The sequence below is a fragment of the Rhamphochromis longiceps genome, linkage group LG3 (assembly GCF_057381845.1).
Source record: "Rhamphochromis longiceps isolate RC_006_pf linkage group LG3, R_longiceps_female_GT1.1, whole genome shotgun sequence".
NCBI classification, from domain to species: Eukaryota; Metazoa; Chordata; class Actinopteri; order Cichliformes; family Cichlidae; genus Rhamphochromis; species Rhamphochromis longiceps.
The window spans coordinates 4,235,997-4,379,355 of NC_140559.1; the positions used below are offsets into that span (position 1 = coordinate 4,235,997).

At 44.7% G+C, this 143,359-nt stretch overlaps 4 protein-coding genes, 1 long non-coding RNA gene and 2 pseudogenes across 12 annotated transcripts; 1 reads left to right on the forward strand and 6 right to left on the reverse strand.

The window, feature by feature from the left end:
- Positions 1-24,760: 24,760 nt before the first annotated feature.
- LOC146672581 (programmed cell death 1 ligand 1-like) lies at positions 24,761-30,829 on the reverse strand. Its single transcript, XM_085402231.1, has 4 exons — positions 30,760-30,829; positions 28,746-29,087; positions 25,755-25,811; positions 24,761-25,527 (listed from the first exon to the last, which is right to left on the reverse strand). The coding sequence occupies exons 1-4, from the start codon at positions 30,827-30,829 to the stop codon at positions 25,442-25,444; spliced, it is 555 nt and encodes a 184-aa protein (XP_085258357.1). The 3' UTR covers positions 24,761-25,441.
- Positions 30,830-38,117: 7,288 nt separating this feature from the next.
- Positions 38,118-54,731, reverse strand: LOC146672582 (kinesin-like protein KIF1C; annotated as a pseudogene). The gene is made up of 26 exons (XR_014910363.1): positions 54,600-54,731; positions 53,544-53,620; positions 53,343-53,421; positions 52,876-52,976; positions 52,703-52,768; positions 52,458-52,636; positions 51,994-52,105; positions 51,827-51,904; positions 51,654-51,719; positions 51,469-51,547; positions 49,260-49,338; positions 48,981-49,129; positions 48,066-48,182; positions 47,806-47,933; positions 47,357-47,436; positions 46,707-46,782; positions 45,656-45,735; positions 45,027-45,121; positions 42,417-42,595; positions 42,195-42,273; positions 42,026-42,126; positions 41,697-41,858; positions 40,311-40,605; positions 40,142-40,231; positions 39,798-40,071; positions 38,118-39,645 (listed from the first exon to the last, which is right to left on the reverse strand). The product of XR_014910363.1 is annotated as a kinesin-like protein KIF1C (transcript).
- Positions 54,732-65,981: 11,250 nt separating this feature from the next.
- Positions 65,982-83,363, reverse strand: LOC146672583 (rab3 GTPase-activating protein catalytic subunit-like; annotated as a pseudogene). The gene is made up of 17 exons (XR_014910691.1): positions 83,326-83,363; positions 82,992-83,120; positions 82,648-82,719; positions 81,822-81,895; positions 81,044-81,135; positions 80,731-80,903; positions 80,040-80,162; positions 79,697-79,862; positions 74,821-74,875; positions 74,183-74,511; positions 73,512-73,518; positions 73,255-73,392; positions 71,426-71,653; positions 70,205-70,301; positions 67,318-67,421; positions 66,373-66,488; positions 65,982-66,081 (listed from the first exon to the last, which is right to left on the reverse strand). The product of XR_014910691.1 is annotated as a rab3 GTPase-activating protein catalytic subunit-like (transcript).
- Positions 83,364-83,613: 250 nt separating this feature from the next.
- Positions 83,614-89,812, reverse strand: LOC146672584 (uncharacterized). Its single transcript, XR_014910366.1, has 5 exons — positions 86,299-89,812; positions 85,904-85,987; positions 85,313-85,372; positions 84,766-84,876; positions 83,614-84,036 (listed from the first exon to the last, which is right to left on the reverse strand). It is a non-coding gene; the product is annotated as an uncharacterized LOC146672584 (long non-coding RNA).
- A 27,503-nt stretch (positions 89,813-117,315) lies between these two features.
- On the reverse strand, positions 117,316-138,125 carry LOC146672585 (uncharacterized). Of its 6 annotated transcripts, XM_085387452.1 has the most exons (5): positions 137,285-137,354; positions 126,284-126,389; positions 121,528-122,712; positions 121,016-121,202; positions 117,316-117,708 (listed from the first exon to the last, which is right to left on the reverse strand). In XM_085387452.1, exons 2-5 carry the CDS (start codon positions 126,299-126,301, stop codon positions 117,644-117,646), a joined length of 1,455 nt encoding a protein of 484 aa, XP_085243578.1. In that variant the 5' UTR covers positions 126,302-126,389; positions 137,285-137,354; the 3' UTR covers positions 117,316-117,643. The 6 variants fall into 6 exon arrangements, with proteins under 6 accessions (XP_085243578.1, XP_085243555.1, XP_085243535.1 ...); XM_085387429.1 differs by lacking the exons at positions 117,316-117,708; positions 137,285-137,354 and adding an exon at positions 138,054-138,125 and having other exon boundaries at positions 119,443-121,202; positions 126,284-126,736; XM_085387409.1 differs by lacking the exon at positions 117,316-117,708 and having other exon boundaries at positions 119,443-121,202.
- Positions 127,545-132,276, reverse strand: LOC146672586 (uncharacterized). Its single transcript, XM_085387465.1, has 2 exons — positions 131,167-132,276; positions 127,545-130,280 (listed from the first exon to the last, which is right to left on the reverse strand). The coding sequence occupies exons 1-2, from the start codon at positions 131,424-131,426 to the stop codon at positions 130,010-130,012; spliced, it is 531 nt and encodes a 176-aa protein (XP_085243591.1). The 5' UTR covers positions 131,427-132,276; the 3' UTR covers positions 127,545-130,009.
- A 984-nt stretch (positions 138,126-139,109) lies between the features above and the next one.
- Positions 139,110-142,616, forward strand: LOC146672587 (uncharacterized). Its single transcript, XM_085387479.1, has one exon. It carries the CDS (start codon positions 139,629-139,631, stop codon positions 140,289-140,291), a length of 663 nt encoding a protein of 220 aa, XP_085243605.1. The 5' UTR covers positions 139,110-139,628; the 3' UTR covers positions 140,292-142,616.
- The last annotated feature ends 743 nt before the right edge of the window (positions 142,617-143,359 follow it).

The following is a 143,359-nucleotide window of genomic DNA, read 5'->3' on the forward strand; positions in this document are numbered from 1 at the left end:
GCAAAGGGATAGGCCCAGAAAGAAAGTTTCCTCGCCTGTTTATTAATGGGGAAAAGAACACTTTTGTCTAAATTAATTTTATAGCCCGACACCCTCCCAAAATCTTTGATAATACCAAGGGCCACCGGGATACTAGTGGCAGGGTTTGACAGAAAAAGGAGGAGATCGTCAGTATATAAGGACAGCCTATGGTTTTGTGTCCCCCTTTGTATCCCTACCAATCCAGCAGCCTGTCTCAGCATCATCGCAAGGGGTTCAATTGCCACATCAAAGAGCAGGGGTGACAGAGGGCACCCCTGCCTTGTTCCTCGGAATAGAGAGAAGGGTTCAGATATGATATTATTCGTTCTCACCATAGCCTGGGGGCTCGAATAAATTATTTTAATCCACGAGCAAAATGTTGGACCAAAGCCGAATCTTTCGAGGGCCGTAAATAGATAGTAATACTCTATTCTATCAAAGGCTTTGTGGGCATCTAAGGATATCACAATCTCTGGCATAATGTTATCTCCAGCAGTATATACTACATTGAACAGACGGCGGAGATTGCTGGAGAGTTGTCTACCTGCAACAAACCCTGTCTGATCAGGATGTATTATCTTACTTATGACAAGTTCAATTCTAGCTGCCAGTACCTTGGTCAGTATTTTATAATCACATCCAAGTAAACTTACTGGGTGATATGACTCACATTTAAGTGGGTCCTTATTCTTCTTAAGGAGTACAGAGATCAAGGCCTGTGACATTGTTTGGGGCAGAGCTTTTTTATCAAGAATTTCCTGAAATATTCTGCAAAGTAAGGGAATCAGTGCGGGAGCAAATGTCCTATAAAACTCACTTGGGTACCCATCAGGGCCCGGCGCTTTTCCTGTCTTCATACCCCGAATTGCTTTGTCTATCTCCATGACAGATATGGGTCCCTCTAACCTATCTCTATCTGCTGCCTCTAGTGGTGGTATTTCAAGGTTTTCAAAAAAATTCTTCACTCGGTCCCTATCATTTATTTCTGAGGTATACAAGTCCTCATAAAAAGATTTAAATTGATTGTTAATCCCCTTCTGATCTATAATTTTATTACCCACATTGTCTCCTATCTCTACTATCATACCAGCAGCTGCTGATTGTTTCAGCTGGTAGCTCAGGAGTTTGCCGGCGCGCTCACCATACTCATAGAGATCTTGTCTCGACCTAAGATATAAATCCTCCTCGCGCTGACTTGTCAGAATGTCATATTCAGTCTGGAGCAAAATCCTTTTTCTATGCAGCTCCGCAGATGGAGTCAAAGAATTTGCCCGGTCAACTTCTTTTATTGCTGTCATTAATTCTGTGGTACGTTTCATTCTTCTTTTCCTTTCACCAGCACTGTATGAAATAATTTGTCTGCGTACGTACGCTTTTAATGATTCCCATAAAATGCCACTGCTTATATCAGGAGTATAATTAACCCTTTAAGACCTACCATAGAACCAAGTCCGCCAGAGCTTATATTATATTTTTACATGCTGTGGAGCCATTTTTGGGAGCATTTCAAGTTGCTATACATCAATACAACCATTATAGCCCAGATTTTAATAATATGTATTCATTAAGTGCATAGTAATTACATAAATTGCAAAAAAGTGCAATAAACTACAAAAAAATTGAAAATCGTTTTTGATTTTTTAACATATATTTGTAGTTAGAGAAATTTAAGAGGCTTATCCCTCAAAACTGTAAATACAAAAAAGTTGCACAAAATAGTTTCCCACCACAGGAAATTTATTTTGAGTGTCTTCATAGTTTTATTTTTGAAATACACCAATTTTTATACACTGCAGGAAAAACGAAAATAAATATTATACTGCAAATTTGCAAAAAGGCAGCATATGCATCAAAATAAACTATTTCCAGCAGTGCAATATGAGTCCTAAACATCCCAGAAACGACACAGAAAGTCATAAAGTCAAAGATAACTTTTAAAAAGAGCAGTATAGGCCCTGAGGCCCTGATCGCAAAAAAGACTACATTTCCGCGAAAATGACGTCACTTCCGGTTTCGGCCAGGTAATGGCGGAAATGCAAAAGTTCGCGCTGACGTCTATTCCAACGTAGGAAGTGTTTTGAACAGCTGATCGGACCGGCAAAGCGTGTTTCTGGAATATTATGTTTTTGTTCCTGCAAGCGCTTTTTATGCAGTTTTTGCAAAGCTTTATGTGGAAGGAAACCGTGACCTAGGACAAGCTGATGGCACAATATGTAAGTACAACTCCTCCGGTTTCATATGCAAAAAAAATTTTTGCGCTAGCTTACGTGGTTGCAGTGCTACCGGGATTTAAAAATAGTTACGCATAACAGAGCGTTCCCGCTCCGATCGGCTCTAAAGGGTTAAGATCCAAAAAAAAAACTATTTGCGAATTGATGAATTCTTTAAAATCATCATCAGCCAACAATCTACTATTAAGACGCCACATCCTCTGAGGTGGTGTATAGTCAGGGAATTTAAGTTTCAGTGTGACCGGGCTATAGTCAGATAGTACTATACCAGGGTATTCTACATGCATTACCATTGGGGTCAATTTCTTGTCTAACAAAAGATAGTCGATTCTAGTATAAGTTAGGTGTGGCGGGGAATAAAAGGAGTACTGTCTAACAGTCGGATTTGCATATCTCCATGGATCGAATATACCATATGTTTCACAAAAGGAGTTAACGCATTGAGCAGATTTACTTAGCACACCAGGTGTTGGGCTAGAGCGGTCCAGAGTTAAATCTAGGACACAATTCAAGTCTCCCCCCAAAATCAAATTATGTGTGTCCAAGTTAGGTAGTAACGAAAACAAATCCTTAAAAAATTGAACATTATCCCAATTGGGTGCGTATATATTTGCCAACACTACTGGCATATTGAATAATTTCCCAGCTACAATAACATATCAACCATGTTTGTCTTTTATGGCGGTTGTTTCTATGAATTGTACATTCCTGTGTATAAGGATGGCCACTCCTCGACTCTTACTATCAAAATTTGAATGATAGATCTGGTTGAAACCCCCCCTACACAGTTTAAGGTGGTCCCTGTTTAAGAAATGTGTCTCTTGCAAATATACTATCTCTGCTCCCTGGTCTCTTAAATATGAAAAAACAGAAAAAATAAAGGGACGGTGTCTGGGAAAAAATGGGGAAACAACACACACACATACACAAGTAACACACAACACATTGCATATATGAATACGAACCCAAACACAGTGCTCATCAACAAGCACTCTCGTGGCCAACCGGTCCACCCTCTCCTACACACCAAGCCTACCGTGTGCGGCTCCGTGCAAAATATCCCATGGTTCTAAAAATATAATATCACCCTCTAAGCTACCCACCTCCTAAAAAGAGGGGGAAAGAAAAAAAAACAGTCGGGGGAACTTGTAGCAAAGAGATCTTTGAAAATAAAATCCAGTAATACAAAAATAACATGTAAGTAGTATAAAGCAATTTCTTAAACAAAATATTCAAATATAAAACAATAAGATGAGGTGGTACTTCACCAATATTGCAAAATCCAATCACCAATATCTTTCCTGAGACATTTAAGTCCTTACACCAGTGTAGCCCTTATACGTAGCCAAGCTCAGACCAGCCCATATATTTCACCCGGGAGTCAGCGTCTTCTTGATGAACTCCATGGCGTCTTTTGGGGTCTCGAAGGTTTTCGTTTGTCCCCCTTCTGGTGTAATCACCAGCGTTGCCGGATAACGGAGCCCATATCTGACCCCCCCGTAGGTACGCAGGAGGCTCCTTGCTTCTTTGAAGGCTGCTCTCTTGTTTACTTCCTGGGTGTAGTCTGGGAAGATATGAATCCGTCCACTCCGACCTTCCGGCGTTCTCTCCATTTCCCTCGCCTTCTTCAGTATCTCCTCCTTCTCTATATAGTAGTGGCATCTCACCACGAACGCTCTCGGTGGAGCCCCGGCTCCGTCTCGTCTCGCGCCGAGTGTTCGGTGTGCCCAGTCAAGCGTCGGTGTCACCGATAGCCCCAGTTTTTCTTTCAGCAGTCCAGCTATGAACTCCGACGGCGTCTTGCCCGTCTCAGCCCCTTCTCTTACCCGCACGATGCGTATGTTGTTGCATCGTGATCTCGCCTCGAGATCTTCACTACGTCTCCTCAGCGTCAGCATCTCCTTCTCCAATTCTTTCAGTTTCGTCTCCATGCTGGTTATACTGTCAGACTGGTCGTTCAGCGTGTCATCCACTTCTTTTTTCCGCGCTTCCATCTCGTTAGCCAGACTGACGGACGTCTCGCTTATCAGTCTCACCTCCTCACGTAGCAACTCAAACTGAGCTTTAGTGTTATCTTCCACACTCTTAGCCCACTTTTCCATCTCGGCTTTTGACTCTTTTCTTCCTTTTTCTACTTCCTCCTTTCATCTCATGATCTCGGTTTTTGTCTCCTCTCTGTATTTTGTAATCTCAGCATTCGTTTTTTTGATCTCGGACATCATGTCTTGAGCCCACTGAGGCATGTTGTCGGCGTGTGCTGGGTTAGCAGTGGCCTTGCTAGCTGCGGCGGCAGGGTTGCTATCCGCATGCAACTTTTCTACGCCGGCACGGGTCTGTCGGTTGGACATTTTCGGTCATAAATTGCTCCGTGAGCACCCTCGTTCACTCCACAGCACGAATTGTATTAACCGAGCTTCCTCAAAATGGTAACGAACTGGCGATATCACTATTTTGACTACTTTTACACGGAGCCTCCGCACGCACGTCTTCACACGGCAAAGCACATCCGGAAGTCCTACATTGGATTGTAGTTTGTGTTCTGTTTGTTCATTCTGTTTTGTAGAACCACACACAAACCCACAGTAAATATTCCACTGAATCTGCCATTTGACAGCTGAACGACTATCACCTGGCCTTGTCATTTGCTGTAGGGTTATATTGACTTTTGACCTGTGCACACCCTGCAATCGCCACCATAGAAAACTGAACCTGCTATCAGAAATCATAACAACAAATTGGTCCTTCAAGCCGGATAGAGGTGATTACAGAGTCAAGATGGGTTATGGCACCCAGAGAGCAGATGCAGGTCCACGGAGGGCTGTGCGACCACCAGGATGGATGACTTAGTATGAAGGCTACACACAGCTACACACTGCCATGTTGGAGCAGCATCAGACTAGAGAGGGATACGCCAAGATGTGGCCCTCACCCAGACACCTGGTTCTATCAGAGCTGCAAGACAGACACCAGTGTCATCCAGCATTCTTGAAGAGTTCATAAACATTGTGCAACAACTGCAGGAGGACAACAGGCAACTTCAGCTGATGGTAGGAGACATGAAGAGGCAGATAGGTCATAATGTCACCACGCTGGAATCCACTCGCCAACATTCTGCCCAGCAACCAAGGGGCTACGTTTCCGCTGATGATACTCGGGTCTCCACACCTCTAACTACCCAGCGTTTTCCCCTCAGACAAATGCAGCACAAAATATCCTCCATGCAGGATGCAGTTGAAGAATGGTCAGTGCCACCACCTCCAGTTTTCCTCCAGAGAGATCATCCTAATCTGCCAGAGGTACAGTCTGTTCCACCTCCACCACTACCACCGAGAGACAGCAGAAGCATGAAAAGAGATAAGAGATCCACTAAAAGGAGTACCACTATGCTGCTTGGCGTAACGCACAATGCTGCCCCCAAAAGGTCCTCAGCCATAATCCCTTCCACTTCTGAAGTCCAAGACAAGCCCACAACTTATTGTCCGTATTTTAATAACACTCTGCATTTCCTAAATCAATGTGTCAACTTCAAGATGCTGTCTAAGGAGCAGAAATACATTTGGATTAAGTCCAACAATCTCTACTGGCACCTAGAGGCCCTGCATGAGGTGAATCACAGACCTGCAGCACCCAATCTACCAATGGAAGTCGCTGAGCTGGGAAGTAAACCATCTACTGATGTGCTTTATCGGAACCAGCATGCTGGCTGTAGCCAGGTGATTCTTAAGATAATTAAAGTGCTGCTGCAGAATGGTGAAGACACCCTGGAGACATTCGCAATATTAGATGATGGATCAGAGAGGATGATTCTTCGGTAACAGACAGTTAAGGTGGGCAGCCAAACATCAAAGACCATCTTAGTGAGCACAGGCTCTCCTCGGGGGTGTGTCCTGAGCCAGCTGCTGTTTAGCCTGCTCACACATGACTGTACGGCCAGATTCAGCACTAACCACATTGTGAAGTTTGCAGACGACACAACTGTGGTTGGTCTCATCACTGACAATGACGAGTCTGCCTATAGAATGGACGTGGAGCAGCTTGGAGTGTGGTGCAGATCCCACAATCTCACCATCAATGTGGACAAAACAAAAGAGATGGTGATCGATTTCAGGAAGGCTGGTAGAGATCACCACACAGACCTCACCATAGATGGTGCTGCTGTGGAGAGGGTCAGCAGTGTTAAGTTTCTTGGTGTGCACCTTGCTGATGACCTGTGATTCTCCATTAACACCACAGCAGTTATCAAAAAAGCACAAAAGCGTCTCCACTCCCTCAGGAGTCTCAGGAAAGCAGGACTCTCCACACTTCATCTCACAACTTTCTACAGAAGCACAACTGAAAACATCCTGACGCAAAGTTTTACAGCTTGGTTTGGCAGCTGCAAGTCTTACGAGAATCGTCGACTTAATAGGATTGTTAAGACTGCCAACAGGTTTGTTGGTGCCCCTCTCTCATCAATGGAGGAGATCTACAAACAGCGCTGCACACGCAGAGCTATCTCCATCACCAGAGACTCCCACCACCCCTCTTATGGCCTGTTCTCACTCCTGCCGTCTGGCAAGAGGTACAGGAGCATCAGCTGCAGAACCACCAGGAGGGTGGAAGGGTTCTTTGCACAAGCTGTGAGACTGATAAATGGACTGTGCCCCCTCCCCACCCACACAGCCACACAGCCATCCACACAGCTACACTCTAAGATCAACAAGCAGACGGTGTTGCCCCTATCTACACACACACTCACACACACATACAATGCACTCCCCAGATACACACACTACCTAATTTTTCCATCCCCTTCTGTGAAAGGACCGCTGCTATGTACCTGAACGAATGTGACTGGAGTTTGTTTTAGAACTTAGATTTTATGCTATCTATGCCTTTTTCAAACTCAATCGTTTAAACTGTTATTCTATTTAAACTGTATTTATTCTTTTTAAACTGCATTGTTTATTGTACTGTAGAGGCTGGTGAGAAACAATATTTCATTTCAGGCTGGGTACGAAATGACAATAAACTTCTTGAGTTTTGATTCTTCTCCCTTAGGCCACTCAAAAACTGCAGCTACAGGACACCGGAGAGAGTCTTTCTTTATGTATGGTGAGACAAGGACTGAGAACATTGCCTGGTGCCTCAGTGACAGTCAAAGTCTCCCCTGCCAGCCAACCATCCAGAGCATTCACCATTGAGAGAGACTTCACCGCTGATGATCAAGGTTTGGCTGAACATTCATACCCTGCGAACGCACTTCAGCAGAAATACAGACACTTAAGAACGCTTCCCTTACAGCCCTTCAAAAATGCCCAGCCACTCCTGATCGGCTCTGACTGTCCTCACCTAGTAACGCCCATCAAACGTTTGCACTTAGGCCTACCTGGAGGACCAGCTGCAGTCAAGACTAGACTTGGTTGGGCACAACAAGGATCAGTCCACTCCCTTAAGCTCTCTGCTAAACCGCAACAATGCCTCTTCCTTTCAACTGCCTCTCCTCAATCAGAGCTTCATAGTCAAGTAGAAAGGCTTTGGCAACTCAACACTGCCATATCTAAGTGAGAAACTAGTGACACGGTCTCGGAGGGAAGAGAAAGCTATGGGACAACAAGACTGCATATCGAAGAAGTAAACAGAAATTCAACCCCCCTTCTGCGCATCAGTGATATACCTACACTCAGGGTGCTGCCTGAAGCAGTGCTCCCCACCTGGTGACACACAACAGAAAGAACCATGTAATGTTTAATTGCTCATTCACCTACAGGGATCAGAACCTCAATGAGCTGCTGTTACCAGGCCCAAACCTGGGGACCTCTCTTCTTGGTGTGCTCCTAGGCTTCAGAGAATGATCCATCGCAGTTAGCAGTGACATCAAGGAGATGTTCCACCTGGTGAGACTACTGCCCTAAGACTGGCCACTACTTTTTTTTTCTTTTGCCTGTCCTGTTTGGGTTTTTTTTAGCCACCAGAATTGATGTCTGAAAGCCAACAAAGATACCCAACGGATTTACTTTGCCAAGTGGATCAGCACAGCCTTGCCGTTTTGGTCCATTTGATCAACCTTTGTTGTTACTATTTATTTCATTTCATTTGTTTCGAACAAGACAGACATGGCTGGGGGATAGGACAGGAAGGAAGAAAGAGGAAGGAACAGAAAAAACAGAGGGGAAGAGGGACAGTGAAAAAGGACACTTTTAAAAGTAAAAATCTCCTGGATCGCCTGTTGAGAGAAAAGGAAAAAGAGAAAACAAGCAAAAAAAAAAAAAGAGAGAGAGCAACATAATAAACACAGCACCATTGCATTAATCTAGCTAACTGTAAGTTATGGGACAAAAGCTGTGAGTGGGATGATCCACTGTTACCGAGTGACCTGCTCCCTCATAGAACGAATGGGAAGGTGAGCTGCAGCATCTGGACAACATCAGTCTACAACGTTGTCATGTAAGCCCAGAGCTGGACAAATCCGACAGCAGGCACATCTTTTGCGATGCATCTCAACAGGAATATGGGAGTGTTGCATACCCAAGGACAGAAAATGCTCCTGGAATGGTGGAAGTTGCTTTCCTGACTGCCTGCTCTAGGGTGGCTCTGAAACAAAAGTTGTCCATGTCACATCTGGAACTATGTGCGGCCTTGACTGGAGCTCAACTTACTAGCCTCCTGACCAAAGAGCTCACCTTGCCACTATGTAGAGTGGTGTTATGGACAGACTCTGCCACTGTCCTAACATGGATTCAGTCAGATTCCTTTCATTTCAAGGTGTTCGTGGGAACTTGGATAGCTGAGAACCAGGAACTAACGAACAACCAGCCTTGGCGTTATTTGACAAAATCTGAAAATCCAGCAGATGATCTAACTAGGGGTAAAAGGCTACAAGACCTCACGGTCCAGTCCCAGTGGGCATGTGGACCCCTGTTTTTGCAGCTACATCAAGACCAGTGGCTCTATTGGTCACACAATATGCAGACTTTGCTGAGGAGCAGCTTTCACATCTCCCTCTCTGCCTGGGCAGAGCTCCGACTGAGCTCCCGTAGGCTCCCTTGGCCTACGCACCTGTTGGCGTTTTGCTGCTAATCATGGGACCTCCTTAAGGCTAAGATGCTAACTTACTCGCTGCTGGAATATTGAGTAACTCATTCATACATTCATTTATTTTGTCTTGAGTGACCCCACATTATATTTTCATTCTTTCAGATGAATTACCTAAATACTGCACATACTGAAACCTATTGTCAGAGATATATTCCTCAAACTGCAGGATAAACAGACACTCACTCAAGAACGAGATCGCACAGCGCTCTTTGCTGCACTTGCCGCAAGAGAAGTAGCTGCCTCTGAACATCTTCAACTAGCTTCCCTCTGCAAGCTGCTTTTATTGGTTACACTAATGAATATGCATTTTACAACTACACAGGACATTCTTAAGCAGGCATATCTAAACAACATCAGTGTCTGTTTTCTGTGTTTGTGTGTGTGTGTGTGTGGGGGGGGGGGGGGGGGGGGGTGCACACGTGAGTGTGGGTGTTTCTGCGTGACTTCCTGCTCCACAAGGGTCAACTCCCCTCACCCAGTTTATGGCTTAATTCCTGTAGCGGTCCACTATACACAAGCACAGTCGAGGTCATAAAGGGCAGGAAGTTAAACATCCTCACTATACCATTCGACGAGCTGGGGAGGGGAACAGAAACAAAGGAATGTCTCTGATAGTGCTGTTTAGGACAAGGCTTACAACTTGAAGCACAACTATGACAACATTTAATGAAATCACTCTAACACCTATTATCTAAGTAACTGCTTAACCAGTTCAAGATGGAAATCTTGAAAGTCAAGACTGAACATTGCAGTGTCAAAAGCTTTTTTTTTTTTAAAAATCAATGAATACCCCATAGCACATTTATTGTTATGTGCTGCTAATGAAATGTCTTCAGTAGTACTCATTAATGCTATAGCTTTTGACCTGTTTCGTCGAAATCCATACTGACTGTTAAGTCTAATTGTTGAATGTTGTCATTGTGGTTCTTAAATTTGTAAAGTCTTAGTTCAAACTGTTGGATCAAGACATTCCTTTGTCCCCCTCTCCAGCCTCTCGGGGTTCTGGGGGGAGGCTGAAGTGTTTTATCACAGACACATCCCTTGTGAAGATTCTGTTTGATGTTTGGTAACCTCCCTGCCCTTTTTATGGCTCTACTGTGTTGTGTATGGTGAACCAATATAGGAATTGAACTATATATTGGGTGTGGGGGAGATTACCCCCTTTATGACCAAGGATGTTGTGATCAGAGACACACACACACACACACACACACACGTTCTTGCACATTGTCATGAAATCAATATCCTTAGTATCCTTATTTTCCTATTATATTGTTTTATGTACTTTAATAATGAAGATTTGTAGAGCAAGGCCACTTATGACTCACAAACTAAGTGCTCAGCCAGACTGAAAAACAGGAAGTTTTAGTGCACAGGCATATTAATAGATAAGACACAGAAAAATTGAGCAGTTTTGTAGGAATGGGGTCTAAAAGACACGTTGATGGTTTGGAGGAAGTAATTATTGAAGTTAACTCAAAAAGATCAATTGGAGAAAAAGAGTCTAACTTAACATCAATGGTACTAAAAGTAGCTGTAGATGATATTACATCTGTGGGATGATTATTGGTAATTTTTTCTCTAATGATAAAAATTGTATTTTTGAAGAAGTTCATGAAGTCATTACTAGTTAACGTTAAAGGGATTGTTGGCTCAGTAGAGCTCTGACTGTTTGTCAGCCTGGCTACAGTGCTGAAGAGAAACCTGGGGTTGTTCTTATTTTCTTCAATCAGTGATGAATAGTAAGATGTTCTGGCTTTCCGGAGGGCTTTCTTATAAAGCAGCAAACTATTTCTCCAGGCTAAATGATGATCCTCTAAATTTGTGACACGCCATTTCCTCTCCAGATTACGAGTCATCTGCTTTAGGGTACGTGTTTGAGAATTATACCACGGAGTCAGGTACTTCTGATTAGAGACCTTAGTTTTCACAGGAGCTACAGTATCCAGAGTCGTACGTAGTGAGGAGGTGAAATTATTAACAAGATAATCGACCTCTGGTGGTGGGTGGGTTCTTTTACATTTTGAGAGAAGCCAATTGAGTCTAATAACAGATTAAATGCCATGTTGAGGCTGTCATTTTTAGCATCTACATGGATGTTAAAATCACCCACAATAATTATTTTATCTGAGCTGAGCACTAAATCAGATAAAAAGTCTGAGAAATCAGAGAGAAACTCTGTGTAAGGCCCAGGTGGACGATAGATAATAACAAGTAAGACTGGTTTCTGAGTTTTACAGCTGGGGTGGACAAGGCAAAGCATCAGGCTATCAAATGAATTAAAAGTCTGTCTTAGTCTTTCGTTAATTAATAGGCTGGTGTGAAAAATTGCTGCCACACCGCCCCCTCGGCCTGTGCTTCGAGGTTTCTGGTAGTTAGTTTCTGGTAGACTCGGGGGTGTTGATTCATTTAAACTAACATACTCATCCTGCTGCAACCAGGTTTCTGTAAGGCAGAGTAAATCAATTTGTTGATCAATTATTAAGTCATGTACTAACAGAGACTTGGAGGAGAGAGACCTAATATTTAATAATCCACATTTCACTGTTTTACTCTTTGGTTCAGATGTGGATACTGTATTGTTCTTTCTTTGTGATTTATGTTTAAGTTGTTTAAGTTGCTGGTTTTTAGCTTGTTTTTTGTCTGTTTGGAAGCTGACACAGTCTCTATGGAGATGGGTTTTTGGGGGGGTAGCAGGAGGAGAGAAGCTGCAGAGAGGCGTGTAAGACTGCAACTCTGCTTCCTGGTCCCAACTCTGGATAGTCATATTTTGGGGGGTTTTGGCTTATTCGCTTTAATGCTGATTTTAACTGTTGTCAAGCTCACATCTGCAGGAGCTTTCCTCTCTTCAGGGACTCTCTCTGCAGGAGGGGGAGATACAGGAGAGGTGGAGGAAGATCTCAGCCTGGGCGTTTACTGTCTTATGTAGTCTGGAAGATGAGTGGATGGTGGGGTGGGTGCAGTTTTCTCTGTGGTGGGGTTGGGTCAACTGTCCCGGGCTCTGTGGGGCCGGGAGGCGCTGCTGCACTGGGCCCCGGTCTGGATGGGCCTGGGCCCCCTTTCCCTGGTGGGTCGCGGAGTGTGGGAGTGCCTACTGGGGTCAGCGGGGGAGCTGGCCCCAGGGAGGGGTTACCTGCCCCTCCCTTCCTTCCCTCCCCATCTCCAGCTGCCTCCCTCTTCCCGCTCCACCACAACCACCCACACATGCAGGGCCTTGGAGTAGGGGTATGTCACCAGGGTGCAGAGGAGGCTACACCCCCCCCCCCCCCCCCCCCTCTGTCCCCTTCCGGCTGCCTCTGCCTCAATTTTATCCCACAACTTAGACATTCACATTACTCACACTCTCATTACACATACATATAGGATCTTGGGGGTGGGCACAATCACGGAGTCCAAATTACCATCAGGGTGTACACCTCACCCCTGGCGTCGTTGCCCACCTCTCAATATTAAATACACGTAGACATTGAGGGCTAGCAGGAGGGACTATGCGCTTACCTGCTGCTCTCTGGCAGGTAGCTCCATGCCCTCCTGGGTTTTAATTGCACCTTAGAACACACATGCATCAACACTACAATGAGCGGGTGGAGGGAGGTTTGGAGTCTTCTCTCACCCCCATTCTCTGCGGCCTGCTGGAGCGGGGGGGCTAGGAGGAGGAGTTGGCCGTCCGACTGCGGTCTGGAGTGTGGGGCCTCCCTGCTGCTACGAAGTCGGGGTGGTCTGCCTCTCCCCACCGCAGGGAAAAGGGTAACACCACCTGGGTCTGGGTGCAGTTCCCCCCTCCAGGGGCAAGGGCACCTAGACCCGGTTTGTAGAGTACGCTTGGGGAGTGTGATCGTGTGTACAGCGTCTCTTTATGTCTGTCTCCACGTTGGTTGAGTGTGGAGTGAGTGCATATGAGAGCATGAGGGGGGGAATGGATGTTTGTGTCTGTGTGTGCCTGTATGTCTGTGTCTATATGTCAGGTTGGGTATCAGACACCACCTCTCTGGGGACATCTCAGGCCCTCCAAGGTTTGGAGGCCTATCTCCCCCCACCACCACTTCCCCTGCCAGTGGCGGACTCCCTCAGGTGTCGGTGCGTTGGTGGTTCTTTGTGTCCGGGGATGGGCGTCCAGGCACACACCGGCTCACTCCTTGGCGGCCGCTTGTCGGGGCCTGGAACCTGGGGCTCGCTCGGGCCACTTCGGAGGTGGGGTGCCCCCGGCCTCTCGGCCTGGGGCTCGGTCACTCAGGCACAGCTGGCTGCCGGCGGAGCTCATGGGCGCGTCACTGCAACTCCCCCTGGCTTCTGCTCCGCGGCTGCTGGGTGAACCCTCATCTGGGACTCTCCTCAGCTCTTACTGGGACAGTGGCGCGGCTGCCCCTCTGTTGGTCTTCCATGGTCTCTTGTGTTCTGGGGGCCTCTGGATGTCTGGAGTTTTGATCTCCTCCATACCTGCTTCATACCCTGGAGGACGGGGCTGTGGCCCCCCCACACCCTCTAGCAGATCATTACATGGAGAAACCTTTGGAATACAAGCGCGCTGATCCACACAGGTATGCACACAGGTGTTCACTGCTCGTAGACCCAAATTACACCTTTCTTGGCTACTACTTCGAAGCACATCTGTCCTGCGTGCTGCACAACAACATTGAATATTTAGTATTTACTGCTGTTTACACTTAGCTAGATTAATGCGATGGTGTTGTGTTTAGTATGTTGCTTTGTTTTTTTTGTTTTTTTGCTTGTTTTCTATTCTTCTCTCAACAGGTGATCCAGGAGATTTTTATTTTTTTTCTCCCCCCCTTTCTCACTGTCCCTCTCCCCTTCTGTTTTTCCTTTCCTTCCTCTTCCTTTCTCCTTTTCCTACCCCTCACTCATGTCTGTCCCGTCTGTAACATCTGAAAATAAAATATAATAAATAATAAAAACAAAGATCGACCAAATGGACCAATACGGCAATGCCACGATGATCCATTTGGCTAAGTAAATCCATTGGGTATCCTTGTTGGTCTTCAGACAACAATTCTGATGGCTAAAGAACCAAATGGGACAGGCAAAAATTTAAAAAAATTAAAAAAATAAAAAATAACTGTTGTCAAGCTCTGTTTTGTAATTTTAACTTATTTTATGTATTTTATGACTACAGTTCCTTTTATTAATTGTGTTTTTTGTAAGGTGACCTTGGGTTTCTGAAAGGCGCCCTCAAATAAAATGTATTATTATTATTAATATTATTATTATTATTATTATTATTATTGTTAATAAAATTGTCCATATTTCTAGAAATGAGAGCTGCTCCATCCAAAGTGGGATGGATGCCGTCTCTCCTAACAAGACCAGGTTTCCTCCAGAAGGTTTGCCAATTATCTATGAAGCCCACATCGTTTCTGGGACACCACTCAGACAGCCAGCAATTTAAGGAGAACATGCGGCTGAACATGTCACTCCTGGTCTAAGTCCAGGACCCTGGGCCTAAGCAAACGGCCCGAACAACTGAACCTGGGAGGGAGAGAACAGGCAGAGGAAGCTCCATCCTGTGAACGAGGCTGGTGAAGGCAAGCAGGAAGGCAGGAGGAAGCTCAAACGGCAGTGGTCGGGGGGTAGTCCTGGGGGGAAAACCAGAGTCTGTTAAACCCATCGAAAGAGGGCGGCCATGGCGAGGGGCCTAGGCTGGCACTACATGACTGTCCGGAAGAACATGTGCAGGTTTAAATCTGTCAACCTACACAGTCTCCCTACGACCCCCAAAATCCAAAAAAAAAAATGTTTCTGGCCCGGTTCAATAACCCTAAATGGGCCGTCATACAGCGGCCGCAGCGGTGTCCTGTGGGCATCGTGTCTGACAAAAACAAACTTATCAGTCTCTAAAGTCTTTGGAACAAAAGTGTCAGGCAGGCAATGGTGCACCGGACCAGGAACCCAAAGCGAGTGCAATAGCGGGTTGAGGGATAGCACCGATGGATCGAAGCAGGGGGGAGGGTTCTCGGGCATGAATTCTCCAGGCATGCGGAGGGGTCAACCAAACACTAGTTCCAATAAAAGTCACGGTCATGAAAGCAAACAGTCGCTAACCTTTCACCGAAGGTTTTGATGGGGGAGCCATTAGCCGCAGTTAGCAGTGACCCACAGCCCTCAGCTAGCCTGTCCGAGCCAGCCAGGGGAAGAAGGCTCTTCTGTGAGCCAGAGTCCACCAGGAAACGCCTCCCTGAGCATGAGACCTTTATGAAAAGCAGCCTTTCCTTTTCACCAGCGGTCGCGGCTTCTACAGAGCACTGGTGGGCCTGTTTCCGTGGGTCTGGAAACTGCAAGGTGGCAGACAGCGCCGTGCCTTCGCTCCAAAATGCTGGTGATAAAAACAAAGCCCTTTTCCGCGGTGCCACGGTGCAGCGATTCCAGCCACCGTGGACGAGTCGGAGGGCCCCTGGAGCATCGGTGAGGGGGCGGGGGAAAACGCTGGTGAGTCCGGGACAATCGCCTGGATGCCGAAACTCCTGGTAGCCAGGAGGATGCGATCCGGCTCTTCCGCAAGGGAGCGGTAATCCTTCGTGGCCAATAGCGGGGAGTTGGCAAGTCCAACAGCTGTCGGAGGAAGAGGTGGGTGAAGAGGAATCCTCCATCATCCGCGGCCATTAAGGACAGCATGCTCTCCATGACCTCGAAAGGAGTTGCTCAGCCCGCTCAGCATCAGAGAGGGAGTAACGCTGCAGCAACAGCGCCTTGAGGGCGGTGTATTTGCCTTGGGCTGGGGGGTCCTGGAGGAGAGTCATCAAGCGGTGGGTGGACAGAGGATCAAGTGAAGCCACCACATGGTGGTATTTGGTATCATCGGCTGAAACTCCACGAAGAGCAAACTAAGCTTCTACGTGCACGAACCATGAAGGAGGGTCATGAAGCCAAAAATCCAGCAATTTAAGTGCCACAGCAAACGCAGCCATTGGCAGAGGTGGAAGTCCGGCAGCAGCCGATGCTTCCAGGCCGGAGCTGGCTTTGTCTTCGAACCTTAGCATGTTCGCCACAGGGGTCTATGTAAAAACGACAGGAGAGGTCTCAGTGTCTCACTCCAACTTTATTAACTGAACCAGCAGAACTTCACATACAGAAAGCACCAAAATCTCCACCCCAGCACTTCCCTTCAACTTGGGTGTGAGTGGAGCCACCTGGTGGTCCACCAAAATATGAAATATTCCTTTATTGGGTGAGTGTCAATGGAAAATTGTACTTAGTAGTCAGTATAAGCTTTTAATGATATAAGTTTGCATATGATAGAATACTGTATGTTGACCTTTTGATGACTTAGACTGCTGTCCACTACAAGACTGTGTTATAAATTCTTTTCTACAGCTGAACAAGCTGTTATTATTTCACTCCTGCCAGGAAGAGGAGAGCTGGACACTCTTATCTTCACTCCCTACGCACTAACATTCCTCTGCCTATGAATAGGCGTATTCACTGCTGTATGGGCACCAGTGACTATAAATGCACAAATAAAGAAGTACACCGTGTGATTCTCATTTGAGACTTCACCCATGTACATGTGTTTAAGTATTTTGTCTCACTGTGTTTCTGTTTACAATTGGCAGATTTCTGTTTGGGATTTTTCCCTTAACAGTGAGAAAATCAGACCATGTCATAACTGCTTTAAGTCATACAGAATAGATATCAGAGCCTTAAACAGGCTGACTTCTGCTAAATGGGCAGAAAGTATACAAGAAGAAGAATCCTGCTTCTGCCGTGATATTCAGGACTGCAAACCGAACAGCATCACTGACTTTCAGCTTGTTGTGTTTGTGGATATATGACTGACTTTAATTATCCATAAAATCATCACATTCTCTGTAAGATTAATGTCAACTATTGAACTGCTATTGAACTAGCCAGAGTCAACCCACAGACCAGCACCAAAGACATACAGCATCATCTTGCAGCAGATTGAGTCACTGTGCATCGTTCAACCATTCGGTTCACTTTACACAAGGAGATGCTGTATGCGAGAGTGATGCAGAGGAAGCCTTTTCTCCGCCCACAGCACAAACAGAGCTTGAGGTTTGCTAAAGCACATTTGGACAAGCCAGCTTCATTCTGGAATAAGGTGCTGTGGACTGATGAAACTAAAATTAAGTTATTTGGGCATAACAAGGGGCGTTATGCATGGAGGAAAAAGAACACAGCATTCCAAGAAAAACAGCTGCTACCTACAGTAAAATATGGTGGTGGTTCCATCATGCTGTGGGGCTGTGTGGCCAGTGCAGGGACTGGGAATCTTGTCGAGGGACACATGGATTCCACTCAGTATCAGCAGATTCTGGAGACCAATGTCCAAGAATCAGTGACAAAGCTGAAGCTGCGCCTGGGCTGGATCTTTCACCAAGACAATGACCTGAAACACTGCTCAAAATCCACTAAGGCATTCATGCAGAGGAACAAGTACAATGTTCTGGAATGGTCATCTCAGTCCCCAGACCTGAATATTGTTGAAAATCTGTGGTGTGAGTTAAAGAGAGCTATCCATGCTCGGAAGCCATCAAACCTGAATGAACTAGAGATGTTTTGTAAAGAGGAATGGTCCAAAATACCTTCAACCACAATCCAGACTCTCATTGGAACCTACAGGAAGTGTTTAGAGGCTATAATTAAACGGTGGATCTACTAAATACACACACACACACACACACACACACACACACACACACACACACACACACACACATACATACATACATATCTATTAGGGCTGTCAGTCGATTAAAAATATTTAGTCGCGATTAATCGCATATTTATCAATAGTTAACTCAAGAGTAATCACAAATTAATCACAGATTTTCTTAAGATCTGTTCGAAAGAAACTAACAGGATACTCTTCGTGTTTCTAATACCCTTAACAGTATGGGAGTGAACAAATACACTTGCTTTATGCAAATATGTTTATTTTTATTGAAACAATTCAAAACAATGAAAAATCACGATGTAACTATTTAATTTACCATTAGACACTTAAGGCTTACAAAACATATTCTCATCTAAGTGGGATGAAAACAGGGAGACGCGATACACATTAAAAATAAAAATACAATAAATAAAATGCATATGTAACTGTGGGGAATGTAATACATAACCCTATAAAGTGCAGTTAGGCTATACCTTAATACTTCCAGTGTCTTTGAAAAAAAGAGTTTGGCTATACAGTGGGGCAAAAAAGTATTTAGTCAGCCACCGATTGTGCAAGTTCCCCCACTTAAAATGATGACAGAGGTCAGTAATTTGCACCAGAGGTACACTTCAACTGTGAGAGACAGAATGTGAAAAAAAAATCCATGAATTCACATGGTAGGATTTGTAAAGAATTTATCCGTAAATCAGGGTGGAAAATAAGTATTTGGTCACCTCAAACATGGAAGATCTCTGGCTCTCACAGACCTGTAACGTCTTCTGTAAGACGCTTTTCTGTCCCCCACTCGTTACCTGTATGAATGGCACCTGTTTGAACTCATCATCTGTATAAAAGACACCTGTCCACAGCCTCAAACAGTCAGACTCCAAACTCCGCCATGGCCAAGACCAAAGAGCTTTCGAAGGACACCAGGAAAAGTATTGTAGACCTGCACCAGACTGGGAAGAGTGAATCTACAATAGGCAAGCAGCTTGGTGTGAAAAAATCAACTGTGGGAGCAATCATCAGAAAATGGAAGACATACAAGACCACTGATAATCTCCCTCGATCTGGGGCTCCACGCAAGATCTCATCCCGTGGGGTCAAAATGATCATGAGAACGGTGAGCAAAGATCCCAGAACCACACGGGGGGACCTGGTGAATGACCTGCAGAGAGCTGGGACCAAAGTAACAAAGGTCACCATCAGTAACACACTACAACGGCAGGGAATCAAATCCCGCAGTGCCAGACGTGTTCCGCTGCTGAAGCCAGTGCATGTCCAGGCCCGTCTGAAGTTTGCCAGAGAGCACATGGATGATACAGCAGAGGATTGGGAGAATGTCATGTGGTCAGATGAAACCAAAGTAGAACTTTTTGGTATAAACTCAACTCGTCGTGTTTGGAGGAAGAAGAATACTGAGTTGCATCCCAAGAACACCATACCTACTGTGAAGCATGGGGGTGGAAACATCATGCTATGGGACTGTTTTTCTGCCAAGGGGACAGGACGACTGATCCGTGTTAAGGACAGAATGAATGGGGCCATGTATCGTGAGATTTTGAGCCAAAACCTCCTTCCATCAGTGAGAACTTTGAAGATGAAACGAGGCTGGGTCTTCCAACATGACAATGATCCAAAACACACCGCCCGGGCAACAAAGGAGTGGCTCCGTAAGAAGCATTTGAAAGTCCTGGAGTGGCCTAGCCAGTCTCCAGACCTCAACCCCATAGAAAATCTGTGGCGGGAGTTGAAAGTCCGTGTTGCTCGGCGACAGCCCCAAAACATCACTGCTCTCGAGAAGATCTGCATGGAGGAATGGGCCAAAATACCAGCTACTGTGTGTGCAAACCTGGTAAAGACCTATAGTAAACGTTTGACCTCTGTTATTGCCAACAAAGGTTATGTTACAAAGTATTCTTTATAAATCCTACCATGTGAATTCATGGATTTTTTTTTTCACATTCTGTCTCTCACATTTGACGTGTACCTCTGGTGCAAATTACTGACCTCTGTCATCATTTTAGGTGTGGGCACTTGCACAATCGGTGGCTGACTAAATACTTTTTTGCCCCACTGTACTTCTTGTTGCTCTCCAGTTGTATTTAGCAGAGGCTGAGCAACGCAACCTCCTTCCTTTGTCTGTTTTCTTAACAAAACATGAACATGGAAACACCACAAAGGAGAAAGGGGGGAAAAAAAGAACTAAAAACATACAGAGCATGGGTTGTCCCTATTACTTTTGTTTCTTTGCACTGAACCAGTTGCTCAAACAGACAAGCATTTTGACATTTTCAGATTACAGGGCAGCTCGCTCCTTCTGAACAACATGCCCAGAAAGTGAAAATAACCTCTCACATGGTATGGATGTGTCAGGTGCTGCCAAGTACTTGCATGCAAGGTAGGCCATCTCAGTTTGTGCCTCTTATTGCTTGGACCACCATTTCTGGGGACAGTCCTCAATGTCAATAGTCGGCTCTGCCCTGTATCGCTCCACACATTTCTCATTACAGTCCTCCTCTTCATCAGATGACGAGTCTGAGGCAAGCATGAGAGCTGATCTTTTCTTAGATGGCTCATATGTTGCTAGTTGTTCAGGCTGTGAAGGCCTCTCCCTCTCCCTCAGCAACGCACTGATCAAGCGCCACACCTCAGCCCTGTCAGGTCTGCTCAGACACTTAAGATCCTTAAACCTAGGATCCAGTGCTGTTGCAACCCTGAGCCACACGATTTTAGTTTTTTCCTTTTGCTTCTCCATTTCTGCTTTCAAGGTCTCCTTGAACTTAACCATGTAAGCTGGGTCATCCTCGGAGACCTCCATCACTCGCGACTGGTGACACAAAGCTGGCAGCACCACTGAGCAGGAAACAAACTTCTCCCCTCAGAGAAATACACTTTATTAAGAATTTGTTACATTCACTCACATAAGGTTGAAATCCAGGGTACTGTTCCATCTTGTTGATACGTCCTGCATAAGTGACTCTTTCCTATGAAAATGTGCAATTTGCTGTTGTTCGCGCTCCAGTGCGTTTGGTGAGCTATGCTTGAAATGGCCTATGACCTTTCTGCATTTTGCCAATGCGCTGTTAAATGGACTGTTCTGTACAGAAACAGTGATGGCTCGATGGAGGCTGTATGGAGGCTGCAAGGCATGTGCTAAAATGGCAGCTGCCTGGCTGCTGCAACCATGTTGCGTGCACTGTCAGTGGTCAGCGTGCTGACTTTATGTTCAATTCCCCACTGTCTTACCTGCATAAAGTGCTCGGCGCACATGTCAGCGATCTGCCTCTCCTCCGTCTTCATAACTGTCAAAGCATGCGACTGAAGTTCCCACTCTGGTGAAAAATAATGCGCTTGTAACAGTCACAATGGTGTGGTGTCTCTTTAAGACAACTCAAGTCGAGGGTTAATGTTGTCATCAGTATGCGCCACTGCCCTCTCTCTGCTAAGCACTTCTGGATGGATGCAAACTGCATTTCGTTGCCCTGTACCTGTGCATGTGCAATGACAATAAAGTTGAATTCTAATTCTAATTCTGATTGTGTGGACATGTGCTTGCACGCTAGAGCATGAGGAGGGACGGATTTTATGTTTTACCTCCCCAGACACCTTTCTTTTGCAACGTTATGGGTTGTACAAACACTCTGCGCTATGTTTGTTAAGCTGCAGTCGTTCAACCGGGCTTATATGGTTGACAAAGAGAACGTGTATTAAAGAACACACTGTGGAATTTCCGATGCCAGCGTGAGTGTGTATTCTTTTGACTAGTTTTGCCGCCTCCTCTCAACCACTAAACGCAACCCGACGTTACATGCTGTTACCCCAAGGTAACTGATTACTTAGAGAAGTCCAATAGTCTCCGGTGAGTGCAACTGTGTTGGTCTGCTCCAAAGCCTCGACTTTGGATTTCTCATATTCATACAAGTTGTGTATGTTGGTTACAGTGGTGACTCTCGAAGGCAATTCATATGTGCAGTTATTGGATGCTATGCGAATTATTTCAAGTAGCCCCTCATCCTCCACAATGTTAATTGCCATGCAAGCTGCAGCCACCCATTTTGCTATGGCTGTTGAAAGTTTGTTGGTTGTAGAATTGTCCAGACGTCTCTGTCACTACCCGATCCGTACCGGAAACCCGATCGGTACCCCACATGCGCGAACGGTGTCTACTTCCGGTCGAAGCGTTTTACGATAGTTACGGGTCAGAGTATCTGTTAAGATGTTAAGAATAATAAGTGTCTCTTAAAACGTTTCCGATAATGAAACATTTAATATAATGTAGAGAAAAATAAAAATAATAAAAAGATAGTTACGGATCAGGACTCCCCGATCCTTACTGCGCATGTGCAAAGTCAGACCGTACAAATCGGGTCTACCCGATCCGTACCGCGCATGTGCAGGGGTTTTCTTCTTCTTCTGTTCGTTTAATGGCAGTTTACTCCCCAGTGTACGAGGATACCGCCCCCTGCTGACCGAGCGAACGAACTGTATTGTAAACTGAATTAGCATCATTACAAACGTGTGTTAATTTTGATTTAGTGGTAGTCGAGTGTCTTTATGCTTGTCTGTGTGGAGAGGATTGATTGGAATAGTGATGATGATGTCCACTATCACTGTCAATTGTCAGTAAACACTTAATCTGGCTGATGAATCTTCACTTGACACATTGCTAAGTCAATATTATTAAGTCTGTAATTAGGCGCCATTCTTATTATTTTACGGAGCTTTTGTTCAATCGGGGGACGCTCTCTGTTGAGGAGAAAAGCATGAATTTGTTTGTATACGGATTATCCATTGTTTAAATGTCCCGGGCAGTCGAAAAGGAGGCAGAGCTGTTGAGAAATGCTAGGAGCTAACTGGGCGCTAACCGTATCATTCAAATATATTGAATGTCGCAATGTTGGCAAAGAGAGGAAGTGACGTAAGATTTGCACATGCGGGGTACCTATCGAGTTTCCGGTACGGATCGGGTAGTGACAGTCTCCTTTGAAAACTATCCAGCGTGAACTCCCTTTAGCGAGAGGGATGAGGGCTCTCTGCGTTAGCTGTGTGCTTGGCTAGCAAGTGGTATTTGAGACTGGACGTACTACAGTGATAACTCAGTTCACATTGACAGTAAATACAAATTACTTTGGCCTTGTCAAGAGAACCATCTGGCATTGCTTGGAACTTAAAACTTGCCGTTCAAAAGAACCTTTTTTTATCCATTTCTGCTCACATCTATAACTGCCGCGTTGCTTCCTATTTTCTGAAAAAACGGTGCGGGCCTAAGGTCACAGGCCGGTGTGTGTGAGTGCGTTAATTCTGCGTTAAAATATTTTTGTTGCATTAACGCATTATTGCGTTAACTTTGACAGCCCTAATATATATATGTACTACGGGTGCAACAATACACAAAATTCACCGTTCGGTTCGGTTCGATAGTTTGGTGTCACGGTTCGATATTTTTTCGATGCAAAAAAATGTTCGTGCCTTCTTAATTTGTCATTTATTAAGATTATAAATATATACAGTATTTTAACTCAAAAGTACAGTTTTTAAATTTAATGTTGCTGAAACAAGAAAATAATTTTAAAAAAAAAATCTATCTGATCGAGAAATCACTCATCTTTGGAAAAGAGAGTTTATTACAGAGAAATGTCTCTTTCCAAAATAAAAGCTATACTATACGCTTCTTCTGGGCTGACTCGGGTAAGGAGAATCATGTGCTAACAGCTGTCTAAATGACTCGGGTAAAGTTTGCAGCAAGCTTGTTGTTTTTGTCTGCTTCCACTTGTCTTTGCACTAGGATGATGTCGGCGTAAATGTGCAGTCATAATCGTTGTGTTCCCACTAGTGCTCTCAGCATTAATCTCGTTAAAATTACGTTAACGCCATAATGCGGTAAATCTCCCTTAACAAGTTACCGCGGATCGCCCCGTGCGTGGGGCTGGACGGCATCAACACGTTAACAAGCTAACTGCGCTAACGCACTAGTTCCCACAAATTGAGCATTGCGTGGCACATCCGACATACTGTTTTACTTTTGTCCATGATGCGCTTAATATCAGGGTCATGCTTCACATGAAAACCAAGATAGTTCCAAACGCCAGATCTGAATGAGGGTGGGGGAGGTTAAATTTCGTGTCACGTTGAGGCAGTTGCCATGTTGCAACGAGCTTAGCTTCTGTCTTGCTAGCCCCCCCCCCCCCCCCCCACACACACACACACACACACACACACACACACACACACACACACACACACACACACACACAAGAGATAGCATCGTCAGAAGAAAAGTTGATAAAATCAATTAAAAATTTTGTAATGTTCGATACATATGCGTACCGAACCGAAAGCACTGTATCGAACGGTTCAATATCGATACGAATATTGTTGCACCCCTAATATATACATATACATACATACATACACACACGTATGTATGTATGTATGTATGTATGTATGTATGTATGTATGTAGGGTGAGGGAGGGCCTTCTCTCATCCCAACTGGCCAAAGAAGGAAAAACAAAAAGAACAAAAGACATGCTGTTGAAGAAAGCCAGAGATTAACAATAGCTAATGATTTTAAATGCAGAGAGCTGTATAAACACATAGACGAATACGATGACCTAGAAATAGTTTAGTTTTCCACATGACACTGATGAGAGAAACAAACTGAAAATATAAAAAGAGGTTTAAACTGATTACATATTTAGAAGTTTCTAATTGATGATAAGTTTGTAACAAAATAATAAACAGAAATTAAATCAAAACCTTCAAATGACAGAAACACTGGAAAACCTTGAGCAGGTATAAATGTAAATCTTTATTAACATAGATGAAGAAATTTGGATTTACAAAGATTCACTGGAGGAAATGTTAAATGAAAGGGGTTAGAAAGGTTCAGGATCAGAGAAGAAATATGAGTCTGTAACTACACAAATTTTTACTTTTACACAATTTTGCTCCGTAAGCTGTAAAATTCAACATTTTATACAAAAAGAGAATAATAAGTAATGTCAACCAAAGTGGTTGTAGCTGAACAATGAGCCAGATTATTAATAGTCTATAATTCACAGAACAACAATTATACTGTAACAGCTGATCTTTAGTTTTTCTTACAACCAGCCGCTGAACATGAAGCTAAAAAACAAAACGTGCATATATTCTGAGATAATATCATATAAATTCATTTATGTTTGTAACACAGTTTGACTTTGTGTCAGTAAATCTCATGAACAACATGAAGATGAATAAACTGTAGTTCAGGTTCACTGACAGACAGCACAGACACACACTGTTGGTCTGAGTCTGAACATGATGATCATCAGAGAAATGAGAAAGAAATCCAAACTCTGAGTGTTTGACGTCTATGATGTTTATTGGTTGATGATCTTAAGTCTGAAGAGGTTGTCCGCTCTGTTGTTCAGCAGAACGCTCATTTGAACCTTGAGACTGTTTTCTTCTTGTTGCTGCTGTTGTTGGTGTTTCTTTTCAAAAACCAACAACAGTAGCAGCAACAAGAAGCACAGCAGGAACTACCAGACCAGCTTTCAGTCCACCAGATCCTCCTTTCTGAGCTGCAGGTGAGAAACAGGTGTGAGGTGTCAGGTAGGTGATGAGTGAAGAACAGAACAGAATCCATTTCCTCTTCAAACTGCTGTCAGACATTATCTACTGCACTCTGATCACATCACTCAGACCAGCTGCTTTCTACAAAGTCTCATCAACAACATCTTTAGAAACAAACATCAACAACCAGGAAGCAGCTTCACCTCTGATCACACACTCAACTCTACTCACTCACCTGGAGGAACAACACGTGGAGGGTCAATTTTAACAGGTTTATTGTCTTTGTGTGCTCCTGATGAGAAAAAGGCATGAAAAAAAATTATTTTCAATGATCCCAAGTAAGCCATCACAAGATTGGTTCAGATCTCTAGACTCGTATATTTCTAAATTCCTTTGGAAAGATAAACCCCCGCATATCAGCTTAAAAACCAAAAGGACCAAGGATAAAGGAGGACTAGATCGGACTAACTTTAATCACTACTTTTTAGCCAACAGGCTTCAGTTCATCTCTAGATGGTTAAAACACACCTACTTAGATGAACCCCGGATAGATGTACACGGTGGGCCATTTATATGGATACACCGTAATAACATGGGAATGGTTGGTGATATTAAAGTCCTGTTTGTGGCACATTAGTATATGTAAGGGGGCAAACTCCTCAAGATGGGTGGTGACCATGGTAGCCATTACGGTGTTTCCATATAAATAGCCCAGCCTGTAGAACAGGCACTATGTAATAATCTAGAAATTTCAGACCTAACATTTATCAGCTCAAACATCAAACGACATGAATGCTTTAAAAGCATCAACATCAGCTCTTCTCTAACAGCATGGTGGGAGTTTTTAAAAATAACAGTCTTGGCCCTTGCCCTGGTGGGTTCCAGAGTGTGGGGATGCCTACTGGGGTCAGCTGAGTCCCTCTTCCTGCTCCACCACACCCACACATACGCAGGGCTTGGGGTGCAGGTGTGTCACCAGGGTGCAGGGGAGGCACTCCCCCTCTGTCCCCTTCTGGCTGCCTGTGCCTCAATTTTATTCCGTAACCTAGACATCCACATTACTCATACTCTCATAACACATACAAATAGGGCCTTGGGGCATGGGTACGTTACACAGTGTCCAGAGGATGGTCTGTGTATTCAAACCCACCTCTGGTGCTGGTGCCCTACCCTCAATTTTAAATGCATATAGACACTGATGGAGGAGCCGTGCTGCTCTCTGGCAAGAAGCACCATGCCCTCCTGTGTTTTAAATGCACTTTAGAACAGCACGCAGCAACACTACATATGAACGGGCGGAGGAAGGTTTGGGGTCTTCACTCACCCCCGTTTTGTTCACCGTTGGGGCTGGGAGGAGGTGCTGGCCGTCAGATTGGGGTCTGGGATGCGGGGCCTCCCTGCTACTGCCGATAAGGAGGCGGTCTGCTTTCCTCCACCCCAGACAGAAGGGTTACATCTCCTGGGTCTGGGTACAGTTTGCCCCAGGGGGGCAAACTGTACCCGGACCTGGGATATAGGGTATGTTTGCGGAGTGTGAATGTGTGTAAAGTGTCTATTTGTGTCTGTCTCCATTGGGTGAGTGCCGAGTATTTGGTTTTGTATATTCGGGTGGGAATGCATGTTTGTGTCTCCGTGCACCTGTTCGTCTATGTCAGCTTGGGTCTTAGACTTCACTGGGAACATCTCAGGCTCTCCGAGGTATGGAGGCCTATCTTCCCTCACCACACTCCCTGCCAGTGGCTGATGCCCTCAGACGTTGGTGTGTTGGTGGTTCTTGGTGTCTGGGGCTGGGCACTCATGTATGTACCGACTCACTCCAGGTGACCGATTGGCTGTCCCTGGCGCCTGTGGCCCGTCTGAGCCCCTTCAGGGGGGTGGGGTGCCCTCAGGCCTCTGGGCCTGAGGCCCGGTCCTCTGGTAGAGCTGGCTGCTGGCAGAGCCCGCGGACACGTCACTGCAACCCCCTCTCGCCTCCTCTCCTTTGCATGCTGGGTGACGTCTCGTTTGGGGCTCTCCGCAGCTCTTCCCAGGAGGGTGGCACGGTTGCCACCCTGGTGGTCCTCCTTGGGTCCTCGTATTCTGGGGTCTCTGGATGTCCATGGCCTGGATCTCCTCCATAAGTGCTTCATGCCCTCAGGGGACGGGGCTATGGCTCCCCACACTCCCTAGCAGATCGGGGTGGCTGTAGCTCAGGTGGCAGAGCCACTAACCAGAGGGTCAGTGGTTCAATCCCAGGCTGCTCTAGTCTGCATGCCAAGATACTAACCCCATGTTGCTCTCCGATGCATCCATTGGAGTGTGAATGTGTATGGATGGTAGACTACTTAGCACTTAAAAACTCAGAAAAAAGTGCTTGTGTGATTGGGTGAATGAATTAGATGTATAAAGTGCTTTGAGTGCTCAGACAGAGTAGAAAAGCACTATATAAGAGCCAGTCATGGACATGGAGAAACCTTTTGAATACAAGCGTGCTGATCCACACAGGTGTGCACACGGGTGTTCACAGACACAAGCTACACCGTTTTTGGCTGCTACCTCAAAGCACATTGTGCGCTGTCGACCTCTGTCTATTGTGTACTGCATAATAACATGTAATATTTAGTATCTACTGTTATCTACTGTTAGGTAGTATATTGTGATGGTGTTGTATTTATTATCTTGCTCTTTTCTCTTCTTTTTTTTCTTATCCCCATACAGGTGATCTAAGTGTTTTGGGGGTTTTCTTTTTCTTTCTCTCCCTCCCTCTCTTTCTTTCATTCTTTCTCCCTGTTCTATCCCCCAGTCATGTCTGTCCCGTCTGTAACAACCGAAAATAAAATAAAATAAATACATAATTATAATAAAGGTCAATCAAATGGACCAATATGGCAAGGCCATGATGATCCACTTGGCAAAGTAAATCCGCTTGGCATCTTTCTTGGCCTTCAGACAACAATTCTGATGGCTATAGATCCAAACGGGACAAGCAAAAAAAAAACAAACCAAAAATCCAACAACAACAACAGGTGTGAGGTGTCAGCTGTCAGGTAGGTGATGAGTGAAGAACAGAACAGAATCCATTTCCTCTTCAAACTGCTGTCAGACATTATCTACTGCACTCTGATCACATCACTCAGACCAGCTGCTTTCTACAAAGTCTCATCAACAACATCTTTAGAAACAAACATCAACAACCAGGAAGCAGCTTCACCTCTGATCACACACACACTCAACTCTACTCACTCACCTGGAGGAACAACATGGAGGTAGAAGACACTGACGGGTTTAGCGTCCTTGCGGTTTTTTCCTTCCATGTTGACACGACACTCGTATGTTCCAGTGTCACCAATTGTCACATCCTTCAGAATCAAAGACGCGTCTCCATCCATCATCTGTCTGTTCTGCAGATCCGCCCGGTTCCTAACAGATGGATGCTGGTGATCTGGTTTGAATTGGCCATTCTGGTACAAATAGACATTCTTATCTCCCAGGTCAGGTTTGCTCCATTCTAAAGTATTGATGTTGTTGTTTGGAGCTCGACATGTCAGAGTGACGTCCTGTCCAGATTCAGCTGTGATCAATTTCAGGTCTGAAAGAGGAAACAACACAGAGCAGAGAGGTTAAAGGTTAAAGGTCAAAGTGTCGCGGTCAGTGGGGGCAGACTGTGTGGAGGGTGTTTGAAGTACCCAGGTGCGGACACAGACGAAGGAGGCAAAACTTTAACTAAACTCAAAGTGAGCCAAACATAAACTAAGGCAATGACCTAAACAAAGAGCCTAAACTGGGAAACAACTAAAGACTAAGACAAACTAAGACTCGGACTATAACTGTAACTATGAGCTATGAACATGACATGAAAAAGCTATGAAAACATGAAAGGATCTGATTATTATGAACATGACCAGTAAAAGAATCTGAAATCATGACGTGTAGCTAGAGTGACAGGAATGGTAACAGATGATGCAACACAGACTGAATGAAACACAGAGACTAAATACCCACAGGGATGAGCAGGGGAAGTGGAAACACATGAGCAAGAACAGCTGACACACATGAACCTAATGACAGGACAGGGGCAGTGAAACTAAATACAATGAACAAAGAACACCAGACTCTTTCGAAATAAAACAGGAAACATGGAGACATAGACATGACACAAACTTGACAATAAGGACCACACAGACATAGACGCATGGACCAGGGAGACAGTACAGGGGGAGATGACAGAAACAACTAAGAAAAAAAGGACTAAACTGCAACCTAGAAATTAACTAGATGAGCTAAACTAGAACACAAATGAATACAAAAGATACATAAAAACTCAAACACTGGGTCGCACGACCCAGTACCGTGACACAAAGTACAATTATGATCAGAATGATTTAGTTTAAATATTTTGTTTATTTCCTTTAACATTTGAGTTTTTAGTCATGTTGGATTTAATGAACCTCTGAACATCCACCAAGTTACCTGTGACCGACTGAGGGGGAATTTTAGCCTCATGATAAACATGCAAAGTGTCAGAAACTACAAGATGTTAGCTTCCACACAACAAAAACATGTGCTGATAATAAGTGAACATAATGTGTGAGAGAAAGAAGCCTCACGTCATGTTTACACACACTGAAACAATGTACAAGAAATTAATAATAATATTAATAATAATATTTTGGTTAGTAACATGTAAACCACCTTTTGTTTATTCGTCTTTATCTCAGAGACAGACAGATTTGTGCCTTACAATTAAAGCTTACAGCAAACACGAAGATGCTGACAAACATCAAAGTGGAGCAGAGTGACGCAGTTAGCAGAGATGCTGCTGATCTGACTCTTAAGCTATAGAAACCTCTTTTTTTTCCATTTAAACTCGACTCAATTCATGGTTTAACTTGAGGTTTAAATAAAGGTGAAAATCACAGATTACGGTAACAGATATATCAACTGGCTCTGATCCCCCGACTTTGTCCTAAGGGACAGCAGGCTGATTAAAAAAAAGGGCGCAGCACCATAAAGAGACGATTAAAAGTGTTTCTACACGCTGCTGTTCTTTAACCAGCTGCACAGAATAAAATCACGTTCTGACAACTGAATGTAATATTCAGAAAATACAAGAGAAAGTCTCATTAGACTCTTAATGACTCCACCCAGTCTCTGCACACACGGACAAACTGAAACAGTATGAAAATAACTCTACTGAACACTGTTTATCTCACAGGAAAATATCGTTTAATTTTATAACAATTTAAATTATAAAACCTCACCTGCAGATACAAACACAAAGACGCTGAAACACAGCAGAGTCCCGCAGAGTGTCGCAGTTACAGGAGACATGTCTGTGTTCTCGAGTTCTGCTGATCTGACTCTGTTTTTTCTAGATGTCTGAGTCTTCTGGAATTTTCACTGTATAAACGTGCTCATAAAAAAATTTAGTGAAAAATGATACTGATCTGAGAACCGTCATAAAGGCGGTCTCAACTACACTTTGAGCAGTGTTTCAAAATCACTGCACTTTAGAAGTGTTGAAACATCCTAACCCAGATCGCAAAATCACATTAAATTAATGTTGATTCTTTAACAGGATTATCATTATGGTCAAGATTTAAATCTCAGTCTTCAAATAAATGTTGATTCATTGTTAAAATACTTATTAAAGCTGACAGTGTAATGGTAATGACATTGTTAACATTAATTTAAAGTTATCCTGTTGTGAGTGAAGTAGCGGTTTTTGATACGGTCGACGCGGACGGGGGCGGCATCACGGGCATCAGCAAAAGATTTTTTTTTTTTTTTTTTTACTGGTACTCATGCTGCCCCGACGTCAAGCCAGCGCATATTGGGAATGGCACAGGCGCCGATCGGTTTTCTATCGCCCAATTGCTGGGAGTAAGGGCGCCCTCCGTTTGCGAGGTGCGCAAGGGCTGGGCGGCGGAGGATTCACTGGCTGGCTGAAGCGGCATCTAATAACCAACTCGCTAAATTAAAAAACTTAAAACAAACCAACAAACACGAAAACAACAGACATTATGATACGGACTTATAATTTGCACCGATGCAAGGGCGTAGATTTGGTTTTGGCATTGGTGGGGACGGATGATTCAACCACTGAACCCTGCCCTGTTTCTTTTTTTTTCCCTTTTTGTCTTTGCTTCTTGATAAAAAAAAAAAAAAAGGGGGGGAGAAATATACTTGCTTACATAGCTGGACTGGCATACCGGGCTTTTTCCCGGTATGCCCGATACCGGCCCGATGGGCCGCTCGTGATTTTTCGTTTTTATGGGCCGATGGGGTTTTATTTCTTTTATTTTTTCAACGGTAAATGTCATTTGGCATTTTGTACAAATGTAGGCTGATAATAAATACATGATATCATTTCATTCATTTCAAAGGTTTATTTGCATGACGCACAAACAGACACAATTGAAAGGTACAAATGTGCATGACACGAATTCAAACGTGCTGCAGATGTGTGTCACAGGTTGATCTGGCTGTAGGCTGTGGCACTTGGCCAGAGGTGGCGCTGGTTGACTCGACTCCATGTTAGTGCACAAAGTAAATTGCTCGCTTTAGCTGTGAAGCAAAAACGCTGAATTCGGAGAAATAAACCGTGCGAGGGGAACGATAACGACGACAAGAGTCTCCCGATCGTTTACTCTTTGTGTCCTGTGAACAACATCGGCGTGGTGTTACTTGTTTGCTGTTTTCGTGATCGCGTCGCGCATGAGGATATCACCAGGTGAACTCGCGACATTTGTAAACATTTTGTTGTTCAACAGCATCAAGACTGACGGAGTGTGTTTGAGACAACCTCACACGTGTCACAGGTGACACATTTGGCGTTTTTTTGCTGGTTTGTCGGTAGGAGCTCCTGAAACGCAAGACTGCCACACATCTGTTCGACCAACGCCAGTTGATCTAAACGCCAGAGGTGGGACCAAGTCATTGTTTTGCAAGTCTCAAGTAAGTCTCAAGTCTTTATCCTCAAGTCTCAAGTCAAGTCTCAAGTAATGTCAGGCAAGTCAGAGTCGAGTCTCAAGTCACTGGTGTAAAAGTCCGAGTCAAGTCACAAGTCTGAAACTTTGAATTTCAAGTCCTTTCGAGTCTTTAAAAAAAAAAACAACGAAAAAATAATGTTGCAGTTATATGCTAAATGTAAATATTAGACCATGTAATTTTAAAATCTGTGTTTTTCTCAACACATGACAAAAGTGAACTTAGAAAATATACACAAATTGTGAAATTGCACCTCTTTAAAATGCAGCTCAATTAAACCTAGCTCCAAGAATAGTTTTCACCGACAGTTCTGAGATAAGCTGCATGTTATTCTTGGATGCGGTTGTAGGACCGGCTTTAAAATCGCATGACAAAAATATCATACACATTAAAAAAAACTGCATCACCAACGTAGCCTGGACAACATTTGCTAGTTAGATGAAGTCAGCTATCTCATCTTAGCATATTTATATGCATATTTATAATTATACGGTTCTTGGAGTGAGTGCATACACTCATGAAGTTTAGTAACTTCCGGTCACTGCAACAAGCCCAGGTACAGTTTACCGACGGATGGGTGCAGGACCTTGAAATGCACCGTGTAGAACGAAAGACCATCGTACGTATCATAAGTTTACCAGTCTCACAAATTGTCGTCATAAATACACATTCGTTAACCGTTTATTAATAGGACCTTTGAGCTCAATGGTAATTAATTAGTAGTGGAAATAATTTCTGGTAGCATCACAGAAATGTAGCAGTGACAATAATATTGTATGCTGTAATCGTACTGGGCAATTAGTGATACAAAAAACCTGTTTTATCCTGTGAATAAAAGTATATGTTTTTGTCAATGTACCATAATAACAGAAGCGAAACGCAATATTGTGTCAGGACAATTCACTATTTATGCACAATAAATAAAGGAGCATAGCGCGACAATTTCTGTTCAGCGCCAGACTTGCTTGTAACCTATATCACCAATTATGTTATGAAAATGACGTATTAACTACTAAAAAACACTGACCTTCGTGTAAATGCTTGGAGCAGACTAACCTGTGAGCTGGAGGGTTCTGGGACGTTATATTTGATCTTTGAATGGCTGCAATCCAGTCGCATCTTTGTTACTTCGGAAACATGGCTTGAACAATTTCTCTTCAACGACGTAATCCGATAACAACCGATCTCTTTACCCGTCGGCTTCCCGTGGCTGTCATGCGACCGGCTATTGCAGTTAATGATACAACAGCTTCTTGACATTTTTGTGTTTCTTTTTATCGCTGTGTGACTGATTTTAATTGAAAGCCTGCGTGCGCTAGTACCGCTTGCCACGAGTTCCCAGAATCCTTTGCGGTTCTACCTGTGAATGACGTCACATTTTCAATCTCTATATAATATGCATGTTAAATTTTATATTTGGGGTAAAATATCAAGTCTTTTCAAGTAAACCGGTTCAAGTCCAATTCAAGTCCCAAGTCATTGGTGTAAAAGTCCAAGTCAAGTCACAAGTCTTAGAACATTTTTTCAAGTCAAGTCTAAAGTCATAAAATTAATGACTCGAGTCTGACTCGAGTCCAAGTCATGTGACTCGAGTCCACACCTCTGCTAAACGCCAGTAGATCTGGAACACCGGCTCAGATATTTGAAGTTTACACAGCTACATTCTCGCCTGAAAATATGTTAAACGTCTATTTTGCGACCCAGAAACAGTAATGAGAGTAATATTAAAACTAAGTAGCTGCAGTAGTAGCAGCTATTGTTGGAAACTGGAATTGGCTGCGCCAATCTGAGATATGGGTTTTCAATTTTGTTGTCCGGGTGGAAAAACGGGGGAAATTGGGGAGAATGGTGGCTCCGGGAGATTTTCGGGAGCGGCACTGAAATTCGGGATTCTCCTGGAAAAATCGGGAGGGTTGGCATGTACGGCCTAGCATAGCCTGTAACGTTATTATGACGGACACATTTTATGAGTGAACTTGGCTTTAAGTGAGTTACAGGTTTCTTTGAAAAATACTTTGTTATATCCAGGTTCTTCCTTTGTGCTGCCATCCTCCTCTCCTCCTCACAGCGCAGGCTTGCCGCTGCTACAACTAAACAGAGCTCCCTGATAGGCACAGCCAATCACATTGGCCATATAGAGAACGTCCAGTAGAGAACGTAATTTAACTCTTTCTGCACCGCTGGGCGAATGAGACGTTGACAGATAGATTTTTTTCTTTCTATCGGTTTTGTTTTTCTTTACTCGAAGAGATCAAATTATTGGTGGGGACATGTGCCTTCCGTCCATGCCAAATCTACGCCCTTGGCCAGCAGTTTATCTCAGCTAACGAGAGGAGAAGGCATGTGTTTGGCTCCTTCACATAGTGGACATTGAGTTGTTGTGTGGGGCACCAGTAGTCCATGTCTGTTGCTGTAACAGTAGTTCATGTTTAGAATAAAAAATCCCAGCTCACTGATTTGATCGGGGCTATAGTGCCTAAAATGTTGCATAGTTTTGCTGAGAGATCTTTTACTTTGTGGTGATCTTAGATGAGTAGTTTTATGGAAAAAAACCAGCAGGTCATTCAGTGTTCCATTAGTGCTAATGTATCAGATATGTTGGTGTACTATAACTGAAGTAATGTTGTTAAGTCCTTAAAGTCATATTCTTTTATTCTCATGACTGTATTTGAAGCGGTTTTTATTTTTGTATGATACCTGATTTATATGGAATATGGCTGAAGTAAACTAAAGCCTAAAATACTTCGTCATTTGTTTAATAGTAATTTAACATTATATAATTCACATATAAAACTATGAATTGTAATTTTAAATGGTTTAAAAGCATGTAGAATAACATATGTAAGCAAGTATATTTCTCCCTTTTTTTTATCAAGAAGCAAAGACAAAAAGGGGAAAAAAAGAAACAGGGCAGGGTTCAGTGGTTGAATCATCCGTCCCCACCAATGCCAAAACCAAATCTACGCCCTTGCGCACACACACACACACACAAAATGCATAAATGAACAGCTCTTTTTGCTTGTGATCTTTGCAACGAAAAATACTTTCTGTTTTGTCCTTTCTATTCTATCTCAGTTATCATTATTCTATTCTTCTATTCTAGGACTCATTTAAAGCAACTCTTATATGGGGAAACTTGTTTGCACCCTGGAAAAACACATTGTTTTTAAATTAGACTTCTGGGTTATTACTTCACAATTTTCCGTTACTACCACAAACTAATACGAAAAGTTATTTTCTCAAACAGGCAGTGGATCTGGACCAGTAAACAGCAGGCTCATTTTAGTCATGGAAATCATTTAACAACCAGGAGATGCCCCCTGCTGGCCACTAGAAATTATGCAGTTTTAAGACAATGTTTGAGTGCCCTGACACCTCTCAGCTTCCATAGCCATCCTTTGTGGATGAAGACCCAATAAAAACACAAGAAGTGAGCCTTATTTTGAATCTTGGAGACAGTTTATTGCCATCATGTTGTCTGCAGGTAGAGCCTGAGATTGGTTCCTGATACAAACAAAACAACAACAAAAGACAACCCAACACATACAGAGAGAAAAAACAACAATAACAAAAAAGCAACTGAGGGGGTCTGGGCCAACAGGAAGAGGGCTACACTATGATGTCATCATATCCATATCCGTGTTTCGAGTTCTGAAGCGACACTGCGCCGTAATGTCACAGATTCTGAGGTCATGATTAGAGCAGAGGTGCAGGGAATGGGCACAGCCTGTCAGTGAGGGGAGTTCTAGAATGTTCTGGAATTCTGCCGAGTCATGGCTGCCATGGCAACACCCCACCCCCTCTAAGTCCCTCCCCCATTCCACCTCAAAAAACAACAAAACTAACCAAAGAAAAAGAATAATGACTAAAATCAGCTTTATGAAGTAAAACAAACTTTACTGTTTGATTCTAAATTAACCCACAAACACACACAAACAGACGCTCAACACACACACACACACACACACTAACTCAACGGTTTGTGTGAGGGCAAAGAAACTCCCTTTAGCAGCATCCACAATAACCAAATATTAATGACACGTATAACTTTAGGATAATTATATTAATAAGTGAAGATGACTGATGACATCATAAACCAAAGGTCAAACATGGAGGTTGGTTAAAATACGCAGTACATGATGTAATACACAAAGGAAAAACAAACAGCCAATCAGAGGCCCAAGCTGGAAATGAAAAAAACAAATCTAAAAAATAAAAATAAAAAAAACATATTTTCCCATCAGGCCCGGCAGTGGCAGCAGGATTAGCGATTGTCCTGTGATTGACCAATTCCAGAGATTCTGCTGACATCATGCTTCTCAGGACAATTGCAATCACTTCTTTTGTTTTCATCACAATTATTGTCATCGTCATGGCGCTGACTCCCTCCTGCAGCGGGAAGGAGCACTGCCATTGGTTGGATCTAACCTTTTTATGAAAAAGCCTTAAAAGTCACAGAGCTCATAGTTGCTCCACTTGTTAACTCCCACAATCCTCTGCTTTGAGTGGGTGGAGTGTGCGCAGTATCGCCAACTCTCCCAGCTCCTCCTGGCAGTAAACTTGTCTTCATTAATTCAGTGCGAATAAAACGCACATAGGGTGCTGCGTTCGCTGGGACGCAGGAAGCTGGAAATTTGTTTCCTGTCTTACACATGTGAAGTGAACACAACACCAGCAAAAGTATGTGTGTGCAAATGTCATGTTTGAAAAACGAGAAGAAATTAAAAGCAACCTGAAACAGGTGGAGGCCACAATTTCCAGGATCCTGACGTGGCAGGAAGGCAGCAGTGAATTTTCCCATCCTTTTTGAATTGGACATAAAGTAAAAAGTGTCGCGTCCTTACAGCACGAATCTTGTATCACACCCGACATGCTGTAGTGTCTGTTACTTCTTCAAAAAAAAAAAAAAAAGCTTACTGTATATCAGCTTCTTCTTCTCTTCCTCAAAACCTTCTGCTTCTCAATACATCTCCCAGAATTCCTTCCTTATCCAGCCCTACATAAACTAATCCATCCCTTCAGGATTCTGTCTCAAAGCTCCCACATTTCCCACCTTGGGGCATCATCATGTGTTACGCATCACTTGCATTTCCCACGATTGCCAGAGACTGTGAACTTACCGTCAGCACGTTTCATGTGTTTAAAATCAGATTTAACACTTCAAATATACACACACAGCTCTTAAAAACAAACATCTGACAGATAAGACAAGCGCACCACCTACTCCTCTTCCTCTCTGCACCTCCTCTTCCTCAGGGGGGCATCTGCACTCGCCTTTCTCGCCTGCTTCTCCATTTTTGGAACTCTGCGTGTTTTAGCGTTTTTACAAAAGCCACATTGGCACTTATTGTTCCTGCACTGATGCTTTTACCCTGACTAGGAGGTGCCACACAGCCGCTTTCTTTGGTTTGTAGCACTCAGCGATGCTGCATTCAAATCACATGGGAGAAGATGTAAATACAAGTTTCAAGCTTCAATCAAAAACAGATCACAGGTGGTAAATATGACAGGAAAAAAAGGCAACATTATCAGTGTGTTTTTCAAAGAATTAAATATTGAGAAAATGTACTCACATGTAATATATATGTTTCTGCATATTTAAGTTGTTGAACTGTATACTTTTTTTTTGGTTTGCAGCAGATGCTAAATACAAGCACAGTGGGCTCTATTGTATTTATGATTAAATAAACGAGTAAAAATAAACTTCATTTTAATATTAATCACCATTTGGGAACTGCTCCAGATTAAACTCTTAATCATCAGTTTGAGGGTTGAAGTGAGTTAAACAAGCTGTACAATCTGTAATTCCCATGGAACTTGAATGCAGCGTAGGCTAGGCTAAGCTCACAATTTCACCTACTCTTCACTTGCTAACACTAAAAAAAAAAAAAAACTCTTCTAACCCAGAAACACCGCCCTACTAACAAACATACTTGATCTTTAAAAAGAAAATTAGCTTCACCAGCAGACACGTTGGCTTTAAGGCACCTTGTTAACACGATGATCGACACCCGAACACCAGCCATCGGTGAAATTTAAAAAATAAAAAAAGGCTAAATTACTACGTGATCAAAGTCTGACAGAACAACATAACAGATAAAATAAAATAAAACAAATTCAAAATCACTTTTTGCACGTCAGTGTCGCTAACAGCTCACCTTTGCTAATTCAAGCTTCACACACACACACACAAGCACAAACACACGCAGCAGGACAGAGGATACAGGGTGTGTAAAAGTGCTCAATTGCACACACGCGCGCACACTCTCAGCCGATTCTCTACAGCATCAGGATCGCCCTGTGTCCCGCAGCCAATCAGGAGTCTCCGTATTCAGGAGGTCAGAGGTCAGATCGGCGTCTCCTTGTTGTTGTTTTTGAGGTCCGGTGCGCTGAACTGCCGCCTCATCCTGGGCGGAGTGTTGAAGCTCCACGCCCCCGGCGGTGGCATAATGCCAAGTAGCATGTCAGCAGGAAGGGGTGGAGCCCCTGAGCGCGGCAGGCTGTGGTAATGGGGGTGAGGGTGAGGTCCAGGCTGGAATGGTGCATTGTGGGGGTTGTAGTAGGGATGGTGGTGGTGGAACTGATGGTGCTGGCGTTGATTATAATGGAAGCCTCCATCTCTGTCTCTGCTTCCTCCTCTGCCTCCTCCTCCTCTCTCCCCACCTGGCCCAGGTCGAAATCCCCTCCTCTGTCTTGGTCACCCCTGGTGGCCACCATTGCCACCACTGCTGAAGTGCTGGTCATTGTCGTAGCTCCCGTTCCCCTGTGGCGAGCTGTCCAGGGAGTTGCGGCGGTAACGACGCTGCTGGTTTTGGTTGTTGCCCTGGTTGTTGTAGTGATAGCCACCCTGGTTGCCCTGGTTACGCTGCTGCCAGGCGCGATGAGGACTTGGGGTGCGCATGCGAGGGGGCTGAGCTGGGAAGGGGAGGGGCAAGAGACCAGGCAGTTGACCTTGTGGGGGAGGTGGAGGTGAGGGAGAACCTTTAGCTTCTCCTCCTCCATTCTCCTTCTGCTCAACACCATCACCTCCTCCTCCCTCCCCCAGACCGAGAGCTTGCAGAGCGGCACTGGCGGGTCCCCATGACAGCCGATGGGCAGGGTTACTCTTAAAGGGAAACTTGAGCTTGCATTCCTGCGGAGGGATGAAGCGTTCTGACCTGGAGCTGGGGGAGGAGTAAAGTTAGGGACAGAGCACAGACTGTAAATTAAAGATGGTCACAGCATAAGCAACCGACTCGACTAAGTACAGATAAACAATCATTTGAAGGGTTTATTGATGACGATCGTTTGCAGTGACTTCTATTGGAACCCTCGCCATCACGGTATGGCCACACCCCCGAGCTCACCTTGGCTTTGGTTCTGTCCTCGCAGCTTCTTGGTGATGTTCTGCTGCTGCAGGTTCAGGAGGCGCTGCTGCTCCTTTTTCATCCAGCGGAGGCGTCCTCTCCTGAACGCCGGGTCCTCCTCCATCAGCCGCTGAACTCTGACCTCTGGGTGGCTAGGGCATTCATCATCCCCGTCCCTATCTCCATCTCTCTCTCTCTCTGAGGGGACTCGCCTCCCTCGCCGTTCAAGTCGTCGTCCTGGAAACAAGACAAACAACGGTTAACTCTGGTGGTGATGGGTTGAAGGGGCGGGACAGGAGGTGCGAACATACCTGAAGAGGTATGACGCTCTCTTGATCATTCTGTCTCTCAGAGCTTTGATCTCCTCGTCCTTCATGTTGTTCTGCAGCTTCACCTCCTGCAGGAGTCGCACACATTTAGCTCTGCTCCTCTAGCGCCTCTCAGGTCGTGAAGAAAACAAGATTAGCATAACTCACCTCCAAAATATCTGTCAACTTATCGATGTGAGCCTTCAAGTCGTACACGCCTGCCTTTTCTCCACCTTCCCCTGTCTCTCCTCCTCCACTACCACCACTTCCTCCTCCTCCTCCCCCCTCTTCAGCGGGAGGGCTCCTCTCCTCTCCGATGCCCACAGTGTCGCAGACGTCCTGGGCCACAGCCCTCCCTCTCGTTGGTGTCCTTCTTGGCGTACATGCGGCACAGCTCCTTCATCTTGACAATGGAGAGCGCCTCGATCTCCTGACGGGAGTGACGGAAGTCTCCCAGAGCCACCTGAGGGGGGCGCCACATACAGAGGAACAGGTTTAAAAAAAGAAAAAAAAGCTCCTCCTCTAATGTCCTCTGGACTGTTTGTGCTGGTTAATTTTACTGTTCTCCAAATCTCTCCACAGACTGCTAAACAATCAGGAGTGGAGCAACCAAACTTGGCACGCAGGTACATATTAGGGTCCCGAGGTTCTTATCTACATCAGACACTATGACATAATCATGTGGCCTAGGAACCTCATATCGACTGGTTACAATAACCCATTTTTAGCATCTATGCACCTGTCCACTGTAAGGTTGCGTGACCACAACCTATCAATGGACTTCAGTGGCATCTACACCGTAGAGCAGGGCCTGAGTGCACAGAACCCACAAAAATGGGCAAATCTGAACCCACTCAGGTTTATAATTTGCCTCTGTATGTTCTGGTGCGATATCTTAAGACGATCACATATTTTACCTCACACAGGCTGAACAGACCAATCAACACTGTGCCATGGGTACTAGCTCTACTACCAAACCTTCGAGAACTCTGTGCTCCAGTTTTAGTGAGTGGACTTATTTCTTTACACTTAATCGCAGGCACCAGTGTCAGTGTGACACTCCCGTACAGTCCACGGATGCATGTTTTTAACTCTTAAATGCTACAGTCCAGGCTTCAAAATTTGGAAAGGAAAAGGTAATGTGGCTTTACTATGACTACCTTTTTTAAAGAGTTTATGGTTACACAGCAAGGTCTGTAACAATCTAGTGATCCTGGTTTTATTGGAAAATGCATCATGTATGATTTTCACAATTTACCACTTATTTGTTGCGTTTGACTGGAGCTATGGAGTCTAACTAACAGAGTCTGTCTGACTTAGTCATGGACCAAATTGGTCCAACACTACAGACCAGTGTCAAGTGTCCACCTGGAGCCATCTCCAGGAGGGTTTGGGTTTTGAAAGGTCCAGTGTATTTTTCAAGGTAAAGTTTTAACCCTTTGCCCCTGAATGTAGAGATATAAGAGTATTTATGAGAATAACTTCTAAAATGTTTATCTGTCCCTCTGAAACCAGTCAGAGAACACTCTGATATCACGTGTGTGTTTGTGAGACCTCGTAGCAGATCTCTTTGACGGCCTGCATGCGGAGGTCCTCCATGGTCACCCGTTTGGGGTCTTTGCTGATCCTCCTCCTCTGAGGGATCTGATACACTCGCAGAGGCTCCCTCCTCTTCCCGCTGCTGGGCAGACCACAGCGTTTCACTATGGACTGCACCTGGACACAGACATACAGGTGAGACAGGTCAGCTCACAGGTACATTAATCTGCTCCAATGACTGTCCCTGTCAGCAGAAAAGCTTGCTTCACGATCCTATCAGGTCTCTATGGGATGTCACAGCTACATGAGGAGCTATGAACGAGGAGATTATGAGGAGCTGATACCTTGTTGGCTGGCAGCTTCTCTCTCAGGGAGGAGATGAGCCTCCAGCTCTCCTCACAGGATCGTTTGTCCGAGTCGTCCCCGCTGTCGCTGTCTGCGTAGGCTACTGCACACACAGAGAAGGTAAAACACCTGAAGCAGTCACCACACAAGCTCACCTGAAGGAGAAACTCACCAGTCTGTGCTGCTCCAGCAGCAGGTCAGCCTCCTCCTTCTCTTTACGGTACTGAGTCTCCACGTCCTGCAGTCTGCAGCACACACACGCACACACCAACCAACCAATCAGACGATCAATAATCAGGAAACAGCTCTGATATCTGACGTGGTTTACAGTGTGTCTACAGATGCTATCTGAAAACCACACTTCAGGGTCTAGTAAAGGTGCATCTAACTCTTCTCCATCTCCAGCTTGATGTCGATGCCTTGTTTCTCCAGCAGCTCTTTCTGCGCGTAGTTCCAGTCCTCCGGCTCCCCCTGCTGCTCCATCGTGGCGCTGCGCTCCCTCTCCAGCCTCGCCTGCTCCGGGTGGTTGAACCGAAACACGTGGTTCTTCCCCATCACAATGCGGTTACCTAGAGACGGAAACAGACAGGAAACGGAGTCTGAGGTCTCCTGCAGGTTTTGGGTGGCGTGTTTACTCCATCGATCAAACCTGCTTTGTTTTTCATGTTCGTGTGTAATAAGCTGTAAACTAAAGTGAAACCTGATGTAACAGCTGCAGGAGCAGTGTAATGGCAGGTGCTTCCTGTTTGTTTAAAGCCGCAGTGAACTCGTAAGAAAAGCTGCCGGGTGTGTTTCTGTACCTTGTTTTAATACGACAGCATCGGTGATCTGCTTCCCGTTAACGTAGGTCTCTGCTCCAACTAACGGCTCCAGAGTGACCACCACTGCAGAGGGAGACACAGACAGTCCAAGCAAAGCAAGAAAAACTCATCAGGAGAACTGAAACACAGCTCTGTGAAACACAAGGAGACCGGCTCTGTCTGATATGACACATGAGCATGAAACAGTCTGATGGGAGGACTCGCAGCAGTGACGGAGGCTTTATCATGGACCTTAATATCTGGGCTTGTATCCTGTAACATTACTAGAAAGGTTGATCCACAATCCAGAGACAGAGACCTGGATCTGAAAGGGGTATGTCCACAACTACAGAGGCCTCTCGGTCTCACATACAGACATGCACTGAAACCAGGGATCGTGCTACAGCAGCAGACACACACACACAGATATACAGACAGAGGGTGAGGAAGGGGTGTCTGGGACAGGAGGAGGGAGGCGGGGAAGGCACAGGAAACATGGGTGTGAACATGAGGATGATGTCACCATGACGAGTAGCAATGACTAATACCTGACAGATTTCCTGGCAGCTTTCACAGAAAGAGAAGAAGAAAGAGTCACTCACTGAGCGCGCGCGCGCACACACACACACACACACACACACACACACGCACACACACACACGCACACACGCACACACGCACACACACACACACACACACACGCACGCACACGCACACACACACACACACACACACACACACACACACACACACACACACACACACGCACACACACACACACACACACACACGCACACACACCTGTTTATAACTTTTAATGAAAACAGGAAGAGAGCTGCAGCTTCAGACTCTACACACAGTCCGAGAACAAAGAACTACAGCCTGGACACAGACCAGACCTCTAAGGTGAGACGCTCATGGAAAAAAACAAAAAAAACAAAACAGGAATTTTTGCCCCATAATCTAGTGTACATTTATGCAAATTAGCACAGGTTTCATGACATATGTATATATAATACCACATTTGTATATTTAAAATGAAATTGCAATAGCAATCAAAACAATATTTTTAGTGTTAGTAACTAATTGAATCTATATATACATATATAAGTGCTCAAACTTTTCTTATCAGCATGTTCTGGCTGCAAAGTTTCGAATCCACACATCATGCGGAGCCATCATGTGGTACATAAAAGCACTGCAGGACCTTCTTTGTCCTTCTGGTCTCAAACTCTTCAGAAACCTTCTCAGAGAGGCTCGAGTGTGCTTTCAATATTTAAAGATGATTATAAGCCAGTGGAATCAGGAGGTGTAATGTGACAGAAGTCAAGAGCACATTTGTCTGCCACTGTGACTCATTCCAGACTTACACATGTTAATGATCAACTCAGCTGCCTGCAGGTCTGACTTTAACCCCGGCTGCTGCTGAAACATGTCAGAAACGTTACTTTGAGGAGTGATGCAAATCAAATCTGATTAAAAATGCATTTCCAGATCCATGTTTTTATTTCTGTTAGTCTCACACTGCCACAGCAGCTCAGCATGACTCACAGTTTAAAATCATTTTTATTTATGTCACACTGGCCCCTCTGTCTGAAACAAGCTGCTGTAGCTCCTTTCTTTGACGGCAGACTCCCCTCACAGGTATACTATTGATATGACCTCTTTATGACATCATATAGATCCTATAATAGAAACAAAAAGTGTGCGCTGTGCTTTGTGTGTAGGGCAGACTGCTCACAAGGATTACTGACAGCTATGCTCACTACATCATTAGAAACTCACACCACGTTTAATAAAAAGAAAAACTTCCAGCACTGGAACAGGAGATCTATGGCAGCAGATTGTAGAAGAGGCCAACTATGATGCAGCAGGTAGTAACGATGATAAGTAAGTAATTTGTACAAATGTAGTTTGTATTTTTATTCTTTTATAACTTCAGATGTTAAACAGCTTCAGGTAACGTGTAGAACATGTTTCTCTGGTGTGTATAAAGTACTGAAGGACCCATGGTTCATAATGAGGTTATTGCACAGTGAACTACAGGAGCTGATCAAACCACAGGACTGAGGCTGCTTAAACTCCGCACAATGAAGCTGTGTGACCACAAAACAGCAGTGCAGCAGAGCAGAGACAGCCAATCAGGCATCAGAGTGTCAGACATGTGAGCAAAGGTTTATGCAAGGAGTAAAAATCTCACCTTCTCCCTGCTCGTTGGTCTCACTGACAAAAACGCAGTGAATCTCCTTTATGAACTGACCCGACAGTTTAATGTCCACGTCCTGCTGCCCGACCCTGGCGCGCGCACACACACACACACAGACAGATGAAAAAACTAATGTAAACACCTGCCAAGCTAGTTATACAACTCCACCAGGAATAAAGATGAAGGTGCAACTTCTCCTGCAATAAAACTAACGGAGGAGCTTCTGATGTCCAAGATCATAAAGTAGTTGTTAGATAACAGCGAGTGTCGTGTCTGATAAGATACGTAATGAAACTCATTGTTCTCCACGATGACTCTGTGGATCATTATCGGTGTGGTAACCTCTGCACGAGCAGATTTCTGCATGCACTACATGTAAACAGTGTCATTACTTTTTCTACTAATGAAGTAAAGCAGCTAAACTAGTGATGGACTTGTGTCTGTGTGTAATTTGTTGCTTTCACATGGAGATGAGCCGAGGCGTCTCTGACGTTTGGTCTCTGCACAGGATGGCTAAAACGTTTCACACTTTAGACTCAATTTATCAGATTTTCTGAGCAAAGACCAACAAAATGATCAAATAACTGATGAACTAAATGACCGATGATGAAATCACTGCTGACCTGGTCACTCCCTCCTTGATGTAATAGAGGAGGCACTCGGACATCAGAGGGTCTTCATTCAGGTTGACCAGGTGAGGCGTCTGTAACACACACAGACATTACATTAACTTTAGTTTTACATGATGGGGTCATGTAAAACACGATTGGATGCTGTTAACTTTTAACTAGTACTAAACATGTGACTGGAGCCAGGACTGCATTCAGTCAGATCCTTTTATAAGCACTTTTATAAACAGCATCATTTACCAAAGTGAACAACACACCATGAATGAAGACAACACTACTAAATGTTGACACTGAGTCGAAGTTCACCTGAAGTCATTAAAGGTTGTCAGATGTCGTCTTTATGAGGGAAGAGTTAAAGATGTTCGGTGAGGTGGTGGTACGGAGAGAAAAGCTGCTGCACGATTTATCGTCTCTGAGTTTTAATCTGGATTTCAAACATCTGCTCAGCAGACTGCAGCGATTTTACTGCAAAGACCAGAGAGACTTAAAATCAAACAGTGACATCATCACTTCTAAAGCTGAGTGCGCGTCGACACAGGTGCTTATGAGCAGCAGACACTCAGCTCTGACTGGACGAACACTCCCAGGCATGAAGTAAATTACATCTGGCTCTGTATTTAGATTATGTAATCATCTTATATTTTATATATTTGTAATTTATATTTTATTGTGATTTTACTGGAAAGCACTTTGGTGTACTTCGGTCTTAAAAATGTGCTATATGATTGATTGATTGTAAAATCAATTTATCGGCTGTTCTAACAAAACACACCAACTCAAAGAGTAGCTTTAACCTGACATAAAGGTGAATCCAAAAATTAAATACACTGTTTTAAAATACCAGCAGGAGTTACAGCTCCTAACAAATACCTGCATATCGTGTGTCAGCAGCCAGGGATCACACAATCCTAAAGTTAAAGTATTACTAAACCAGTCCCACAGACTGTCAGAGCTTACATAATAACATTTTCTGCAAAGATGTCTGCAGACACAGAACAGACTGACAACAGTATATATAGAGAGAAAGGGTTAAATATACACTCACTCCTTTAGGAGAGAAGACGCCCAGCGTTCCTCCATCTTCCTTTATGGACACGCCCATCTCTGCCAGGAGGGGCTCTCTGAGGGAGCGAGCGAGAGACAGAGACATCAATCATCATCCATTTTTTTTCTCCCTCTGTGTTCGTGTTTCCAAATGTTTTCATCTGTGAGTTAGTGAACAAACACACTCAGCTTTTCCACCTGTGCTGTAAACACTACAGTTCCCATGAGCCTCGTCTGCCACAGTGGATAAAGGGTCGTTAAACCTTTTTTTGCCTTCATGAACAGTGGGAAACGCCAAAAGATGTGTCACTCTGCTGACACAAAACCTCGCATGGTAGCTGTTGCCGGGTCACAGACATGAGTTGTTGTTTTTTATCAGTGTCAGTGCAGAAGCGCCAAGATTTCAAGCTAATACAGAGGACGATCCAGCAGCTTGAAAAGATGAGACTTTTTCCACTTCTACACCTGCCCTGAGGTTTTGTCTGAGTGGCTCAGGAGAAAAAGAGCTGCCCTCAGCAGCGGTATAAATGCTGATGTTCATGATATCGTCGTTACGTTTAAGAAAGTAACAGGTGACACCAAAACATGTTCACTATATTAACTACGGACAGAGGCAAACATGTAAAAAGCTCAGATTCAAATAAAACTAACCTCTCCAAACGAATAGATTCTGTTTTTCTCAGTTTCTCCTCCCACGTCTCGTTCAGCTCAGCGATGATTTTCTCTGTTTCCTACATGCAAAAACACACACATGTATTGTAAACATATACCAATAAAACTTCTTCATTCTCATTCAAAGAAGGTGAAATAGTGCTCAGCAACTCCTGTTTGCAGTGTAATCACAGATGTACAGAAAACTTTTGCTGAATTTCTCTTAAACTGAGAAAAACTAAAAATATGAGGATTCCCAGACACGTTCTGAAGTTTTAAGTCTGTTTTTTCTCATTCTTTTCAATCGATTTCCAGAAAACTATCAAAGAAGTAATAGATTTCTCTGACAGTGGAAGTCACACTGGATCTAAGAGTATATGTTTCTCAAATTTAGATATGATGGAATTATGACCCGGAAAAGTGCGAGGTGATAAAACGTCTCGCCCTACCATCAGTCTCTCAGCTGCTTCCTCTTTGCTGATGTTCTCTGTGGACTCTCCCTCCACCCTTTCCTCTCCATCCTCAATCAGCTGATCACGGTCAGCAGGCGTGTCACCTTCAGATGCCGGCTCAGCGCCTGCACAGGAAATAAAACATTTAATTATGAAAACATGATGAACCACTTCTGTATTTTTTTAATTTAAACTAGTAAAGACAAAGGCACAGTCTTTTTGGATTCCCAATAATCCACATAAACATATAGAGTGACCTGGAGGGGCGGAGCCATTCTCAGGCGTGATCCCATTGGATGTGAGAGCCAGCTGGAGAGGGGAGGGGGACGCACCTGCGACACCACCGGGGCCGTTGATGTTGTTGTTGTTGTTGACTTTAAGAGACACAGAAAGAGAGCAGAGAAGAAGAAGTGAAGAGGAGGAGATTTAATTTCTAACATGCTGGAATCTCAGCAATCCTGGTTATGTAACGACAGCTTGTAAATATCTTCTCACACACACACAGTTGCTGTTGTCTGTAAATAACCGTCTCTACAGCATACTGCACATAGACGTGCTGTTCATACCAGGTCCAAATGAAAGAACAACAGCATGTGATGTGTACAGTTTATTAGGCCGTAAACAGACTGCATTCCATGTTTATATGAAGCACAGTCTGAGTATCACATCCACAGCGTTTGCGTGTTTAGCAATGCATAAGGTTCACAATAGAAATGAACTCTGCTGTCTGAGAGGAGCTTCTCTGCTTCTCCAGCTTTTTATGAGCAGTGTTGATGCGCAGCACATTTCTAAGCTTTTTCTTATAAATAATCATGATGGATTCACAGCATCGCAGACACCAGATATTTAAATGCTTCAGAAAAGAATCAATGTGCATGTGACACTTAGGAACGGGACTTTTTCATACCAAGAAATCAAAACCACACAGCAGCAAGTTAATGATTAACCTCATGTTGTGGATGTATTTAGAGTATTTAGAAATACTTCAGTCAGAGCATCATCTCATTAATTGTTTTTTTCATGTTTGTTTTGACGTTAAACTTTATTGTAAGACCTGCAAGAACAGACGCACTGATCCTGTTTTTGAAGCTGAAAGAATCTGAAAGAGAATTTGAACCCGAACGTCAGACTGAACAAGCAGATAAGGTTCATTATTCTGTATGTGTGCATACCAGCATTGTCCAGCAGCTCCTGCAGGCCCTGAGAGAACAGCAGGTTTCTCAGTCGCTCCACTTCGGCCTTCAGCTCTCTGATCAGTTTGGCATTTGGATCTTCATTGATCACAGCGTTACAGCGAATCTGTTTGGCACGGTCAGCATATCTGGAACCGAACCGGACCGAATTAGATTATATTAATCTGACTATGCCAGCTTTGCAACATACCCGCTGCCTGAAAACACATTAACTGATCCATAAAAAGCCTCATAGACAGATTACACCAAGTAACTGACCTCAGAGTGCTCAGTGTTTCTTCGTAGTTGATGTCAGCAGGACTTAGCGCAGCAATCATTGCTGTGCGAGAGTTTCCTCCTGAAAGAAGCACACATCAAACCTTTAAGGTACTTAAACTTTGCCTGATATTAACTCTGCAACTCTATACATGTCTGTGGGGTTAAAGTGTACTATTGGTCCTGACAGGTTAAAGTGTACTATTGGTCCTGACAGGTTAAAGTGTACTATTGGTCCTGATAGGTTAAAGTGTAGTTTTAGTCCTGACAGGTTAAGGTGTACTATTGGTCCTGATAGGTTAAGGTGTACTATTGGTCCTGACAGGTTAAAGTGTACTATTGGTCCTGACAGGTTAAGGTGTACTATTGGTCCTGACAGGTTAAAGTGTACTATTATTCCTGACAGGTTAAAGTGTACTATTGGTCCTGATAGGTTAAAGTGTAGTTTTAGTCCTGACAGGTTAAGGTGTACTATTGGTCCTGACAGGTTAAAGTGTACTATTGGTCCTGACAGGTTAAAGTGTACTATTGGTCCTGATAGGTTAAAGTGTAGTTTTAGTCCTGACAGGTTAAGGTGTACTATTGGTCCTGATAGGTTAAAGTGTACTATTATTCCTGACAGGTTAAAGTGTACTATTGGTCCTGATAGGTTAAAGTGTAGTTTTAGTCCTGACAGGTTAAGGTGTACTATTGGTCCTGATAGGTTAAGGTGTACTATTGGTCCTGACAGGTTAAAGTGTACTATTGGTCCTGACAGGTTAAAGTGTACTATTGGTCCTGACAGGTTAAAGTGTACTATTATTCCTGACAGGTTAAGGTGTACTATTGGTCCTGACAGGTTAAAGTGTACTATTGGTCCTGATAGGTTAAAGTGTAGTTTTAGTCCTGACAGGTTAAGGTGTACTATTGGTCCTGATAGGTTAAAGTGTACTATTATTCCTGACAGGTTAAAGTGTACTATTGGTCCTGATAGGTTAAAGTGTAGTTTTAGTCCTGACAGGTTAAGGTGTACTATTGGTCCTGATAGGTTAAGGTGTACTATTGGTCCTGACAGGTTAAAGTGTACTATTGGTCCTGACAGGTTAAAGTGTACTATTATTCCTGACAGGTTAAGGTGTACTATTGGTCCTGACAGGTTAAAGTGTACTATTATTCCTGACAGGTTAAAGTGTACTATTGGTCCTGATAGGTTAAGGTGTACTATTGGTCCTGACAGGTTAAAGTGTACTATTAGTCCTGACAGGTTAAGGTGTACTATTAGTCCTGACAGGTTAAGGTGTACTATTGGTCCTGATAGGTTAAGGTGTACTATTGGTCCTGACAGGTTAAAGTGTACTATTGGTCCTGACAGGTTAAGGTGTACTATTGGTCCTGACAAGTTAAGGTGTACTATTATTCCTGACAGGTTAAAGTGTACTATTATTCCTGACAGGTTAAGGTGTACTATTGGTCCTGACAGGTTAAAGTGTACTATTGGTCCTGACAGGTTAAAGTGTACTATTGGTCCTGACAGGTTAAGGTGTACTATTGGTCCTGACAGGTTAAAGTGTACTATTGGTCCTGACAGGTTAAGGTGTACTATTGGTCCTGACAGGTTAAGGTGTACTATTATTCCTGACAGGTTAAAGTGTACTATTGGTCCTGATAGGTTAAGGTGTACTATTGGTCCTGACAGGTTAAAGTGTACTATTAGTCCTGACAGGTTAAGGTGTACTATTAGTCCTGACAGGTTAAGGTGTACTATTAGTCCTGACAGGTTAAAGTGTACTATTGGTCCTGATAGGTTAAGGTGTACTATTGGTCCTGACAGGTTAAAGTGTACTATTAGTCCTGACAGGTTAAGGTGTACTATTGGTCCTGACAGGTTAAGGTGTACTATTATTCCTGACAGGTTAAAGTGTACTATTATTCCTGACAGGTTAAGGTGTACTATTGGTCCTGACAGGTTAAAGTGTACTATTATTCCTGACAGGTTAAAGTGTACTATTATTCCTGACAGGTTAAAGTGTACTATTAGTCCTGACAGGTTAAGGTGTATTGTAAGTGCAGACACAACAAGTCTTGTTAATTGTTTGATCAAAGAAACATGCTGTTAGTCCTAGTATTGACGTTATTACTAATAGCTGTTAGCCTTAAATGACTCCTTGTACTGTTTATTTATGCTCAATCTGACATTGTGAATACTCCTTTAACCTACCAATGCTCTACTTACCCAGGTTCTCCTTCAGTAGCCAGGTGAGAACAGAGTCTCTGTAGGGAATAAAATCACTTTTCCTCTTTTTACTGCTCTGCTGCAGATCAGAGACAAGAAGCAGTCAGTTTTCCCATGTACCAGAACCATCTCCCACATTGCACATGACTGTATTTGACTTGTAAATATGAAGAGTGTAGAATTACCATTTCAGCCAAAGCTGAAATCACTTTTCCTAATGTGGTCAGAGATTTGTTGATGTTTGCTCCTTCCTGCATGCAAACATACAATGAATACATGATGAATGTGGCAGTGGATGCATGACAATGAGCAGCACATGAGTAGATACATAATCTGATTGCGCCACATTATCTCTGACCTTGAGCCGTGTGCCCTTTGCCCCAGAGGAGTCTGATTGTTCACTTCCAGCCAGGTCGACCAGACTGATCTTACTGACCTGAAGAGAAAAGTGCGAGAATCAAAATAAAAACCTGACATTTGGGGGAAAAAAAAGTCCTTTGGGACAAAACAGAGAAGCAGACACACTTTCTCAGTGTCCAGGCTGGTCATCTGATCTCGTCGTTTTTGGGTGAAGACGATGGTGAAGACAGCGTGGGACCTGGACGACGTCTCATTCATGTTTGTAGCTGCGACCGTCCTGCAATCAGAAATAAACTTGATTAGTTTAATGTTACTGCAATTCATTCTTTACAATAATACAGATGTTACACATTTATAGCACAAGTGTAGAATAAGTAACATTGGCTAATGGGCGATTAATGAACTGATTGGGTATCAATCTGATCATGGCTCAAAAGATAGACAAGTCCATCTACTGTGCCGATCTACATAATTCTGCTGTATTATATGATGGATTGGTTACCAGTAGAATAAGATTTATGTTTTTCAAAAATTTAGATCATTTGCCTTCCAAACTTCCTCAGACAGCTGCAGCCTTTTACACTTTGTTTTAAACTTCAACCTCTGAAATTATCCGGAAGAAAACTGACCGAGCTTTGTTGCCGGCGTCCATCAGGTCCCGGATGTCCGTGAATCCAGTCACAGCCAGTTTGGACAGATCCTCCACGTAGGGCCCCAGGATGGGATGCTCCCGGACCCGCAGCGTGCCCTGGGATTTTGGGTTCAACAGGTCCCGAACCCGCTCACAGTAGATCTCCATGTAGGACACCTGTGATGGATGTTTAATCGGGTAAATCAGTTTAAATAAAACTGATCAGGTTAGATGAGGGCTCACCTCTACGGAGTAGGTCAGGTCAGGATCTGTGTTTTCTCCTGTTCTCTGAAACAAGTCCTCACATAGCTGAACACACAGACAGACAGACATTTATATAATTCTTCATCAGTTATGCCTTTGAATCAGTAAACATTAATGCAACAGCAGTAATGACGTGACATGACTGCGTTTACCTGTGGTATGATCCCTTCCTGTCCAGGCTCCTGTTTGCCCATCATAGTGTAGCTCTTTCCTGCACCCGTCTGTCCATACGCAAAAATACACACATTGTATCCTGGAAAACAACAACAACAACAACAATATTACAAGTTATTCTAAAATTATAAATAAAGTCCTCTTTAGCTTATTCCTGTATTAGACATTAAGACTATCAGCCTGCCTATGTAGAATATAATTGTGCTGTCATGATCAGCATCATCATCACCATCAACAGTCTCATTTTACACATCAGTATCACTATAGTAACAAGTATCAGCATTGTTACCGGTCACCATTAGTCTCATTAGCTACATAGTCGGAGTTGGACTATGGAGGACCGATACTGCCAAATTTAATTAGAGTTAAAAAAAAATTTTAAATTGTATTTTAGCAGACAGAGGTCGGGCTATTCTTTGACATCTGAGAGGACGTTCAGACGCACCTTCGAAGGCGTGCAGCAGCATCTCCTCTCTGATGTCCTTATACACCTGTGTCTGAGAGGTGAAGCCGGGGTCATCGGGCTGCAGGGACACAAACACATGGCACTGTTATCACTGATTCTGGGTTATAATATTGATGTTTTCTGTGTGTGTGTGTGTGTGAGAGTGAGAGAGAGAGAGAGAGAGAGAGAGAGTGTTTTCACCGTTGTGTGTGACCAGTAGGAGTAGTCAAAGGTGAAGTTCTTGGCTCCATCTTTGGGCTGTTTGGGATTGGAGATGCCTGGAAAGAATCATAAAGAAACAACCTTCAGTGCATGACCAGAAGTGTGTGGACACACTCCAGTTTTATTTCTTTTCTCCTCACTTTCAAATATGGAGGCAACAAAATGTGACTGTTGAAGTGGGGACATCTGCATGTGACCACTCCCAGCATTCACAGCATATATGACGGGCTCTGCATATAAATATTAGTCAGATGGACACACAGCTGCCAATAACAGCCCTGCTGCAGTGAAGTCTATTAATAACCAGGCTGTGTGTGCCTGTCAGTTTATGCAGCAGTAGGATCAGACGTCACATGACAGCCCAGGAGGACGTTGGGATCGCTGAAGCCATAAAAACCCCTAACCCGCACAGGGACAGGAGAGTGTTAGCATTCTTTGTTAATTAAAATCAATAGTGACTGTTAGCCTAAAGCTAAATGCTGTTACAGTCCAGGGACTGTTATATTCTTCAGCCACATTAAAGTGATGCCACAGCTGCTTTCATGGCTAACTCTGCGACGAGCAGGTTCACAGCGTTTAAGCTGAAGGTCAGTTTTAACTTTATTAATGCTCGTGACAGAGGATTAACCTCCAAAACACCAACATGGCCGCTGCCACAATGCTACACCTGAGGCTTTAATATGCATAGAGGCTATATCCATGTTATACCCACAGTTTATGATTCAAGGTCACAATAAAAATCCTCCTTACATCATAATGAGATGGTGATCATAAAACTCTGTCAACAACAACCTGTTCTCTTAGCCAGTGGTGTGTCCTCATTATGCCGTGTCTTATTATGAGGACAGTGACCGGCCTCTCATTATCTAAAAACCTTTGTAATCTGTTTCCATGGTTTCTCATTTATTTGTTCTCCTTTCTTTATCTTTGTCAGGACATCTGAATGTTTCAGATCCTGTGAGGACATCTTCAGGTTAGTGTCTCAGTAAGGGGCCCCATAAAGCCTAAAGGACAGAACATGTGTGTTGTTCTCACAGGTGGTGTTTCCCTGCATCTGGATCACACACTTGGCGTTGCGTCCGATCTCTCTGGAGTTGAATGGGCGGACTCGCACCGCCACCTTCACTGATGCACCCGCCATTTTTCAGCTCCGCCCACCACCTGAGCACAGCAAATGAGAAAGCACGGTTAAAAAAAGCAGTCATAAACATACAGAAAAAAATCCAAATCACACAGCACACAGAGGGTTTCTTCACTACTTTGGTCAATTTTAGTGTCTTTCTGTTGATCCCTTAGTCGTGTTTTTTTAATATCCATTTTTCCCTGTGCTTCCAGGCTGCTCAGACCACTTTTCCTCCTCTTTCCCAGCACTCCTCCCTTCATTTTACGAGCCGGGTTTTTCTCATTCCCGCTCTTTTCTTTCTCTCCTCCTCTTTTTCCAGTCCTCAGTTTTCCATCCCCCTATCATCCTTTTTTCCTTCACACATTTTCCTTTCCTCTTCTTCTCTCCTCTGTCCTCTTCCATAGTCTTCCTATAATCCTCAACTCTTATTTTTCCCCTCATCCTTAAGTTTTCCTCGACTCTCTAAACTGCCTTCTCCTTTCTTTCTTCATTTTTCCATCTTACCGTTTCTGCCTTTCGTTCTTATCCTCTCCCATTCATCTCATCTTTCCTTTTCTTCCTCCTCTTCTTGTTAATGCTTTTTCTTACTTCCTCTATTCATCTTTCTGCTTTCCTCCTCTTCCCTTTCTCATCATCTACATTTCTTATGCTTTTGTTTCCCAGCTTCTCTCGTGCTTTTATTCTCCTTTCTTACCTCCAACTCATCTGAAGCATTCAAACAATGTTTCCTCCTCTCTCCCCCTTTCATTAGCGTCTCCTGAGTTCCTCCCTTCATTCTTTCCTCCCTCTTGACATTCCCGTTCTTCCTCGTCTCAACGAGGCTCTTTTTCACCCCAGTTTCCCTACTTTTTTCCCTTTTATTGTTCCTCTCGTTCCCAAACCTTTCTCTCTTTGTGTGTCAGTCTATGCCGATCGCCCTCGCCTCGGGCCCATCTACACTCCAGTCGGTTCTCATGGGAAGGAACCTCGTCAGATACTGTTGCAGTCAGCAAGTGTGTGTGTGTGTGGTGTGTGTGTGTGAGGTCTGTTAAACAGTGAGCAGGTTATTGATCTGACAGTCAATCATCTATCAGAGTGGGATGATCATCGGCCTGCTTGCGATCAGCTCAGTGGTGTTGATGTGTTAGCATGTCAGAATCAGAATCAGAAAGGGTTTATTGCCAAATGTTGAGCAGGTTTACAACATTAGGAAATTGCTGCGGTGCTTCAGTGCAAACATACTGTCATAGAAAATAAAAATAAGAATAAGAATTAAGAGTGCTACGTAGAAAGATATATACATGAGTGCAGGTGGTGATCAGTGCCAAACATGAAATGATGCAGTGAACACAGCGTAGGATCATGTGTTAGTGGCGGGTACAGTCATATGGTTATTGTTGATGTGTCCAACAGCAGAGGGGAAGAAACTGGTCTTATGGCGAGATGTTCTGGTGCGAATGGACCGGAGCCTCCTGCCTGAGGGGAGCAGGTCAAACAGACTGTGTCCAGGGTGAGAAGGGTCAGCTGAGATCCGAGCTGCACGCCGCAGTGTCCTGGAGGTGTACAGGTCCTGCAGAGATGGGAGTCTGCAGCCAATCACCTTCTCAGCAGAGCGCACAAAACGCTGCAGTCTCTGTTTGTCCCTGATAGTGGCTCCAGCGTACCACACGGTGATGGAGGAGGTGAGGATGGACTCGATGATTGCAGTGTAGAACTGCATCATCGTCCGTGTTGGCAGGTTGAATTTCTTCAGCTGCCTCAGGAAGTACATCCTCTGCTGGACTTTCTTAATGACGGAGGTGATGGTGGGCTCCCACTTCAGGTCCTGGGTGATGGTGGTACCCAGGAAGCGAAATGAGTCCTCAGAGGTGATGGGGGTGTCAGTCAGGATGATGGGGGGGAGTGGGGCTGTGTGCTTCCTGAAGTCCACAATAATCTCCACTGTCTTCTGGGCATTCAGCACCAGGTTGTTGTGGCTGCACCAGGACACCAGACGTTCAACCTCCCTCCTGTAGGCAGACTCATCCCCGTCCGAGATGAGTCCAATAACGGTGGTGTCATCTGCAAACTTGATTAGCTTGACAGACTGGTGGGTGGAGGTGCAGCAGTTGGTGTACAGGGAGAAGAGCAGAGGAGAGCCGGTGCTGATGGTCCGGGAGTCCGAGACATTCTTTCCCAGCCTCACGTGCTGCTTCCTGTCCGACAGGAAGTCAGTGATCCACCGGCAGATGGGATCAGGCATCATGTGTGTGCGGCTGCTCCATAATTTCGTCCTCGGCGGTCTGTAATCATCACATGACTGACATTCCAACAAAAGCTCACTAAGCGGTGGCTCGGGGAAGTCCTGAGTACTCCGTTTCCATCACTTCACTGTTTTATAGATAAAATGATCTGACATGGATGAAAAGTATGCGATCCTCTGGTGGAGTCGTCGTCTCGCTCTGATTAACCACAGAAACGCGACAGGACTACACCGTGATGCTACAGCGTGGGCATCTCGCAAAAAACGACCTTGGATTCAGGTCAGAGTTCACACGAATCCACAGTGAGCACAGAGTTTGTTCTGAGGTTTAAGGAGAGTGTCAAAAGAAAAATGTTCGGTTTCTCTGAGTAAATGTTTTCTATAGTGCTTTCCAATCCAGCTAAGGATCTTGTAGTAACAAAGAACCTCGAGTGCTTATATGTAGTTGAAAAGCGCTCTATATAAACATCAGTCCATTTATTCCCCGTTTGGAGATTCTTGTGTGTAAACAAATCCCTGATTTTACTGAACAATTTATTCAAATAAAAAAACTAAACCACCTGCAGAGGCACACATAACTACAACTGAGTACAATCCTGACCTTATTAGTTAGTAAACCAAGCTGTGTTTGTATCTTCTTCCCTTTTTAATTCAATAAAATAATAAAACGTAACAATACGGCCTCTTTTACAGGTTTAAAAACCACAATTAATCCGCCACTAAAACTAGTCCCTGATTAATGCACCTTTCCCCTGCTCGTGCGTAAACTGCTCAACGTTAAATAATAAAACTATAAGACAGACATTAATGATAGTAAGATTCTGTGGGAGTGTGAATGTGTAGCGCAGGAAGAATCAGATGATAGATTAGCTTCCTGTAAGGTCTTTGTGACGTCCTGTCTCAGACCAGATTGGTTTGTTTCCTCTGTGATTGAGCTGGACAACAAGAAGAGAGACAGACATCACTATGGGACGCTCATGCAAAGAGAAACAAATGACGATGACAAATGATCTTGGGGGTGGGCACGATACACGGAGTCCAAGTTACCATCAGGGTGTACACCTCACCCCTGGCGTCGTTGCCCACCTCTCAATTTTAAATACATGTAGACATTGAGGGCTAACAGGAGGGACTATGCGCTTACCTGCTGCTCTCTGGCAGGTAGCTCCATGCCCTCCTGGGTTTTAATTGCACCTTAGAACACACATGCATCAACACTACAATGAGCGGGTGGAGGGAGGTTTGGAGTCTTCTCTCACCCCCGTTCTCTGCGGCCTGCTGGAGCGGGGGGGCTAGGAGGAGGAGTTGGCCGTCCGACTGCGGTCTGGGGTGTGGGGCCTCCCTGCTGCTGCGGAGTCGGGGTGGTCTGCCTCTCCCCACCGCAGGGAAAAGGGTAACACCACCTGGGTCTGGGTGCAGTTCCCCCCTCCAGGGGCAAGGGTACCTAGACCCGGTTTGTAGAGTACGCTTGGGGAGTGTGATGGTGTATACAGCGTCTCTTTATGTCTGTCTCCACGTTGGTTGAGTGTGGAGTGAGTGCATATGAGAGCATGAGGGTGGGAATGGATGTTTGTATCTGTGTGTGCCTGTATGTCTGTGTCTATATGTCAGGTTGGGTATCAGACACCACCTCTCTGGGGACATCTCAGGCCCTCCAAGGTTTGGAGGCCTATCTCCCCCCACCACCACTTCCCCTGCCAGTGGTGGACTCCCTCAGACATCGGTGCGTTGGTGGTTCTTTGTATCTGGGGATGGGCGTCCGGGTACACACCGGCTCACTCCTTGGCGGCCGCTTATCGGGGCCTGGAGCCTGGGGCTCGCTCGGGCCACTTCGGAGGTGGGGTGCCCCCGGCCTCTCGGTCTGGGGCTCGGTCACTCAGGCACAGCTGGCTGCCGGCGGAGCTGACGGGCGCGTCACTGCAACTCCCCCTGGCTTCTGCTCCGCGGCTGCTGAATGAGCCCTCATCTGGGACTCTCCTCAGCTCTTACTGGGACAGTGGCGCGGCTGCCCCTCTGTTGGTCTTCCTTGGTCTCTTGTGTTCTGGGGGCCTCTGGATGTCTGGAGTTTTGATCTCCTCCATACCTGCTTCATACCCTGGAGGACGGGGCTGTGGCCCCCCCACACTCCCTAGCAGATCGTTACATGGAGAAACCTTTGGAATACAAGTGCGCTGATCCACACAGGTATGCACATGGGTGTTCACTGCTCGTAGACCCAAATTACACCTTTCTTGGCTGCTACTTCGAAGCACATCTGTCCTGCGTGCTGCACAACAACATTGAATATTTAGTATTTACTGCTGTTTACACTAAACTAGACTAATGCGATGGTGTTGTGTTTAGTATGTTGCTTTGTTTTTTTTGTTTTTTTGCTTGTCTTCTATTCTTCTCTCAACAGGTGATCCAGGAGATTTTTTTTTCTCCCCCCCTTTCTCACTGTCCCTCTCCCCTTCTGTTTTTCCTTTCCTTCCTCTTTCTTTCTCCCTTTCCTATCCCTCACTCATGTCTGTCCCGTCTGTAACATCTGAAAATAAAATATAATAAATAATAAAAACAAAGATCGACCAAATGGACCAATATGGCAATGCCACGATGATCCATTTGGCTAAGTAAATCCATTGGGTATCCTTGTTGGTCTTCAGACAACAATTCTGATGGCTAAAGAACCAAATGGGACAGGCGGCAAAAAGAAAAAAAAAGAAATACACCAGGTCATTATTTAAGCAAAGCGAAGCCAAACTGCTCCTGTGTGACAGATGAAGTCCACCTTTAAACAGCATTTAGATGCTGCTAATGAAACTCGATTAGTGGCAGCACTGGTCTGTGGGCTGGGGACACTGGTGCCACCAGTACAGCGCGCACTTTTCACAGCGCCACCATGTGGATCAAACTGTATTCTGGGTCAAACCTGATGTTTTATCGTTTACACTGAACAAAAATATAAACGCAACACTTTTGTTTTTGCTCCTGTTTTCCATGAGCTGAACTCAAAGATATGAAACATTTTCTACAAACACAAAAGACCCGACACTCGCAAGCAATGTTCCCTCTAAGCTGCGCGCGTGCACAATTGTGCACTGCTGGCACGGTCTCTGCACAGAAAATCTGCGTTGCGCACAAAAAAAAAGAAAAAAAAATCACCTGAATTGAAATTAAAATGAAAACTTTAACAATTGTTCTGCAGTGTTAGTCAGTGACTGGCTGCTCCCGTATGGGATCAGAACGAGGCCACCTTATCCCGTAGTCCAGCCAATCACGCGATTCACATTCGTATATACGCAGCTAATCAACGTGGTTGACAGGCTATGACAGCGTCCTTATGTGCGACACCGGTGTTTTAGCAAAGCGGCTGATGTGGCGTGAAGCCACGTTAATGACAACGTGTACAACCATTGGAGATGTGAGCAGGACAGACGGAACAACTGACGGACAAAGTGTGGACTTTATACCAGTTTTTAAATTGTGTTGATCGGCCGCGTAAAACCAGAGTTATGATAAAATATCTGCAATGTTTTGTTTTTCTTCCTGAATACTGTCGTTGTTTATATTTACTGCGGGAAGAAACGGTAAAAACGCCGTTTTATAAGGAAAACGCTCGAAAGCCTGTGAGCAAAAACAACACCAAAACAAACCCCCACCAGCCTTTCCTATTGGTGGAAAAATGCACCATTTGGACCAATCAAGAAATGATATGGCAACATGACATTTAGTTGTTTAGGAAGGGGGAAGTTTTAGGAGTGACGGCGTGTTTGAGATGTGATTGCCAAGTTTAGCACAAATCTTGTGTAGTCAGTGTGTAGTCAGTGTGTAGTCAGTGTGTAGTCAGTGTGTAGTCAGTGTGTAGTTAGTGTGTAGTCAGTGTGTAGTCAGTGTTAGTGTGTAGTCGGTGTGTAGTCAGTGTGTAGTCAGTGTGTAGTCAGTGTGTAGTTAGTGTGTAGTCAGTGTGTAGTCAGTGTGTAGTCAGTGTGTAGTCAGTGTGTAGTTAGTGTGTAGTCAGTGTGTAGTCAGTGTTAGTGTGTAGTCGGTGTGTAGTCAGTGTGTAGTCAGTGTGTAGTCAGTGTGTAGTCAGTGTGTAGTTAGTGTGTAGTCAGTGTGTAGTCAGTGTGTAGTTAGTGTGTAGTCAGTGTGTAGTCAGTGTGTAGTCAGTGTGTAGTTAGTGTGTAGTGTAGTCAATAGTTTTGTTGTGTGTGTCAGAACAATGGTTTACAGGTGTTACAGCAGTGATACATCTGCTGCTGTCAGGCCTGCAGGTATCAGGCTGTTGTTCTCCTTCGTCTCATAGTGGACAGAAATTATTTTTTGGAGTGACACAAATAATTTGTGTGGCATCAGATTTGATGCAGAACAGCTGATTGTTCTGTAAATAGTTTGAAATGTTTATTTAAAAAACACCTTGGCTGCATTTTTAGATAAACAGCTGCAAAAAACTTTGTTTGCAAAACTCAGTTACTTTTTTGAAGAAGTAACTATATAATTAACTGCCCAACATTGGTCATTATTTACTGTACTTGCAGACAGAGTTACAGACTCTCTCCCAGACCACAGACTCATAATACAAGTCAGAGCTTTACAAAAAAAAAAGAAAGAAAGTTGTGTTTTCAAAATTGAAGTTCAAGTTATTTTTCCTTCCAATAGTGTTAACATGCTACAGGTCATGAAGAAGATTGTTTTAATTTTCATTGTAAGTGGGCTAAAGCAGTTAATTAAAAGTAATCTAACATAAATGTAAATGCTGTAATTTGATTATTTTAATAAACATGTAACTTGGGTGCTGGCGTGACCACAGTGCACACGTCTGCTGTTGCTCACAGTGGTCCAAGGGACGCTCAGGGAGTTTGTGTGTTCGCTCAGACACGTGAAACATTACAGGGAACATTGCTCGCAAACACTGTTCACAAATCTGTCTAAATGTGTGTTAGTGAGAACTTCTCGTTAGCTGAGATAATCCATCCCACCTCACAGGTGTGGCATGTCAAGGTGCTGATTAGACAGCATGAATATTGCACAGGTGTGTCTGAGACTGCCCACAATAAAAGGCCACTCTGAAATATGCCGTACATGTGTAGCACAATGACACACATGTCGCAAAACCAGTCAGGATCCGGTTCAGCTCATGGAAACAAAAGTGTTGTGTTTATATTTGTGTTCAGTGCAACAAATACTGAGACGTGTAATAATGTCGTGTGTCGTTCATCTGAGGACGCTGCAAAGAACCAGATTATTTTTATTATCCTGTTTGTCTGTTATGTGAACCTTTAGAGCAGGGGTGCTCACACTTTTTCCGCATGTGAGCTACTTATAAAATGACCAAGTCAAAATGATCTACCCACTACAAAAATCCAAAACATATACTTATTTATAAATATATTGAGGATTCTTTATATCTACAATGTATATACATGCATAACCGCAATATCCAATATTTCACAACACAATTAACTATGTAAATTTTTTGTCATTACCTGAGTTTACTCTGATGACTTGCACTGAATTGAATCAGCCAGGGATGCATAGTCCGGACAGTAGCTGCTGACGGCCAGGTTTAAGAGAAAAAACCGAGAGCTAAAAATTGGAGTTAACTCGCTGACTAGCTTGTCAGTTTTACTACACTTCGCGCCGCTGTTTGCGCATGCGCAGCGACCTAAGCGTCAGAAAAAATCTGATGTCATCTGACTGGCTTCCCTGTATCAATCAAGTGACGGGATGGATGATAGGCTGGCATCTATTTTTTTAATGCCATGCGATCTACCAATACTACCTTTGCGATCGACTGGTCGATCGCGATCGACGTATTGAGCACCCCTGCTTTAGAGGATGTACCTTATAATGACTGAGTGTGTTTATCGCACTATGTTAAATGTAACTGTGAGCGACACGAGGCTTACTGCTCATGGTTACCTCATCAGTGGTGAAGTCAGCCAGCTTGATGCAAGAAACAGGAAGAAGAAAAGGATGAAAGAGCAACACACAGATGAAAAACAAAAACAGACTTTCTAACCGACAGAGCTGAAATCTGAACATGTCACCAGCTGCAGGAGGCAACGCTCTGAACCACGTCGTTCCTCCTCCAGATGGAGCTTTCACTGCCTATAGTCTCTTGACATACAATGGTTGGATTCTCCTAAATAAAATGGCCTGTATTTATATAGCGCTTTCTAGTCCCTAAGGACCCCAAAGCGCTTTACACAACCTGTCATCCACCCATTCACACACACATTGACACACTGGTGATGGCAAGCTACAATGTAGCCACAGCCACCCTGGGGCGCACTGACAGAGGCGAGGCTGCCGGACACTGGCGCCACCGGGCCCTCTGACCACCACCAGTAGGCAACGGGTGAAGTGTCTTGCCCAAGGACACAACGACCGAGACTATCCAAGCCGGGGCTCGAACCGGCAACCTTCCGATTACAAGGCGAACTCCCAACTCTTGAGCCACGATCGCTCCTATGATACTGTATCAGCTGAGCCTCAAATTCTTATGATCTCGAGCTTCTTCAGTCTCAGTGAATCCTTAGTTGGCTCAGATGCATCATCTGGTGTTTGAGTGTAACAAGGTGGTTGTAACACAAAAGGAGTATAAACAGGTGTGTGGTTTGTAGTGTAAACTAGGGCAGCGTGTCTAACCAACCACATCTCCATCGCTCCACAGCTGCTGAGGGAGCTACAGCCCTCATTCAGCCTTTCACAGACATACGGCAATGAACTGTATGAACAATAAACTTTATTCATACACACAAATCCCTTTAGGGTTGTGTCAGCGAGGGCAAACGTACCACATCAAATACATGGAGCTACAAGCTGTGGTGACCCACTGTCAGTAAGGGAGCTTTATTACACACACACAGCATCAAATCATAACAACAGTTACCTCAAGCTGCTTCTATGTTATAAGGCAAAGACCCTGCAGTTACACAGGAAACATTAGGTGACCGTCTGTGAGCGACAGTGGGAACCAAAGCCTCTAACATCCATCGATAGATGAGGGGCAGACGGACTGAATGCAGAGAGGTCTACTAACACATGTTGAGTGAAGAAGAAACACCCAGTGCATTATGGGGAACTTAGACCAATAACTTAGACCTGTGCGCCTTAGCATATGATACTTTTATACTTCTCAGTATCTGTTTACAGCGCTCCCTCGTTTATCGCGGGAGTTACGTTCTAAAAATAACCTGCGATTGGTGAAATCTGAAGTAGCCAACTTTATTTTTTACAATTATTATAGATGTTTTAAGGTAAAACCCGTCACTACACACTTTATACACTCAGACCGACATGAACATTTTCACACGTTTCTCTCCTGTTTAAGCTCTCAAAGTTCAAACCTTCGTAGACAAATAAGTCCAGTATTACAGAAACCAAAGATCAAACCGTGTTTTCAGGTCCAGCACATGAGAACAGAGCCGCTGAGAGATAATTCAACATCAGTGAATCATTAATGAATCAATGAATCAGTGATTCTGTACTGTACAGGAGAGACGGCACGGAGGAGATCAACAATAGTCTGCAGCCAATCAGGACGCAGAACACAAAGCGCTGTGCGCATGCAAACTTGCACAAAAAAAATGTGCGAAACAGCGAGGCCGCGTTATAGCGAGGGACCGCTGTAATTTTGAAGGTACGTCACAACATACCCTTCGTAAATACTCATGCATAGAGACCCTTACCACGGTTTGTTGACATGCTGTGTAGGTGTGTACTTGACTAGCAGGGAAACCTTTGACTGTTGTTCACCTGTAGTTTGAATGCTGAACATCTGCCTGTTTAAATCATAAGAACTGTCACTATACAGAGATGTGCTTCTGATTCTGTAATGCAGTTCTGCTTGTGTTGAGTGATGTAAACCACCAATCGATCTGCACGCTTCAAACCTCAAAACTGATCATTTGATTTTTTTTATGACACAGCAGTGGTGAGTGTTCCCACCTTCTGCTCTTTGTAACTTAACGCCATCTTTCTGTTCTCATATTTTGGACATGATTTTGGAGTCCATCTTTGCAGCAGCAATTGACCGCAAAGTAAAGCTACCGGAAATGTACAACCCTGCATCCGATCTTAAAACAGGAAGTTAGCATTTTCTCGTGCACAGGGTCTATTGCAGACTAATTAAGGTTGCTGATCCAACCCTAACTATGTGCTTTATCAAAGAGGAAAGTTTTGTCTGTCTCCTGAATCCAAACTGGAAGCTGGTTCCACAGAAGAGGGGCCTGAAAACTGAAGGCTCTGCCTCCCATTGTACTTTTAAATACTCTAGGAACAACAAGTAGGCCTGCAGAGCGAGAGTGAAGTGCTCTAATAGGGTGATATGGTACTACAAGGTCATTAAGATAAGATGGGGCCTGATTATTTAAGACCTTGTATGTGAGGAGCAGGATTTTGGATTCATGTTCCAGTTGATGCATCAGAGTCAATCTGGGATCCAGTGTGGAGCACATGGACACTTTTAAGGCTTAAAGAACAAACCGATGATTCGATTAGATACTCGGCTCCATCTCTGGAGTCACGGCCACCAAAGCTTTGTTTCTGCTAACACTGTAAACATATACAAATGCACATTAATAGTTGTTACTGCAGAAAGAGAAAAAGAAGCGTCAAAGACAGGAAGGAGATCTGCTCCACTGTGGAGAGAGCTGCACAACTTTGTTCCTGCAGAATTGTCACACAGTCAAACTGATAATTCTTCATTTTTCATTGATAGTTAAACAGACTGGTTCTTATAGCTCTGAACGTGCTTCACAGCACAGCAGCAGCAATTGTGTGTTTCAGGAAGAAACAACGTTACAATAGAGCAGACTCTCCTGACACTGACAGAAAACACCGCGTCTTTACATCAGTGCTGACCACGTCCTTCCAGTTTCATCCACATGAAGTATATATAAATAAAACAGCGCTGACTTCATGTCTTGTTCTAGGACCGGGACACCGACCTATTCTTGATGCTGATATTGAATAAGTGTGGTGTGTGTGTGTACCTCTAAAGATGTCTCTATAGATGACAAATACATGACTGTATACATGAAACTGACAGCAAGACGTGGGAAGGACACGGAGGCAGAGTGAGAGTTACCCTCTAAGCACTGATGAAGAGTCTGTGGATTATACTGCCAGCCAGGCCCTGGCCTGCTCCTGTCACTACCACCTCTGGTTCCTCCAGCAGGGAGCTCACAAACCTAGAGACAACACACAATGTGGAAAATGTTACAATATTCCCACAAAACAAAACACTTAAATAAGAACATGTAAAACCTGAAGACACCAAAACTATAAAATAAGACCACCAACATGAGCGAGAAAGAAACGTGTGAACTGACTGTGATCCTTCAGACGCCGTCTTTGTGAAACAGATTCATCGTGACAACCTGTTACTGACTAACTATCTGTAGTGACGGTGAAGACGGTTACATGTTACCAACAGCACAAACAAAGCTGTCAGTGAGCGCAGCTCAAACTCTGCGACTCACTTCTTCAGTTCATCAGCAGCCTCTCCGCTGTCGTCCTCAGGAACGGAGAACTTGGCCTTGAGCGAGCGAGCTTGAGTGATGACTGTCTCCATGCTCAGCAGCTGGTTAATGAAATCCTGCACACAGGACAAGAACAACTGTCTGCTCAATCCTGACAGCATGAGACCCCAAGACTGTCACATTTATACACATACGTGGTTTTTCCTACGTGGAACGTCATAGGCTGAGTCTCGGGGTGTAAAAGGCGTGTTTGGAGTCACAGTGGATACATGGCATACTTAAATGTACTTTGAGAAAGCCAAGAATACTTTTACACAACAAGACTGTCCAATCAAGGAAAACTAACATGGTGGGGTTTAGCTGTGCAGCTGTACAGTGACATTCAAAGAAAAGGGGCTGTATGGATACTGAGTGCTAGTGAGAAGAACATTTTTATATGTGAAGAAGTGATGATTGTTCTCAGACTTTAGGACAGTATTAAAGCAGGTGTTTAATGCACCTAACATGTGATCAAACTCAATAATAACAATCTCAGTCTCTGTTTTCGATCACTGATAAACACATCCGATATCAGCAGAGTATAAAAGCTTTGAGCCCAGGTGGGAACAGCCGAAGGAATTACCTAGGTTTAGAAAAAAGTTAGCCATCACTGAGGAAGCACTGGAGTTTGTTACTCCAGCTCCCACTACAATCCCACTGCACCACACCCCTGTTTTCATGGTTCAACCATCAATGGCCATAATAATTATCAGCCAAGTTCTCAGCCATGGTGCACACTGTCCAGTCTACGTACACCTCATGTACAGCACATACTCAACTACAACAAAAACACAGTTAACAATCAATCAATAATTTATTTAAAAACAAAACTTTTTTGGGTGAATCTAATGATACTTTCTTTTAAACTGAATTATTTGTGGAAAGTCCGGTCGAGTTTTCACTGACCTCTAACTTCTTGTAGTCCTGGTTGGGGGACTGCAGGAGCTTGCTCGCTTGAACTGTAGCTTGCTGAATGGTTTTTTGCACTGATGGAATATCTTCAGCAGACTCTGAAAGAGAAGAAATGACAGTGTTTCCAGAGTGACAGAAAGCTGTGATTAAAAGAAAGACCTGCCACGTTTGTAACCTCAATTACTGTTAACATGAGAAAAAGCCTAAAATCGAGTAAACCTGCAAACTATTATCTCACTAATACAGATCCTTTTGAAATAATCAAAACCTTCACAACATTTTATAATAATCTTTACAGAGATTAAAACATATCCACAAAGTCTTGATGGATTATTATTGGAGTTAATTAATCCAGCTATTTCAGAGGATCACAGAACACATCTGCAAATAGAAACTAAGCCTTTTGTCCAGGAATATACCCACATGTGCTTTGGCACAAGGAAAAACTCCCTTTAAACAGGAAGAAGCCTTCAGCAGAGCCAGGCTCAGGGAGGGGCGGGGCCATCTGCAATAACCGAGTACAATAACCTCAGTTTGATCTGAATTAAGAAGCAGAAAGTTAGCGGCCATCCAGGTCTTTGTGTCTTTAAGACATTCCTGCAGTTTAACTCATTGGTGTGTGTTATCTGGCTTCATGGACAGATAGAGCTGGGTGTCATCTGCATAGCAGTGTAAATGTATGCTATGTCTTCTAATGATGCTGCCTAAGGGAAGCATGTATAATGTAAACAGAATTGGCCCTAGCACTGAACCCTGTGGAACTCCATAATTAACCGCAGTGTGTGAAGAGGACTCTCCATTTACATGCACAAACTGGAGTCTGTTAGATAGATATGATCCAAACCTTCACACATTCACGTGTTATCAGCACGGAGCGTCTCTGTCAACCTCTGGAAGTAAAGCTTTTAGTAAGTGTCATAAGATCAAAATACATTTTTTAAAGAAGTGAAACGAGGACATTATTGTTGCTATGTTTTGTATTTTGTAGTCCAGACTTAATCAGAATTAATTTGCATACAACCTGGATAGGCACCAAAGCATTTCTGACCTGCTGAAACATTCTGGGATATTACAGAATAAATGAAAACTAGCTTTCTGGTTTAATTAGAGAAAAGGTCTGAGTATCACAGCAGGATGTTAGCTGATTGAGGTTTCTCCAAAGTACTAGAAAACTCTCCTCAGTGATGTCCTTACTAGTGTCTCTCATTGGCTGTCTCTAGACTCAGAACTGGTCTTAGCAGTATACCGTCAACTTAGAGACGATCCAGAAACTAAGACCTGTTATAATTATACGTGAACTCTCATTAGCTAAATTGATGGTTGCACTGCAGGTGTCAGGGAACAACAGCAACACGACTGAAAGATCTTTAGCTTCTTCTAAAAACCAAATCAAATTATGCCCTGCTCCAGATGTGACAGTCTGAAGACGAAATCTAGACTTTTCTGTATCCTGGAATAATTATCAATTTATTGTGTGTAGAATAAAATAAAGAGTGGGTTTTATCTGATTTCTGATCATTACTGGAGAAAACTTGACTGAAAGAAATTCATGTTGGGGAAACTTTCCAGGCTCCTTTCACAGTGAGGGTTGGGTAGCTAGTTAGAGTAAACAAACTAAATCACATTTACCTGCATTTTAACACCAGGGTCATGTTCTACCCATCATGCCTACGCAGCCCTGAAAATATCACGTGTCCATCTCTGATACTTATAAGAGCTCAAAACTGGCCCAAACCCTGATGGAGTCCAAGGGCCTGCAGTGCAGAACACATCTTGAGCCCAAATCTTGGAGGGCTCAGGATTTGGGCTTTTTCTGCAGCTCATGGGCTGCATTCACTGAACCGACCACAAACTCATCTGTGCACCAAAGTACACAGTGAGACGTCCTTTACCCTCACATCACTGGACACTTCCAGGTTCTGGGTTTCAGTCACTCTATACCAGTGGTGCCCAAATCTTTTTGCATCACAGCTGTGATACAGAACGGCTGTGTGTGCGGAGCCTGTTTCGTTTCAGTGCCGAAAAAAAGGGGTTGTATTTTGATGTAATGACTGTGTCGATGCAATCAGTCATTACATCACTCAGCTCAGGACTGAGCTGTCTAGACGCCAGCGTGTATCATACAGTGCGTCCACTTGCAGCCCTCCTCGTTTCCCAGCCATCGCGCCCCCGTCTGCACGTCCCCACACAGTCCTCACGTTTCACAGTCAGTGATTGTAAAGAGTTCCTCTGCAGTGGCTCTGCCAGGAGCCTGTCTGCAGAGAAGTCATTCCTTTGTCACTATCAGTGGCTTCATCCACCTGCAGAGGAAAGCAGCTACCATGCACCTTATCATTAAGCACTCGATAGGCAACTTGACAGGAGCAGAGCACAGATGCAGTTTTAGCAGAGACACTGTTGAGCACGACAGTTTAGAAGTGTGTGTCTGAAAAAGCCCTCTGACTTGTCTTTGTGCTCTGGATGTTTGGCGTCTTAGCTTGTTAAGCTTTAAACTGTCACAAACTTGCACTTTAAGACAGACTCGCTGCGGCCTCTCCTCATCACCCACCGCTGCGCAGGTATGCTTCATCTTATCTTCTTTGGCTTGGAAACATATTTGGTGATGCTTCATCCTCTGCTTTGTGTTTGTGTGCGAGCCCCGTCAAAAGCCTGTGCATTATGCTGGCAGCGTCCAAGATTTCTACTTTTTTATTCATGCAGCTTCTGGGTTTTTTTCTCCATTAACAGCTCGGGTTGCATGTCATTTTCTTAGTACTTATTTTAATATCTTTAGTTTTTTGTATTTCGGTCTGACTGTAATTTACCTGCTGTGGGCTCAGAGTTATTTTCCCTGATTTTATTTCATATAAACGTGTTTCTCAACCAAACGGTGAGGACTTACCTTCTTCCTTCAACTTCAGAATAGTTGCATGAAGTATACAGGGCAGGAGGTGACGGGCCAGGTCTGCAGGTTTCTGCATCGCCATGTAGTGCAGAACCTAAAGACAAACCCCCAAAAAGTTTAGTTTGCCTGGCTTCTGTTTTCCTTTTGCTCTTTCAGATCAACAGAATATTTTTGCACAGCCAACAGGCTGCCTCTGAAGAAGACTCCAGATAAACGGTGACCTTTCTCTATGATGGTTATTCACAGAGGGACCAGTCATACCCAGATCTTTAAATCTGTCATAAGACTATCAGTGAGCATTATTTTTATCCATCCATCCACTGGCTTCCGCTTATCTTTTTCAGGGTCGCGGGGGGCGCTGGAGCCTATCCCAGCTGTCGAAAGGCGGGGTACACCCTGGACAGGTCGCCAGTCTGTCGCAGGGCCAACACACAGGGTCAGACAACCATTCACACTCACATTCACTCGCACATTCACACCTAGTGGCAATTTGGATTATCCAATTAACCTATCCCCACAAGCTGCATGTCTTTGGACGGTGGGAGGAAGCCGGAGTACCCGGAGAGAAACCACGCAGACACGGGGAGAACATGCAAACTCCACACAGAAAGACCTGATGGTGGAATTGAACTCAGGACCTTCTTGCTGTGCTGCAACAGCACTAACCACCGTGCTGCATTATTTTTAACTTTCTCTTTTTGGATAAACAATGTCTTTAAAAGACAGGCAACATTTTCAGTGATGGTGCAAACTGGAGCGCCGAGCTCTGCTTTCATATGTGCAGGAAGAACATGCAAACGCTTGGCAGGGACCTGCCCGGGTCCAAATCCAGGACCCTCTTTGGGTGAGGAAACAACTAACCCCAGTTACTGTTTGTCCCTTTCCCATAAAGCCGACCGGATCATTAATAGAAGCTGGTTTAAAGTTGCTCTTCATTTAACACCATCACACCACAGAGAGCTGCTGTGTGTCAGTTAAACATCGTGTGTGACAGCATCAGATCCTTTTTCATCAACATGTGAAAATGCTTCAACATGTCTGTGAGCACAGATCTGTGTTAAACTGACTTCTCCAACATACATGAGCCAAAACGGCCCCATGGCAGAAGCTGATCCTGAAAATCAGCAGAAACATTCATGAAAACACTTTGTGATCCACTTAGTAAACACGTTTGGCTTAAAAACACGCATGTGGCAAAACGAACGACCTGCTTCAGACCTTCTCGGCCTCCTTGGTGTCATCAAAAAGTCTTTTTTGGCGTCGTGCAGGTGTGACCCTGGCAGTCTCCCAAGCCTCCACCCACATGTTGCCTGGGATCTTCATCCTGGGACTGAGTGTCCCCGTCACCATCGTGTTGCCCTTCTCATCGACCATTTCCTCTTCTACGTAATCCCGAGGTGAATACCAGCGCACAAAATCCTCCAGGACACAGCCGGGGTTGGCTGCCTGTGGACAGAGACACAAACTCGTCCTTTAAATGAAGTAATGTGTAAATATATTCACTGACACCTCATACTGGCACTGACGACTCGAGCAGGGCCCACTCACGACACCACTGCATTCATGGACCCAAGCACACCAGGCTGTCACTGAACATAAAATGTCATTTAGGCATCAAAACGATTTCCTTCTGTTCAGGACTGGAAGTAAATACGTGTGATCTGGCAACAAAAATGTTTTACTTTTTTGTGTAAGAGTAAATCTGAAAATCTATGAATAACAAATCAATTGTATTTTAGTATTAAAACCAGTTCAGACTGAATAAAGAGCTCGTCCACACTGGATCAGAAACAGAGACATGGTGGGAATAACCAACACTGTAGATTCAGGGCAGCTGCAGCATGACTTACACTGTGTGCTGGTCATTATCACTGCATTACTGCCTCAGGTCTGCAGGTCTCTGCAAAGACAAGGTTCAAATAACCTCTGAAGATGATTTATAAAACTGCAATGAGCTGTTTGAAAACTGACGACCACGTGATCGTCTGGTGATCAGAGGTTTCTGCACTCACGTAGCTTCTCCCAGCATGACTGCATCCATCATGCCACACGTGTCAGTGACAGAGTCACAGCTTTCCACAGCGTAGGCTGATCAACAGTCCTCTTATTCCACACTAGTTTACTTGTAAAAGCCTACGTGACATTTTTTATTAATTCATCATTAACTGCACAGAGAAGACGTCGTTTTCTTTAAGCTAACAGTATTATTAAAGTTCTTCATGACTGGGCCCAGTGTCCTCTTTATGGTCACCCTACCACAGCGGTACTCTCTGTGACTACTGTGTGTGTGTGTGTGTGTCTGCACAGTTATGTTCACTGCAGGCAGTTCACACCCACACACAAAACATCCTGAACAGTAAAACTAGCAGACATGTAGCAACTCGAGGGCACACTGACGCTAATGTGTGTATAAGAATTTATTTTATTTATGTATTATTCATATTATGTTATTGTATGATGCCTTGGTGCCACTGGATTTTAGCATGTCTCACACTCATGCAGTTAGACAGATGGTGGGGGTCTAGTAAGGAAGTTGGGGGGAAGCAGAACTCCACAGGAAGAATCTTTTGTCTCTTCGAGGACTCTGGGAGGCAGCGAGGGAGTGTGGACCTTAAGGTGTGAAACAGCTGTGCACTGCCTTTTGTTCCTGAAGAAGGTTTTTAACTGAGAGCCATGCTAGGCTCAGGGAGACTCTGCTGACCGTCTGCCCCGCGATCATGCAGGCTCTCCACCAAGCTTGGTTTTCTGTTCTTTGTTTTGATTAAAGAATGTTAGCTACCGCTCGTCTGCAGGCTTTATTTAATGGAAAACTTCCACAACATGTGGCTAATGCTGAAGGCTAACGGGTGGCTGTAGCTCATTAGCAGGTCATCTACTGATCAGAAGGTCGTGGTTCAATCCCTGGTTCCTCCAGTCTGCAGGCCAAGTATCCTTAGCCAAGATACTAACCCCAAGCTGCTCTCCGATGTGTCCGTCTAAGTGTGGATGTTAGACAGGAAGCACTAAGAAACTTAGGAAACAGCTGACCCAGAGTGTGTCCGACTCACTTTGAAGGACTCCATGTCAGATAGCAGACAGGCACTCTGCATCCGAGCACGCAGGTGGGTACCTTCAGCTGATGTGCCCAGTTTGGTCAGTACCTCTGACTGCTCTGCTAACAGGTCCTCTGTCATTGGAGCAGGTTCCTGAAAATGAAACATGATGCACAGATATCAGACTCAGTCAGCTTCAGCTGAGCTTAATGACATTTCTGTGAACCACTTATATGAGATCTGCTTTCATGGTTTTGTCACACAAAGGTCGCCTCTGTACTGTTACAACCGCTTTCTTTTAGTTCTAATTATTAACTGCACGTCTTTGAACATGGAGCGAGTGGGGTTGGGTTAACTCTGACTCTGAACTGCCCACAGGTGTGAATGAGAGCATAAATCAGAGGTGTCCAACTCCAGGCCTCGAGGGCCGGTGTCCTGCAGGTTTTAGATGCGTCCTTGATCCAACACAGCTGATTTAAATGGCTAAATGACCTCCTCAACGTGTCTTGGGTTAGGGCTATCCTTTGTTGCTAGTTAGCCTGACCTGTATCCCCAATGTTAAGTTTGTACATTGTATGTATGGTCGATTAGGTCATCTCAGTTGCAGGCAACCAACAAATAAAGCTTATCCTTATCGTGGAAGTTCTCCAGAGGCTGAACTAACCATCTGATTCAGGTGTGTTGACACAGGGTGAGATCTGCAGGACGCCGGCCCTCGAGGCCTGGAGTTGCCCACCCCTGGGTTAAATGTTTGTCTGTCTCTCTGTGTTCGCCCTGCGACTGGCGACCTGTCCAGGGTGAACCCCGCCTCTCGCCCTATGGTATGGGATAGGCTCCACCCCGTGTGACCCCGACTATTATTTTCAACATGCTGTATTTGGAATAAATAACAGCATATGATGTGTTTGCACAGTGAGGCAGTGACTCTGACCTGTGTGGTGACCTGTGAACATAGAGAGGCTCTGCAGAGTTGAGCAGAGTCATGTTGTTGTAGGGGTGCAGCCTGCCCTCAGCTCTGCCCTCAGCTTGTGTCGCCTCAGGCTCGCCCTGGTCACTCAGGCACTCGAAGAATTCCTCCTCGCTGTCACTCCACGACTCCCAGGATTTTCCTTGAGACATCTCTCTTGTTGAACTGGAAGCACTGGTTGCACACTCTGGTCCTTGGCGGCTCTTCTGGCAGGCACCTGAGACCCTGTGTTCCTGTTCTTTCCCCTCGGGTACCTTGTGAGATTCATCTCTGGCCTTCTTCCTTTCGATACAACAATTCAGCATCTGTCCAGGAACAAAAACTCTTTTCACACATGGAAACATAACACTGCTACTTGTGTTCAACAGACAACACGACATAAACAGGTGTTTGGGAGTTTGAAGATGCTGTATCACACTGAGCATCAGCTCTCAGAATTCATTTTTCTCTTTATCACCTAAACATCGTTCCAATTATCAAAGTTAACACAACACTTTTGATAAACCACTGGAATTAAAGTTGCAAGTCTACAAATGTGCATGATGTTGTTTTTTGTCTTTTAAATCGTTCGATTAGTCCTTGCACTTTGTGCACTTTGTGCACTGTGTGGCTACCTGGAACTTCTGATGCAAAAGACAACAGCGAAGATCAGGAGCTGCACCTGCCAGCCTGCAGATTAGGAAGCACAGAGATGGATATGAGTGAACACCAGTGTGTTAACAGAGAAACAAATACTGCTTAAACAATTTCAAGCAAAGTTTTAGTTAGAGCACGGCACAAACACTGCAGGGGCTTTTGTGCCTGGTATTATGTGCTTGGATTTTTACATTTTGGTCATTTGTCTGTTATTTGAGAGGGACGGAGATCCAACATGACTGACAACAAGACCAAAGCCCGATTCTAAAGTGTCGGCTCAGCTGGACAGCTGAAGCTGGACAGCTGAAGCTGGACAGCTGAAGCTGGACAGCGTACAGACATCCAGCATTTGACTTTACTTATATGGCACAGGATAAGAACCACAGAGTGCTTCACAATAATATGAAACAGCACAAATCTAGTTCAAAGCCAGGCTAAATAAATGAGTCTCAAGCTGCTGTTTATAAAAATAAATGCAATCAAGGCAACATAATGATGGAGGCAAAGCACTCCACAGCCTGGGGGCCCCCGCTCTGACAGATCCATCTCCTCTGGTCTCAAAATGTGTTTCTGTCTTCTGTCTGTGTCCAAGTCAACAGTCTAACAAGGTCCCACAAATGTCTGCAAATAGGTTCTGCTCTTCCACGAAGTCCTTTGAGATCCCGACTGAAATCGGCTGGTGCCAATATCTGCTGAGTGTTGGCCACGAATAAAGCAGCAATAACAGAGTTCAACGAGAACAACAACTTTTCATTATCACTTATTCTTCACTCTCTCCACAGCTGACGGACCAACAGCAGCACACAGAGGACAGTGGTACCAGATACTTTGTATGCCGTCACCATCTGACAGAGGAGCTGCAGGGCTGAAAATATATCCTCAACCTCAGGTTCAACTAACGAACTGACCCAGTCACAGACTTCCAGGGAGGCTTTGGAGTATCATTCCCAAGTTCAAGCACAGCCCCTAGTCCCACTTCTTAGAAAGGGAAACCGCTACTGTAGTCTGCTTATCCCGAGGTGGGAAACCAGGACAGTCCAACAACATCCACAGACTCAGTGGGACTCGCACCTCCAGCCCAGGAGTCCTGCCACCAAAGAGTCATGTAACTCGTCACAGACCTCGCCAATTAATATCAAATATCAGCTGGTTCAGTCCCAACTGATGGTCTCATTATTCAGGTTTCACACAAGAAACGTCTCATGACGGGTAAAAACAACGAGCTCTCTCAAGACTTTTGCAAAACATGCTGGTGGCAGTGGTCACAGTAGAACTACTGAAGGTTCCAGCGCACTTTTGGTAAAGTGGAAAGAATATTATTTCACCATAAACGGGCCACGACCAGGTGCTTCCCACAAGATTTCACACAGACCAGTGAAAAGAATTATCAGAAGAGTCAAGGCCCAGTTATGAAGAGCCACAGAAAGGCCTGAATCAGCAGGTACGACTGTTTCAAAGAAAACAATATGTGCGCAAGAGCCACAGAAAAAAAGAGAAGCGTGAAGTGTGTTTAAAGTTTGCTGAACAAGTCTGTGAAACGCTGGCAGAATATTATCATCTGCATTCATAAAGTATCCACAGGCGTCTTTGCCTGCTCTCCTGTACACTCATGAGTTCACACCTACCTGCCCCTCTAACACCATCGTTACATTTGCTGATGATGCGACAATCATCAGTGGAGAAGACGGCGAACAGGCAGGAGGTTAAAAACCTGACAGGCTGCTGCAATGAACACAACCGTCTGCTCGGCGCCATCAAAACTAAGGAGATGTGACCTCAGCAGAGGGAAACACGTTCCTCTCCACATCAAGCAGACTGTGTTCAGCGAGTGTCCTCGTTCCTGGGGACTCACGTAGCTGAGGACCTCTCATGGTCCAAAGTCAAAGACTCCACCTCAGGATGCTGAGGAGGAGGAACCATCTGGAGAAGAAAGTCTTGGTGGCTTTTTTACCACAGCACCATAGTGTGTCCCCACCTACTGCTAACAGCTTGGTATGCTAACTGCTCGGTGGCTCATTAAGACAGCACAGAAGAATAGTGCCTGTCCCTTTCCTTCCCTGGAGGACATGGTCAGCACTCGCTGTCTCAGGAGAGCCAATCAAATCTCATCTCATCCTGGACAGCACCTGTTCAAGAAACAGGACAGCCAGGCTAAGAAAACAGCTTTTCCCCTGGACCATCGATCACTGAACACTAAGCTCAGTGGATGGAGCGAGTGAGCCTCCCTCCTACCTGAGACACTCCTGTGTAACATTCAGTATAATGTTCACTAATGCTGCCAAATGTAAGCTTACATCTAATACAAAACACCAGCATAACACGGGACAATTACACCCTCCCTCCATGGCTGCTGCCATCCAACCAGTGCAATACTCCTCTGGTTAAATGGTAAATGGACTGGTTCTTATAAAGCGCTTTTCTACTCTTCTGAGCACTCAAAGCGCTTTACACAACTTGTGCATTCACCCATTCGCACAAGCACATTTTTCTAGGTGCTTTCTAAGTAACATTCTCTCTCACACACACACACACACACTCCGATGAACGCATCGGAGAGCAATTTTGGGGTTAGTATCTTGCCCAAGGATATTTGGCATGCAGCCTGGGGGAAGCCAGGAATTGAACCACCAACCTTCCGATCAGTAGACGACCCGCTCTAACGCCTGAGCTGCAGCCACCCTATTTTATTGCTATTTTATTCAGTTTGACGAATGAATGATGATACGCTTTAACTTTAATATAGTTTGGTCATTTAATTCAATTCAATAAAACTTTATTGATCCTGAAGGCTGACCCCGATGGAAATTGGGTTAAGGCTGCCGACCTTTGCCAGCGCCATCTTACCCTTCTGACCATACATACATGACACAAACATCACATGGGGAAGACAGGTCAGAGAGGTATAACAATGGAAAATGCACCACATGAGGAAAGGAGAAAAAAATAACTCCCCCCAGACTGAGCTCCAACAGGGAGATCAGTTTGAGAACAGAAAAAAACACCTCTGCACATGAAAGAAACACATGACAAGCAACAGGGATGGGTAAAGGGTGAGAGACAGCCAGTGTAGACAGTACATCCAGGCCTGCGTGCGCTGGTCTCCTTGATCCACCGTCAGCATCGGAGGGGAATAAGCGTCGAAGGCGTTTGGAGGGGGAGGAGTGTACATCTGCATGTGTATATATGTCTGTGTCTGTATGTGTGTGTGTGTCCAGAGTTCAGCTGAGACAGTGTCCTCCTCCCTGCCAGGCTAAGTAAACAGTCTTCCAGCCAACCCAGGTGGCCTTGCATGGAACGGGAAGAACAGTCTAAACACAGTCGTTATCAGGGAGTTGTGGTTCTGCTCCAGCCTTGAGCCCACGGCTGGGGCCGAAGGGGTATCCGCGTAAGTGATGGAGGTTTTTACTTTAGTGCGAACAGCTCATATGAATTTCAAAGCTGTTCTAACACTCCGACACTGGTCTCTCAATCTCCCATTGGAGAGCCGTGAGCTTCTCCATGATGTTATCAAACTTGCGCTCCGTGATGTTGTCATTCTTGTGCTCAGAGAGCCGATTCTGAGAACTCAAAGACACGACGTCGTAGTCTCACTCCAAGCGCTTTATTTGTTACGCCATTTTTCTCCACACCAACAACAACCCTTCGCGGGCAACAGTACTCTCGCAGTATAACAGAAAATAACAAGTTAACAACGACCGCAGTGAGCTTCTCCAAGATGTGATCCATGCTGCGTTCAATGAGCCCATTTTGAGAAACTCACGCCTCTTCCCATCGTTTGAATCCCAGCGGGCAGCCTTGTGGGGGTTTGAACAGCCGGTTCCGCTTTCTTAATTCTTCGATAAGTCAGGGCCAAGCCAGCTCCGATCAGCCAGAACCCTGTTATCATGGCTCCAAATAGGTAGATATCTTCAGCACTCAGGCTCACCCGAGCCCAGACTTCTCGTTGAGAAAGGGGTGTCAATTGCATTCAGGGACCAGTTGATCCAACCCATAATTCCTCTTTTAGGTTTTAGAGAACAGACTGTGAGAGAGTGTTCCAGGGAAAAGTAATACAAAAAACACGAGACTAGACAAGGACACAAGAGGCTAAGCAGGGAAGCTAAGGGAGAGGAGAAAAGTGCGACTGCCTTTGTTAAGAGCAAAACTCTCTGAATGCTGTAAACACACCGTGTTTGGGTGGCTGCATCCCAAAAACACCACAGCAACACTGAAGTCTGGAGGTGGGAGCATTATGATTTTGATGTTCCCAAAAAAATGTGTGATTGCTTAGAAAAGTTATGCATAAAAACTTTATAACAAGCTGCAAAAGGGACTGAGCCATTAAATCTAACTCCAGGAAGGATGAATGGAGACATTGTTGATTAAAATCTGCTGCCATCTACCAGGATGATGACGATGAAACAAGGATGGATGTTTCAGCAAGACCATGATCACAAACACAGCCAATGGAAACTGTTGGTTTCAGAGGAATCAAGTAAAGCTGCTGGAACGGCCCAGCCAATCACCTGAGCTGAATCTGTGGGAAGGATCCACGGAGCATTCGGGATTTATAGACTGTTTGTGTGGTGAGTGGGTCAAAGTCATGAGCAATGATGGGACTGGTTTCTCCATACAGAAGCTGCCATGAACTGTCATCACCAACATTTGTATAAAGTAATAAATAAATGTCTGTGTGTTTAATGTCCCTGTGTTACCGACATCTGGTGATAATTTCACATCAAAGCACCTTTAGAAATATATTTGCTTAGAGAACTGCTGACGTGTTCAATACTTATTTTACCTGCTATAAAATGAAAATGTTAATATGTGTGACATCTTTAAAATCAAAGCAGCACGAGCCTGTGAGGTACCCACCCACAAATAAGATGGTTATTTTCCCACCGGTAACGCAACTCAAGGACAAACTCCTGCCAGAGGTGTCCAACAGCCCACCGTAGTAATAGTTGACCAGACACACACACAGAGCCAGACGGTAGGTCAGACTGTCACTGGGGGCTGACTTCAGCTGGTGGAAAAGGTTCTACAACGAGGGAAAAGACCAGCATGAAATCAAACAGCAGGACACCAAATTTAATACATTCTAATAAAAATCCTGACAAAGTACTGACAGCACTGAGCCCGTCTTCACTCTGAAACTTATGTTGGACCTGACCTGAGTGTAACCTTGAGTGTGCGAGTGGTGAAGAGGCAAACATACATAATCAGAGGTTTTCTCTTGCTCCGATGTCCCACTGGAGTTGGACAGCTGAGTGTTATTCTTACAGTCAGACTTCTCCACAGCAGCATCTGGAAACAGAGACACAAACACAAATAAATAAGTCTGTCATTTAGAAACTCTGTTGTTTTATAGATGTTAGAAGAATTAAACAAGTGGAGCTCACGTAGTCAGCACTTCATGATAAAACACAGGATGCTGATCGCTCAGTGGCAAAAGCAGGATGTGACCAGAAGTAGACAATAAAAATAAGAACGCTGCCTGATATCCTGTTTAAGACGACGCTCTTGTGCTTTACTGAGCTGCTGTCAGATGGGATCAATATCTGTGGCCAGCACTCTAAGACATAAATGCAATTACGGCTGTAGTTTGAAGATTCAAGGCTGTCTTAGCTCGAGCTGCTGAGTGTGACGGGCTCAACAGTGACCAGGAAGGAAAAACTGTTTGTGAAAAGAAGCAGAGGAGCCACATCAGTACGAGTCAAACTACCACACGCTGCGAGGTCTCTGCTGCTCTGAATATCACGCTCACCGTCTCCTAACACGGGATCCACACCTCTTCTGTCAGAATCAGTTTCCTCATAAAATGAGCTGAAACCATTAAAACTCAGTCAAGTATTAGTCAACTCCGACTAGTTAATGCCTTTTAAACAGGTTACATGATTAACTCTTACCAGAAGGACAGAATTGAGTATCTCGGTGTTAAGGGGCGACTCATCGATGCGTCGATGGCGGCGAATGTGCTTCCGGGCACTGTGCACCATGTTGGAGACAGACAGTTTGGAAATGGGCACAGTTGCTGCTGGCTCGGTCAGCTTGGACAAAGCAGAGCTGATATCACTGTTTTCTACAGACGACAAACACATCCAAGAGTTTCTGTTCAATTGCTGAGGCCCGGGTCAGCACAGATGCCCAGATCTCCCAGTAAGCTACGCACGTTTCCAGAATGCAATATGGTCACTCAACAAGTAAAGCCAGGAACCTGACCTTTGCCCTCATCTTCAGCGTCTCCTCTTCAGGAATCTCCTCTGTAGACTCAGTCCTACAGCAGAGTTTAAAGAGCTCTGTCACAGCCTCACCTACAGGGAACAAAAACAGTTACTGACCTGATATTTTCTTATTCAAACTTTTCATGAAGCACACGCTTCAGCACAGCGAAGCAGGACAACATCTGTGTAACATTTTCTAAATCATGGACGTGGCAACAAAAGAAAAGTCCACTTTACATCACATGTAAAGTGCTTGGGGCTGTCATGAGAGGCGAGGCACACCCTGGACAGGTCGCCAGTCTGTCGCAGGGCAAACAGAGACAGACATTCACACCGTGGGAAATTTAGAGCCCCAATGAACCTGTCCCCACTAACTGCATGTCTTTGGACTGTGGGAGGAAGTAGGAGGCCCACACAGAGAACAATGAGGAAAAAAGACACTTTATTTATCCTTGACTATGTTCTTTCTATCGGAAGCTTGATTACATCCGTCTTATCTGCTGCGCATCATTTGATGCATGAATTTTAGCCTCTTGGCTTAGAAATAGTTTCCTCTGTGCTGTTTGGACAAAAAACAAAGCCATAAAAAGTCTTCACACATCCCACAACAATGTGTATGTTTGTAATGGATCCAAGTGTATTAGCAACCAGAAAAATACAACATGTAGTATGTAGCGGTGTGTTTGAAATCTGTACTGACTGGTAAAACCTCTGTGGTCTGCCCCAAAGCATCATGGTCTCTGTCCCCGAGTGTCCCACTGATCAGTTCAACTTACCCAGTAAACACTGAGGATTTTCAGCCGTCCTGACTCGAACTGAGCAGTGAGGAGCTTGAAGAGGGTCGAGGTCACTGTTGGGTGATAAACAGAGTAAACAGTAGAGGAGAGTTTCTGATACACTTTTAGTTAAAGGGTTTTTATAAGTAATGAGTCATGTTTGATTACATGTGACGTAGTCCTTCACCAGTAATCAAGATAATTACACATGTAAGCATTTCCTTATGTCACACTCAGTTTGTCCCTTCATGCTTGTTAGACCTGTGCCAGCTCTGTTTGGGCCGTACAATCAAACCCATGTACGTTTACCCTTTTAATAAACTGCTCCACCCATTTCCTACTTTACGAGTGAAATATGAAGCAATGCAGTGTGTACACGGATGCAACACTCAGTGCTCAGCGCAGCGTTTTGTGTGCTATAGTGCAAGTGAACAGCTCACTCCCATCAAAGCTTTTCCATTGGATCGTTAACACAAACACCAAATGTCAGGAGGACATGCGCCTCAAACTGGAGTTGTCGTTCTAGCCCGGGTATTGTGTTATCCTTGTCTGTATACCGAGCTTCTTATTAATAAGCAGCTCTGCACAAGAGCAGAAGCAGAGTCCAGCCTGTTGCTCTTACAGTATAATACTCATAATAAAAGTACAGTAACCGTGGTTAGTCACTGAGCAGCCCGGTGCGTTTCTCTTGATTTCTTTAGTCAGGGTAAATTCATTCACCTGCACGGGTTAGCTAAACGAACTTTACAAAACAAGTTTCCCCTACAGCCGAGTGCTCACCTAAGGACCTAAGTTACGGATTAGCTTACACACACATTTAACTTACCGAAAAGAATACGGTGGGGCCTCAGGTCCTCCTGTCTGGTAGTCCAATTTACTGAAGAACACCTCAGGCTGTCACTTTGAAATAGTCGGTAATGTAAACGCTGGACCTCTCAGCATCTGCCATTCCCGAACAGACACATGCAAGTTTGTCCGTGACTGCAGCCGCGCTGTACATTTATTTCAGTTTCAATATTTTTTTCAGTTTCAATATTTTTTTCGGTTTCATTTCAAGGTGGCATCGTTCTGATCCCATACACACACAAATCCTGATTTACAAGTACAAAATATTTATGAGCACAATTTGAGCCCATATACTCTCTCTACCACAGCTGCCTTTGAACTTGCCTGGCCAGGTCTGAGTCCAGCTTTGCTACTCCTGCCAGGTCACATGACACAGGGGTGTGCTCTGATGTCAGCAGGCAGGTCAGTGGAGCCCTCTGGTGGTGGATATATGGCAGTGAAACAGGAGGAGGCCTGAGAACAGACAGCAGGCTTAACTAGCAGGACAAAGTAGCATGTAGTACTTGAAGGAGTCGTCACAGCCAATCAGCTCTCAGGAAAATGGAACATCACATAAATATTTCTCTTCTTTGATTTTCATCAATGTATTTCCTTTGACAGATTTTCCGTCAACACTTCTGCTTGATCAGAAGCTCATAGGCAGTTCCTGTCACTCTACAATAACACAATGTAAAGGCTGCGCTCTCTGCCCTCCATAATTTGACATATTTTGTTATTTTGTGTGTGTTTGTCTGTGTGAAGTTTTGATGTGTATGTGAAAAACAATTTTGAAAACACTGGAAAAAGACCTCAAGACATGTTTTCCTTTACTTTCTATGAAACAACAATTCCCACCAAGGCTTTTCAGGGTGAAATTTAGTGCATAGAAAAACCTGTGCCAGGTTGTCTCCATCTAGTGGTGAACATGGCCTCACCACTACATCAGGTGAGCTTTTCACTGTGCACAGTGACACAAAAGTCATTTAACAATTTTAAAAAAAGCAATGTTACAGATTCAGTAAGAACTGAAGTTTATCATAATCCTTCAAGTTTCACTCAGTAACAGCAGCTTTTTAATATTATTGACTATATTTTAGAGTCACATTTATATGAAATGTCAAACAATCACAGAGTGACACTGAACTAAACAATCAATGCCATGTGAGTTGTTCTTGTTTGTTCTTTATCTCGGATTTATTGTAAGCAGCGGGAGTAGAAGCTAAAGAAAAATAGTAAAGATATGAATGAATCTCTGCTCTTACAGCTTTTATTGTGCCATAATGTCTGCTTTGAAACTGTCCTCTTGCTCGTCTCTTGGATGCTCACCTCTTCTTCACCTGTTCCTTTCACCAAACTGCTGCACTCTCGTTCTCTGCTCTCGCCTCCTCTTCTGGTTATAATTAGATGCAGTCAGCATGTGCCAAACAAACTCCCCCCAAATCGATCATGTTTGATATGATGATGACGTTTTTAACATCTTATTTATGCACTTGTTGGGTGGGAAAGAGTAAACAAAGATGGGGCATAGAAGCAGAACTGATACGTGTGGAGGGACAGTAACTGTGTATGTGTAAGCATTTAAACACTGCAGAGAGTCAAATTAACAGTAACACTATTTTGTCTAAGTCCGCCATTGTAGAAATTCATTTCACCGAAACAATAACATGGCGCACAATGTGACAATAAACGTATAAAACACAAATTCTTACCTAGCAGGAGAATAAATAATCAGTATTTTAAGGCTACTGCATGTATAGATGTCACTGCTGGCTCACATAAGCTAGCTCTGAGACCCGCCAGAGTTTACGCCACAGTTGACTGTCGCGAAAGAGTCGTAAATCACCGGCATTGTAAAACTTAAAATGATTCCAGGGCATGTTATAAAACACCCAATAGATGTACTGGATATTAAACGGTATCAAACGACTAAATGAACACAGGGTTACAATTACATGCTCACGTCGTCACATCGAGAGTTTATTCATTAATCATCAGAGTTCAACAATGTTACATCCAGTTGGAAACAGCTTCACTAACGCCAGCAAAACAGGCTAACAGTATATAAGAGCACAAAAACAGCCGTGCTTATCAACAGCTCGATATATCCTCAACAACTCACCTCAGTATGTGTAACCCGTTCATGTGTTACGCCTGTTGTTCTTGCGTTGTGTTCTGGCGTGAAAGTAAGAGGCAGGAGACAGTACTGGGTCTTTGGCTCTTTACTGCACATCTGCAACACAGAAACATGTGTCTGATCTGTGTGTGTCACGCGACTGCCAGTACACCTCTCCTCCGGCCATGCTGAAAGGAGCTGTGTCTGCAGCTTCATTAACACTACAATAATATAATGAATCAAATACAACAAATTGTTTTAAAACATTAACTTAAGCTCTCAAAAACAAAAAGCACAAAATAAATAATATGTCACTGAAAAAAACATCAAAAACAACTTATAAGAACAATAAACAAAATAATTCAAAAACAAATAAACAGTCAGATAAATACAATTCAATAACCAGGACCCAATATTCTGGTACTTATAGTTCAAACATTATACTTCAGTACAATTATATTAATAACCGCCATCTAACAGGCAGTACAACACTGTACTTATAAAAACAATGAATGAAAGACTGCATCTCCAAAACATAAGAACATCTCCATACCTGCAACACAGAAATATGTGTCTGATCTGTGTGTGTCACGCGACTGCCAGTACACCTCTCCTGACGAAGGAAAAAAGAGTGCATGCTGTTAAAAAAAGACTGCCGCGAGTAGCCGCTAGCAATCAGGCTAACTTAGCATGCTAGCATTTTAGCTGCGTTCTCGGCTAAAACTCATAAGCGTATATTAGTGAACTCCGCCCTCCACAAAACTTATCCCGAATGAGTCTCTTAATGACAAACAAAAACGCGGCGGTTTGGCTGTATTCACATTGCAGCTTGGGATCTGAACAAACTTTAATTAGCTGAGAGCAACGTGGCAGTGACTTACCTCCGGCCATGCTGAAAGGAGCTGTGACCGGGGCACACATGCACGCGCCTACGTCACCACGCAGCGCACACACACACATGAACGCACTATACACATATGCAGCATATTTATTTTACTTGGTTTTAGAGTTGGAGTATTTACATATTGATCTGAAATATTTTGCTGCTGAACAGCAGAGCTCCAAAGCGTCCCCCTGTAACCATGGTTACGCAGATGCGTTCCGACTGTCACGTCACCGAGGAGAACCTGTTTCAAATGTATACCTGGATCAACCTGGAATCAGTTTGAAAAGTTTTCTGCTGAGATCCGCGGCTCGACTTCCTGGCACCCCGGGATAAGATGAGTTGCTGTGTTTTTCACGGAGAAAAAATAATTAACATGGAATAACGTCAGTGTTAGATGAAAAAAAAGATGCAAGCAGAAAAGGACAGCAGATTGAGAAGAGATTTCGTCAAACGGTATCCTTACCGTTTAAAGAAATCTCTTTTTTTTATGTTTATTTTATTCTATTTGATCTCAAAAAGCTCCTAAAACAGTCAGTGATCACTGTTGACCTCCCTCGGCTTTTATTACCGCTAATCATTTATTTAAGCTCAGTTTTTAAAACCTTAGGATGTAACTACAGCCCAGCCCATGCAGCAGTATATGAATGACTAACCTCGTATTGTGGATGGATTATCTCAGTTGTTCTCCTGGCTGAAGTTTGGTCCTTTTACAGCATCCTGCCATGCGATTACATTTGTTCCTGACCACCGAGAACACTCACGTTAACTTTTATCGAGTGGAAAAAAAGTTAGCTTGTTTATATTATGCTAACATAGCTGTGTCGCTAGCGGTCACGTAGCACATCATTATATACCAGCTAGCCCAACTTAAGTAACCCTACAAACGTCACTGCTGTTTAGTTTTCTGTCTTCATTTATGCTGGAAGTGATAGCAGAGCTGTACGTTTTAATTTGTTTCCAAAACCCCGCAGTCAGGACATGCTATATTGTATTTAGATAGAAGCTAGCGAGCTAACTCCCTGCTAACTTCTAACTCCGTTAAATGTCATAAATTCCGTTTTCGTGGATGCCTGGATGTTAAACTCAATTGTTACACCTGGTAGAGCAGAACGCTGATCATTTTATTAAAGATGAAAGACTTTAGACAGTTTTTCAACTCTCAGTAATGCCACAGTGATCGTTTGATATATGGACCTGCAGCGGAGTTTAGACCCAGACACGGCTAGTGAAGTCAGACTGAACAACCGGATAGTGATATGAATTAATTTAGAACTCACCGGAGAGAAAATGCCGCGAGCAAATCAACAAAAAGCTGGGGATTGCACAGAACTCGATATCCGCTCGTCTCACCACTGCAATCCATGCCTGCCGTCTTTGTTTGGTGATATCGGATACATGGGATCCCTCACGTTGCCGCCAGGATGGAAAACGATGAAAACATAGCCCATTATCCAGTGTCTTGCCTTCACGATCGTGAGATCTAACGTTGCAACCAACTACACAACACGTAGGAACCATAGCTGAAGCTGTATCCTTTGTCTGGCCTACTGTCATGGCGGCGGGGGGCGTGGCCCGCCTCCTGTGACATCACGCTCCAAAGCCCTATTCGGCTTACAGAATGATGATGTCACATATATTTAGAATCTCACAACAAATTTGGTCCTATGATGCTTTAATCCGTTGATCCGCAAAAGTCTATAAATAGGGGTGAAGAGCACTGACTTTTAGTTCATTAATTGCAGCATTTATGTTAGCAGAATTGAAACGTTCACCAAAGAGGTATTTTGAAACACCTGGATCCTTTTTGGAGTAGCTGTTTACAGATTCGAACATGTCTCGGAGGAAACAACCCTACAGATTTCTAAGGTAAGTTTGGTGCCGGTGCCGGTCCTCACCTCTGCAGTGCTGCCGTCTCCTGTAGCGCTGCATGGTTCTAAGCTAAGTTTCCTTTCCTTTTTCTGTTCTCCTAGTTTTTGTCCTCAGGTTTGAAGTGTCTGTGTTGTGCAGCTGGTCTGGTCTGTCTCTAGACAGTTCAGGCTGCACCCACCAGTAAATGGTGGAGGCTCACAGCGACATACTCAACACACAAGTTTCTGAACTCTGCATGAGGGTTTCTCCGACGAAGTGAGGGCCGTGAGGCACAGCTCCCCGTCCCCCGGTGACCCTGCTAGGTCCACCTTCTTAGGGAAACCCTCTGCAGAGGAGCTGACAGAGCCAGGAACTTACGAGTTGTGTGTGTCCACTCAGGCATCATTCATACTTGTTCTGTAGGCAGTTCCTGTCAGAAGGAGGAGGCACAGCAGGAGCGTCGGGGGGCGGAAGACGGTGCCTCAGTGCCTCTCTCCTTCTGACATTGTTAAAGAAAACCCAACAAATTTATAATTATTTATATATTTACATGTAGGTAATGTCCTCAAGTTCTGTATAACCACTCTTTCCTCTCTCTGTGTGTTTGTTTCTCGTCTGTTGTTGTGTGTATTTGTCTCTTTCAAACAGGTGCCGGTCCTCACCTCTGCAGTGCTGCCGTCTCCTGTAGCGCTGCGTGGTTCTTAGCTAAGTTTCCTTTCCTTTTTCTGTTCTCCTAGTTTTTGTCCTCAGGTTTGAAGTGTCTGTGTTGTGCAGCTGGTCTGGTCTGTCTCTAGACAGTTCAGGCTGCACCCACCAGTAAATGGTGGAGGCTCACAGCGACATACTCAACACACAAGTTTCTGAACTCTGCATGAGGGTTTCTCCGACGAAGTGAGGGCCGTGAGGCACAGCTCCCCGTCCCCCGGTGACCCTGCTAGGTCCACCTTCTTAGGGAAACCCTCTGCAGAGGAGCTGACAGAGCCAGGAACTTACGAGTTGTGTTTGTCCACTCAGGCATCATTCATACTTGTTCTGTAGGCAGTTCCTGTCAGAAGGAGGAGGCACAGCAGGAGCGTCGGGGGGCGGAAGACGGTGCCTCAGTGCCTCTCTCCTTCTGACATTGTTAAAGAAAACCCAACAAATGTATAATTATTTATATATTTACATGTAGGTAATGTCCTCAAGTTCTGTATAACCACTTTTTCCTCTCTGTGTGTTTGTTTCTCGTCTGTTGTTGTTGTGTGTTTGTGTGTATTTGTCTCTTTCAAACAGGTGCCGGTCCTCACCTCTGCAGTGCTGCCGTCTCCTGTAGCGCTGCGTGGTTCTAAGCTAAGTTTCCTTTCCTTTTTCTGTTCTCCTAGTTTTTGTCCTCAGGTTTGAAGTGTCTGTGTTGTGCAGCTGGTCTGGTCTGTCTCTAGACAGTTCAGGCTGCACCCACCAGTAAATGGTGGAGGCTCACAGCGACATACTCAACACACAAGTTTCTGAACTCTGCATGAGGGTTTCTCCGACGAAGTGAGGGCCGTGAGGCACAGCTCCCCGTCCCCCGGTGACCCTGCTAGGTCCACCTTCTTAGGGAAACCCTCTGCAGAGGAGCTGACAGAGCCAGGAACTTACGAGTTGTGTTTGTCCACTCAGGCATCATTCATACTTGTTCTGTAGGCAGTTCCTGTCAGAAGGAGGAGGCACAGCAGGAGCGTCGGGGGGCGGAAGACGGTGCCTCAGTGCCTCTCTCCTTCTGACATTGTTAAAGAAAACCCAACAAATGTATAATTATTTATATATTTACATGTAGGTAATGTCCTCAAGTTCTGTATAACCACTTTTTCCTCTCTGTGTGTTTGTTTCTCGTCTGTTGTTGTTGTGTGTTTGTGTGTATTTGTCTCTTTCAAACAGGTGCCGGTCCTCACCTCTGCAGTGCTGCCGTCTCCTGTAGCGCTGCATGGTTCTAAGCTAAGTTTCCTTTCCTTTTTCTGTTCTCCTAGTTTTTGTCCTCAGGTTTGAAGTGTCTGTGTTGTGCAGTTGGTCTGGTCTGTCTCTAGACAGTTCAGGCTGCACCCACCAGTAAATGGTGGAGGCTCACAGCGACATACTCAACACACAAGTTTCTGAACTCTGCATGAGGGTTTCTCCGACGAAGTGAGGGCCGTGAGGCACAGCTCCCCGTCCCCCGGTGACCCTGCTAGGTCCACCTTCTTAGGGAAACCCTCTGCAGAGGAGCTGACAGAGCCAGGAACTTGTGAGTTGTGTTTGTCCACTCAGGCATCATTCATACTTGTTCTGTAGGCAGTTCCTGTCAGAAGGAGGAGGCACAGCAGGAGCGTCGGGGGGCGGAAGACGGTGCCTCAGTGCCTCTCTCCTTCTGACATTGTTAAAGAAAACCCAACAAATTTATAATTATTTATATATTTACATGTAGGTAATATCCTCAAGTTCTGTATAACCACTCTTTCCTCTCTGTGTTTGTTTCTCGTCTGTTGTTGTGTGTGTTTGTGTGTATTTGTCTCTTTCAAACAGGTGCCGGTCCTCACCTCTGCAGTGCTGCCGTCTCCTGTAGCGCTGCATGGTTCTTAGCTAAGTTTCCTTTCCTTTTTCTGTTCTCCTAGTTTTTGTCCTCAGGTTTGAAGTGTCTGTGTTGTGCAGCTGGTCTGGTCTGTCTCTAGACAGTTCAGGCTGCACCCACCAGTAAATGGTGGAGGCTCACAAAGACATACTCAACACACAAGTTTCTGAACTCTGCATGAGGGTTTCTCCGACGAAGTGAGGGCCGTGAGGCACAGCTCCCCGTCCCCCGGTGACCCTGCTAGGTCCACCTTCTTAGGGAAACCCTCTGCAGAGGAGCTGACAGAGCCAAGAACTTGTGAGTTGTGTGTGTCCACTCAGGCATCATTCATACTTGTTCTGTAGGCAGTTCCTGTCAGAAGGAGGAGGCACAGCAGGAGCGTCGGGGGGCGGAAGACGGTGCCTCAGTGCCTCTCTCCTTCTGACATTGTTAAAGAAAACCCAACAAATGTATAATTACAGTATTTATATATTTACATGTAGGTAATGTCCTCAAGTTCTGTATAACCACTCTTTCCTCTCTGTGTGTTTGTTTCTCGTCTGTTGTTGTGTGTGTTTGTGTGTATTTGTCTCTTTCAAACAGGTGCCGGTCCTCACCTCTGCAGTGCTGCCGTCTCCTGTAGCGCTGCATGGTTCTAAGCTAAGTTTCCTTTCCTTTTTCTGTTCTCCTAGTTTTTGTCCTCAGGTTTGAAGTGTCTGTGTTGTGCAGCTGGTCTGGTCTGTCTCTAGACAGTTCAGGCTGCACCCACCAGTAAATGGTGGAGGCTCACAGCGACATACTCAACACACAAGTTTCTGAACTCGCATGAGGGTTTCTCCGACGAAGTGAGGGCCGTGAGGCACAGCTCCCCGTCCCCCGGTGACCCTGCTAGGTCCACCTTCTTAGGGAAACCCTCTGCAGAGGAGCTGACAGAGCCAGGAACTTGTGAGTTGTGTGTGTCCACTCAGGCATCATTCATACTTGTTCTGTAGGCAGTTCCTGTCAGAAGGAGGAGGCACAGCAGGAGCGTCGGGGGGCGGAAGACGGTGCCTCAGTGCCTCTCTCCTTCTGACATTGTTAAAGAAAACCCAACAAATGTATAATTATTTATATATTTACATGTAGGTAATGTCCTCAAGTTCTGTATAACCACTCTTTCCTCTCTCTGTGTTTGTTTCTCGTCTGTTGTTGTGTGTGTTTGTGTGTATTTGTCTCTTTCAAACAGGTGCCGGTCCTCACCTCTGCAGTGCTGCCGTCTCCTGTAGCGCTGCGTGGTTCTTAGCTAAGTTTCCTTTCCTTTTTCTGTTCTCCTAGTTTTTGTCCTCAGGTTTGAAGTGTCTGTGTTGTGCAGCTGGTCTGGTCTGTCTCTAGACAGTTCAGGCTGCACCCACCAGTAAATGGTGGAGGCTCACAGCGACATACTCAACACACAAGTTTCTGAACTCTGCATGAGGGTTTCTCCGACGAAGTGAGGGCCGTGAGGCACAGCTCCCCGTCCCCCGGTGACCCTGCTAGGTCCACCTTCTTAGGGAAACCCTCTGCAGAGGAGCTGACAGAGCCAGGAACTTACGAGTTGTGTGTGTCCACTCAGGCATCATTCATACTTGTTCTGTAGGCAGTTCCTGTCAGAAGGAGGAGGCACAGCAGGAGCGTCGGGGGGCGGAAGACGGTGCCTCAGTGCCTCTCTCCTTCTGACATTGTTAAAGAAAACCCAACAAATTTATAATTATTTATATATTTACATGTAGGTAATGTCCTCAAGTTCTGTATAACCACTCTTTCCTCTCTCTGTGTGTTTGTTTCTCGTCTGTTGTTGTGTGTATTTGTCTCTTTCAAACAGGTGCCGGTCCTCACCTCTGCAGTGCTGCCGTCTCCTGTAGCGCTGCGTGGTTCTTAGCTAAGTTTCCTTTCCTTTTTCTGTTCTCCTAGTTTTTGTCCTCAGGTTTGAAGTGTCTGTGTTGTGCAGCTGGTCTGGTCTGTCTCTAGACAGTTCAGGCTGCACCCACCAGTAAATGGTGGAGGCTCACAGCGACATACTCAACACACAAGTTTCTGAACTCTGCATGAGGGTTTCTCCGACGAAGTGAGGGCCGTGAGGCACAGCTCCCCGTCCCCCGGTGACCCTGCTAGGTCCACCTTCTTAGGGAAACCCTCTGCAGAGGAGCTGACAGAGCCAGGAACTTACGAGTTGTGTTTGTCCACTCAGGCATCATTCATACTTGTTCTGTAGGCAGTTCCTGTCAGAAGGAGGAGGCACAGCAGGAGCGTCGGGGGGCGGAAGACGGTGCCTCAGTGCCTCTCTCCTTCTGACATTGTTAAAGAAAACCCAACAAATGTATAATTATTTATATATTTACATGTAGGTAATGTCCTCAAGTTCTGTATAACCACTTTTTCCTCTCTGTGTGTTTGTTTCTCGTCTGTTGTTGTTGTGTGTTTGTGTGTATTTGTCTCTTTCAAACAGGTGCCGGTCCTCACCTCTGCAGTGCTGCCGTCTCCTGTAGCGCTGCGTGGTTCTAAGCTAAGTTTCCTTTCCTTTTTCTGTTCTCCTAGTTTTTGTCCTCAGGTTTGAAGTGTCTGTGTTGTGCAGCTGGTCTGGTCTGTCTCTAGACAGTTCAGGCTGCACCCACCAGTAAATGGTGGAGGCTCACAGCGACATACTCAACACACAAGTTTCTGAACTCTGCATGAGGGTTTCTCCGACGAAGTGAGGGCCGTGAGGCACAGCTCCCCGTCCCCCGGTGACCCTGCTAGGTCCACCTTCTTAGGGAAACCCTCTGCAGAGGAGCTGACAGAGCCAGGAACTTACGAGTTGTGTTTGTCCACTCAGGCATCATTCATACTTGTTCTGTAGGCAGTTCCTGTCAGAAGGAGGAGGCACAGCAGGAGCGTCGGGGGGCGGAAGACGGTGCCTCAGTGCCTCTCTCCTTCTGACATTGTTAAAGAAAACCCAACAAATGTATAATTATTTATATATTTACATGTAGGTAATGTCCTCAAGTTCTGTATAACCACTTTTTCCTCTCTGTGTGTTTGTTTCTCGTCTGTTGTTGTTGTGTGTTTGTGTGTATTTGTCTCTTTCAAACAGGTGCCGGTCCTCACCTCTGCAGTGCTGCCGTCTCCTGTAGCGCTGCATGGTTCTAAGCTAAGTTTCCTTTCCTTTTTCTGTTCTCCTAGTTTTTGTCCTCAGGTTTGAAGTGTCTGTGTTGTGCAGTTGGTCTGGTCTGTCTCTAGACAGTTCAGGCTGCACCCACCAGTAAATGGTGGAGGCTCACAGCGACATACTCAACACACAAGTTTCTGAACTCTGCATGAGGGTTTCTCCGACGAAGTGAGGGCCGTGAGGCACAGCTCCCCGTCCCCCGGTGACCCTGCTAGGTCCACCTTCTTAGGGAAACCCTCTGCAGAGGAGCTGACAGAGCCAGGAACTTGTGAGTTGTGTTTGTCCACTCAGGCATCATTCATACTTGTTCTGTAGGCAGTTCCTGTCAGAAGGAGGAGGCACAGCAGGAGCGTCGGGGGGCGGAAGACGGTGCCTCAGTGCCTCTCTCCTTCTGACATTGTTAAAGAAAACCCAACAAATTTATAATTATTTATATATTTACATGTAGGTAATATCCTCAAGTTCTGTATAACCACTCTTTCCTCTCTGTGTTTGTTTCTCGTCTGTTGTTGTGTGTGTTTGTGTGTATTTGTCTCTTTCAAACAGGTGCCGGTCCTCACCTCTGCAGTGCTGCCGTCTCCTGTAGCGCTGCATGGTTCTAAGCTAAGTTTCCTTTCCTTTTTCTGTTCTCCTAGTTTTTGTCCTCAGGTTTGAAGTGTCTGTGTTGTGCAGCTGGTCTGGTCTGTCTCTAGACAGTTCAGGCTGCACCCACCAGTAAATGGTGGAGGCTCACAGCGACATACTCAACACACAAGTTTCTGAACTCGCATGAGGGTTTCTCCGACGAAGTGAGGGCCGTGAGGCACAGCTCCCCGTCCCCCGGTGACCCTGCTAGGTCCACCTTCTTAGGGAAACCCTCTGCAGAGGAGCTGACAGAGCCAGGAACTTGTGAGTTGTGTGTGTCCACTCAGGCATCATTCATACTTGTTCTGTAGGCAGTTCCTGTCAGAAGGAGGAGGCACAGCAGGAGCGTCGGGGGGCGGAAGACGGTGCCTCAGTGCCTCTCTCCTTCTGACATTGTTAAAGAAAACCCAACAAATGTATAATTATTTATATATTTACATGTAGGTAATGTCCTCAAGTTCTGTATAACCACTCTTTCCTCTCTCTGTGTTTGTTTCTCGTCTGTTGTTGTGTGTGTTTGTGTGTATTTGTCTCTTTCAAACAGGTGCCGGTCCTCACCTCTGCAGTGCTGCCGTCTCCTGTAGCGCTGCGTGGTTCTTAGCTAAGTTTCCTTTCCTTTTTCTGTTCTCCTAGTTTTTGTCCTCAGGTTTGAAGTGTCTGTGTTGTGCAGCTGGTCTGGTCTGTCTCTAGACAGTTCAGGCTGCACCCACCAGTAAATGGTGGAGGCTCACAGCGACATACTCAACACACAAGTTTCTGAACTCGCATGAGGGTTTCTCCGACGAAGTGAGGGCCGTGAGGCACAGCTCCCCGTCCCCCGGTGACCCTGCTAGGTCCACCTTCTTAGGGAAACCCTCTGCAGAGGAGCTGACAGAGCCAGGAACTTGTGAGTTGTGTGTGTCCACTCAGGCATCATTCATACTTGTTCTGTAGGCAGTTCCTGTCAGAAGGAGGAGGCACAGCAGGAGCGTCGGGGGGCGGAAGACGGTGCCTCAGTGCCTCTCTCCTTCTGACATTGTTAAAGAAAACCCAACAAATGTATAATTATTTATATATTTACATGTAGGTAATGTCCTCAAGTTCTGTATAACCACTTTTTCCTCTCTGTGTGTTTGTTTCTCGTCTGTTGTTGTGTGTGTTTGTGTGTATTTGTCTCTTTCAAACAGGTGCCGGTCCTCACCTCTGCAGTGCTGCCGTCTCCTGTAGCGCTGCATGGTTCTAAGCTAAGTTTCCTTTCCTTTTTCTGTTCTCCTAGTTTTTGTCCTCAGGTTTGAAGTGTCTGTGTTGTGCAGCTGGTCTGGTCTGTCTCTAGACAGTTCAGGCTGCACCCACCAGTAAATGGTGGAGGCTCACAGCGACATACTCAACACACAAGTTTCTGAACTCGCATGAGGGTTTCTCCGACGAAGTGAGGGCCGTGAGGCACAGCTCCCCGTCCCCCGGTGACCCTGCTAGGTCCACCTTCTTAGGGAAACCCTCTGCAGAGGAGCTGACAGAGCCAGGAACTTACGAGTTGTGTGTGTCCACTCAGGCATCATTCATACTTGTTCTGTAGGCAGTTCCTGTCAGAAGGAGGAGGCACAGCAGGAGCGTCGGGGGGCGGAAGACGGTGCCTCAGTGCCTCTCTCCTTCTGACATTGTTAAAGAAAACCCAACAAATTTATAATTATTTATATATTTACATGTAGGTAATGTCCTCAAGTTCTGTATAACCACTTTTTCCTCTCTGTGTGTTTGTTTCTCGTCTGTTGTTGTGTGTGTTTGTGTGTATTTGTCTCTTTCAAACAGGTGCCGGTCCTCACCTCTGCAGTGCTGCCGTCTCCTGTAGCGCTGCATGGTTCTAAGCTAAGTTTCCTTTCCTTTTTCTGTTCTCCTAGTTTTTGTCCTCAGGTTTGAAGTGTCTGTGTTGTGCAGCTGGTCTGGTCTGTCTCTAGACAGTTCAGGCTGCACCCACCAGTAAATGGTGGAGGCTCACAGCGACATACTCAACACACAAGTTTCTGAACTCGCATGAGGGTTTCTCCGACGAAGTGAGGGCCGTGAGGCACAGCTCCCCGTCCTCCGGTGACCCTGCTAGGTCCACCTTCTTAGGGAAACCCTCTGCAGAGGAGCTGACAGAGCCAGGAACTTGTGAGTTGTGTGTGTCCACTCAGGCATCATTCATACTTGTTCTGTAGGCAGTTCCTGTCAGAAGGAGGAGGCACAGCAGGAGCGTCGGGGGGCGGAAGACGGTGCCTCAGTGCCTCTCTCCTTCTGACATTGTTAAAGAAAACCCAACAAATGTATAATTATTTATATATTTACATGTAGGTAATGTCCTCAAGTTCTGTATAACCACTCTTTCCTCTCTCTGTGTGTTTGTTTCTCGTCTGTTGTTGTGTGTGTTTGTGTGTATTTGTCTCTTTCAAACAGGTGCCGGTCCTCACCTCTGCAGTGCTGCCGTCTCCTGTAGCGCTGCGTGGTTCTAAGCTAAGTTTCCTTTCCTTTTTCTGTTCTCCTAGTTTTTGTCCTCAGGTTTGAAGTGTCTGTGTTGTGCAGCTGGTCTGGTCTGTCTCTAGACAGTTCAGGCTGCACCCACCAGTAAATGGTGGAGGCTCACAGCGACATACTCAACACACAAGTTTCTGAACTCTGCATGAGGGTTTCTCCGACGAAGTGAGGGCCGTGAGGCACAGCTCCCCGTCCCCCGGTGACCCTGCTAGGTCCACCTTCTTAGGGAAACCCTCTGCAGAGGAGCTGACAGAGCCAGGAACTTGTGAGTTGTGTTTGTCCACTCAGGCATCATTCATACTTGTTCTGTAGGCAGTTCCTGTCAGAAGGAGGAGGCACAGCAGGAGCGTCGGGGGGCGGAAGACGGTGCCTCAGTGCCTCTCTCCTTCTGACATTGTTAAAGAAAACCCAACAAATTTATAATTATTTATATATTTACATGTAGGTAATATCCTCAAGTTCTGTATAACCACTCTTTCCTCTCTGTGTTTGTTTCTCGTCTGTTGTTGTGTGTGTTTGTGTGTATTTGTCTCTTTCAAACAGGTGCCGGTCCTCACCTCTGCAGTGCTGCCGTCTCCTGTAGCGCTGCATGGTTCTTAGCTAAGTTTCCTTTCCTTTTTCTGTTCTCCTAGTTTTTGTCCTCAGGTTTGAAGTGTCTGTGTTGTGCAGCTGGTCTGGTCTGTCTCTAGACAGTTCAGGCTGCACCCACCAGTAAATGGTGGAGGCTCACAAAGACATACTCAACACACAAGTTTCTGAACTCTGCATGAGGGTTTCTCCGACGAAGTGAGGGCCGTGAGGCACAGCTCCCCGTCCCCCGGTGACCCTGCTAGGTCCACCTTCTTAGGGAAACCCTCTGCAGAGGAGCTGACAGAGCCAAGAACTTGTGAGTTGTGTGTGTCCACTCAGGCATCATTCATACTTGTTCTGTAGGCAGTTCCTGTCAGAAGGAGGAGGCACAGCAGGAGCGTCGGGGGGCGGAAGACGGTGCCTCAGTGCCTCTCTCCTTCTGACATTGTTAAAGAAAACCCAACAAATGTATAATTACAGTATTTATATATTTACATGTAGGTAATGTCCTCAAGTTCTGTATAACCACTCTTTCCTCTCTGTGTGTTTGTTTCTCGTCTGTTGTTGTGTGTGTTTGTGTGTATTTGTCTCTTTCAAACAGGTGCCGGTCCTCACCTCTGCAGTGCTGCCGTCTCCTGTAGCGCTGCATGGTTCTAAGCTAAGTTTCCTTTCCTTTTTCTGTTCTCCTAGTTTTTGTCCTCAGGTTTGAAGTGTCTGTGTTGTGCAGCTGGTCTGGTCTGTCTCTAGACAGTTCAGGCTGCACCCACCAGTAAATGGTGGAGGCTCACAGCGACATACTCAACACACAAGTTTCTGAACTCGCATGAGGGTTTCTCCGACGAAGTGAGGGCCGTGAGGCACAGCTCCCCGTCCCCCGGTGACCCTGCTAGGTCCACCTTCTTAGGGAAACCCTCTGCAGAGGAGCTGACAGAGCCAGGAACTTGTGAGTTGTGTGTGTCCACTCAGGCATCATTCATACTTGTTCTGTAGGCAGTTCCTGTCAGAAGGAGGAGGCACAGCAGGAGCGTCGGGGGGCGGAAGACGGTGCCTCAGTGCCTCTCTCCTTCTGACATTGTTAAAGAAAACCCAACAAATGTATAATTATTTATATATTTACATGTAGGTAATGTCCTCAAGTTCTGTATAACCACTCTTTCCTCTCTCTGTGTTTGTTTCTCGTCTGTTGTTGTGTGTGTTTGTGTGTATTTGTCTCTTTCAAACAGGTGCCGGTCCTCACCTCTGCAGTGCTGCCGTCTCCTGTAGCGCTGCGTGGTTCTTAGCTAAGTTTCCTTTCCTTTTTCTGTTCTCCTAGTTTTTGTCCTCAGGTTTGAAGTGTCTGTGTTGTGCAGCTGGTCTGGTCTGTCTCTAGACAGTTCAGGCTGCACCCACCAGTAAATGGTGGAGGCTCACAGCGACATACTCAACACACAAGTTTCTGAACTCGCATGAGGGTTTCTCCGACGAAGTGAGGGCCGTGAGGCACAGCTCCCCGTCCCCCGGTGACCCTGCTAGGTCCACCTTCTTAGGGAAACCCTCTGCAGAGGAGCTGACAGAGCCAGGAACTTGTGAGTTGTGTGTGTCCACTCAGGCATCATTCATACTTGTTCTGTAGGCAGTTCCTGTCAGAAGGAGGAGGCACAGCAGGAGCGTCGGGGGGCGGAAGACGGTGCCTCAGTGCCTCTCTCCTTCTGACATTGTTAAAGAAAACCCAACAAATGTATAATTATTTATATATTTACATGTAGGTAATGTCCTCAAGTTCTGTATAACCACTTTTTCCTCTCTGTGTGTTTGTTTCTCGTCTGTTGTTGTGTGTGTTTGTGTGTATTTGTCTCTTTCAAACAGGTGCCGGTCCTCACCTCTGCAGTGCTGCCGTCTCCTGTAGCGCTGCATGGTTCTAAGCTAAGTTTCCTTTCCTTTTTCTGTTCTCCTAGTTTTTGTCCTCAGGTTTGAAGTGTCTGTGTTGTGCAGCTGGTCTGGTCTGTCTCTAGACAGTTCAGGCTGCACCCACCAGTAAATGGTGGAGGCTCACAGCGACATACTCAACACACAAGTTTCTGAACTCGCATGAGGGTTTCTCCGACGAAGTGAGGGCCGTGAGGCACAGCTCCCCGTCCCCCGGTGACCCTGCTAGGTCCACCTTCTTAGGGAAACCCTCTGCAGAGGAGCTGACAGAGCCAGGAACTTACGAGTTGTGTGTGTCCACTCAGGCATCATTCATACTTGTTCTGTAGGCAGTTCCTGTCAGAAGGAGGAGGCACAGCAGGAGCGTCGGGGGGCGGAAGACGGTGCCTCAGTGCCTCTCTCCTTCTGACATTGTTAAAGAAAACCCAACAAATTTATAATTATTTATATATTTACATGTAGGTAATGTCCTCAAGTTCTGTATAACCACTTTTTCCTCTCTGTGTGTTTGTTTCTCGTCTGTTGTTGTGTGTGTTTGTGTGTATTTGTCTCTTTCAAACAGGTGCCGGTCCTCACCTCTGCAGTGCTGCCGTCTCCTGTAGCGCTGCATGGTTCTAAGCTAAGTTTCCTTTCCTTTTTCTGTTCTCCTAGTTTTTGTCCTCAGGTTTGAAGTGTCTGTGTTGTGCAGCTGGTCTGGTCTGTCTCTAGACAGTTCAGGCTGCACCCACCAGTAAATGGTGGAGGCTCACAGCGACATACTCAACACACAAGTTTCTGAACTCGCATGAGGGTTTCTCCGACGAAGTGAGGGCCGTGAGGCACAGCTCCCCGTCCTCCGGTGACCCTGCTAGGTCCACCTTCTTAGGGAAACCCTCTGCAGAGGAGCTGACAGAGCCAGGAACTTGTGAGTTGTGTGTGTCCACTCAGGCATCATTCATACTTGTTCTGTAGGCAGTTCCTGTCAGAAGGAGGAGGCACAGCAGGAGCGTCGGGGGGCGGAAGACGGTGCCTCAGTGCCTCTCTCCTTCTGACATTGTTAAAGAAAACCCAACAAATGTATAATTATTTATATATTTACATGTAGGTAATGTCCTCAAGTTCTGTATAACCACTCTTTCCTCTCTCTGTGTGTTTGTTTCTCGTCTGTTGTTGTGTGTGTTTGTGTGTATTTGTCTCTTTCAAACAGGTGCCGGTCCTCACCTCTGCAGTGCTGCCGTCTCCTGTAGCGCTGCGTGGTTCTAAGCTAAGTTTCCTTTCCTTTTTCTGTTCTCCTAGTTTTTGTCCTCAGGTTTGAAGTGTCTGTGTTGTGCAGCTGGTCTGGTCTGTCTCTAGACAGTTCAGGCTGCACCCACCAGTAAATGGTGGAGGCTCACAGCGACATACTCAACACACAAGTTTCTGAACTCTGCATGAGGGTTTCTCCGACGAAGTGAGGGCCGTGAGGCACAGCTCCCCGTCCCCCGGTGACCCTGCTAGGTCCACCTTCTTAGGGAAACCCTCTGCAGAGGAGCTGACAGAGCCAGGAACTTACGAGTTGTGTTTGTCCACTCAGGCATCATTCATACTTGTTCTGTAGGCAGTTCCTGTCAGAAGGAGGAGGCACAGCAGGAGCGTCGGGGGGCGGAAGACGGTGCCTCAGTGCCTCTCTCCTTCTGACATTGTTAAAGAAAACCCAACAAATGTATAATTATTTATATATTTACATGTAGGTAATGTCCTCAAGTTCTGTATAACCACTTTTTCCTCTCTGTGTGTTTGTTTCTCGTCTGTTGTTGTTGTGTGTTTGTGTGTATTTGTCTCTTTCAAACAGGTGCCGGTCCTCACCTCTGCAGTGCTGCCGTCTCCTGTAGCGCTGCGTGGTTCTAAGCTAAGTTTCCTTTCCTTTTTCTGTTCTCCTAGTTTTTGTCCTCAGGTTTGAAGTGTCTGTGTTGTGCAGCTGGTCTGGTCTGTCTCTAGACAGTTCAGGCTGCACCCACCAGTAAATGGTGGAGGCTCACAGCGACATACTCAACACACAAGTTTCTGAACTCTGCATGAGGGTTTCTCCGACGAAGTGAGGGCCGTGAGGCACAGCTCCCCGTCCCCCGGTGACCCTGCTAGGTCCACCTTCTTAGGGAAACCCTCTGCAGAGGAGCTGACAGAGCCAGGAACTTGTGAGTTGTGTTTGTCCACTCAGGCATCATTCATACTTGTTCTGTAGGCAGTTCCTGTCAGAAGGAGGAGGCACAGCAGGAGCGTCGGGGGGCGGAAGACGGTGCCTCAGTGCCTCTCTCCTTCTGACATTGTTAAAGAAAACCCAACAAATTTATAATTATTTATATATTTACATGTAGGTAATATCCTCAAGTTCTGTATAACCACTCTTTCCTCTCTGTGTTTGTTTCTCGTCTGTTGTTGTGTGTGTTTGTGTGTATTTGTCTCTTTCAAACAGGTGCCGGTCCTCACCTCTGCAGTGCTGCCGTCTCCTGTAGCGCTGCATGGTTCTTAGCTAAGTTTCCTTTCCTTTTTCTGTTCTCCTAGTTTTTGTCCTCAGGTTTGAAGTGTCTGTGTTGTGCAGCTGGTCTGGTCTGTCTCTAGACAGTTCAGGCTGCACCCACCAGTAAATGGTGGAGGCTCACAAAGACATACTCAACACACAAGTTTCTGAACTCTGCATGAGGGTTTCTCCGACGAAGTGAGGGCCGTGAGGCACAGCTCCCCGTCCCCCGGTGACCCTGCTAGGTCCACCTTCTTAGGGAAACCCTCTGCAGAGGAGCTGACAGAGCCAAGAACTTGTGAGTTGTGTGTGTCCACTCAGGCATCATTCATACTTGTTCTGTAGGCAGTTCCTGTCAGAAGGAGGAGGCACAGCAGGAGCGTCGGGGGGCGGAAGACGGTGCCTCAGTGCCTCTCTCCTTCTGACATTGTTAAAGAAAACCCAACAAATGTATAATTACAGTATTTATATATTTACATGTAGGTAATGTCCTCAAGTTCTGTATAACCACTCTTTCCTCTCTGTGTGTTTGTTTCTCGTCTGTTGTTGTGTGTGTTTGTGTGTATTTGTCTCTTTCAAACAGGTGCCGGTCCTCACCTCTGCAGTGCTGCCGTCTCCTGTAGCGCTGCGTGGTTCTAAGCTAAGTTTCCTTTCCTTTTTCTGTTCTCCTAGTTTTTGTCCTCAGGTTTGAAGTGTCTGTGTTGTGCAGCTGGTCTGGTCTGTCTCTAGACAGTTCAGGCTGCACCCACCAGTAAATGGTGGAGGCTCACAGCGACATACTCAACACACAAGTTTCTGAACTCGCATGAGGGTTTCTCCGACGAAGTGAGGGCCGTGAGGCACAGCTCCCCGTCCCCCGGTGACCCTGCTAGGTCCACCTTCTTAGGGAAACCCTCTGCAGAGGAGCTGACAGAGCCAGGAACTTGTGAGTTGTGTGTGTCCACTCAGGCATCATTCATACTTGTTCTGTAGGCAGTTCCTGTCAGAAGGAGGAGGCACAGCAGGAGCGTCGGGGGGCGGAAGACGGTGCCTCAGTGCCTCTCTCCTTCTGACATTGTTAAAGAAAACCCAACAAATGTATAATTATTTATATATTTACATGTAGGTAATGTCCTCAAGTTCTGTATAACCACTCTTTCCTCTCTCTGTGTTTGTTTCTCGTCTGTTGTTGTGTGTGTTTGTGTGTATTTGTCTCTTTCAAACAGGTGCCGGTCCTCACCTCTGCAGTGCTGCCGTCTCCTGTAGCGCTGCGTGGTTCTTAGCTAAGTTTCCTTTCCTTTTTCTGTTCTCCTAGTTTTTGTCCTCAGGTTTGAAGTGTCTGTGTTGTGCAGCTGGTCTGGTCTGTCTCTAGACAGTTCAGGCTGCACCCACCAGTAAATGGTGGAGGCTCACAGCGACATACTCAACACACAAGTTTCTGAACTCGCATGAGGGTTTCTCCGACGAAGTGAGGGCCGTGAGGCACAGCTCCCCGTCCCCCGGTGACCCTGCTAGGTCCACCTTCTTAGGGAAACCCTCTGCAGAGGAGCTGACAGAGCCAGGAACTTGTGAGTTGTGTGTGTCCACTCAGGCATCATTCATACTTGTTCTGTAGGCAGTTCCTGTCAGAAGGAGGAGGCACAGCAGGAGCGTCGGGGGGCGGAAGACGGTGCCTCAGTGCCTCTCTCCTTCTGACATTGTTAAAGAAAACCCAACAAATGTATAATTATTTATATATTTACATGTAGGTAATGTCCTCAAGTTCTGTATAACCACTTTTTCCTCTCTGTGTGTTTGTTTCTCGTCTGTTGTTGTGTGTGTTTGTGTGTATTTGTCTCTTTCAAACAGGTGCCGGTCCTCACCTCTGCAGTGCTGCCGTCTCCTGTAGCGCTGCATGGTTCTAAGCTAAGTTTCCTTTCCTTTTTCTGTTCTCCTAGTTTTTGTCCTCAGGTTTGAAGTGTCTGTGTTGTGCAGCTGGTCTGGTCTGTCTCTAGACAGTTCAGGCTGCACCCACCAGTAAATGGTGGAGGCTCACAGCGACATACTCAACACACAAGTTTCTGAACTCGCATGAGGGTTTCTCCGACGAAGTGAGGGCCGTGAGGCACAGCTCCCCGTCCCCCGGTGACCCTGCTAGGTCCACCTTCTTAGGGAAACCCTCTGCAGAGGAGCTGACAGAGCCAGGAACTTACGAGTTGTGTGTGTCCACTCAGGCATCATTCATACTTGTTCTGTAGGCAGTTCCTGTCAGAAGGAGGAGGCACAGCAGGAGCGTCGGGGGGCGGAAGACGGTGCCTCAGTGCCTCTCTCCTTCTGACATTGTTAAAGAAAACCCAACAAATTTATAATTATTTATATATTTACATGTAGGTAATGTCCTCAAGTTCTGTATAACCACTTTTTCCTCTCTGTGTGTTTGTTTCTCGTCTGTTGTTGTGTGTGTTTGTGTGTATTTGTCTCTTTCAAACAGGTGCCGGTCCTCACCTCTGCAGTGCTGCCGTCTCCTGTAGCGCTGCATGGTTCTAAGCTAAGTTTCCTTTCCTTTTTCTGTTCTCCTAGTTTTTGTCCTCAGGTTTGAAGTGTCTGTGTTGTGCAGCTGGTCTGGTCTGTCTCTAGACAGTTCAGGCTGCACCCACCAGTAAATGGTGGAGGCTCACAGCGACATACTCAACACACAAGTTTCTGAACTCGCATGAGGGTTTCTCCGACGAAGTGAGGGCCGTGAGGCACAGCTCCCCGTCCTCCGGTGACCCTGCTAGGTCCACCTTCTTAGGGAAACCCTCTGCAGAGGAGCTGACAGAGCCAGGAACTTGTGAGTTGTGTGTGTCCACTCAGGCATCATTCATACTTGTTCTGTAGGCAGTTCCTGTCAGAAGGAGGAGGCACAGCAGGAGCGTCGGGGGGCGGAAGACGGTGCCTCAGTGCCTCTCTCCTTCTGACATTGTTAAAGAAAACCCAACAAATGTATAATTATTTATATATTTACATGTAGGTAATGTCCTCAAGTTCTGTATAACCACTCTTTCCTCTCTCTGTGTGTTTGTTTCTCGTCTGTTGTTGTGTGTGTTTGTGTGTATTTGTCTCTTTCAAACAGGTGCCGGTCCTCACCTCTGCAGTGCTGCCGTCTCCTGTAGCGCTGCGTGGTTCTAAGCTAAGTTTCCTTTCCTTTTTCTGTTCTCCTAGTTTTTGTCCTCAGGTTTGAAGTGTCTGTGTTGTGCAGCTGGTCTGGTCTGTCTCTAGACAGTTCAGGCTGCACCCACCAGTAAATGGTGGAGGCTCACAGCGACATACTCAACACACAAGTTTCTGAACTCTGCATGAGGGTTTCTCCGACGAAGTGAGGGCCGTGAGGCACAGCTCCCCGTCCCCCGGTGACCCTGCTAGGTCCACCTTCTTAGGGAAACCCTCTGCAGAGGAGCTGACAGAGCCAGGAACTTACGAGTTGTGTTTGTCCACTCAGGCATCATTCATACTTGTTCTGTAGGCAGTTCCTGTCAGAAGGAGGAGGCACAGCAGGAGCGTCGGGGGGCGGAAGACGGTGCCTCAGTGCCTCTCTCCTTCTGACATTGTTAAAGAAAACCCAACAAATGTATAATTATTTATATATTTACATGTAGGTAATGTCCTCAAGTTCTGTATAACCACTTTTTCCTCTCTGTGTGTTTGTTTCTCGTCTGTTGTTGTTGTGTGTTTGTGTGTATTTGTCTCTTTCAAACAGGTGCCGGTCCTCACCTCTGCAGTGCTGCCGTCTCCTGTAGCGCTGCGTGGTTCTAAGCTAAGTTTCCTTTCCTTTTTCTGTTCTCCTAGTTTTTGTCCTCAGGTTTGAAGTGTCTGTGTTGTGCAGCTGGTCTGGTCTGTCTCTAGACAGTTCAGGCTGCACCCACCAGTAAATGGTGGAGGCTCACAGCGACATACTCAACACACAAGTTTCTGAACTCTGCATGAGGGTTTCTCCGACGAAGTGAGGGCCGTGAGGCACAGCTCCCCGTCCCCCGGTGACCCTGCTAGGTCCACCTTCTTAGGGAAACCCTCTGCAGAGGAGCTGACAGAGCCAGGAACTTGTGAGTTGTGTTTGTCCACTCAGGCATCATTCATACTTGTTCTGTAGGCAGTTCCTGTCAGAAGGAGGAGGCACAGCAGGAGCGTCGGGGGGCGGAAGACGGTGCCTCAGTGCCTCTCTCCTTCTGACATTGTTAAAGAAAACCCAACAAATTTATAATTATTTATATATTTACATGTAGGTAATATCCTCAAGTTCTGTATAACCACTTTTTCCTCTCTGTGTGTTTGTTTCTCGTCTGTTGTTGTGTGTTTGTGTGTATTTGTCTCTTTCAAACAGGTGCCGGTCCTCACCTCTGCAGTGCTGCCGTCTCCTGTAGCGCTGCATGGTTCTTAGCTAAGTTTCCTTTCCTTTTTCTGTTCTCCTAGTTTTTGTCCTCAGGTTTGAAGTGTCTGTGTTGTGCAGCTGGTCTGGTCTGTCTCTAGACAGTTCAGGCTGCACCCACCAGTAAATGGTGGAGGCTCACAAAGACATACTCAACACACAAGTTTCTGAACTCTGCATGAGGGTTTCTCCGACGAAGTGAGGGCCGTGAGGCACAGCTCCCCGTCCCCCGGTGACCCTGCTAGGTCCACCTTCTTAGGGAAACCCTCTGCAGAGGAGCTGACAGAGCCAAGAACTTGTGAGTTGTGTGTGTCCACTCAGGCATCATTCATGCTTGTTCTGTAGGCAGTTCCTGTCAGAAGGAGGAGGCACAGCAGGAGCGTCGGGGGGCGGAAGACGGTGCCTCAGTGCCTCTCTCCTTCTGACATTGTTAAAGAAAACCCAACAAATTTATAATTATTTATATATTTACATGTAGGTAATGTCCTCAAGTTCTGTATAACCACTCTTTCCTCTCTGTGTTTGTTTCTCGTCTGTTGTTGTGTGTGTTTGTGTGTATTTGTCTCTTTCAAACAGGTGCCGGTCCTCACCTCTGCAGTGCTGCCGTCTCCTGTAGCGCTGCGTGGTTCTTAGCTAAGTTTCCTTTCCTTTTTCTGTTCTCCTAGTTTTTGTCCTCAGGTTTGAAGTGTCTGTGTTGTGCAGCTGGTCTGGTCTGTCTCTAGACAGTTCAGGCTGCACCCACCAGTAAATGGTGGAGGCTCACAGCGACATACTCAACACACAAGTTTCTGAACTCGCATGAGGGTTTCTCCGACGAAGTGAGGGCCGTGAGGCACAGCTCCCCGTCCCCCAGTGACCCTGCTAGGTCCACCTTCTTAGGGAAACCCTCTGCAGAGGAGCTGACAGAGCCAGGAACTTACGAGTTGTGTGTGTCCACTCAGGCATCATTCATACTTGTTCTGTAGGCAGTTCCTGTCAGAAGGAGGAGGCACAGCAGGAGCGTCGGGGGGCGGAAGACGGTGCCTCAGTGCCTCTCTCCTTCTGACATTGTTAAAGAAAACCCAACAAATGTATAATTATTTATATATTTACATGTAGGTAATGTCCTCAAGTTCTGTATAACCACTTTTTCCTCTCTGTGTGTTTGTTTCTCGTCTGTTGTTGTTGTGTGTTTGTGTGTATTTGTCTCTTTCAAACAGGTGCCGGTCCTCACCTCTGCAGTGCTGCCGTCTCCTGTAGCGCTGCGTGGTTCTAAGCTAAGTTTCCTTTCCTTTTTCTGTTCTCCTAGTTTTTGTCCTCAGGTTTGAAGTGTCTGTGTTGTGCAGCTGGTCTGGTCTGTCTCTAGACAGTTCAGGCTGCACCCACCAGTAAATGGTGGAGGCTCACAGCGACATACTCAACACACAAGTTTCTGAACTCTGCATGAGGGTTTCTCCGACGAAGTGAGGGCCGTGAGGCACAGCTCCCCGTCCCCCGGTGACCCTGCTAGGTCCACCTTCTTAGGGAAACCCTCTGCAGAGGAGCTGACAGAGCCAGGAACTTGTGAGTTGTGTTTGTCCACTCAGGCATCATTCATACTTGTTCTGTAGGCAGTTCCTGTCAGAAGGAGGAGGCACAGCAGGAGCGTCGGGGGGCGGAAGACGGTGCCTCAGTGCCTCTCTCCTTCTGACATTGTTAAAGAAAACCCAACAAATTTATAATTATTTATATATTTACATGTAGGTAATATCCTCAAGTTCTGTATAACCACTTTTTCCTCTCTGTGTGTTTGTTTCTCGTCTGTTGTTGTGTGTTTGTGTGTATTTGTCTCTTTCAAACAGGTGCCGGTCCTCACCTCTGCAGTGCTGCCGTCTCCTGTAGCGCTGCATGGTTCTTAGCTAAGTTTCCTTTCCTTTTTCTGTTCTCCTAGTTTTTGTCCTCAGGTTTGAAGTGTCTGTGTTGTGCAGCTGGTCTGGTCTGTCTCTAGACAGTTCAGGCTGCACCCACCAGTAAATGGTGGAGGCTCACAAAGACATACTCAACACACAAGTTTCTGAACTCTGCATGAGGGTTTCTCCGACGAAGTGAGGGCCGTGAGGCACAGCTCCCCGTCCCCCGGTGACCCTGCTAGGTCCACCTTCTTAGGGAAACCCTCTGCAGAGGAGCTGACAGAGCCAAGAACTTGTGAGTTGTGTGTGTCCACTCAGGCATCATTCATGCTTGTTCTGTAGGCAGTTCCTGTCAGAAGGAGGAGGCACAGCAGGAGCGTCGGGGGGCGGAAGACGGTGCCTCAGTGCCTCTCTCCTTCTGACATTGTTAAAGAAAACCCAACAAATGTATAATTATTTATATATTTACATGTAGGTAATGTCCTCAAGTTCTGTATAACCACTTTTTCCTCTCTGTGTGTTTGTTTCTCGTCTGTTGTTGTGTGTGTTTGTGTGTATTTGTCTCTTTCAAACAGGTGCCGGTCCTCACCTCTGCAGTGCTGCCGTCTCCTGTAGCGCTGCATGGTTCTAAGCTAAGTTTCCTTTCCTTTTTCTGTTCTCCTAGTTTTTGTCCTCAGGTTTGAAGTGTCTGTGTTGTGCAGCTGGTCTGGTCTGTCTCTAGACAGTTCAGGCTGCACCCACCAGTAAATGGTGGAGGCTCACAGCGACATACTCAACACACAAGTTTCTGAACTCGCATGAGGGTTTCTCCGACGAAGTGAGGGCCGTGAGGCACAGCTCCCCGTCCCCCGGTGACCCTGCTAGGTCCACCTTCTTAGGGAAACCCTCTGCAGAGGAGCTGACAGAGCCAGGAACTTACGAGTTGTGTGTGTCCACTCAGGCATCATTCATACTTGTTCTGTAGGCAGTTCCTGTCAGAAGGAGGAGGCACAGCAGGAGCGTCGGGGGGCGGAAGACGGTGCCTCAGTGCCTCTCTCCTTCTGACATTGTTAAAGAAAACCCAACAAATTTATAATTATTTATATATTTACATGTAGGTAATGTCCTCAAGTTCTGTATAACCACTTTTTCCTCTCTGTGTGTTTGTTTCTCGTCTGTTGTTGTGTGTGTTTGTGTGTATTTGTCTCTTTCAAACAGGTGCCGGTCCTCACCTCTGCAGTGCTGCCGTCTCCTGTAGCGCTGCATGGTTCTAAGCTAAGTTTCCTTTCCTTTTTCTGTTCTCCTAGTTTTTGTCCTCAGGTTTGAAGTGTCTGTGTTGTGCAGCTGGTCTGGTCTGTCTCTAGACAGTTCAGGCTGCACCCACCAGTAAATGGTGGAGGCTCACAGCGACATACTCAACACACAAGTTTCTGAACTCGCATGAGGGTTTCTCCGACGAAGTGAGGGCCGTGAGGCACAGCTCCCCGTCCTCCGGTGACCCTGCTAGGTCCACCTTCTTAGGGAAACCCTCTGCAGAGGAGCTGACAGAGCCAGGAACTTGTGAGTTGTGTGTGTCCACTCAGGCATCATTCATACTTGTTCTGTAGGCAGTTCCTGTCAGAAGGAGGAGGCACAGCAGGAGCGTCGGGGGGCGGAAGACGGTGCCTCAGTGCCTCTCTCCTTCTGACATTGTTAAAGAAAACCCAACAAATGTATAATTATTTATATATTTACATGTAGGTAATGTCCTCAAGTTCTGTATAACCACTCTTTCCTCTCTCTGTGTGTTTGTTTCTCGTCTGTTGTTGTGTGTGTTTGTGTGTATTTGTCTCTTTCAAACAGGTGCCGGTCCTCACCTCTGCAGTGCTGCCGTCTCCTGTAGCGCTGCGTGGTTCTAAGCTAAGTTTCCTTTCCTTTTTCTGTTCTCCTAGTTTTTGTCCTCAGGTTTGAAGTGTCTGTGTTGTGCAGCTGGTCTGGTCTGTCTCTAGACAGTTCAGGCTGCACCCACCAGTAAATGGTGGAGGCTCACAGCGACATACTCAACACACAAGTTTCTGAACTCTGCATGAGGGTTTCTCCGACGAAGTGAGGGCCGTGAGGCACAGCTCCCCGTCCCCCGGTGACCCTGCTAGGTCCACCTTCTTAGGGAAACCCTCTGCAGAGGAGCTGACAGAGCCAGGAACTTACGAGTTGTGTTTGTCCACTCAGGCATCATTCATACTTGTTCTGTAGGCAGTTCCTGTCAGAAGGAGGAGGCACAGCAGGAGCGTCGGGGGGCGGAAGACGGTGCCTCAGTGCCTCTCTCCTTCTGACATTGTTAAAGAAAACCCAACAAATGTATAATTATTTATATATTTACATGTAGGTAATGTCCTCAAGTTCTGTATAACCACTTTTTCCTCTCTGTGTGTTTGTTTCTCGTCTGTTGTTGTTGTGTGTTTGTGTGTATTTGTCTCTTTCAAACAGGTGCCGGTCCTCACCTCTGCAGTGCTGCCGTCTCCTGTAGCGCTGCGTGGTTCTAAGCTAAGTTTCCTTTCCTTTTTCTGTTCTCCTAGTTTTTGTCCTCAGGTTTGAAGTGTCTGTGTTGTGCAGCTGGTCTGGTCTGTCTCTAGACAGTTCAGGCTGCACCCACCAGTAAATGGTGGAGGCTCACAGCGACATACTCAACACACAAGTTTCTGAACTCTGCATGAGGGTTTCTCCGACGAAGTGAGGGCCGTGAGGCACAGCTCCCCGTCCCCCGGTGACCCTGCTAGGTCCACCTTCTTAGGGAAACCCTCTGCAGAGGAGCTGACAGAGCCAGGAACTTGTGAGTTGTGTTTGTCCACTCAGGCATCATTCATACTTGTTCTGTAGGCAGTTCCTGTCAGAAGGAGGAGGCACAGCAGGAGCGTCGGGGGGCGGAAGACGGTGCCTCAGTGCCTCTCTCCTTCTGACATTGTTAAAGAAAACCCAACAAATTTATAATTATTTATATATTTACATGTAGGTAATATCCTCAAGTTCTGTATAACCACTTTTTCCTCTCTGTGTGTTTGTTTCTCGTCTGTTGTTGTGTGTTTGTGTGTATTTGTCTCTTTCAAACAGGTGCCGGTCCTCACCTCTGCAGTGCTGCCGTCTCCTGTAGCGCTGCATGGTTCTTAGCTAAGTTTCCTTTCCTTTTTCTGTTCTCCTAGTTTTTGTCCTCAGGTTTGAAGTGTCTGTGTTGTGCAGCTGGTCTGGTCTGTCTCTAGACAGTTCAGGCTGCACCCACCAGTAAATGGTGGAGGCTCACAAAGACATACTCAACACACAAGTTTCTGAACTCTGCATGAGGGTTTCTCCGACGAAGTGAGGGCCGTGAGGCACAGCTCCCCGTCCCCCGGTGACCCTGCTAGGTCCACCTTCTTAGGGAAACCCTCTGCAGAGGAGCTGACAGAGCCAAGAACTTGTGAGTTGTGTGTGTCCACTCAGGCATCATTCATGCTTGTTCTGTAGGCAGTTCCTGTCAGAAGGAGGAGGCACAGCAGGAGCGTCGGGGGGCGGAAGACGGTGCCTCAGTGCCTCTCTCCTTCTGACATTGTTAAAGAAAACCCAACAAATTTATAATTATTTATATATTTACATGTAGGTAATGTCCTCAAGTTCTGTATAACCACTCTTTCCTCTCTGTGTTTGTTTCTCGTCTGTTGTTGTGTGTGTTTGTGTGTATTTGTCTCTTTCAAACAGGTGCCGGTCCTCACCTCTGCAGTGCTGCCGTCTCCTGTAGCGCTGCGTGGTTCTTAGCTAAGTTTCCTTTCCTTTTTCTGTTCTCCTAGTTTTTGTCCTCAGGTTTGAAGTGTCTGTGTTGTGCAGCTGGTCTGGTCTGTCTCTAGACAGTTCAGGCTGCACCCACCAGTAAATGGTGGAGGCTCACAGCGACATACTCAACACACAAGTTTCTGAACTCGCATGAGGGTTTCTCCGACGAAGTGAGGGCCGTGAGGCACAGCTCCCCGTCCCCCAGTGACCCTGCTAGGTCCACCTTCTTAGGGAAACCCTCTGCAGAGGAGCTGACAGAGCCAGGAACTTACGAGTTGTGTGTGTCCACTCAGGCATCATTCATACTTGTTCTGTAGGCAGTTCCTGTCAGAAGGAGGAGGCACAGCAGGAGCGTCGGGGGGCGGAAGACGGTGCCTCAGTGCCTCTCTCCTTCTGACATTGTTAAAGAAAACCCAACAAATGTATAATTATTTATATATTTACATGTAGGTAATGTCCTCAAGTTCTGTATAACCACTTTTTCCTCTCTGTGTGTTTGTTTCTCGTCTGTTGTTGTTGTGTGTTTGTGTGTATTTGTCTCTTTCAAACAGGTGCCGGTCCTCACCTCTGCAGTGCTGCCGTCTCCTGTAGCGCTGCGTGGTTCTAAGCTAAGTTTCCTTTCCTTTTTCTGTTCTCCTAGTTTTTGTCCTCAGGTTTGAAGTGTCTGTGTTGTGCAGCTGGTCTGGTCTGTCTCTAGACAGTTCAGGCTGCACCCACCAGTAAATGGTGGAGGCTCACAGCGACATACTCAACACACAAGTTTCTGAACTCTGCATGAGGGTTTCTCCGACGAAGTGAGGGCCGTGAGGCACAGCTCCCCGTCCCCCGGTGACCCTGCTAGGTCCACCTTCTTAGGGAAACCCTCTGCAGAGGAGCTGACAGAGCCAGGAACTTGTGAGTTGTGTTTGTCCACTCAGGCATCATTCATACTTGTTCTGTAGGCAGTTCCTGTCAGAAGGAGGAGGCACAGCAGGAGCGTCGGGGGGCGGAAGACGGTGCCTCAGTGCCTCTCTCCTTCTGACATTGTTAAAGAAAACCCAACAAATTTATAATTATTTATATATTTACATGTAGGTAATATCCTCAAGTTCTGTATAACCACTTTTTCCTCTCTGTGTGTTTGTTTCTCGTCTGTTGTTGTGTGTTTGTGTGTATTTGTCTCTTTCAAACAGGTGCCGGTCCTCACCTCTGCAGTGCTGCCGTCTCCTGTAGCGCTGCATGGTTCTTAGCTAAGTTTCCTTTCCTTTTTCTGTTCTCCTAGTTTTTGTCCTCAGGTTTGAAGTGTCTGTGTTGTGCAGCTGGTCTGGTCTGTCTCTAGACAGTTCAGGCTGCACCCACCAGTAAATGGTGGAGGCTCACAAAGACATACTCAACACACAAGTTTCTGAACTCTGCATGAGGGTTTCTCCGACGAAGTGAGGGCCGTGAGGCACAGCTCCCCGTCCCCCGGTGACCCTGCTAGGTCCACCTTCTTAGGGAAACCCTCTGCAGAGGAGCTGACAGAGCCAAGAACTTGTGAGTTGTGTGTGTCCACTCAGGCATCATTCATGCTTGTTCTGTAGGCAGTTCCTGTCAGAAGGAGGAGGCACAGCAGGAGCGTCGGGGGGCGGAAGACGGTGCCTCAGTGCCTCTCTCCTTCTGACATTGTTAAAGAAAACCCAACAAATTTATAATTATTTATATATTTACATGTAGGTAATGTCCTCAAGTTCTGTATAACCACTCTTTCCTCTCTGTGTTTGTTTCTCGTCTGTTGTTGTGTGTGTTTGTGTGTATTTGTCTCTTTCAAACAGGTGCCGGTCCTCACCTCTGCAGTGCTGCCGTCTCCTGTAGCGCTGCGTGGTTCTTAGCTAAGTTTCCTTTCCTTTTTCTGTTCTCCTAGTTTTTGTCCTCAGGTTTGAAGTGTCTGTGTTGTGCAGCTGGTCTGGTCTGTCTCTAGACAGTTCAGGCTGCACCCACCAGTAAATGGTGGAGGCTCACAGCGACATACTCAACACACAAGTTTCTGAACTCGCATGAGGGTTTCTCCGACGAAGTGAGGGCCGTGAGGCACAGCTCCCCGTCCCCCAGTGACCCTGCTAGGTCCACCTTCTTAGGGAAACCCTCTGCAGAGGAGCTGACAGAGCCAGGAACTTACGAGTTGTGTGTGTCCACTCAGGCATCATTCATACTTGTTCTGTAGGCAGTTCCTGTCAGAAGGAGGAGGCACAGCAGGAGCGTCGGGGGGCGGAAGACGGTGCCTCAGTGCCTCTCTCCTTCTGACATTGTTAAAGAAAACCCAACAAATGTATAATTATTTATATATTTACATGTAGGTAATATCCTCAAGTTCTGTATAACCACTTTTTCCTCTCTGTGTGTTTGTTTCTCGTCTGTTGTTGTGTGTGTTTGTGTGTATTTGTCTCTTTCAAACAGGTGCCGGTCCTCACCTCTGCAGTGCTGCCGTCTCCTGTAGCGCTGCGTGGTTCTAAGCTAAGTTTCCTTTCCTTTTTCTGTTCTCCTAGTTTTTGTCCTCAGGTTTGAAGTGTCTGTGTTGTGCAGCTGGTCTGGTCTGTCTCTAGACAGTTCAGGCTGCACCCACCAGTAAATGGTGGAGGCTCACAGCGACATACTCAACACACAAGTTTCTGAACTCGCATGAGGGTTTCTCCGACGAAGTGAGGGCCGTGAGGCACAGCTCCCCGTCCCCCGGTGACCCTGCTAGGTCCACCTTCTTAGGGAAACCCTCTGCAGAGGAGCTGACAGAGCCAGGAACTTGTGAGTTGTGTGTGTCCACTCAGGCATCATTCATACTTGTTCTGTAGGCAGTTCCTGTCAGAAGGAGGAGGCACAGCAGGAGCGTCGGGGGGCGGAAGACGGTGCCTCAGTGCCTCTCTCCTTCTGACATTGTTAAAGAAAACCCAACAAATGTATAATTACAGTATTTATATATTTACATGTAGGTAATGTCCTCAAGTTCTGTATAACCACTCTTTCCTCTCTGTGTGTTTGTTTCTCGTCTGTTGTTGTGTGTTTGTGTGTATTTGTCTCTTTCAAACAGGTGCCGGTCCTCACCTCTGCAGGTCGCCAGTCTGTCGCAGGGCCAACACACAGGGTCAGACAACCATTCACACTCACATTCACTCGCACATTCACACCTAGTGACAATTTATATTATCCAATTAACCTATCCCCACAAGCTGCATGTCTTTGGACGGTGGGATGAAGCCGGGGTACCCGGAGGGAACCCACACAAACACGGGGAGAACATGCAAACTCCACACAGAAAGACCCTGGCCTGATGGTGGAATTGAACTCAGGACCTTCTTGCTGTGCGGCAACAGTGCTAACCACCGTGCCACTGTGCTGCAGAGCTGTACGTTTTAATTTGTTTCCAAAACCCCGCAGTCAGGACATGCTACATTGTATTTAGATGGAAGCTAGCGAGCTAACTTCCTGCTAACTTCTCACTCTGTTAAATGTCATAAATTCCATTTTCACGGATGCCTGGATGTTAAACTCAGTTGTTACACCTGGTGTTATGGAACGCCAGGACTGCCATAATGAATTAATTAAATACACCATTAAATAATTAATTAAAAGTGGCAATAATTAATTAATTACATAAATATTTACGACACATGCTATTAATTAATTATTTACACATTTAATTAATTATTTACACATTTAATTATTTATTTATTTCACATTTTAATTAATTATTGCCACATTTAAATAATTATTTAATGGTGTATTTAATTCTCTATATAATAATATAATAATGTATTTAATTCCTCCTTAAACATGTTTTTAATGTTAGTTATAATTCAGAATTGGCGACTGAAACACGTAGGACACATAAGAACATCAGGAAATAAAACACCGATAAATATAACCTCAGTAAAAGAAGTCAGCGGGGGTTATTACAGCTGTGTACCGGGGCCTGCGCTTTGTCGGTGGTAATAACAGCTCGATTGCTTGCGAGGCGACCGGGTTTGCCGTGAGACTGGGCAGACATCTCCGAAATCATCGAAGCACTTTTGCAAAGAGGCTGTATCTTGACAAACCGACCAGACACATGAAGATTAAACCACCAAAATATTAAAACGGTATTTGGTGACACACAAACAGAGTTTAGTTTAGTTCTGTTAGTTTCCACAAGCTGGCTGTTGTGTGCTAAAAACAATGGCCACCAGGCCAAAGCAATGGTTTAGCCTCGATCAGCATTAGCCCCGCCCCCTGAGTTTGATGGGTGAGGCTGACAGATAAAATTATTTCATGGTGAGACCTGAAGGAGTCAACTGTGCCAAAATGAATTAATTAAATACACCATTAAATAATTATTTAAATGTGTCAATAATTAATTAAACTGTAATTAATTAATTAATTAATTAATTAATTAAATGTGTCAATAATTGATTAATTACGTGTGTCGTAAATATTTATGTAACTTACTTATTTCCGATTTTAATTAATTATTGACACATTTAATTAATTATTTAATGGTGTATTTAATTAATTCATTATCGCAGTCCTGGCGTTCCATATGGTAGAGCAGAACGCTGATAATTTTATTAAAGATGAAAGACTTAAGACAGTGTTTGAACTCTCAGTAATGCCACAGTGATCATTTGATATATGGACCTGCAGCAGAGTTTAGGCCCAGACACGGCTAGTGACGTCACTTTGAACGATCGGATAATTATTCACCCCTAATTAGAATTAGCCGCTAATGGCAGCATTATTTGCATTAACTCCTCACATCGTTATAATGCAAATAATGCTAACTTGCATTGAATTAGACTGCTGTTATTAGCTAATGCTATTTAGCAGTAGCTGCTCACATTGTTATAAAGCAAAGGAAAACGATATGAGCATTAGGTTCTAATGCGTATTTGCCTTAAATTAGACATAGGTGCTAATAGGGGCCTACGTCAGCTCAATGTTGTGATGCCGTTATTAGTTAATAACGGCAGCCTATTTAGCATTAGCAGATAATGTTGACCTTGGCCCACTGGAAAAGTTCAGAACTAAAGATTTAGGAGTGTTTCTCGATAGCTCTTTCTCATTTGAGAAACAAATAAATTCTGCTTTTAAAACCAGCTGTAAGGTTTATATTGTTGATTGTCATTTATGCTTAGAAATATTTAATCATATATGCTTAGAGTTGTATAATCGATTGCATGATGATAGAGGTTTGATCCTCAGTAGTCTGTAAAGACTCTGTGTGCCTTCCAGAGTGCTCTGGCATGCACACCACAGTCTTCTATATCTGCTGTATTTAGATTGAAATGTCTGTATTAACAGTTCTATAACCTTCTTCTGAACATGAATGGAACACTGGAGAAAATGAACTGTTCTTCTGAACATGGCTTCTCTTGCCTACTCCTTGCTGCTAGAGACCTGGCAGCGTTTCCTCTCGCATAGCCGAGCCAGATTTGGCCTGAGGGAGGAAGCAGTTGCGACCCTCAGTATGTCTTGAAGATGATCATCCGTAAGTCTGGACCTGTACTTGGACTTATTGAAGTTCAAAGTGGAGAAGAGCTTTTGGCACAAGTATGTGCTACCAAAAAGGCACATGGTCCGCTTGAACATTCGGGAAAGCCGAGGGAAACTAGGGCTCAATTCTCTCAAAAATTGTCCAAGCTTGTCTGCTTTTCCACTCACCTCCCTGAACTTTGCTTTGAGTTCAGAGTTGCACTGCAGCTCAATGAGCTCCATTTGAAGCACAGAAGGGGCATCTTGCACATCAAAGGAGAAGGGGTCCGCAAAAATGTGAAAGGTGGCTCTGTGTGTCTTGAAGTCAGCAAATCTGTGATCAAATTCCTCCTGTAGCATCAAAATGACATCAACATACTCGTCAGCACTGAATGGTGTGCCTGCATCCACGAGTGCCTTGCATGCTGGGAAGTGGCAAAGGTTTGTCTGAGAGAGCTGAGCTTTCCAGAGCGCCAGTTTTGTGGAGAATGCTCTCACGTTGTCATAGGCAGCACTGACAAGTTGCCCCTGGCCTTGTAACGTCTTGTTCAGTACATTAAGCTCATGTGTCATATCAACAAGAAAAGCTGAGTCCATGAGCCATTTGGGATCAGTTAGCACAGGAACACTAACTCCATCCTTCTCCATGAAGGCTTCACTTCTGCTCTCAACTCAAAAAGTCTCTTTAATACATTTCCCCTGCTGAGCCAACGTACCTCAGTGAAGTCGAGCACATCCCCATATTCTGACTCCATTTCCTCTAAAAAAGCACAGAACCTTCGGTGCTTTAAGCCCCTGGATCTGATTTGGTTGATGCATTTCACAACAATAGACATCACATTGTCAAACTTCAGGCATTTGCTGCAAAGGACCTGCTGATGGATGATGCAGTGCAGAGCAATGGCCTCCTCCACGCCTCTGTCATGTTTGACATCAGCAGGACTTTAAAATGAGGAAATGCCGGGCGGGCGTTTCCCCACACCTGACCCTCATGAAGACTGAAAAGACAAACAAAGTAAGAACAAATGACTTAATCTGTAACATAATAAGATGTAAAGAAACATGTAACTGAGTATTCAGCTTCATTTGCAGAATGTTTGATTTGCCAGCAACTGAATGCTTCCACACACAAACCCGGCATAGTGAGTGAACCAATGTTACTTAACAAATAGCAAATCATAGCAAATACATAGAAACAGAATAATGTGTTTAATATGCAAAAGAAGAAGTAGTAAACACATATGGGACAAATGGAGACCATTGCAGCTCATCCACCAGTGGGGTAAAAAGAGCAACCAAGAAAGTGGCAGCCTGCACGGCCACAGATGTGCTGGAGGAGCTAGAAGCTCTACCCATGGAGAAACTCCTGGAGAACCTTGCTAAGCCTAACAGGGGACAGGTACTTCTGCCCAACCTGGCAGCCACAAAGTGAACTCATTTAGGTAAAGATAACCACATGAATGTGGAGCACCAGTGTTCAGTGTGATGGGGGATGAGGTGATGCTGCCCAGTCTGACCACTTGGCGTCTGTCAGACAGGAAGCTAAGGATCCAGCTGCAGAGGGAGCTGCTCAGTCCTAGATCCTGCAGTTTCCTGTCCAGCTTCGAGGGAACGATGGTATTGAATGCTGAGCTGTAATCTACAAACAGCATCCTCACATACGTGTCTCTCTTCTCCAGGTGTGACAGGGCAGTGTGTAGTGTCAGGGCTATGGCATCATCAGTGGACCTGTTGTGGCGGTATGCGAACTGTAGAGGGTCCAGTGAGTCGGGTAGTGCAGAGCGGATGAAGTCCCTGACCAGCTTCTCGAAGCATTTGCTCACGATGGGGGTCAGGGCTACAGGTCGCCAGTCGTTCAATGAGGAGATGGTGGAGGATTTGGGTACAGGGATGATGGTGGCCATTTTGAAGCAGGCTGGGACTACAGACAGAGAGAGGGAAAGGTTGAAGATGTGTGTGAACACTCCAGCCAGCTGAGCCGCGCATGACTTGAGGACGCGGCCGGGAATCCCGTCCGGAGGCGACGGAGAGCGCGCACACGCAGCTGGGGGCGGAGAAACGCGGATCCCGGGGCGTACTACGGAGCCCATAGGCTTAGGCCGCCGCTCGGCGTCCCTCTCCCGCAAGCGTCTATCGATCCTACCCCGGACGCCGGGCCGCGGACCATGACATAACCTTGTAGACTTCATTATGTTCCAGCTGCTCTACAGACGCTGTGACCTCCAACTTAAGCAGGTCGTAAAGTATGTGCAGCTCAATAACTTCATAATCAGACCCTGTGGTATTTAGGCAGCAGAACAACTAAGAATAACAACTACAAATAATGTTTTTAGGTTTCTGTTGTACTGCAAGGTTCTGTACAGGAGAACCAAACCAAGAGCAAATATTACGTCTCATTTACACCTGAGCACGAAGAGCCATCAACATTTAGCAAATTGAATCATCTTTGTTTAGATGCAAGAAGAATCATATAGAAATGAAAAAGTAGAAATAGAAATCCAGAGCAAAGATATCCTCTAATTCAGCGTAGCACATGTGCAGCTGCTGCGATTCACGTAAGCATTCGGCTCGTCGCTGTTGCAGATTTTTCTCTCGCTGTTCTGGCTCACAGCGCTGCAAACACAAAAATAAATATCCCCAAAGGTGTGAAAGGGAGCTAATTAGTAAGAGTATTGTTACTCTCCGCAGGAGTAGTCCAGCAGTAGAAATCAGTCCAATAACAAGGTGTGTAACATCTAGCAGGGTGACAGAAAAACCCAGGGTAACTTCTAAGGACCTCAACGTCTCTCTCACATTGTGTTTTTTAAACATGCTTCCATTTGTCACTTCAGTCTTTACTCTGAAATACAGGAAGAGAAATCATGGCTGAAACAATTTCTCATGAAACCAGGGGTGTGGTCCAACAGTCAGTTTGGTGAGGAAGGTTCCTAACTGAGAGAAGTGACCCAGAAGTATCTGTGTAGCAGCCACAATGAATCCAGACCATGAGCTTTATTAACTGATCAAAGTCTCTTCTTTCATCTTCTGTATCATTCAGTTTGCATTGGTAATGCCCATTATTGTAATGCTTTTTTAAGACGAGCAAAACTTTATTTCACTTTGGGTTAGCTGGGATAAGTGATGGATGGAGGGAATTTTACTTCAGCCACAGAAATCCTAAACAGGAAGGAGGAGCAGAGTTACAGTGGATCACTATCCAGCAGGGAAACAAGGTTTATTTCAATTTCTTGGCCATGAGTGAGATTTACTGAGTGGGCAAATTAGGGAGACGACACCATCAGATCCCGAGCCCTCCATGTGTTAATCAAGAGACGGCTGCTGTGCTACATCCATAAATAATGAATAAATTAGGAGCTAAAGCTGAAAGGACAGTTTATTTGTACCATCTTCACGTGAACACATTCAAGAACATCACAGATGAAGAAACATTAAAAACTTCCACACTACATAAAGCAAGAAAAATAGTTTTTCTTTCAGGTGGTTTCAGAAAAACAGAAACATCAAACATCTCCAAGACTCTCTTTGAAAGAACTAAAAACCTTTGTTCTCATGGTCCAATCATGAGTGAACTCCCCGATGAAGCCTTGTGTGCTAAAACATGTCAGAGTTTTAAAGGTTAAACATGAGTTTCCAAAAAACGTTTTGCTGGAGAACAATGAACTATTTGACTGAGTTTCAATCATTTACAGACGAGCAAAACCAGGACAGAGAAAAAAGGACAAAACTGACTCAGTAAAACAACAGAAAAGAAGATCCCATGTAGATCTGTATTATGTAGAAGTTCAGCCCAGCAACCAGTTCAGTTCAACACAAGTTTAAATGATTCCATCTGAACTCTGTGGAGCCTGATCTCAAGCTTTTTGAGTCTGACACAGAAACCAGAGGATCTTTCTGTGTCTTCAGATTCACTGTGATCCAGTGATGGGAGTGATTTCAGCCCTGAGTGATCGCGCTGATGTTTGCACAGAGCAGACAATGAGGTGAATGTTTGGGCACATTGGTAACAGTGAAACAGTTTATTAGTAACGTGGGATCGTTTGTGTGTAGAGTATGAACTGAGATTCCTGAAGCTCTTGTCACACTGGTCACAGCTGTAGTTTCCTTCCATGTGTGCACGTTCATGCCTGTTACGATTACTTGACTGTGAGAAGCTTCTCTCACAGTGTCTGCACTTGTGTGGTTTCTCTCCTGTGTGGACTCGTTTGTGTGATTTAAGCTCACCTTCAGTAGTGAAGGATGACCCACACTGATCACAGAGGTGCTTTTTAACCCCACTGTGAAACAGTTCATGTCGTTTTAACTCACTTGTTGTGGAGAAGCTTCTCCCACATTCTTTGCAGTATTTCAGTTTGTCTCCAGTGTGTCTACGTTGATGTAGTTTTAGGGTATTTTGCCGACTGAAAGTTTTTCCACAGAGGTCACAATGAAAGTCTTTCCCACCACCACAGTGATGACAGGGTTGAGAACTGGATCCATCTGTGTCGCTCTGCTTCTAAACAAAGACACAAAGACAGTGTAAGTCAGTCCTTCAACATTTGTATCCTGAACGTCGCCTGAAATAAAGAGCATCTCTGCAGACGTCCAACTACATTTGACTGTTTCAGTTAACACACTCAGTTTACTGGGCTGCAATAACTACAATACTACCACCATAATACTACAGTAATACTAAAATCATAACTGAAAGGAAAATCTGAATAATCACTCAGAGCTGCTTTTCCATGCAGTAGAATTGCTAACATGCTAACACAGTTTAATGAGCAGAGTTGTTCCAAACAGTCAGGCTAAAATGACAAGATAACAATATAAATACATACCTCACAGTAGCTGCACTTGTAGAGTCTCTTTCTGGTGTGGATCTGTTGGTGTCGTCTCAGGTCATGTGGAGATTTAAAAGTCTTCTCACACAGGTCACATTGATAAGGTCTCTCCTCAGTGTGGGTAAACATGTGTCGTTGTAAGTGTGTGTGAGTTATAAACTCTTTGCCACACTGTTCACAGCAGTACACATCATGTCTGGTGTGAATGCGTAGGTGTGTATTTCGGCTCCCTCTCCGGCTGAAAGTTTTTCCACAGATGTCACAGCTGTATGCCTTAATTCCAGAGTGGGTAACTAGATGCCTCTGTAAGTGGCTACTGCGAGTAAAAGCTCTGCCACACCGATCACAGCTGTACGCTTTAACTCCACTGTGGATGAGTTGGTGTGTTTTTAGGGAACCCTTCAAGGAAAAAGACTTTCCACACAAGTCACAGCTGAACGGTCTCTCTCCAGTGTGGATGACCTGATGCTGTTTTAGTGAAGCCTTCAGAGTAAACTCCATCCCACACTCGTCACAGGTGTATGCCTTAATTCCAGAGTGGGTAACTAGATGACTCTGTAAGTGGCTACTGCGAGTAAAAGCTCTGCCACACTGATCACAGCTGTATGCCTTAATTCCAGAGTGGGTAACTAGATGCTTCTGTAAGCTGCTACTTTGAGTAAAAGCTCTGCCACACTGATCACAGCTGTACGCTTTAACTCCACTGTGGATGAGTTGGTGTGTTTTTAGGTAACCCTTCAAGGAAAAAGACTTTCCACACAAGTCACAGCTGAACGGTCTCTCTCCAGTGTGGATGACCTGATGCTGTTTTAGTGAAGCCTTCAGAGTAAACTCCATCCCACACTCGTCACAGGTGTATGGCTTAATTCCAGAGTGGGTAACTAGATGCCTCTGTAAGCTGCTACTCTGAGTAAAAGCTCTGCCACACTGATCACAGCTGTACGCTTTAACTCCACTGTGGATGAGTTGGTGTGTTTTTAGGGAACCCTTCAAGGAAAAAGACTTTCCACACAAGTCACAGCTGAACGGTCTCTCTCCAGTGTGGATGACCTGATGCTGTTTTAGTTTAGCCCTCAGAGTAAAACCCTTCCCACACTCGTCACAGGTGTGTTTTTTCTCTCCCTTTCTTCTGTGAGGTTTGTCGGCCTCCTGAGAGCGCTGACTTCTGGCTCCATGTTGGTCCTGCAGTGACAGAGATACAAACAGAGGCAGTGAGTGAAATGCAGTCGTGGAACAAACTCAACCTTCAAACTCCATTAACACTAGTTTTAAACCTGAAGGTGGAGCGTGGCACCAAACACCTTAAAGGTCTCTTATCCCCACCTGCTGGTAGTTCTAACACATTACATCCAACCTGCTGTTAAAGATAATTCATGACTGTTCAAACACTAAAATCATGCACACACACACACACACACACACACAGACACACACACACACACACACACACACACACACACACACACACACACACACACACACATTATTTTATAATTTAGATTATTTTGTTGGTTCCTATTACATATTTCTATAATTTGTATAGATTTATACAGAATTATTCAGTGATAATAAATCCTATGTTTGTTTATTCTAAAGGAACCCCGTTAGCTTCCACAACAGATGTTGCTCGTCTTCCGTCAAATACTCACATAAAATATTACACAATAAAGTGGATTCAAGATATCCACATAATTTCACTCTTACATCCACAGTGAGGTTTCACAATTGTTCAAATATAAGCAATCAATAATAATAATAATAATATCAATAACATTGAGGCACATTACACAAATTTCAAAAACAAATCATGTCTTACAATATTTACAACAACTAAAAGCTCTGTAAATCGGCTTTTAAGTGTTCATTGAAGTTTTGAATAATTCTCTAATTTTTTAAGGCAACTTATTCCACTTAAAAGTTGCTCTAAATGTAACAGTTTTACAAAACGTTACTTTTAACTCGAGCATTTACTAAATTGCAGCTTGTTGAAAACTGTGTAATATGATGATGTATTTCATCTGGATACTGCAGCTGAGCAGAATAAATGTGGTGTGTTTAACAGAATTGCTTTCTTTAGAACTACAAGTAAGCCATAGAATATTTTAGCCTGTACAGGAAGCCAAGAAAGGTTATTATGCATTTGATCAATATTAGTATAGTATGAACATCTTCACACTAATCTGGACGCCTTATTCTGGACTAACTGAAGTCTGTTAAGATCTGTCTTATTAGCTGCTGACCAAATGATTGAACAATACTCCAGATGAGACATTACTAGTGCATTAATGACATCTTTCATAATGAAGAAGTGATACACAAAGAGCATTTCATAGCCATAGCTATGCCTTGTCGGCAGAGTTATGTGACATTAGTGATGTTTGTACTTTCAGCGTTAACTGGTTTTAAAGCCTTTAAAATATACGCCGTTCAATAGTCGACCTTAATCTGACAGAGAATGTGATGATTTTGTGGATAATTAAAGTCAGTCATATATCCACAAACACAACAAGCTGAAAGTCAGTGATGCTGCTCGGTTTGCAGTCCTGAACATCACGGCACAAGCAGGATTCACTGCACTGTTAATGTTAGCTGTGTTATATTGCTGCCTCTGTTCGGTGGTGTCGAGCCAAACGCACTTTAACGTGTGTTTGAACGAGCTGACGGTTCACTCGTTAAGCTGAAAGAAAGATGCTTTAATCACAGCAGTCACACATGTGTCCACTGCACCATCTGGAACTCTTCTTGTTTACACTCGTAATAACACAAACACTAAATCCTGCTTCTCTGGTGCTGTTGTGTAGCAGTGTGTACACCTGAGACTGTCACCTGTCTGTCTGTCCTGCACTCTCTCTCTGTTTCTTTCTCTCTGATTGTGGAATAAAAGTATGAACATGTGTTTATAAGTTACACTTGTGTTTGAATCCTGCAGCTTATCACACATTTGATTTCCATGTGTGACGACTGCAAGTGTCCAGAGTGAGGACAGACTGAGGGAGCCACTGCTGCACATCATCTGTGAGGCTTTGCAGCCCTGATGATCCACCAGGACAAACTCAGCAGTGTGTGAGGAAGAGGAGGAGGAAGAGCCAGCAGCAGCTGACAGATGGAGAGAATAGACAGACTGTTCCCTGTTTGTGAAGGACTGCTAGGAAAGTTTAACATAACTGTCTGTGCTGAATCAGTCTTATTAGGTAATGTTCAAATAATGTGATCATCCCAGTGTTTTCAGTGTGGGAGAAAGTACTCAGGGCCTTCAAGTTACACACTATGAAAGACAGCAACAAGTTTAATGTTCAGAAACCTAAAGTCTGTATCAGCAGCAGAATGGAGCTAAAAATAAATGTTGGTTTCAGTTCTATGAAGCTTTGAGTATTTTGGATCAGTAGCTGCTGTGTTTGTTGCATCATATTGCTGTAACTGTTTATATGCTTTATATATTCTGAGCTAAGTTGATCTATAGTGTTACATCATATTCTATAAGGATGTTATGTGTTTGTAGACTTTCTGCCCAGTTTGACCCATTTAGCAGAAGTCAGCCTGTTTAAGGCTCTGATATCTATTCTGTGTGACTTAAAGCAGTTATGACATGGTCTGATTTTCTCACCCAATAAAGGAATATTTCATCTATCAGTCTACTCTTCATTCTATCAGACACAGTTATCACAGCTCCTACATTTGCTTTTACACATATATGTAAGCACTGAGCCAAATTTAGTAATGCCAACAATATAATAACTATAATATTGGCCATATTATATTTACATCACCACAGTGAGATGACTTTAGTCTCATGAACAACATCAGCTAATTGTTATTTACAGCTAATCTTAAACGACTGTTCAGCACAGAAATGAAGCCCAACAATCATGTTTCACAGTCCTGTGGTCTCAGCCTCAGATACTCATCAAATCACACAGAGCTCATGTAGAAACAAATGAACTAAATATGTTCTCCATCATTTCTGTCAAACAAAGCTGTATGAAACGTTTCCAGCTGTTAGTATCATGGTTGCTAGGCAACCTGGGCAGCGCGACGGAGGCTAGACGTCCCATTTCACGAGCCTACGAGCCTCGCACTTCGGCCTTAGCGGTCTTTGAGTACGCGGCCCTTGAGGACTTTAAAGCTGCAGAACCTGAATCGGGATACAGCCATGATGATCTCCAGCCTCGTGCTCGCCAACATTCTCACCTGAGTTAAGAAGACGATCACTGAAATGGTCTCAGCAGGTCCTTTGATGACAGCAATGAAATGCAGTGGTAAGGCTTTTTGGGGATTAAGTTCGTTTTCATGGCAAAGAAGGACGATGCAGTTCATCTGATCACTCCTCATAACATTCTGGAGTGCAGGCAAAATGCTATTATAAAAACTTAAGCAGCAACTTCTCCAGGTTCCAATATTTATGCAATTCTCAAACCTTTTGGCCACGACTGTATAACCTCTTCTGAAGTTTAGTGGATATTATACATGGTTATGCTCAGGATGTGTCGCCCAGTTTCCACTGGAAACGCCTTTTGGTTAAACTGTCAGCGAGGAATTTGCATTTGCACTGTTACATTTTTATATAACTTTAATGTACATAAACAACAGCTGCTTGTTTCAGTGAAAATACATTGATGGGTTTTTAATAAAGTTGTGCAGCTGTAAAGTATTTTGTCTGGTGTCAATTCTATCGTCAGCTACATCGTTATGGCAAATGTTCAAATGTATATGGTGATAAATATCTTTGGTCATATGGTCCTGCTCTGTCTGTCACCTTCTGTGTTGAGCTCATTGTTTCCTCTGTAGTGGCTGAGCTGAGTCCAAGTAGCTGAAAATGTTCCTCTGCTGCTCCGTCAGACTCTCCTCCTCCTGCTGATCAGCTGGGACACAAAACAGATCTTTGTTAGGCTCCACACTGCACTGAAGAGTCAAAGTGTCTCATATGTTCATCTGACAAGTAAAAGAACACATTTTTGTTTCCCGAGGTGGGCAACTTGTTGGAAACAAACACAAAAGGTTTGAGCACTGATACCTGCCATTGCTGGCATTGAAAGATGCAACGCCAGCAATGTGGATTGTCAAGACTCAAACCAATCGTCAAGCAAAGACAACAGGGATCATTTGTTTCTCTTTATTTAGCATTCACAGCATTTGTAGTTGCCTTCTGTGCAGGGGAAGTCCACGCACACTGTGTGGTACCGCCATCCGCAGAAGGTGCATTCAACCTCTGTAAGAGAAACGAGATTGTCTGAGACTGAAATGATATTCACTAAAGAAGTGGTGATTTGTAAAACTTCACATTTTGATCCGGGACGTACTCTGCATGAAAACAAGCGCTCACTCTTCCTGCTCAACAAATGACAAGGGCGGAGCCTTATACCACGTGATACAGAAGCTGTGCCGTGTGATGCTAAAATTAGCAGGGAAACAACAACGGAGAGCACGTCAGGGATGACGAGAAAGTGACAGGAGAAAATCCGTCCCGGTCAACCACCCAAACATCAATAACGGGAACCTTATACAGCGCTTCCCTATACACGTCGAACTCCCGCAGGCACAAAGACATTACGGAGGCTATCACTTATCACCTGACCAAAGATATGGCTCCATCAACACTGTGCAAAACGAGGGATTTAGGAAAACGATCAACACCCTAGACAAACGCTACACAGTGCCGTCCCGCAACTATTTTTCTATTGTTGCACTACCTGCTCTGTACACGCAGCGTCGAGCAACGGTGGAGACGGAATTTCAAGCAGGACAACATTTTGCTGCAACAACAAAACGTGAGACATTTGTTGTTTTATGTTTATTTATTGTTATGAGAGAATCATGATCTCAATTCTAAGCCAAAAAATCGTGATTCTCATTTTATGCAAAATCGTGCAGCCCTAACATTAACACAAAACTATTGTTTCACCAGAGAAACACACATGAAGAGAGAGAGAGAGACAATAACAGCTACCAAACAGTCGTCATAATTCGTCACACAATGAGAAAAGGACAAATCAACAAGTAACAATGACTAATTAATATTAAAATCTGTAACATAATGTATTGTTTGGAGTTTAGTCTGATTGGTTCAGGATGACCTGCCATTATCCAATCACACGTCTGCTTACCTGCATCTTTTCTCTTTTTTCTAACCTGAGCACCTGATGGCTTTGAACTTTTATTGTCCATCTTCCATTGGTTTGAATTTTGCGCTCCAGTACAAACACAAATCCCCCAACCCGAGGATCAGCACAATTAACCTAACAGACCTACACCTTAGTTCACAGATTCACTTTGTCTAAGGTTGATTTCTGGGATTTCACACAACCCAGGATTCAGATCGTGAATCCATGATGGGCTTGGATTTACATCATTATAAATGAAATGTGCTCTACTTGGAAGCAGCCGGCCCCGCCCCTTTTGACGGGTTGTGTGAGACTTTAAATCATCAAACTGTAAATTATAAATTTAAATTGTTATTGATCCTTTACCCCGAGTCCTAAAGTGTAGATTTATTTTCTTACGGTGTGTTCACACCGAACGCGATGGACGCGAATAGAGCGTCAGGTTTACATGTAAAGTCAATGGAAAGGCGCGATGACGCGCGATTGCGGGTCCCGCGAAAATTCGGAAGCAGATTTGCGTCGCGAAAACGCGTGAAACGCGCGTCAGTGTAGCGCGTCTGGCGCGTTTGACGCGCGAATAAAACCACGCGCGTGAGTTTTTGTGTTGCATTTTGTGCATACGCGTTTCGCGTCTACCGCTCGAGTTGGAAAAAGCTGAACTCCAGCGTCAAATCGCGCCGCGACAACCAATCAGGAGCCTGGTGACGTGGCTGTGACCTAGGTCAAAGGGGCAGATCCAGCCAAATCCCTTCATACTTCAATGGAGGGAAGGCTAATCAACGCGTAGCAAACAACTCGGAGCTGTACGACACCAGCTGCTTTCTGTACCGAGACAGGAATAAAAAGGACCGAGCTTGGAGGAAGATATGTGAAGAGATCGGGCAACCTGGTAAGTTCATTCATTTCTCTTTTGAAAGTTTTCACTGACCCGGGGAAGCCGCACAAAAGCTAGCAAGCCACTGCTATTTTCCCACTGACGTACAAATACCGTTCTGCTTTTATGAATGTTGTCATATAGGAATATATATTTTTTATTAATAAACAGCACACAGTGGTCCCGCTCATCCGTCACTGCTTCGCTTTTTCGCTGATTTTTTTATTGCACCGTACAGCATTGCATTCTGCAGCCTGATTGACAAATCTGCTCCGTGTTGTGTCTCCTGCGCTTGCCAAATTTATCATGTTTGGTTTTGATAACCATCGCGTCCAATAGAAAAAACAGCACAAAAACACCCATAACTAAGACCCTCATTCGGAAATAGACACCTGCACCGCGAGGGAAAAAGGTGCACGAAAGTGGTGGGCAGATGAAGACAAACCGCGGCATAATAATACTTTTACGTTTTGCAATCTACAAAGGTTTGCACTTTGAGAATCAATTGTGAGAACTGTGACCAATGTTCATGTGTGTGTGTGGAAAAAAGTGTATAAAGTGCGTGGCCAGGGGCTAGTTATTCTGAGAACCCCTGCTGCAATAAATGAGGGACCACTGTCTACTCTACGATTATTATATCCAACCTGTTAACATTTAATACTGTATTGATAGAACCAACTGATTCTGCAGCAGAGCATCCCCAGTCCCTGAGCTCCTGCTGCTGCACCCACAGATATGTACAGCAAGCACTGATACCTTTTTAGTCGGTGGGATTGCCTTGTGATCACCTTTACTAAATATCTAAAACCAATCTGATTATATCCTGTTTTTGTTTTTTTCAATGTTGAAATTAAAATCTAGTAGCAGCCTTCTCATTTCTTTGTGTTTTGTGCTGTTTTACAGGCCCACAGGGGAGGACGGCTCCGAGGCAGATGAGGGACGGGTCCCAGGACGGTCCATCGGCGGTGGAGCTGGCCATCCTGGAGTCCCTGAAGAGTTCACACCAGTCTCCAATGGAGCATTTCCTCCTCAGCCTTGTTCCTGCTCTGGAGAGCAGCTGGTCCTTTTTATTCCTGTCTCTCTGTAAATTCTTATATTTTATATATTTATGTTTAATGTTTTTCTGTTTGAGAATTTTAATATTATTTCAAATAAATTTTTATAATGACTGATGTCTCAGTTCTACTACACAGCAAATGTTGGCACACGACTTGACACATGTAGAATTTATTTCATATTATACTAATGACAAAATATACTAATACAGTGGGATGCAAAAGTTTGGGCAACCTTGTTAATAGACATTATTTTCCTGTATAAATCGTTGGTTGTTACAATAAAAAATGTCAGTTAAATATCATACAGGAGACACACACAGTGATATTTGAGAAGTGAAAAGAAGTTTACTGGATTTACAGAAAGTGTGCAATAATTGTTCAAACAAAATCAAGCAGGTGCATAAATTTGGGCACCACAAAAAAGAAATGAAATAAATATTTAGTGTATATCAATGTGTGTGTCTCCTATATGATATATGGGGTGCCTTTGTCTGGACGTGCTTCCCATCCAGAGCTGCACAGCACAGAGGAAAGTTCCAGCGCTCCTGGAATCCCTCTGTGATGGACCGCCAGTCTCCAGGTGAAGGCACAGCCATGAAGTCGTCCACTAGACAGTCCCAGATGGACGCCGCTGCCTGGGGGGTGATCTGGCTCACCGTGGACACACCGACTCTGAAACTGAACGCGATGGTCCTGAAGGAGTCCCCGGTGACAAGGAACCTGGACAAAATTGTTCAAAATCAGTATTATGTGTGCTGCAGTTACAAAATACATTATTCAAATTCCAAAATACTTTTGTGATGTCAGATTTAAATCACAAAACTTAAATCTTACATAAAACATTTTGTAATTATAAGGATAATTACAAAATGTATATTAGATAATATCTAAAACAGTTGTGTTTTGTTTTAACTTTAACATATCATAATTTGATTGGTAGCAACTTTCACAACTACAGTGAGCCAATCACTCATAATTCCTAAACATGTCAATCAGGTAGGAATGAAGTGAGACATTAATAGAAATAAAGAGCTGTATGTTGACATGTAGCCCTTTCCTTGCTTAAATCATTAATATTTTTGAAAAATTAATCTGTGATAAGACATAGCTTATCAAGATAGAACCATGTAACTAAAGATGAACCAAACTGTTCAGTTTTATCTAACTCTGTTTTAATAAAGGCTGGTGACCCCTGCTATAGAGTCTGACAGCTGCAGGGATTATATACAAACATTCAACTATCCCAGAATTAAACCAGGTCTAAATATAAAGGAGTGAGTATCACTACAAGGTTAACTCAGTGGTCCTAATGCTACAGTTTGATATCAGCAAACACCGAGCGCATACATTGATGTGACACCACAGCCATGCTATCATTGCAAACACTGATAACAGCATAAATCGAATTAAATCGGGACTTGATGAGACCTGAGTATCACTAGAAATATTATAAACAGTCGTCTCTGTACCACAGTTTGCTTTCAGTAAACACCGACAGCATTCACTGTTAGCATAGCACATCCATGTTAGCAGTGTATAACTGGATGGATTAGCATATTAGCACAGATATCAATAAAGGACTACCGTATTAAACACTTTTACTAACCTCAGGCAGACGGACAGGCGCTCTGCAGGTGGGATTGAGCGTCTGTAGTTGGTGTCTAGGCGGGCGATGCTGGGACCGACGAGGGAAAGCAGGTCCTCAAACTGGCCGACGGTGATAGCGCTGGAATCGGCCGTCATCCAGGCGCAGCTCCTGGAGCAAATGGTGAAACTCACCAAACTGCTCACGCCTCTGGAGGACCTGATGGACCCAGGTACGGCGAGGACGTCTTTTACGCTGCTGCTCTGCTCTCCACAGTACATAGAGAAGGGAGAGTCTCTCTTCAAGCGCTAGCTCGACAGCTGCCATCTTGCAAAGATGTCTGGCACAACTTCCTCCCACATTCCTCCCACATTTCCGGTTGACGATGGATTTTTCTTGGACACGCGTTGAGACGCGAATGTGCACGCGTCAAATTAGGGGCGTTTGGGGCGTTTTATTCGCGTCCATCGCGTTCGGTGTGAACACACCGTTACTCTTCTTATATTTATTGTTTGTGTACTTGCACCGCTGTAACTGCAGCCTCGTCGTCTCGTCTCTCTATATGCTGGACTGTCTGTGGCGGAGATGACAATAAAGTTTACTTTGACTTCAGCAGCGCGCAGGCGCACCGAGGGCTCTCGCGCTCACTTTATAGAATTTAGAAAAAACATCGGTGCAGATTATAAGTCTGTATCATAATATCTGTTTGTTGTGTTGTTTTTATTTTGTTTTGCGAGTTGGTTATTAGATGCCGCTCCAGCCAGCCAGAGACTCCCCGCCGCCCCGCCCTCTCCTCCCTGTGCCGCCAGCAGCAGGCGCACCTCGCAAACGGAGGGCGCCCTTACTCCCAGCAAATGGCTGATAGAAAACCGATCGGTGCCTACGAATTTCCCAATATGCGCTGGCATGACGTCGGGGAAGCATGGGTACGACCGATTATTTTATTTTTTTCTTGCCAATGCCCGTGATGCCCCCCCACCACGATGCATTCTATTGGTTTGCACACTTACACACACCCAGCTGTGGTTTCCTGTTTTGCTGGACTCTGGAGAGCCCCGCCTTTAACGCTCTTCTCTCACAGAGAGCAACAGAAAACTTGGAAAAACTCCAGATTGACTGAACTCAGTTCAAAGTTACCTTGACACCTTTAGATGTGAGACGTAGTGATGGTCCGCTTGAAGCTGACGCTCCGGTGCGTGTGTCAGAAAGATCAACGCGCTGCTTCAGAAGCACCGTGTCGAGGCTTGGTTCGTTTGGCCAGAGTCACGTGATCAGTGACGTCTGAAGCTTCGTTTAGAACGTACCTTTTTTTAAATCGAACTTTATTGAAACACAATGAGTATACAACATACAAACAGATGAAGTTTACAAAAGAACAGAACATGAACATACAGAACCAGAAGTAAAAAAATTATGATATGAGTAGGCGAAAAAAATCAACATATTGTAACGTGCAGTGGAGATGAAGCCAGCCGCGGAGGTGTGCAGGTGGATAGCGAATGAGCAACAGCTTCTGACTTTCCAAAAAGTACTCATTTATTTACAATATCAAAAATAAAAGTGCTACCTCTACCACACATTACTAAAGAGCACACTAGTCCGCGTACACACGGGAGCATCCATTACAGGAGGAGTGCGAAGAAGAACAAAAAGGGGGTGACACCAGTCGTGAGACAAGAGGCGCCGCCATGTGGTGATACACTGCATTACAATAGCAACTGTTATATAGTCCCCCCCTGGTGAGAAAAAGGCTGTCCTCAGCCGTACACAGCTGAAAAAGCACACACCACACCAAACAGTACCCTATACATAGAGGTTACAGCTAAGATTGGTGCACACACACAGGGCAAAAGACCATTTAAAAATGAAATTGGTGAAAATAAGACGAATATGTACAGTTTTTTTCACTTTTTTCTTTTGTTCTCTTTTTTTTCTAAGTAAATGCCAAGAATGAACCAAACAGAAACATCTACATATCATGACTCAAAGTAGCAATGCAACAAGACAGCATCAAACAGGTTTAACCAAAACATTTCACTTCAGATCAAGCCTGGTTGTGTGAAAATCATTAGTCCATCTTTTGTTGCTCCAGCCAGACGTAACTCTGGGGCAACGTCTGGGCCTGAGATTGTAATGTCCACCAGCAGCTGGGTGCTGGACAGATCTGGGTGAAACACTCTCTGGAACAGCGCCCACACCAGAAGAAGAGTCAATGTCCGGTAAATCAAAGGGGAATGGCTCAGAGTCAATGTCAGTGTCTGCAGGGGGGCCAGGGTGGGCCTGAGAGTCAGAGTTCAGACCCTCTGCGGTCTCTCTCTCAGCAGGCAATGAAACAGAATGTTCTTTGGAAGTGAGAGAGTCCCAGGTATGGAACGGTTGCATGTTCACAACATGATAAACACCTGCATCCACACCGGAGTCCACCCAAGTGAGCCTGTAATTAACATCACTGAGTCTCTGAGATACACACAATGGTCCCTGAAACAGTGGTGCAAGTTTAGCAGTAAAGTTAGACTGAGCGTCTTAACTCTCACAAGGTCACCAACACGAAACGTGGCATGTCGATGTCTCAAGTCATAGTAATGTTTTTGTCTGTCATGGCTATAGTCCAAAGCTGCTTTGGCGTGGTCGTGAGCTTCCTGCAGGGAGGCTCTCAGAGTCTCAGGGTAAGGCACACCCGGTTCATCAACACCTGCTGTAGAAGGCTGAGTGATAAGGTCAAGCGGGGTGTCTAACTCACGACCATAAAGCATCATGGCAGGAGTCATACCTGTACTGTCATGGGGGGCGGTGCGCAGAGCAAAGCAAATCTGAGGGAGAAACTTGTCCCATGATGTGTGCTTATCACCTACATAAGCGCGGATTGCAGTTTTCAGAGTCCGGTTGACGCGTTCAGTAGCATTTGTCTGAGGGTGATATGCCGTAGTGAGTCTGTGCACCGAGCCTAAGGCAGAAACAACATGTTCAAAAAGCTCACTCACAAAAGGAGACCCTCTGTCAGAAATGAGGTAAGTGGGTGTACCATGCCTAGCAAAAATGTCAGTGACGAATTTACCAGCTGCTACCTGAGATGTAGCTTCTTTGACAGCACTGGCTTCAACCCATTTAGTCAAATAGTCAACAAACACAATCAAATAAGCATTACCAGTGGGGGTGCGGGGAAGTGGCCCAACAAAATCCACACCCACATACTCCCAGGGTTTCTGGGGGACAATGGGAACCAAAAGACCGGCTGCTTTTTTCTGACTTGGCTTGGTGAGTTGGCACACTGAGCATGAAATCACATAGCGTTTCACATCAGCTGCCATTTTGGGCCAGAAAAACCTAAAACGCAGTCTAGCCAATGTCTTAGAAACACCCAAGTGACCTGCTGTGGGGTGGTCATGGTAATAGTCCAGCAAGGTGCCTTTCATGGAAGTAGGGGCAAACAGTTTCAGCTCTTTCAAAGAGTGCAAAGCACATGTGGAATTGGGTTCTCTGTGATACAAAAGAGAGTCATACACAACATACTGTAACAAGGTGGCATTGTCCGAGCTGTTCAGAGAGTCTGCTTCAATGTCTCTGAGGAGTGGACCTGTGACATGATCGTCTAACTGCAGCTGTCTGAATTGTGAACGGTCAGCCAGAATGACGGGGGGCAGAGTACGAATGTCCAGGCTGCCCATGACAGCATGATCTGGTAAAAGATCAGTCGGCCTGTCACAGGTCAGAGGCAAAGGGTTGCGTGACAGTGCGTCGGGAACTTTGTTCTGTGCACCAGGTTTGTGCACTATTGTGAAATCAAAGTCCTGCAAACGAAGTGACCAGCGGGCGAGTCGGCCCGTTGGGTTTTGACGAGACATGAGCCACCTGAGACTGTTGTGGTCAGTGAAGATAGTAACATGAACACCTTCAACATATGGGCGGAAGTGTTCCAGAGCCCATATCACAGCGAGGCACTCCTTCTCTGAAGTGCAGTAGGGGAGTTCAGCTTTGTGAAGGGAGCGACTAGCAAAAGCCACAACGTACTCACGACCCTTGTCATCCTTTTTCATCAACACTGCCCCAAGACCAATGTCACATGCATCGGACTCAGGACTTCTCATGTGATCAATGTCACATATAAGTGAATTTCTCCCAAGCCCATTATAATCATGGAGAAAAACACTTTGCCACTGTTTCCAGTAAGAATATTTTATAGCGCTTTAAAGTTCAACCTCTCAGGTCTGGATTAAAGAGCTGATTTGTTAAATCGGGAACTCACAAAATACCAAAATATCACCACCGGTGGATCACACCTCTCAGATGTTCTTATCTCAGTGCACTGTAACAAAAGCACAAACAAACGCAACCAATAAAATACTAATAAAGTAACAAATACTGGGGCCCATTGCAAACATGTCCAAGCATAAAACCATCTTTCTCTCTCTTAGAGAAAGAAAACAATCCAAACCTCACTGATAAAATCAACCTAGTGTCAAGCTAAACCCGAAAATCAACCAAAACTTCACCAGAAAGTTTTTCTCCCTCCCGGGACAATATTGTGCAGGAATACAGGCACCGTAACTCCTTTTGCACTGACAAAAACATGTTGGATTGACTTGATTCAATAGTGGACACTGGTTGCACACAAAGGTTTTGCTTTGGCAGAAACTTAAACAACTGAGTTAAATCAACACAACCTTTTCATATTCAGTAAAGCTGCATGTTGTGTTCATAAAACACGATTGAAACATGTTCAGATGGAGTAAGTTGAGCTCCTGGAACATTTTAATCCTTCAATTGAAATTGAATGGGTCTACAACAACTACCATCCTCCTATCTCTATCCTGGTTGCAGCAGGGCTGGGAAATAACCCTGAAGTGATAGGTTACCAGGCAGGGTACACCCTGGACAGCTCACCAGTCTATCAGATAGAAACACACAGCCGTTTACATTCATGGATAATTTAGCCCAGGACCTTCTTACTGTGGAGCAACAGCACTAACCAGCATGCCAACAATGGAGGAAATACAGGAAAGCTATGATTTCCTGTATTTGAGGCAGAATTATTTTGTTCTGGCCCTTGACAGGTTAATCCACAATAAATAGCAACAGCATGCATGTGGTGTGTGTGTGTCGTTGTCTGCCTCTTATAACTCCAGTGATTTTCCTGTAGTTTGAAATCTTATGCGGTGTTGACACAATAATTTGTTGTAAACCAGGAAATTCCCAACTGTGGTAGAAAGCACAGCTTAGCCTCAGCAAATGTTCAAAGAAAAGTCGTCACTTCCTGATTTCTGCTTCACTGATAAATATTGTCACACTGGGGTTTTTGCAAATGATATCAGTGAGCACTGTGTTGCAGCTGGAGTCAGACAACTGAAGCTCCCACAATCAAGACCACAAACAGCTTTCAAAGGAGATTTGAAGCTTTTCTGGCAGCAAGCTTCATGATTTATGGGACTGGAACTGGAACAGAAACTACCTGATCACCAATGGTGAGCTGGCATGGAATTATTTTTATGACATTTTATCAAAGTTATAAATAAGCATGCCCATTAACACATAGTGAGTGAGCATGTTGTCTTCCCACGCAGTGAACAGCGGACGCTAATGTTTTTGTCACTTTTTACAGAGTCAAACTCAAAGTAAGGTCAGTGCTTCCACGCTTTAAACGCTGCACGCTCACACTCTCTCCACACTCGATAGATTATCCATTGTTCATCTGCACACAGCTGCGGTTTTAGTAACGCAGTAACGCAGCGTGCTTACGGCAAAGTAACAGTAATCTAATTACCTTTTTTGCAATAGTAATCCCTCACTTTACGCGTTTCTTGAAAAAAGTAATCGGATTACTGCCCATCTCTGGTTGGAGCTGTGCACTTGTGGGTTCCACCTTGTGTACACGTTTATCTTTGCTGTGTGTACTTGTACCTCTGAGTGGAAGCTGAACTCTTGAGTTCGAGTATCGAAGCATCAGCTGTGACGTTAAAGTCCAAACAGCTCGTTCATTTGACGTGCAAATGAACGAAGGTAACGCCGTTTTCATGTGGATGTGTCACTGAGACACTTTCCACATCCACAGCTCACAAAATGGGAAAACTATAGAAGTATAACAATGAAGAAGTTACTATGTTACGGGTCCCAAGGATGAAGACCTCGATGACAAATATGTTACCTGTAAAAGCAGGTGAAGAGCAGAGTAAGGAAGACACGATGCGTCTCTGCTTTCCTCCAGAACGTGTCTGAGTCTGATTTATTTCACACAAATAAATGCTATAAAACACTAAACATGAGCTTTCAATATACTGTTCAGCTGGTTCCTCGTTCACATCAATTACATTTACTTATTTCACAACATCAGTGAAATATACTCTTTTTAACTGGTTCAGTTTCTCAAGTTCACACTTCTTTCCATAACAGCTACATCCTTTTATCATATCAATAAACACATCACATTGTCTTCTGCAGTGTCTTACTGGCTAAACAGTTCTATTCAATAACAGCATTGGTAAATACATTACATTTGTTCCCTCCAGTAATTTACTGGCAAAATCACTATTTAGTGCATCATGAAACACAGCTTGTTGAATCAACCCATGAATGCCTCTGTTAGCTACACAGAGTTGCTCAGAGTGCTTGTGTTACACTAGCTAATCTACTCAGTCACTTTAACAGAACTATTAACATTCACATCTCACAGAACTGATTTGATTGGAGCATTACAACACGTTTGCACAGAGCATAGGAGCGCACTGACTCTGCTTCACGAGCGCTCCACCTAACGAGCGGGCTCGCGGTGCGGTCGCGCGGGACACTCCTCTGGTTTTCTCCCGTGTTTACATATAAATAACTTTGGCGGACCGCCTTAACTCTCCCATTCACATTAACGTGGGTAACCATGGTGACAATAAACAACATTTTCGGTGCGAGCACCGTGTACCGACCTGTAAAAGCAGGTGAAGAGCAGAGTAAGGAAGACACGATGCGTCTCTGCTTTCCTCCAGAACGTGTCTGAGGAAGCAGCGGAAGGTGGGCTCCACTTACTGCTCCCCGAAACCCCGGAGCAAGCACCAAAGTTCCGCCCTCACTGCTTTCTAACATAAAATGAATCCCTGTTACATGGATTTTCTATCCTCTTAAAGAAACTGAAAATAAATACATATAGCAATGAAAAATGTCCCGTTACATGAGTGTTTTACACAAAATAATATTAATGTGGTCATTCCCTCACAGGGGTGCCACAACTACACTGCTGTTTTGACAGAGACACAGTGTGTTTATCTAACTTGGCTGAAGCCAAAGTTCTCCAGACAAATTCAGTCTGTTTCTGCCAAGTGTGAACTCACTGGATGAGCGCCAGATACACAGAATCAAAAAGGGATAAATTACTTTTCTTATGTCAAGTTCATGTCACTAACAGCTTTGCAGGGTATAGCAGTCTGTACCTGACGCCGGTCATCCCACGTAGTCTTCCTCTCATATTTGCAAATGCGGCTCTGCGTTTCCAACAGAGGGAGGGAAATCTGGGAGGATGTTTATTTTAAAAACCCTTATACATCAGGTTCTTGTTCTCTGCAGCTTTCAGCAGAATTTCCTCACCAATGTGGTAGTAGTGCAATCTCAAGATGATGGGCCGAGGAAGATGACTTTGTTTGGGACGCTGGCGATTCACTCTATGTGCTCGATCGATGAGTGGCTTCTCCTCGAGAGATAGCGCCTCCGCCAACAGGTGTGAACCAACTCAGTCATCTTGGGTCCCTCTGTGCCTTCTGGTATTCCTGCAGTTCTTAAATTATTCCTCCTGGAGTGCCTCAAGAGCTCCACATCTCTCATCTAACTTCTTTACCTCCGCAGACAAACGCTCCACAGTGGCCTGGAGAGTGGCGATGGTGTCAGAGTGGTTCGAGGCACAGTCCTGCAGTTCAGTCAAAGTGTTATCATGCCTGGCCACGTCGCTTTTTATGTCCGAAATTGAGGGCTGGATGCTCTGGTTCAAGGATGATATCTCGCCTCCTATGGTGGTAGAAATCTCTAATATGCAAGTGTCCAGTGCTAGTTAGTTAGTTCTAGTTCTAGTGGTTAGTGGGGCTTTATTTGATGATTCTAGTGTGTGTTACATTGTTGTCATATTGTTGAGTCGCAGAGCTGCACAGTGTTACAGTTTCTGTAGATCCCTCTGTGAATAATGTTCACTGAAACTGATCTGTCGGAAGGTGTCGGAAGACATTCAAAAGCATCAAAAACTGTTGGAACTGGTGAAGGACAACGTGGTCAAAGCTCAGGAAAAAACAAAGGGCAAAATAAAAATGATGAAGAGAGATGTCGTCTTCAAAGTTGGTGACAAAGTTTTAAGAGCTAACATAAGAGTCTAGCAGAGGAAAGGGGGGAAACTTGAAGCAAACTTTTTAGGCCCTTACATTATTACAGCAATCCAAGGTAAAAGTGCAGATCTTCAGGATTCCAATGGGACAATCATTCCAAAAGTAAATATTGACCAACTAAAGTTAAGCAAAGACAGCATGCCAAGAGTGCCACACCAGGGTTTAAAGAAAACAGCAGCCACATTACTAACAGCACAACCAGGTCCAGCAGCACCAGCATCTGCTCTAGCTTCACAGGCTACAGCAGCACCAGTGGCGGTAGCACCACCACCTCCTCCTAGAGCTACACAGGCTACAGCACCAATGGCATCACTTACATCACTACCAGTTCAAACACAACATCCATCTCCAGTTCCACAAGGTATACCAATAACGGTATCAGAACCAGAGTCAGGATCAACAGCACAGAAAGAGAACGAACCACCAGAACCAGCCACAAGTGTTACAGCACCAGAACACGCTACAGCTCTACAAAGCGAATCCAAAACAGCAGCAGACCCAGCCTCAAAGACAATAACAGCAGACCAGGCCTCACAGACCACAACGGCAGCAGACCCAGCCTCACAAACCACAACAGCAGACCCGACCACAACAGCAGACCCAGCCTCACAAACCACAACAGCAGACCCAGCCTCACAAACCACAACAGCAGACCCAGCCTCACAAACCACAACAGCAGACCCAGCCTCACAGACCACAGCTCCAAATGCTACAACCACACAAGCCTCAGCTCCACAGATTACAGCCCAGCAATCTACAGCACAAACCATAGAACCAACAGTTGCAGAGAAATGTAAATAAATATAATATTTTTTTATTTTTAAAAAAAGGACTTTTGTTCCTATGACAGTGTTTGTTTCAGTACTCTGTAGATCATGGCATAGGAAATTTTACACCTTTAAAAAGATTTTGTTAGGTATATTTCCTAACAGAATATTTAAATTTAATAATATGTTAATGCTTTAAAAAAACATTCATGGGGCAAAACATTATAGAAAACTTGTAAAAGAATGTAAGCCACATGTGTAAAATTACACAAATGAAAAAGTGAGTCCTTCAAAACTGTGAATCTTTCTTTTGTTGTTGTGTAACCCAGAATGTTCATGATTTATATTGTATATCTGATGTACACTAAGAGTGAAAAGTTTGGACACACCTTCATTTTAATGTTGCTTCTTAATTTCCTTGTCTATTTTGTAGATTCATTGTTGATTAGAACTCGAGGCATCAAAACTATGAATGGACACATATGGAGCTGTGGAACAGCCTGCCGGAGGAGCTCAGGGCCGTAGAGAACGTACATGTTTTTAAGAACAGGCTCAAGACCCACCTTTTTAATTTAGCTTTTACTTAGCGTTTATTTATTTTATGCTTATTTATTCTATCCTGTCATTCTATTATTAATTTAGGCTTTACCTAATATTTTTTGGTTTTTCTTATTAATTTTTTAATCTTCTTAATCTTCTGTGTGTGTGTGTGTGTGTGTGTGTGTGTGTGTGTGTGTGTGTGTGTGTGTGTGTGTGTGTGTGTGTGTGTGTGTGTGGATATATGTGTATTGAGAGTGTGGGGAGTGAGTTGGAGGGTGGGGTGGGCTGCTTTTAACTATGTAAAGCACTTTGTGCTACATTTTTTTTGTATGAAAAGTGCTTTATAAATAAAGATTGATTGATTGATATGGAGCACTAACCCTAACACAAATGATGTAGTAAACCAAAAAGTATGAAAGAATCAAAAATATTTTTTATATCTTAGATTCTTCAAATTAGCCACCCTTTGCTTTGATCACTGCTTTGAACACTCTAGGCATTCTGTCAGTGAGCTTCATGGGGTAGTCACCTAAGATGATTGTCACTGCATGAAAAGCATGAACACACAGAAAAACACTGAATGGGAAGGTGTGTCCCAAATTTTGACTAGTAGTGTATGTTCTTCATTTTCTTATTTTCTAAAATTGCTGTCATAAATGCTGCTAGTGACATAGAATGCCCACTACAAGAAGTATATTAATGTTGTGATGATGACTGCCTGCCAGCAACAGTTTGAAAGATCAAATACTCTTTAAGACGCTGCTTTTAACAGCCCAAAAATTGACACTATATTTTAGAGATAATAAAACTAGTTTTGGAGGAGAAAAATAACATTTTTCCAGAAACGGTTATGTAATAGTAAAGGCCACAGGTGCAAGCCTTGAGCCTGAGTATTTTAAAATATAGCTTCAACTAAACATAATTTTAAAAATTTGTTGTAATAGGTGTTTCTGCAGGAAAAAAGATTTGATAGGGGCCAAGAGCTTTTCTATTGCTATGTATTTAAATTTCTTTTCTTTCATTAATATGAATTTATTTAAATGTCTATGTAGAACATTGTAAGTGTAACTTTACCCCCAAATAAAAGCAAATTTAAGTGCTCTTTTTTTTTTTTTTTTTTTTACAAAATACAATGTTAAACCATGTGCCCATTTTATCAGCGTCTTAAAAGTATTTACCCTGAAACACGTCTTTTGTCAGACACTACATAAGAAATTATGCATTTTAAATTTTGATTTACATTTAGTCCTGCTGACTTATCTCTTTTTCTTATTACTTTTTGTAGATATAATGGATGCCTGGGCTGGAAAGAGTCCTCACATTCTACTCTCCAGAATTGGTGCTTACAAATTATTCTACTGGGATATCCAACAAATTGGTACAGTGATCTAGATGTAGATGTTAAATTAAGAAGTCTAAAAAAACCAAATGGTCTCCAAAGTTACTGTACTTATTGGTTATACTGTGACTTATTTGGCAAATATACCCTTTGTGATAACAAAGCCAATATGGATTACAGATGGGGGGGGCACACATTTTGGCAGCCGATGCCACACAGCCTGATAAAATCTGTATCCCTCCATAACTTTTGCTGTGAATAAGACATCTTCTCCAAAGTTACTGTACTTATTGGTTAGATTGAGATTGATTTTGCAAATGAACTCATTCGTGATAGCTTTGCTACAAAGTGTAAACCGAGTGTCAATTCACTGGAGAGCGACGTGTTTCCATCTGGTTTTACAGTATTATAGTATCAAAGTCTTTTTCTAGACAAAGTATTCCCAGCAGGTTATTTCAGTGTACAGTATAAGGTAAACTGTCTTCCACACGGCACATTACAATGTCACGAAACTAATATTAAATTCATCGAGTCTGCTGTTTTCCAGCTTTTACTCTTTATCGCGTCGACTGCAGATCAGTGACAAGTAGCGTACAGAACGGAGCTGGGCAAGTGGCTCCTCCTACTTTGCGCACTCCCGTGAAAGGGGAAACAATTTTTGACGGGGGTAACTACTTTGGCACAACAGCGTTCTGCCGTCAAGGGCGATCATTGGTTAAATGTGATCATGTGACTGATGCAAGCCAGATCCTTTTATTTAGCGAAACTGTGATTAATAGTTAAATATTATTGTTGAGGGGCACAGACAGGACTCCGCACGCACACATTAAAAAATAATAATAATTTTTTTTTTTTAAAGTTGCCTCAACAAAAGGGCACCTTGGGCACCCATCAGGAAAGGGGCGGGTGCTCAAGCCCCTCTAGCCCCCCCCTCTGCACGTGCCTTCCTTTAAAGGTTCTTCAATGAACCACTGAAAGAAATGGTTCTTCAAAGAACCATTGTTTGAAAGGTTCTTTGTGGCACCAAAAAAGGTTCTTCTATGGCATCAGTCTAAAGAACCACTTTTGGTTCCAGTTGGCACCTTTATTTTTCTGAGTGTGGGGTGGCAAGTGCCACCCTAAAATGATCTCTTGCCACCCCAAGTGCCACCCCAGTTTTGCATATGACAGTGTTGTTTATTAAAATAAGACAGCATTAACAGTTTGAGCGTAGTTACAGTCAG

Coding starts and splice junctions, on each gene's coding strand:
- LOC146672581 (XM_085402231.1), bottom strand. CDS start 30,829: ATGTCTCCTGTAACTGCGACACTCTGCGGGACTCTGCTGTGTTTCAGC. Junction 29,088..30,759: donor CTTTGTGTTTGTATCTGCAG/GTGAGGTTTTAT, acceptor TTCCTCTTTCAG/ACCTGAAATTGATCACAGCT. Junction 25,812..28,745: donor CCTCCATGTTGTTCCTCCAG/GTGAGTGAGTAG, acceptor TTTTCTCATCAG/GAGCACACAAAGACAATAAA.
- LOC146672585 (XM_085387429.1), bottom strand. Junction 121,203..121,527: donor ACAAGTGCAGCTACTGTGAG/GTATGTATTTAT, acceptor GTCTTTGTTTAG/AAGCAGAGCGACACAGATGG.
- LOC146672586 (XM_085387465.1), bottom strand. CDS start 131,426: ATGTACTGTGGAGAGCAGAGCAGCAGCGTAAAAGACGTCCTCGCCGTA. Junction 130,281..131,166: donor CGCCTGTCCGTCTGCCTGAG/GTTAGTAAAAGT, acceptor AATTTTGTCCAG/GTTCCTTGTCACCGGGGACT.
- LOC146672587 (XM_085387479.1), top strand. CDS start 139,629: ATGCCAAGAGTGCCACACCAGGGTTTAAAGAAAACAGCAGCCACATTA.